The following is a 136,214-nucleotide window of genomic DNA, read 5'->3' as shown; positions in this document are numbered from 1 at the left end:
CACTTAGAAGTCACTATAGTCATGATTCCAGGGGGCCCAGTCATTGCACAAGCTGACAGAAGAACTTGGCATCAACCACAGAGTGCTAGTTCAGCAGGAATGCAGGATTATCAAGTTAAGGAGTCATGGAGGCTTCCATCATAATTTCAAAGAAGGCCTGTGAGGCCAGGCAAAGAGTAGCACAGTCAGCATCCCTACAGGATACCCCTGAGAGGGCTATGCATGATACTGTGAAGATGAAGTTGAAACCAGAATGGAAACCCTATTAATTAAGAGATGCCAGTAACATGGACTGCCTGCCAACAAAAGCCATTGGCTATAGAGACCTCCAGGCTAAAAGAGAGCCTATGTATACTGCAACAACAAGGCCAAAGGGACAGGGCTGCTGCCCGAGCCCTTTGGAGAGAACATGTCATTGTTATGTGTCCAAAGATGCTGTACACAGAGTTATAGGTGGAGTTATGGAAACTGTTTGCCTGACTGGGTTTCAGTCTTGTTTTGGTTCCATCCCTTCTTTCTATACCCTATTCTTCCCTTTTGGAATAAGGATGTTTACTGGGTGACACCATTTATGTAACTTGTTTTTTATTTTTACATGGTTTCATAGCTAAGAGTTTGTCTTGAGTCTCAGAAGAGACTTCGGACTTCATCTTTTGGACAATGCTGGAAATATTAAGGCTATGGGACTTTTAGAAATGGACTATATGCATTTTTCATTGTGAGATGGCCATGAGCTTTTGGGAACCAGGGGCAGAATGTTATGGTTTGCATATGAAATATTTCTCCAAATCTCCTTTGTTAATGCAGGAATGCTCAGGGGTGAAATGATAGAATTGTGAGATCTGTGACCTAATTAGTCCATCCTAGTTTCAATGGACTGACTGAATAGTAACTCTAGTCAGGTGGGTCATGGCTAGAGGAGATGGGCTACTGGGGGTGTGCCCTGGAAGACTCCTCTGTGAGCCCATTTTCTCTCTCTCTCTCTCTCTCTCTCTCTCTCTCTCTCTCTCTCTCTCTCTCTCTTTCCCTCTTCTTTCCTCCCTCTCTCTCTCCTGGTCACCATGAGTTGAGCTTCTTTTCTCTACCATATCCTTCAGTGATGATGTCCTATCTCATCTTGGGCCCAGAGTAATGGACTCAGCCATTTATGAACTAATACCTCTGAAACCATGAGGCCCAAATAAACTTTGCTTCCTCTAAGTTGTTCTTGTTTTGGTTACAGCAATGCAAAGCTTACTAAAACAGGCATTTCTATTGGCAGAATGAATGTTTTAAGGTACAAAAGAGATGTTTCATTTTAGTAGCACTTTTGGGGTAGTAGCCCTTATAGTAAGAACTTTCCTAGTAAATCTTCATTTGTTTGATAATGAGATTAATGAAATACATTGAAAAATGGATTGTCACCAAATCATTAATGGGAATCAAGATAAAAGCAATAGTGAGTGGCATAGTTTTGTTCATATGGGGCAGAATAGACATGAACACTGGACAAGGAATAAGAATGATGAGGGATCCAGCATTAGTTTTCCACTGACTACCATAATCACATTTCTTAAGCTCAGTAAATCTAAAGTTCTTGTTCTATAAAATGCACTAAATAACCTCTAGCTCCACTCTCAGCTATAAATTTCAATAATATATTCAACATACCCACTTGCCATATACAAGTTTTGGTTAGAGACCACCTTTGAATAGTATTTTTTAAAAAACAGAATGTTTCAAAGAATTCATCACTGACACTTTGATTACATCCACATGTTCCAACATGTTCCAATAATATAGCATTGTCTACCTTAAATCAATGAACACTCTCCCTCATGTTTTAGTCCACCCACGATGAGATACAAGGTAGAACAGAAACCACTTCAAAATTAATGAACCAATTCTCAGAGGTATCCATGGAGCCCCTACTCACTGCTACCTCTTCTTGGCTTCTCACATACACACCAGTTACAAATGCATTGGTTTCATAATTGAGGAACATTTTGTAAACTACCTGGCTCATGTGCTTCAAAAATGCCAAGGTCATTGGTAAGCCGGGCACAGTGGCACACACCTGTATTCCAGCTGCTTAGGAGGCTGAAACAGGAGGATTATGAGTTCAAAGCCAGGCTCAGTAAAAGCAAGGCACTAAGCAATTGAGTGAACTCCTGTCTCTAAATAAAATACAAAATAGGGCTGGGGATGTGACTCAGTGGTCAAGTGCCCCTGAGTTCAATCCCCAGTACCAAAAAAAAAAGAAAAAGTTGGCAAAAGTTTTGTAGATTAAAGGAGAATAAGGAGACTTGATAATTAATGCAATGTATACTGCTGGGTTGGATACTGGGCTGGAGGAGAATAGCTACATAAAGCACCCTATTGAGATAATTGATGACATTTAAATATAGACTATAAATTCAATAATAATCTAAAAATTAATGATAAATTTCCTGAGTGTATTATTGCATTTAAATTATGTAATGTAAGAGAATTCCTTGTGCTTAGCAAATACACACTGAAGTATTTAGAGGTAAAGATGCGTATCATCTCTAATGTCCTCCCAAATGATTCAGAAAAATATAAATAATACATATTTGCACATATAACAATACTAGAATTTTTGTGTATTTGTATATATGACAATATTTGCATTTACACACATACAGAGAGAAACAGAGATAGAGATTTGGAAAAGGGGAGATATAAAAACAAATGGGGCAAAATATGAACTATTGGTACAAAATTAAGAACCCAGAAATAGTCCATATATGTAGAGTCAACTGATTTTCCATAAAGGCACCAAGAACATACACTGGAGAAAGTACAGTCTCTTCATTAAATACTGCTGGGAAATATGGATACGTGTATGCAGAAGAATGGAACTAAACTCCTATTTCTCAGCATATACAAAAATAAACTCAAAATGAATCAAAAACTTACATTTAAGACTCAAAACTACATAAGGAAATGCTTTAGGATATTGGTCTGGGACAGATTTTTTTTTTATATGACCACAAAAGTATAGGCAACAAAAGAAAAAACTGCACAGCAAAAGAAATAAGCCACAGAAGGAAGAACTAACCTACAGAGTGGGAGAAAATATGTGCAAGTTATTCATTCAAAAAGAAATTAATATCTAAAACAAATAAGAAACTCAAACAACAGCAAAAAAAATTGCCTCAGATATTTATTTATCCACTGCTGTGTATATCTTTGTACAACCAAAACTCAACAGACTTAGTAAAACATCCTCCATCTATCTTGAGAATAATTTCTTAGAAAAAGTCTTAAATAATTTCCATTTTAAGGACTTTCCATTTTTTGAATGAAATGTGTTTGCTGGGTATAAATTTTATACTAACTGAAAAAAATGTCCTGTGGCAAAAGAAATCTTAAAGGAAGTAAAATACAATTTAGCCTAGCAAAACAACTCAAATAATTTATTTTGGGGAACAGGAAACAAAAACATATTTATTTCCTGATCCTGAATATACAGCAGTGTTTTGAGACCGAAGGAAGATGGATGATTTTAATGTGCAGCTAAGTTGAAAAAAATGAAAAAAAAATCAAGATATATGCAACACACACGCTTACTTTATAGACAACCCATTAAAGAACAGTTCCCAGAACACATTTTTACATTTCTCATGAGATTTTGGAATTTGTACTGCAAAAGCATATGTGGAATAGATGCACAGGAAGACAATCAAATCAATAGGACAGGAATGTGAACCAGAGGGTGGCAGCCATCGGGTTTCCCGTACCCCACACTGGATGTTTGACTATGAAGAGTCTGTTGTGCAGCCTCATTTTTCTTTCCTAGAGTAATATTTCAAAATCTTTTAAGAATCCTTCAATGTATAAGAAATACCTTAAGAGTAACACTGTTAGATAGCAACCGTTTTAACAAGGAGCTCTGTTTCATGAGACTTTCACAGGCCAGTTGTTCTCTTTCTTCCTACGTTTTCTCCCTATTCCCTTATGGCTATGCACATACACAAACAGGAAATAGATCTCTTGTATGATTTTGAAAGCATAAAATAGCCTGACTAGATCCCTCGTATCAAAACAGTTATCTGAGTAAAATTTATTTTTGAAAGACAACTCAAAAGCAGGATGTTTTTCTGAATTATATGGATAGCTGTCAATTTATAAGCCATTCTGTCAGGATAGATATAACCTGAACACCATTTTTACTGCACTGTTCTTCAAACATGGTAAATGATAAGAATTAATGTCTGCCTCTTACTTTATAGATAGACAATGAGAACATTATTTTAGCTTTTCATCTTCATTTTTCACTCCCTGTCACAAGACTCTTAGATGCCTCTTCTGAAACGCAGTGTGGACTGGTGTTAAACATGAGAGTTCTGCTGGAATGAATCTGACCCAGCTTCCTATGCACATATATGAATATACCACCGTGAATCTCACCTTCATGTATATCACAAAACACTAATTTACAAAAAAAACTATACATTAATAGAACAAAGATCAGTATAGCAGAAGTAAGGGAACAGGGAGAAGGAGGAGGGAGAGGAAGGGGAAGCACTAGGGACTGAATGAGAGTAAATCATATACTATGCTTGCCTAATTATGTCAAAATGAACCCTAATATTATGTATAACTAAAATGAACTAACAAAAAATACATGAGAGCTCTGGAATCACAATTAATTAGGAAGTGACCTAACTTCTCTGTACCTGTTTTTTTGTTTTGTTTTGGTTTTTGGTTTTTTTGGTACCCGGAATTGAACCAGGGATACTTAACCACTGTGTCACATCCCCAGCCCTTTTTTATATTCTATTTAGAGACAGGGTCTTGCTAAGTCCCTTAGTGCCTCACTAAGTTGCTGAGGCTGGCGTTGAACTCAAAAATCCTCCTGCCTCACCCTCCTAAGCCATTGGGATTATAGGCATGTGCCACCACCTCTGGCTCTGCACCTGTTTTCATATCTGTAAAACCAGGAGACTAATTTTATTCAATTTATAAAATTGTAGTAAGAATTGAATGAGATAAATCTAGCAAAAATACTTAGAAATTGAAGACAGGGTCTTAAAGAGAAATCCACATTCATAGTAACAAGTCTTGGCAGAGAATGCATACACAAAATGTGGGCATATACATACAATGGAATATTACTCAGTTTTAAAAAGGAAAGATATTCTAACACGTTGCAACATGGATGATGCTTGAGGACTTTGCTATTTATCCAGTTGCAAAAAGACAATTACTGTGTAATTTCACTTCCATGAGTTATCTAGAATAGTGAAACTCATAGGAAGAAAATAGAATGGTGGTTGGCAGGGGACAGGGAATGGGAAGTTATCGTTTAATGTGTACAAAGTTTCAGTTACGCAAAATGAAAAAGTTCTAAAGATTGGTTGCATGACAATGTGCATATTCTGAACATGAACTGTACACTTAAAAATGGTTACAATGGGAGAGAAAAGGGTGGTAATGGGGCAGCAGATCAAGCAAATTGTTATATGCATGTTTGAATACTACATAATGAGTCCGCTGTTAGGTGTAATTATAATGCACCAATAGAAATGCTTACAGTGGTAAATTGTGTTTGTTTCACTACAAGAGAAAAGAAAAAAAATGAAAAATGTAAAATAAAAGGTCTTGTTTTATCTTGAAAAGAAAACCACACATGACAAAGACAACTTGAACAGAAAAGGGCTCTTATTTTTTCTTTTTGAAATTTTCTGATTTAGAACTAGGCTTTTATATGCCCTATGACATGGTAGAGATATTTAGGAAATATAGGAGCAAGTCTCTGGGTTCCAAAAAAATTAGAAATTGACTTTTTTTCCCAGGGTTGTTGGGGGGCCCTGGATGGGGATAAGCCTTGTGAGGAAGGAAGTGCCTGGAATCAGATACCCAAGCAGGGATCAGAAACACAAATGATGTGCTCACTGTGGGGTGGCACCATGAAAACTGGCAGTCAACCGGTTAGCTGCTTATGTAAATGAAGGAGGGTTACTAGAGGTCCTGGTTCTTCTTGGTCCAGCAATAGGTCACTGTAAATTCCCTGTAGGCCATAAAAGGAGAAGAAGAAGTGGCTACATTCAAGCACAAGAAGAATAAATAATGTCCATAAGACTTATGACATTCACATCGACTGCTCTGACAGCAGGGGTACTGCCAAGAACTCAAAGACACTGAGTGATAGAATAGAATACAATAAAGTAACCTAACCATTAAAGAAGGAGCTATAAATTCCAAATACCTTGGAGTAAACTTAACAAGAAATATTTACTGCTGACATAAAGGAAAACACAAGATTTTACTGGGGAATGTAAAAGAAGTCCTAAATAAATGAAATAAAATACATTGTTCTCAGATGAGAAGAATTTATGTAAAATTTTAAATCTCCCAACTCCCAAATTTCACTTATAAATGTAATGTAATTCCATCAAAAATTCCAATTCCAGAATTATATAACAAAAGAATAAAGAGTGGAATTAAAATTCTTCAGCAAAAATCTCTGGACAATGTAATTTTGGCATGATACTAGATGGATCGAAGAAACAGATTCCAAATCCAATGGCTCATCCAAAATATATGCAGATTTGGAATTAGTGAATTCCTGTTTTGTCAATAGAGAAAGAGTAGATTTTTGATAAGCAATTGATTTAAACTTTTTAACTCTGAAAAATAAAGATTCCTTAACTAACATTGTATATTATCAAGCATTTCTGTATTTCTATATGAGTTCAATGACAGATTGTTTTAATCAATGGATTTCTTCTGTAAGAGAAATAAAATGGCCAATAAACTTTGAAACAGTGTTCAAACTCTGGTACCGGGGATTTGAACCCAGGGGCGCTTATACACTGTGCCACATCTCCAACCCTTTTTAAAAAATATTTTACTTAGAGACAGGGTCTTGTTGAATTGCTTAGGGCTTCACTAAGTTGCTGAGGCTGACCTTGAACTCATCATCCTCCTGCCTCAGCCTTCTGAGCCACCAGGATTACAGGCCTATGCCACCATGCTTGGCTCAAAATCTTTGCAATTTAAAAGCGCAGATTAAAATAATGATAGTAGTTTAGCCTATGGAATTGAACTGGTATTTTAAAAACTGAAAGCACAGGATCAAGGAAAGGGGCATTTCCATTAACTGCAGTAAGACTATAAATCAGTATAATCTTTTCAGAAGCAATTTGGCAATATGCTTCCAAAATGTTAAAAATGTTCACATCTTTTTACCTCTAGAAAAATGTTTTTAAAATAATGAGAAGTTCAATATCTAGAAATATTTTGAACTATGTAACCCAGAAAACTTCTTCCTGCAAAAAAACACCCAGAAATGTTATATTAAAAATAAATTTCTTTTTAAAATGCTGGGGGGGAAGGAGAATAAGGAACTGGAGCAAAAGGACTGGTAGAGGGAGGAGGGTCAGGAGAAAACTATAAAAGATTATATATAAGTTTGTAGAGCAAAAATGTTGGCAGTGCCATAGGGGTTCATTGGTATCAGAGTGGAATTAAGTCAAGGCACTTCTTAAAATACATTTTTAAATTTTTAATTGATGGTCAGTAAATGTACTTATTTTGGGGGTACCACATGATATTTCAGTACAAGTATGCAATGTGTACATAGACCTGGGTAATTACTATGTCCATCTCCTCAAACATTTACCATTTCTTGTGTTGGGAACATCCAAAATCCTCTCTGCTAGCGACTTTGAAGCAATTGACTAATTGTTGTCAACCATAGTTATTATCTTCTACCGGGCTAGCGAACACTAGAAGTTATTTCTCCTATCCAATGGCGCCCCTGTACAGGTTAACCAACCTGTCTCCATCTTCCCACTCCCACACCCTTCCCAGCCTCTGGTAACCACAATTCTACCCTCCACTCCCATGAGAGCAACTTTCTTAGTTTCCACATATAAAGTGAGAACATGTGGTATTTGTCTTTCTGTGCTTGACATTTCATTTAAAAATGTCCCCCAGGTTCATCCATGTAGTTGTAAATGACAGGATTTCATTCTTTTTAAGGATGAATAATATTCCATCTTAGATCTATCTATATATGTTATATTCCATTATATATGTGTAGTTTTATATTTTATTTATATTTCTACATATAATTATACATATAATTAGTATATATAAAATAATAATAAATACTATTTCAACACTTTTCACAATAGCCAATACATGCAATGCATATATATGCAATTTATGTGTAAATTATAATGCACTTATATATAATTTATATAATTATAAATTATAATGCACTAATTTAAAAAATAATAAAGATAGAAGGGAAGTCAGTAGAGTATAGCAAGTGGATAAGGGGCAGAGAGAAGGGGAAAAAAAGGGAAGCTACTGGGGAATGAGATTGATCAAATTATGTACATGTACAAATAAGGCATAGTGAATTCCACTATTATGTATAATTATTTTTTAGAATATTTTTTAGTTGTTGATGGATCTTTATTTTTATTTATTCATATGTGGTGCTGAGAATTGAACCCAGTGCCTCACACATCCTAGGCGAGCGCTCTACCACTGAGCCACAATCCCAGCCCCCATGTTATGTATAATTATAATGCACCATTAAGAAGAGTTGAAAATAGTGGCAGTGTGGTTTTAATTTGAAGCTTTTGAATGAGGTTGAGTATCTTTTTCTAGCCAATTGTAGTTCCTTTTTGTGAACTGCTCATATACCTTCTCACTTTTGAATCGTATTTTTAGCCTTTTATCTATTAATTTAGTGGGAGATCTCATATTAAGAAATTAGCCTTTTGCCTATGAGTTACAAGTATTCTTTCAGTTTTCATTTGTCTCTCAATTTTCAACAAATACTTCATTGAGATGCAATTGACATCAATAAACTGCTTAATGTGTAAAACATTAAAGTATAAGAACTTTACTGAAGTACAATTTACATGCAATAAACTGTACATATTTAACTGAATAGCTTAAGTTTCTACCATTGTGTCCACCTGTGAAACTATTACCACAATCAAGATAATGAACATATCCATTATCACCCCAAATTTTTTATACTCCTTTGCAATCCCCCCTTTCCCTACTCCCCAGACAAGAGCATGCTTTTTGTCACTATTCATTTGTTTGAATTTTCTATAGTTCTATATGAATAGAAACATACAGGTTTTGTCCAGCTTCTTTCACTCTTCATAATTATTCAAGTTCTCACCCATGTCATTACATGTAGCAATAGTCCTTTTTTTTTATTACTGGATAATAAAAAAAAAGGACTATTGCTACATAATGACTATACTGATTTACATTACCATCAATAGTGCATAAAAATTATCTTGTCTCCACATTCTCATCAATATTTTTTGTTAGGGCTGGGGATGTAGCTCAGTTGGTAGAGTGCTTACCTTGCAAGCACAAGGCCCTGGGTCCAATCCCCAGCACCGCAAAATATATTTATATTATATTATATTATATTATATTATATTATATTATATTATATTATATTATATTAAAATATATATATTTTATATTTTTTTCACTTTTTTGACAATAGTCCTTCTGACTAGGGTGGAATGATATCTCATTATGGTTTTGATTTTCATTGCCCCAATAACTAATGATATTGAGCTTTTTGTCATATATTTGTTGGTCATGTGTGTTTCTTCTTTTGAGAAATGTCAACTCAGAACTTTGCCCATTTTTAAACTAGATTATCTGGGGGCTTTGTTGTTGCTGATTTTTTTGAATTCCTTGTACATTTTTAAATGTTAATCCTTTGTCAGATAACTTGCAAATATTTTCTCCTATTCTTTAGTTTGACTCTTCATTCTGGTGCTTGTTTCCTTTGCTGTGTAGAAGTTTCTTGGTTTGCTTTAATCCCATTTGTCAGTTTTTGTTTGGGCTGCCTGTAGTTTTAGGGCCATATGCAAAAAAATCATTGCCTACACTGGTGTTTTGAAGGGCTTTCCCTATGATTTCTTCTAGGAGTTTCATAGTTTCAGGTCTTACATTTAGGTCTTTAATCTGAGTTGCTTTTGTACAAGGTGAAAGATAAGGGTCAAGTTTCATTCTTCGAATATGGATTTTCAGTTTTCTCAGCACTGTTTACTGAAAAGACTATCCTTTCTCCAAAGTATGTTTTTGGTAAACTTTGTCAAGAATCAGTTGACTGTATATGTGTGAATTTGTTTCTGAGATCTCTATTCTCCTTCATTGATCTATGTGTCAATTTTTATTCCAGTACCATGATGCCTTGATTATTATAGCCCTGTAATATACCTTCAGATTGAGCATTGCAATACTCCAACTTTATTCTTTTTGTTCAAGATTGCTTTGGCTATATGGGATATATATATTTGCTTCCATGTAATTTTTAAGATTATTTTTCTAATTCTGTGAAGAATACCATTTGTATTTTGATGGGGCTTGCATTAAATCGGTTAATTGCCTTGGGCTATGGGCATTTTCACAGTATAAATTCTTCTAATCTATGAACATGGGATATCTTTTTTAAGTTTTTTTTTTAATTGTTGTATTGTAATTATACATAATAGTGGGACACATTGTGGTGTATTCTTACATGCACATAATTTGATCATCTTTGCATTTTTGTGTGTATGTCTTCTTTAATTTCTTTCACCAGTGTTATCTCATTTTTTTCAATTTATTCATGGTGTACTTTGAAGTACTAAAGTTTTAAATTTCAATAAAATCCAATTTATCTTTTTCTTTTGTTGTTTGAGTACTGCCCAATCCAAACCTATGTGAATGTGTTTGTGTCTTATCCCGAAAGTTTTATAATTTTCTTCTTAAATTTTAAGTCTTTGCTCCATTTTAATTTTTTTGTTTGTTTGTTTATAGCATGAAATAGAGGTACAATTTCATTCTTTTTCATATGAGTATCTGGTTATCCCAATACCATTTGTTGGAAATACTATTCTTACCAGGGCGTGGGAGAGAAGGAGGGAAAGTAGATGAAACTGATCAAGTTACATTGTTCTATTGTGTGCATGAATGAATATGTAACAACAAATGCCACTAGTATGTATAATTAAAATGCGCCAATGAAATTGAAGAAAATAAATAAATAAATAAAATACTATTCTTTTCTCATTGAATGGTCTTGGTACCTTGTTAAAAATCAAATGACCATAAATGTAAGCATTCATTTCTGGACTCTAATCCTATTTTATTGTTGCATATGTCTAACTTCATGCCAATACCATACTGTCTTGATTACTGCAGCTTTGCAGTAAGTTTTGAATTCAGGAAGTATTGAGTCCTCCACTTTTGTTATTTTTCAAGATTCAGGGACCTTTGATTTCCATTGACTCTTCCTTTTGAGGGTACAGAGCTGCATAGTGAGAAGTTGTCTACATCCACATCTCTGATGTCCAAGAACTGGCTGCAATCTATGCAGGTCTTGGGACACAAGAGGATGGTCACAGTCTTGCTGTACTGAAATGGCCAACAACATCAACAAGGTGAATGGGTCACTCCTGGAAATGAGTGAACCAAACACACTGCACTACACATTACTAGAAGAGGTTCTACTTTGAGCAAAGATTGTTTGGTTAGCATGGACATAGTGGCAGTATGAAGTATGGTGATCATGTGGCCCAGATTTAAGAAATTTGCTACTCCATCTCCAAAGCCCTGGCACCTGTTACCAGAAGTACCTGAATGAGGCTTCTAAGAAGATCAAAGACCTCCTTATCAAGTAGGACCAGACCCTGCTGGCAGTTGACTCTCCTCGCTGCATATCCAAGAAGTTCAGAGGCTCTGGTGCCACAATGGCTACCAAAAATCCTACCAAAAGGCCCACCAGGAGGAACAGGGCTCACCTTTAATTAAACTGTGACATGGGAATTAAGGTGTAGAAAGGTGAGAAAGGAAGCACTCTTCCAGTTTAAGATGACATAAACACACCAATCTACTTTTCTCCCTTCCAAGCCCTACAAGATTGTAATAAATATTTCGTTTAATACCAAAACCTGCAACTGTGAGGAAAACCATAAAGGAAACAGCAGCGACAAAATTTTGGAAGTTAGAGAGCAGATGAATGTGTGATAATTGATGTAGCACCTCCAAGAAATGCAAATCCCTAGCTGGCAGCAAGAAAAGTTCAGATCCTGTGTAATTTGAGCTATAGTTCATGAAATGATCAAAAATTGGCAACACCAGAAAAATCTGCAACCGAGCGTGAAAGCATTCCTAAATAAGGAAGTGTGGGTAAAAGCTGTTTGAGAAGCAGATCAATATCCCAAATCCCTCAACCTAACGTAGGTTAAACAGAGAAGGGATGCCATGAGGCCAGACGGATGTCTGGTGATCACACATCTAGGGCTAAATGTGGGCTCCTCCAGCCCTGACCCCCTCCTGTCCCCCAACACGACACCCAGAAAGCTGGCAGGCAGACATTTATCATCCAAAAAGCAAATCAAAAAACTACTTTCTGCAGAATCTGACCTGCCCAAGAGCAAGACTTAAAGATACTAACCTCAAAGTTTCCCCTATAAACAGCCCACCCAGATTCCACTTCAGCAAAGCTCAGCATGCCAATCAGTTTTGCAGTTTCACACTTTCTTGGTCACAAGCAGAGAGCAAAGGGATTACAAACCCAGTGAAGAAAACCTTTGCCAGAAAAAACTGAACCAACTCAGTCAACAAACAAACAAAAGCCAAGGCGTGGACAACTGTGAAGGAGAGAAAAACCTCAAAAAATATCATTAAGTGACCAAAACGAGAGAGAATATGTATATTCCATCTATGAAACAAAAGCAAGATACTGTAAAGAAGAAAGAAAAAAGAAACCTCTAGAAAATGCAGAAAAGAGCTCTAAGACATGGAAAATATAATAGGTGAGTTGGAAGATATAATTGAGAAAATCTTTACGAAAAGTGGAACAAAAAGTCAGTGATCAAATGTTCTTTTTCCTTTTTCTTCAAAAAAAAAAGTCAGCGATCAAAATCAGATAGGACCAAATTCTATTGCTGTATTGTGTGCAAATGCAAATATGTAACAACAAAATCCCATTGTCATGGACAAGTAAAATGCACCAATAAAAAAATGTGAAGAAAAAATAACAGACAGGAAAGACCAAGGATGTAGCTCAGTGGTGGAGTGCTCAGCTGGCACTTAGGAGGCCCTGGATGCAATTCTCAGCACCACAAAGAAAAAAAGGAAACAAACAAACAAAACAATAGAGCGACATTCCAAGAAGTCCAGCATCAGGGTAATGAAACAAAGAAATCATCAAACAGTTTATTAAATATTTCTTAAACCAAGGAATATGAGATAAAGAAGGGCCTGCAGAAACGGGAACAAGGCATGTCATTGAAAAATGTCAGAAGTTTATAAAAAAATAATTTCCTACAATCTTTCTGAGAGAATAAAGCAAATTACATAAAAATACAAAGGATTGGAAATATAATCCTTCATCACTTTTAGTGATAAATATTGAATATTTATTATGAAAATTTATGATTCTACATCTTGATCAAAAATAACTGAAAGTTGGGCAGAGAATTGGAATGAGCTATAGATTCAACGATATCAGCTATAAATTAATAATTGTCAAAGCAGAGTGACGTGAACATGAGGATTCATAATATTCTTTTCTCCTAACATTTAAAATTTTCTGTATTGTAGAATTTTAGAGAAAAATAAATGTTAGGAATGGTTTGGACTTCTCAGCAATGTTGCAGACAAGAAGTCAATAGAAAAAGTGCCTTCAAATTTCTGAAAGAAAATTATCTCCAGAATAATTTTCAGAATAATTTCGGAACTAGAATTCTATACCAACACAAACTACAGTGCAAGGGAAGTGCTCTAGCAGATTGGCTTTAGATAAATCAATGGCTGTCCATCCATTATTCTAGCAGTAAGACAGGGTATTTGGAAACAGTACAGGTAGGTTTGTGTATTTGATAACAAATACAGGAGGTAGTTCTCTTCATATTGTTTCTGACTGCATTCTTTTGAAGAGCTCGTAGTCTGATGGGGGATATGGACACAAAAACATTAAAACAATGTGCTAATTTTCTAATAGAACCATGCATCATGGCCTGTGGGACCCTAGCCCTTTGGTTTGGGAAAGAATTTAAGGGGCAGATAATGCCTGAGAATGTGCAAGGGTGTTGCAGTGAAAGGGTTTTGCAGTTAAGGGGGAAGCATTCCATATAATCAGTATTAATAAAGGCACAAATGAAAAAACATCACTGTATATATACAATACTAGCCCAGAACCAAGCATAGAGAGTGCACTGGCCTAAATTAAATTGCTTGTGGATCTGACATATCTAGAGTAACCAATGGTTAGAGATGAAATCAGAAAGTAATTCATGCACATCAGTTGCCCAAGTGTCAGGTTTATTGCTATGAAACAGCAGAGTCAAGAAACAAGGTGCTGAAAACTATTCTGGAGGAGAAATTAAGGATCAAGTAAATTTAGGAAACAAGATGACAACTTTCTTAGCATCTTCAATGATCCTCCTACCAAAGGAATTCTGCACTCAGTGGTAGGAATATTCTGAATGACTCACAATTCACAAAATTTTTAACTAATTGAATTTTGCTTTGGCTGATATTTCATCTATTTCAAGATTTCTCTTCATTTACTCATTTACTGGTTCATTCCAAAAAATGTATATATTAAGCACTTATTTGTATAGACAATGTTTATATTAATCAATTTTTATGTTTGTAGTACATTGGGAGAGGCAGATGCTAAAGAAACAGATGAACATTAAGCACATAAATGGCATTTGATATGGCATGAGGTCCCTACCACACTAGAAGGTCCAAATATTTAATACCATTAAGGTCAACTTCAATCTTAGAAATACTTCCTAAAATATGATAGCAATTTTAGTGCATATTATAATCATGGCCAGAAAAAAAAAGTTAATTTGGATGCTATTTGCTCATTTTTAATGAAAACACTAACCATTACTTATCTATTCATCTGAAATTCTATCTTTATTTGTGATGAGTCCAGTCCTATTGGCTAGACTGCCAGCATTAGCAAAATGATAGAACGTGTCTCAATGAAAGTATAAGAGCATATACATTCATTTTCTTTTAACTTAAAAAAAAAAAGTCTTTGACTCAAATGGAGCTTCTGTTTGATGAATTAATGGCTCACCAAAACCAAATCATTGTAAGTCATAATTTAACTGAAAACCAAAGGGTAAAAATAGCAAAGACTAAACATATAATATCCTTCTTTCTTCCTTTTTGCTTCTGGAAGGTGTGTCTTTCCTGAACCATGAATCATTGCCACAGACCTTGCAAAATTGTTCCATAAGAGGGAAGGACCAGAGCAGCAGTAATGCTCTCATTGTGGGCTTGAAAAGGTGCAGTCTACAGTCATTTCCCCTAGGTTGCAGAAAACGGAAACTAATGTTAAAGGAAAAAAATTCCACATCATTTCACTTTGCCTTAACTGTAATGTCTGCAAACAGCAGGCATGAGCTTATTGCCTCCTGGCTTTCTTGAACCTGAGTCTTGGGTTTTCTCATAAATAATAAATAATATCATAGACTCTCAACTAAACTCTCAGTCCTAATAGGTAAATTAAAGCATGCTTCATAAAATTTACAGTTTATGCTTAATACTTTAGCAACTATTACCACTCTGTAAGTCTAGAAATAAAATGAATAGGGCATGAATTTTGAGCCAGAATCAAAATTAAGATTTTCTCTTTAAGACTTCACTTGATTGCTACAGAATTTTACCAAATTCTTAGATTAATAACTGTTAACCAAGTTTTCAACACTGCTAAAACATAACATTGTCTATAGCCTATTTATGTACTTTATTTTTTCAATTTTTATGTATTCCTTTAGGTTGCTTTTCTAAAAAATAAATATTGGCATTGACTTATTAACTTTCCCCTGAGATATTTTTCTTTTCATATATGAAAAAAGAGTTGTAAATGACAGATTATTCAAAATTACATAGAAGTAAGTTAAGTGCCATTTATTTTCTTCATAGTCTTCCACTGTAATGATTGTTTAAACAATCATGATAATGAATTTATGGGTAGAATTATTATGTTTTATCCCTTTATCCTCTTTTGGCTAATTCAGGGTACAGCAGCGACACTTAGTGGACATTTTAGTATTTCTCAACGAAAAAAATCTACTTTCAAAATATGAAGTTGGCTTGTTTTGAGGAATGAAGTTTACATGGCCATTGCTGAAGATTTACTTCTTAATATTGCTTTGGTGAGAAAAATGTGAATTTATAGAGTTCAACTAGTAAAAATAATCGGACCCACAGTTATCGAATAATGATCAATTTTTTTAAATTTGTTCATTTTAGTTATACATGACCGTAGAATGTATTTTGAAATATTATACATACATGGAGTATAAAATCCCATTCTTGTGGTTGTACATGATGTGGGGTTACACTGGTCGTTTAATCATATATGAACATAGAAAAGTTATGTCTGATTCATTCTATTGCCCTTCCTATTCGCATCCCCCCTCCTTTCCCTTCATTCCCTTTTGTCTAATTCAATGAACTTCTATTCTTCCCTTCCCACCCCTTTACTGTGTGTTAGCATCTGCATATCAGAGAGAGCATTTGGCATTTGGTTTCTTGGTATTGGCTTATTTCACCTAGTATGAAAGTGTCCAGTTTCATCCATTTAACAGCAAATACCATAATTTCATTTTTCTTTATAACTGAATGATATTCCATTGTGTATATATACCACATTTTCTTTATCCATTCATCTGTTGAAGGGCACCTAGGTTGTGAGTTGAGCTGCTATAAATATTGATGTGATTGCACCACTGTAGAATGCTGATTTTAAGTCCTTTAGGTATAAACCGAGGAGTGATAACTGGGTCAAGTGGTGGTTCCATTCCAAGTTTCCTAAGGAAACGCCACACTGCTTTCCAGAGTGGTTGCACCAATGTGCAGTCTCACCAGCAATGTATGAGTGAACCTTTTCCCCATATCCTCACTGACATTTATTCTTACTTGTATTCTTGATCATTGCCATTCTGACTGGAGTAATCAGTGTAGTTTTAATTTGCATTTCTCTAACTGCTAGAGATGGTGAACATTTCTTCATTCTTTGTTGACCAATCATATTTCTTTTTCTGTGAAATGCCTGTTCAGTTCCTTTGCCCATGTATTAATTGGGTTATTTGTTTTTTCATTGGTAAATTTTTTAAATTCTTTCTATATCCTGGAGATTAACGTTTCATTTGAAGTGCAGGTGGCAAAGATTTTCTCCCATTCTGTAGGTTTTCTCTTCATGTTCTTGATTATTTCCTTTGCTGGGAAGAAGCTTTTTAGTTTGATACCATCCTATTTATTGATTCTTGATTTTACTTCTTGCACTTTAGGAGTCCTATTGAGGTTTTTGGTTCCCAAGTCAACATGATGGAAAGTCGGGCCTACTTTTTCTTCTGATAGGCTCTGATCTAATGCCTGGGTCCTTGATTCTCTTTGAGTTGAACTTTGTGCAGGGTGAGAGATAGGGGCCTAATTTCATTTTACTACATATGGATTTCCAGTTTTCCCGGCACCATTTGTTGAATGGGCTATCTTTTCTCCAAAGTATGTTTTGGGGCCTTTGTCTAGTATTAGATAACTTATTTATGTGGGTTTGTCTCTGTGAATTCTATTCTGTACCTTTGGTCTATGTCTATTTTGGTGCCATATCATACCATTTTTGTACTACAGTTCTGTAGTATAATTTAAGGTCTGGTATTTGATGCCTTTTGCTTCATTTTTCTTATTGAGGATTGCTTTGTCTATTCTGGATCTCTTATTTTTCCAAATGAATTTCAGGAGAGCTTTTTTTATTTCTATGAAGACCATAATCAGAATCTTAATAGCAATTGCATTAAATCTATATAGAACTTTTGGTAGTATTGCTATTTTGACAATATTAATTCTGCCTATCCAAGAACATGGTAGATCTTTCCATTTTCTAAAATCTTCTGTAATTTCTTTCTTTAGTGTTTTGTAATCTTTTGTTAGATTGATTCCCAAATATTCTTTTGAGGCTATTGTGAATGGGATAGTTTTCCTAATTTCTCTTTCAGTTGATTCATCACTGATGTATTGAAATGCAATTGATTTATGGGTGTTAATTTTATATCCTGCTACTTTGCTGAATTCATTTATGAGTTCTGGAAGACTTTTGGTGGAGTTTTTTTGGGTCTTCTAGATGTGGAATAATATCAGCAAATAGGTATAGTTTGAGTTCTTCTTTTCCTGTTCATATCTCTTTAATTTCTTTCTTCTGTCTAATTGTTCTGGCTAGAGTTTCAAAGACAATGTTGAATAAAAATAGTGAAAGAGGGCATCCTTGTCTTATTCCAGTTCTTAGAGGGAATGTTTTCAATTTTTCTCCATTTAGAATGTTGGCCTTGGGTTTAGCATATATATAGCTTTCACAATGTTGAGGTATGTTCTTACTATTCCTAGTTTTTCTAGTGTTTTGAATATTAATGGATGTTGTATTTTGTCAAATGCTTTTCTGCATCTATTGAGATAATCATGTGATTCTTGTCATCTATTGATGTGATTAATTATGATTATTGATTTCTGTATGTTCAATTAACCTTGCATTCCTGGAATGAACCCCACTTGACCATGGTGCAATAATGATGAAGTATCTCAAGGGTGATGAAACACATATTTTTTGTGCTTCAAATTTAGTTATGTTATATTATTTCCTAAAACAGAGCCAAGGCCTGAATTGACAGCAATAATAATTCTCAGAATAAGTCACTCATTCTCATGCACATATTACCAGTAGTAAGATTCCTGTTACCTATGGTAAAATTTCCAAGAGGTAATTTTTGCTGTTGTGATCAAATCAAGGCACAAAGGAAAAAATAATGTATGCTATCTCAGAATTGATATATAAATGTAGTTAGCAAGGGGAGAGAGGCTATGCAAATACCAACATTCTCATTTTCTTTTGCAGCAATAAGGTTCAATTTGTCCAAGAGTCAATTAAAGCCAGAGTGGGAGCAAGGATTTTACACATTCATGGAAAAGCCAATTGTTGCTGCCTAAATGCAATTGAATATTATTCTATCACTCTCAGCACTTGTTCTCCCAGCATATGACTTCCCTGCTAGACTGGATTAAAGACAAACTAACAACCCAGAGAGGTCACTGCATGAAAGGACAACTCACCCCAAGCTCCATTTAGGTTGTTCCTAGAATCAGATTTGCTGGAAAAATCAGGATTTAGAATGGGTAGAGTGTGGGAGAGAGCAAAATGGAATCATTTACAAAAGGTAAAACAGGAGCAGAGGCACACATGTAGATCTCAACATGGAATCAGGTGTTTAATCAGACAACAGCTCAATAAACTTCCACACAAGAAATACTGATCTAGGTGCTATGGAATATATAGCAGCAATCAGCAAACCACAGTGGCCTGTTTTTGTACAACCTGTGAGCCAGGGATGAATTGACATTTTTAAAGGTTTATTTAAAAAGGCAACAGAGATGTCACCTGCAAAACCTAAAATACTGACTAGCTGGTCTTTTATAGAAAAAGTTTGCTGACCCCTTCTATAGAAAAAGATTTAACACTCAAGGCAGTTGGAATCTAGTAAGGAAACTATAGCAATAATAAGAAAATCACAATAACATAATTTTTGACCATTTACTGTGGATCCAGAGCTGAGTTAAGTGTATCACACTCAATACCTTGTTTAATTTTCAAAAAAACATCCTGTGAGATAGTTAAAATTATCACCGATGTACCAGTGAAGGACCTAAGACTTAAGCAAGTTAATAATCAAGATGATATAAATGTCCAAATCCGATATTAAAATCCAGGTATCTGGCCTAGAGCACTTAACCAGGCAGTTCAGGTAAACACATGGAATGACAAAAGGTAGAAAGTGGTAGGTCCCCAAGATAGGGTAAAACACAAAATACGGTGGAAAAACAGAGGTTGCAGATAGTACTTCTAGGGAGATGTTCAGAGAAGATCCACACAAAAGGCACCTTTACACTGGGCCTCAGCTGAGCATGGTGGTGTAAGCCTGTAATCCCAGCAACTCTGGAGGCTGAAGCAAGAGGATCGCAAGTTCAAAGTCAGCCCCAGCAATTTAGTGAGGCCCTAGGTAACTTAGCAAGACCCTGTCTCAAAAAATATATATAAAAAAGGGCTGGGGATGTGGCTCAGTGATTAAGTGTCCCAGGATTCAATCCCTAGTACCAAAAATAAAAAATAAATAAACTTGAAAGATGAGAATGATGAAGACACATGATAGCCAGCTTTAGCCGGTAGGCAGAAGCACTGACAGTGCTGGGGGAACAGGGAACGGTCCCTTTGAACAGGAAGAGAATGTGCAGGAGGAGGCTTCTGGGAGACAAGTAGGAGGTATGGAGGAAAGCTGGTTCAGGCATGGTGCTGAATGCTGAGCCAAGGAAAGAGGACTTCAATACAGAAGAGAGATTGAACCCTTAAGACTAAATAGTCAACACAGTCGGCCTTGTGCTCTGGGGAGATCAGTCTCACAAGGATTACCATGGATGAACAAGAAAAGGAAGAACTAAAAGCAGAAAGGAAAATGAGGAAGCTATTAACAATAATTGAGGTATGAGATTTGTGAACATCTGAACTATTGGGAGGCAGTGAGAAGAGTGGTGGAGAGAGAAATGTATAGATAAGGTCCCTACCTACCAAAGCCACTAAGCAACAGAAGAGGAAAGAGGTAAATGCCTGGCAGCAATGATGCCCCTCTACTTCCACAAGCCCCCATAAAGGCTAATCATTGCATTTTCAATGATATTGTCACTCCAGTTTTTAGGCTAATGCCACCACTCTGCCATGAGTGCACATACATTAGTTTTTACTGAAGTCCCCAGTGTCGGTTCTGTTGATGGAGTCATTACTTGATACTTATTTTAATGGAATTTTGCCTCAATAAAATGCCAGTGTTGTGTGGTTGAATGGGTAAGTAGAGGGAATAGTTCCCACATCATGCAATTTACCAGGTCTACAGGGATTGTCCTCTAAATAGGTTTTGACACCTGTACCCAAATCAGCAGCTCATACTTCCTAACATGCAGGTTTTGGTCAATCTGTCAGTTGGTCACTTTAAAAAATGGAATGCCTATTCAGCAAGGGAAATAAGAGAAATAAGTTTCATTCTCTGCCTGGAGAAGCTGAGTTTAATAAGCAAATGGAATGTATGTACCAAATGAATACAGAATATTTTAATAAAGTGACATGTTGATGTGATCAGATTATATTCCTTTGGGGCACTTAAGGAATGTACTTATTTGAATAACTGAATAATATGTACAGGTAATTTTGCCCACCTCCTCATTTCCCCATCTCCCCCTTACATATCCAAACTCTACTTCAACCTTCTTGATAGAAAACTTCTTTTTAAATGTTACTTACTGGTTAGGGACAGAGCTCAGAGGTAAAGCACTTATCTACCATGTGTGCAAGGCCCAGGGTTCTATTCACAGCACCACTGAAAAAAAAAAAAAAGCTACTCACTACCATACTACCATTGCTTCCAAAGCCAAGTGTAGAATTGTATAATGGTTTTCTCATCCTGAGATTATGTATGCTTCAAGCCAAGGCAAAGAGATGAGAGTGTGGACGAGAGAAAACAGCAAACTCAAAAGCCAGAAAAGGTTATATTAAGCTGGAAGAGTAGGGTGAGGACCCAAACCACAGAGAGGCATCAACGCTAGCAGCCAAGAGGCTAAGAGGATGGAATGTCGAGGGAGTAGGCTGGTGAGCCAGGCACTTGGGACAGGAGGGCCTTGTATAGTAAATGTGCGGTACAGTCTGGCCCGGCCTGCCTGAGGGAAAGATTCCACTTAAATATGATCCAGAATGGACAGCCACAGTCCACTGACCATAAATATGTTCTGTACTGGACAATGGTGCCAACAAGTCTAAGTGTATGCATGCTGACAAATAGTAAAAGAGTTAACATAATCAAGTAAGATTAATCAGGTATGTTCTCAGAGGACTGAGCTTTGACTCAGATTTCCAAGCTCATTCCAGGCCTCATACTATTGTTAATTCACCTGACTAATTCTCAGCAACATGCTCTGGGCTCCTTTCTTGCCCCAATGTGGCTTTGAATCCCACGTCCCTCTGCCCTCAATGCATGAATCATCACTGAGCCCACAAGGAAGGATTCCAGTAAGGGAAGCCAGCAGGATTGTTAGAGGAGCTGTTCTGGGGGCCTTCTCATTATTTGCTGGATACCACGTATTTCACTTTGTGGATTTATAATGCAGCAGCTGTGTTTCAATTTCTCCTGTAAGGCTAGCTGCAGAGAAAAATCATCAATTAAAACAGACAAAAAGAGACCACAAATTACTTTACCAGTTACCCCCAAGTTGACAGTCTATAGATTACAGTGATTACAACCAAATCTAAAAGTGTTTTGCTGGTCAGTTGTATTGCTCTGTAGCTCTTAAGTGTCTATGTGAAGACCTAAAGCAGGTGACATTTTCGGCCCAGCTCCAGAGTTTAAAACTTGTATAATATATTGTAAGCTTACCTGCAATTTTATGAGAATTTCTGTTAAGCTTTGGGGGGATTGGTCTGGATGCTGTCATTCTTCATTTTCAAAGAATACATTTTTGTAATGCTGGGGTTTCCCATATATACTTCCCATTGTCGGCAACCTCTACCCTGAGTTATTTATAAACTGTTGTCAAACTCTCCAAATTTTTCTGCCTCCCAGCACACTGAACTTGATTGAACTCTCATCATGGATGGAGAAAGCATTAAGAAGTCCTTGGTGAGTTTGTGTGTTGTGGAGGAAATTATGGAAAGAAAGAAGGGACTAGGGAGTGGAGACAAAGGACAAGGTGGCTTAGGATGGAGCTATTCTACCATGTGAAACTTTGGCAGCATGAGCCTGTAGGAAGGGAGATGGCAGTGCCCCACACACCAGGGTTGGCCATGAGACCCAGTGATAGCTCTGAAGATGCAGCACAAGGTATCCTGCCTCCCTAGAATGCAGTCAAGAGTGGGGCTAGGGAATGTGCTCAGTTGCATAGTGTTTGCCTGGCCCCAGTACCCAAAAAAAAAAAATTGCTATCAAGATACTTTTTTGCCAATGATTGAACTGTTGAATTCATACACATGCCTCCAGGGTTAAGAGGTAAGGAAAAATGGTTTTCTCTCTGCTGTATCTGTGAGATCGGGTCCCAGTTTTGATTTTACCAAAAGGTAGCTGTGTGGCCCAGGGCCCCAATACTTATCATCTATGAGTTTCATTTATTATGCTGTTGTGAATAAGAGGGGCTCTGAATAAGAATGTTGCTGATTCTAACATGCCATGGGCCTCTGATCTATCAGTGTGCCTGGAAGGCTCCACAAAAGTGGGAGTCTGGTGCAGCGGCTCTTCTAAAGCTGCTTTTGTCTAGTCATGTCTATATCGGGCCAAGTCCCATAGTTTGTGGGATTAACACAAGACACAGAATAACTGTGTGTCATCAGAAACAAGGAGTTTGGAAAAGACATTTCCCCCCAACTAAATTAAATATTGCTGCTCAAAAATAGTAAAATACTATAGAAAGAAAATATCAGCACCACCACAAATCAACATCTGAGAAATAGCCCTAGAAAACATCTGGAAAATAGCAATAAGTTAACAAACGACTAGATAAAATGTTTGATTTCCCAGTCACTGATGTTACTAACTGCAAAAGCAGTTAAAAAGTCTTATGAGGAATTCTATCTTGGCACTGGATGAACACAAGAAGCCCAGCTGTTTGCACTTGCTATATAACAAGTGCCAATGCACGTATTATAATCCATACAGTCTGCAGAGCACTGGAAGAGCAAACTGCACAATGTGATGGAAAGTTCCTGATTGGGCAGGAGAGATCAGGCTACAGGGACTAATTAACAGGCAAAGGCCTCCTTTTACTACAGCAGCCCACTTCCAGGGCAACTTCCTTATGAAATGGTTCTTCGTACCATATTCATTCATTTGCTTTTACCAGAAATTTATATTGTGGTCTGGAAAGAGCTTCTTTTTCTAAGCAAGAGTTCCCATAAACCATACCAGATGTTGGAAGCACCATAAGACTGGCCCAAAAAGGGAAGAAGGGGATTTTAGCAAGAACTATATTGGGGATAGAGAGACACAGGGTCCACAAATGAGTGGAGATAAAGAAAGTAGATAACAGGCTAAAGTAAGATCACATGCATCCCTCCAAATCCCTACCTCAAAGGGCCAGAGGATTACCCCCATTCTGCAATTGCGATTTTGAAAGAGATAGAGGTAAAGTTGCAAGACAAAGGAAAAAGGAAGGAGTGCTTAGACATCTAAACAATAGATTTATGTATTTATTTGTTTATTTATTTATGGTAATGGGGATTAAGTCCAGGGTTGCTTAAATACTGAGCCATATCCCCAGTCCATTTTCGTTTGTTTATTTGCTTTATTTTGAGATAGTGTCACCAAGTTGCTTAGAGTTTTGCTAAGTTGCTGAGGCTGGTTTTGAACTCATGATCCTCCTACCTCAGCCTCCTAAGCAACTGGGATTACAGCCATACCCCAGCATTTATTTTCAATGATACTTAGGCACTTATCAAAATCAGCAATTCTTTAGAATTTATAAGTCTGAACAACTGGGCTATCATTTCATTCAAGGATTGATTAATTGTTGAGTTTCTAGCATGTGTCAGGAAAGGTGCAAGATGTGGAGGAGTAGGACAAAATAATAGTGAATAAAAGAGACATGGTCTGATATGGAAGAATCATTCAGGAAACCTTGAGATTAAATAATTAGTCACCACCCACAATAAGTGTGATGAAGAAAAAAAAAATGTATGTAGAAAAAGGTTTCTTCTCTCTCCTTCATTTACACTTTGGAAAAGGAAGGCAATCAAATAACTACAAAAACATAAAATTGCAACTGTGATGAGTATTACAAGGAGAGATAGTCAGTTCTAGAAAAAAGATAATTAGAAAATTTTGAACTTCTCAGAATTTCCTCAAGAAAAGGATATTTGAATTTTAATCTGAAGGATGAGTGAGATTTAATTTGAATAGGCTAGATGGAGGTAGGGAAGCGTTCTCCAGGAAAGAATCTACAGAAATAGGGTAATTTTTAAAAGGGAAGAAAGAAAGAAAATAGGATATTTTGGTTTAGATATTAGGTGTCCTCCAAAAGCTCATGTGTGAGACAATGCAAGAAAGTTTAGAGGGAAAATGATTGGGTTTTGAGAGCCTTAGCCTACTCAGTGCCTTAATTCCCTGATGGGACTACCTGGGTGGTAGCTCAGGTTGGTAGGGTATAGTTGGAGGAGGTGGGGGCCATGTATTTGGAGTGTGTTTTGTCTCTGGTCTGCAGTGGCTTTGCTTCCTGGTAGTCATGTTCTGAGTTGCTTTCCTTCACTACACCCTTCCACCATTATGTCCTGCTTTACGTAGGCCCTTAGTTCTTCCATCTATGAACTAAGACCTCTGAAACCATGAGCACCAAAGAAATTTTCCTCCTCCAAAATTGTTCTTGTCAGATCTTTTGGTCACAGCAGTGAAAAAGCTGACTAAAACAGGGTAAAGAGATGAGATCAAGCAAGTTCAGATGGGCAGACAAGAAATGGGGTAAGCAAAGAGCAGCAAGGCCAGTGCTCAGGAACGGGGAGCACTAATGTGGAGCATGCTGCAAAATGAAATTGGAACAAAAAGATAAGAACAAAACTCTAAAGGGCTTTTTTAAAACATTGGGGACAACATGATCAGGTTTGGTATTGAAAAGACCATTCTAGCTATAATGTGTAGAACGGGTTACAGAAAAAGAACAGATAGAGAGAGATGATGAATCAGTACATTATTGCTGTAATCCAAGTGACGGAGGATGGTAGTTTGCACAAGGATGATGCAGCTGGTGGAAGAGATGGAGTTTCTGAGAGGCTCAAGGAGAGTGCAGGTGAGTGTGTTAGCTGTGACTGGGGGTTTGGGTTTGGCTCTCAGCCTCCAGAAGCCACATTTTTTCATCCAAACAAAAATTTGCTTTGAATGCCAGAAGAACTCAACAATATTCCAAGAAACATAAAAAACCAAGGAAATTTACTTGGATTTTTCCTTATTCATGTCACTCCCCCATATGAACCAACCACTGTTTAGATGTGATGTCCCCCAAAAACTCTAGAGTGAGACAATGCAAGAAGGTTCCGAGGAGAAACGATTGGGTTTGTGAGAGTCTTAACCTAATCAGTGGATTAATCCCCTGATAGGGATTAACTGAGTGGTAACTGAAGTGGTAGGGTGTAGCCGGAGGAACTGGGAATTGGGGTGTAGCTTTCGGGTATATATTTGTATCTGGCAAGTGGAGACCTCTTTCTCTGCTTCCTGATCATCACATGAGATGCTTCTCTCTGCTACACACTTCCACCAGATGTTCTGCCTCACCTTGAGCCCCGAGGAATGGAGCCAGCCTTCTGTCGACTAAGACCTCCGAAACCACGAGCCCCTAAATAAATCTTTCCTCCTCAACAGTTTTTCTGGTCGGGTCTTTCAGTCACAACAGTAAAAAAGCTGACTAAAACAAACCACTTTCACTAAAAAATGTCATAGGAGAGGACAATACAGGGGAATTCAAAGTTGCTTTTTCCTTTGATCCTTCAGTAAGCTGGAAGGAGACAGTTGGTAGAATGTGAGTGTGTCAGGAAATGTAAAAAGGGACTGGGGATAGAGCTCAGTGGCAGAGTGCTTGCCTAGCATCATGTGCAAGGCCTTGGGTTCAATCCCCAGTACCAAAAAAAAAAAAAAAAATTAATCTTGTATATTTTCATCCTTCCATTGAAAACAAAATGCATATGCATGCACAAGCTAAGAAGTACATATTGTGTATTTTGGAGATTCCACATGTTTGCATTTAAATTGGCAGTGCACATTTTAAAGATGAATGGTAAAATTCATGATAATAGTTAAGTTTAAAAATGCTTAAATTTAAAATAACATTTAATAAAAAGTGAAAGACACATAAGAAGATGAGAAGATTATGGAAGAAAAGGAAAGACCTATTTTAGTTCCTTTTATTGGCACTAATCCTGCTCTTTTGAACAAAACAGCCTGCATTTTCATTTTGTACTGGGCCTGAAAAAATATGGAGCAGGACCTGCAAAATGTATACCTTACTGAGTTGTGGATGGCTGTTAAGGTTTGCTTAATTCCTACTCTATTCTGCCACTCTGAACACATGGTAAGTGGGAAGGAAATGGCAAATCAAATCAAATCCAGTCTTGGGTAAGAAGAGGCTTCACTGCAGGAGAAAGAGAGAAACTATTGCAATAGAGAGAATGCTCTGGCCATACAATGCCAGTATCTCCTTTGTTTTCATAAGAAGAGAACATTTGCAGACAGACAGGCACACACAGGGAAGACCATGCAAGGACACAGTGAGAAGCAGCATCTTCAAGCCAAGAAGAGAGGCCTCAGAAGAAAAGAAAACTGCAGACACCTTAATCTTAGACTTCTAGCCTCCAGAACTGTGGGAAAATAATTTTTTTTATTTAAGCCACTCCATGGTATTTTGTTATGACAACCCTAGCAACTTAATGCAATCTTCTTATTTTTTATTTTATTTATTTATGTTTGGAACCAAGGATTGAACCCAGTGGTGCTTCACCACTGAGCCACATCCCCAGCCCTTTTTATTTGTTATTTTAAGACAGAGTCTAAGTTGCTTAGGGCCTCACAAAATTGCTGAGGCTAGCTTTGAACTCACAATTCTGCCTCAGCCTACTGAGTCACTGGGATTACAGTCATGTGTTCCTGCACCTGGCATCTTAATTTTTAGATACTCTATATATTCTGCACACAAGACTCTTGTTAGCTAAGTCATTGCAAATATTTTCTACTAGACTGAATTTCCTCTTTATTTTCTAAATAGGACTGAAACCAGAGTTTTGAGATGAAACTAGATTCCTGGCTTCTGCTGGCAGCTGGAATTTGTGCAGGTTCCAGGGCTCCCCAATTTCCTTCTGAATTCTTGTTTCACAAATTTTTGTTTGTTTTTGATCTTTTATTACAGGGATGTGGTGGTACCAGGGATTGAACTCAGGGTCACTCAACCACTGAGCCACATCCCCAGCCCTATTTTGTATTTTATTTAGAGACAGGGTCTCACTGAGTTGCTTAGTGCCTCACCATTGCTGAGACTGGCTTTGAACTCACAATCCTCCTGCATCAACTTCCAGAGCTGCTGGGATTATAGGTGTGTGCCACTACAACTGGCTGTTTTTGTTTCTGTTTTTTGTTTTGGTTTGGTTTGGTTTTGGTACCGGGAATTGAACCCAGAGGCACTTAACCACTGAGTCACACCACCCACCCATTTTTATATTTTATTTAGAGATAGGGTCTCGCTGAGTTGCTTAGGGACACACTAAGTTGTTGAGGCTGGCTTTGAACTCAGGACCTCCTGCCTCAGCCTGCCAAACTGCTGGGATTCAGAAGTAAGAAGAGATAGTCCTCTTGTAATGTGGGAGAGATCTGATAGTGTTACAGGGTTGGGGCCTTCCAGAAAACAGATGCAGAGTGAAGACCCCCCCACACCCTACAAACCTCCATTCTAGCAATCAAGTCAGAAAGACTTCAGACATATTGCTCAGAGTAACAGGAATCAGTTTATTGAAGGGAAAGGAAATGGGGGAAAGGGACACTCTCAAGAGAGGTGGTCATCTCTGGGAGTAGAGGGACAGCTTGCCTCTCCTACACCCCAGTTTTATTAGGAATCCCAGAGAAGTTTCCAGAGTCCCACCCAGGTCTACCTCTTGATTTTGATTGACAGCAGGATGATTTCAGACTTCCAAATCCCCACTGCAATGACAACTCTAGGTCACCTTGGCCCATGATGGCCAGTTCTAATTGGATTCTTAATCATACATTCTTATAGGTTTTATGGTTAGGAGGAATTATCCTTATCTCCCCGAATCTGGTCTGTGAAAAGGGTCATAAAAGTCTCTCCCTTCAAAGTAACTTGGGTTCCTCTTATCAACATTATGTCCTGCGTTTATTCCCTTGCAGATAACAAGTAGTTTGCTGAAGAATGTGACATATCTTGTCCACCTAAGCCAGGCAGGGCTGCAGATAAATTCCTTCTTGGAAAGAAACATGCAGGGGTCAGCACAGTGGGCTCATTTTATAAAATTATTCCCTTAACCTCTTGTTCTGTTTCCGCCACTCACATCTGTCTGTCCCGTCAGTATCATTAAAAGAACAAAAGTCTTTAATTTTTATGAAGTCAAATCATTTAACTTTTTAATATTATGGTTGGTGCTTTATGTAGTGTCATTCCTAAATCCTTCCTCTGATTCATTATATTATCCAGGGGCCAATATGGAGACAAAAACTATACCAGTTTTGCCAGGTACAGTGACCCATGGCTGTAATTCCAACTACTCAGAAGGTTGAGGCAGGAGGATGGCAAGTTTGAGGCCCACTTGGGCAACTTAGGAAGATCCTATCTCAAAATAAAAAATAAAAATGGCTGGGGATATATCTCAGTGGTAGAATCCCCCTGGGTTCAATCTCCAGTACCCCAGAAATAAAATTTAAAAAAGAAAAGAAAGAAAGAAAGAAAGAAAGAAAGAAAGAAAGAAAGAAAGAAAGAAAGAAAGAAAGAAAGAAAGAAAGAAACCCAGTTTTGTCTAAAGAGAAGTTTAATCCCAATGACGTACCTCACGGAAGTAGAGCAAGCAATCATGAAATTCATCTGGAAGAATAAGAAACCCAGAATAGCTAAAGCAATCCTTAGCAGGAAGAATGAAACAGGGGGTATCACAATACCAGAACTTCAACTATACTACAAAGCAATAGTATCAAAAACAGCATGGTATTGGCACCAAAATAGACAGGTAGATCAATGGTACAGAATAGAGGACACGGACACAAACCCAAATAAATACAATTTTCTAATACTAGACAAAGGTGCCAAAAATATGCAATGGAGAAAAGATGACCTCTTCAACAAATGGTGCTGGGAAAACTGGAAATCCATATGCAACAGAATGAAACTAAACCCCTATCTCTCACCCTGCACAAAACTCAACTCACAATGGATCAAGGACCTTGAAATCAGACCAGAGACCCTGCATCTTATAGAAGAAAAAGTAGGTCCAAATCTTCATCTTGTTGGCTTAGGATCAGACTTCCTTAACAGGACTCCCATAGCACAAGAAATAAAAGCAAGAATCAATAACTGGGATAGATTCAAACTAAATAGCTTTCTCTCAGCAAAGGAAACTATCAGCAATGCGAAGAGAGAGCCTACAGAGTGGGAGAATATCTTTGCCACTCATACTTCAGATAGAGCACTAATTTCCAGAATCTATAAAGAACTCAAAAAACTCTACACCAAGAATACAAATAACCCAATCAACAAATGGGCTAAGGAAATGAACAGACATTTCACAGAAGAAGATGTACAAGCAATTAACAGATATATGAAAAAATGTTCAACATCTCTAGTAATAAGAGAAATGCAAATCAAAACTACACTAAGATTCCATCTCACCCCAATTAGAATGGCAATTATCAAGAATACAAGTCAACGATAGATGTTGGAGAGGATGTGGGGAAAAGGTACACTCATACATTGATGGTGGGACTGCAAATTAGTGCAGCCACTCTGGAAAGCAGTGTGGAGATTCCTTAGAAAACTTGGAATGGACCTACCATTTGACCCAGCTATCCCACTCCTCGGCCTATCCCAAAGGACTTAAAATCAGCACACTACAGAGATACAGCCACATAATGTTCATAGCGGCTCAATTCACAATAGCCAGACTATGGAACCAACCTAGATGCCCTTCAATTGATGAATGGATAAAGAAACTGTGGTATATATATACAATGGAATATTACTCAGCTATAAAGAATAATAAAATTATGGCATTTGCAGGCAAATGGATGAAATTGGAGAATATCATGTTAAGTGAGATAAGCCAATCTCAAAAATCCAAAAGAGGAATGATCTCACTGATAAGCAGATAATGACACTTAATGGGGGGTGGGAGGGGGACAAGAATGGAGGAAGGAGGGACTGTATAGAGGGAAAAGAGAGGTGGGAGGGGTGGGGGGGAAGGAAAAAAATAACGGAATGAATCAAACATCATTACTCTATGTAAATATATGAATATGCAAATGGTATACTGTTACTCCATGTACAAACTGAAACAACATGTATCCCATTTGTTTACAATAAAAATAAATTTTAAAAATAAATAAATAAATAAAATAGGAGTGAGCCAAGTACAGGCTTGGGATGCTGGTGATGTGCCAGTGTCAGGTCAACTGTAACTTATGTACCACTCTGGAGAAGGATGTTGATGGGATTAGGTAAGAGAGGGGAGGGGCTGTGTGGGAAATTCTGTACTTCTCCCTCAGTTTTCCTATGAACCTAAAACTACTCTGAAAAAGTAAAGTCTATAGGTGCTGGGGCTGTGGTTCAGTGGTAGAGGGCTCGTCTAGCACGAGTGAGGCACTGGTTTCCATCCTCGGTACACATAAAAACAAATAAATAAAATACAGGTATTGTGTCCATCTACAACTAAAAAGAATTTTTTAAAGTACATATATTGTTAAACAAACAAATTTCCAAAGGCTTCTTATTATGTTTTGGAAAAAAAATTCAAATTAATTTCCATGGTCTTAAAGCCCAGGCTGACCTGGGCCAGGTTCCCCTTCTCCACCTCCCCTGCGCTCTGAGAACCAGCTCCACAGGCCTCTCCCTCCCCATGTCAGTCCCACCTCAGTGTCTTTAGCCATTGTCTTGGCCTCTAAAAACCTGCAATCAGATCTTTACTGGGTTAGTTAATTCTTCTTTTTTGGTACTGGGGATTGAACTAGGGGTGCCTAACCATTGAGCCATATCCTCAGCCCTTTTTTGTATTTCATTTACAGACAGGGCCTCACTAAGTTGTCGAGACTGGTTTTGAACTCCTCTTGCCTTGCCTTGCCTGAATGACTGGGTGTGTGGTACTGCGCCCTGGCAGGGTTAGTTAATTCTTATCATTCAGGACTTAGAACAAATGTCAGCTCCTCGAAGAGCCCTCTCTTGCCCATGCCTGACTATCTGTATGTCCCTTCCTGTCTCCCCCACTTACAGTCTCTCTAATCATCCTGGCCTATCTTCTTCTTGGTACTTAGTAAAATTCCCTTCCTCAACTCTATGTTTAACCCTTTACTGACTGCCTTCCCAGTAAAATGCAGCATCCATGAACTAGGTGACTTTCTCTCGCCTGTTTATGGCTATGACCCTGTGCCTAAAACAATACCCAGTGTTCGTGGAAGCTAATTCAGCAATATTTGTTGAATGAATGAATGAATGAATGAATGAATGAAGAGATGGGAGTTTTAAAATGTGGTGAGGGCCTGGGTGCAGTGGCACACGCCTGTAATCCCAGCTACTCAGGGGTTTGCGACAGGAGGTTCACAAGTTCAAGGCCAGCCTGGGCAACTTAGTGAGACCCTGTCTCCAAACTTTTAAAAATAAAAATAAGAAGGGATGTAGCTCAGTGATAGAGCACTTATCTAGCACGTGGGAGACCCTGGTGCAATCTCCAGTACTAGAAAAAAAAATTTTTTTAATTAAAATTTAAATTAAAAAAAATAAAGAGAAGTTTAATACAAGCAATAACATAGTATAAAAGTGGCATAGAACTACAAAATATGAAAGAAGACTTTGAAGAATATAGAAAGAGTATAGAATGTCCAATATAGAATAGAATAGAATTGATGGCAACTTCTACCCCTAAAGTTAATAGAGAGTGCAAGAGGAAGGAGATTTAGAAATCAGAAGGAGCATTTCTCACAGAGACTGAGATTCAGACCTCCAAGGACAGGTACGATTTCCATAGGAATGTTTAACCTGCTGTGGACGATGAAAACACTAGTGCATGGGATCCACAGCAACCTACCACCAGGCAACAGAGAAACTTGATGAAAGACCTGTGGACCTCAGGAGGTCCACAGTTCAAGTCTCAAGACATGTATTGGTTAGTTGAAACCACTCCAAGTATGGAGGTTCCTCAAAAAACTAAAAATAGATTCACCATATGATATGACTATCCCACTTCTGGGTATACATACAAAGGAAACAAAATCAGCATATTAGAAATATCTGCACACCCATGTTTATTGTGGCACCATTTACAATAGCTGAGATATGAACTCAGTTTAAGTGCTCATCTATGGATGAATGGATAAAGAAAATGTGGCATAGATACAAAATGGAATTTTATTTCACCACAAAGAACAATGAAATCCTGTCATTTGCAGCAAAATGGATAGAACTGGAGGTAATTGTGTTAAGTGATATAAGCCAGATTCAGAAAGACAAGTATCACATATTCTTTCTCGTATGTAGGGGAAAAAGTTATTCTGAATATAGGGTAGTGATTACTGGAGATTAGTATTGGAATGAATAAAGGGAAATAACACACTGAACCCTATTAATATGTATAATTAATACATCTTATTTAAAAATTTTAAAAACTGTCTAAACACCTGACTTTATTTGAGTTGTTTTAATCCCACCCATCTTAATCTAATCTTATTGAGCCTTTATATTACTAATATCAACCTAGATATCACCTCTTCTGGGTGACTTTTCATTTCATCCCCAGCCTCAACACATGGTTAGAGCTCCTTTGGCTAGCAAATGTGCTTGAGTTTACCCTTGTGATAAAACTTAAGCTCCTTGAAATAAGAGATTATGTTTTATTCTACTTTGCATCTTCAGATCATAAAATAGTTCTCAGCATGTTGTCAGCATTTCAACATTTGATAAATAAAATCTAATAAATCTGAATAAATCACTCTCTTTTCTCTATCCCAAAGCACCCTTCTTATCCTTTTGTCATGGGAATTCATACCTATTGTTATTTGTGTACATTGTTTCTTTTCCCAAAGAAACTGTTCAGCTCCTACTAATCTTCCCATTCATTTGATTGACAAGCACTGTGCAGTGCATAGAGTAGTCATTTACTGAATATTTGCTATATAAATGTCACCAAAACCATAAAAGGTGATTATAATATAGTAAAATGAATTTTGTAGTTGGCTGATGAACTAATTCTGAACACATCTATCAGCTTTTTTAACTTCCTCAGGAGGCATACAAGAAGCTTGGGGTATTGATATACTAATTTGATTGCAAGAAACAGAACCTCTATCAAATTGGTTTAAATATAAAGTCAAGGGAGTTTCTACTATAAGGAATGGGACTCGAACTGAGACTCTGGAGTGGACAAGAAGAGGCCCTGGTGGCTGGCAGCGGTCTCTATGTCACCACTTTCTGCAAGTCCTCCACTTGCACTGATACTTTTCCAGTCTTTCATTCTTTTTCCAGTTTACTTCCTTGATAATAATGGTATCACAGGGAGAGGAAAGAGATGCTGCTCAAACTGTCAGGTTGAATGTGCCCCCCCCCCCCCACACACATACACACAGACCAGAGTTTCTATTTAAGAGAGATTCCAAACTGAAATTGAATTATTTCATCCTTGACCGTAAATTGAGAGTGAAGGGGCTCTGATTTACCTTCTTCAAACAAAAGTTCATGTTAAATGCCTGATAGTCTGATCAGCTGGAGGGTTGCGCAGCAAAGTTATGACTAAGAGTCACAACTGTGACTAGGAGGGTCAAGGAGTTATGTGGGATGGGGAGGAAAGGGAAATACGTAGCAGGATACAGAGGTAACTGATAAGCTATTCACTACACAAAGTCTCCCTGTTCAAAGGTTCAATGGAGAAAACCAGGTCTTTGGGGAACTTGTATCACTAAAGGGTTGACCCTAAATTTGAGCATTAAGCAATCCAACATAAGAAGGGTAGGATCAGGTTCAATGTGCCTTGTGGACATGAAGGTCTTAGAACTCATCCTAGTTATGTCAAATACTACCACTTATATGTCTGAGGATTCTATACAGCTTCTTAGAGTAGTTTATCAGGTGGAGTCAGTATTTAAAAAATTATTTGGCGATGCTCGTTAAAGCACAGTAAGGAAGGCTTTATTTAGGACCATTGAAATAAGTATAGGGATTACTTCAGTAGGGTCATTAAACAGGGGAGGGAGATGGGGCTCAATTCCCAATGTAGCAGGGGCAAGTGAGAATTTGTAGCCAAAGCATAAGGTGGGGCTCAGTGGATGGAAAATTACTAAAAGAGAACATCAGGGGTAAGGAGTATTCTGCCTAACCTAACTGAGAAAATTCTAACTAAAGAAAGGCCAGGGTGATCACACATAACCTGGGGATTGGTGGAGGATGAGGACCCTGATCCAATATCAAGGATAATCAGATATCAAAGGTGGGGAGTTTTTACAAAAGTGACCTGGGAGAAGTTTAAGAAGCCTGACAAAAGTTTGTACAAGCAAAAAAATCTCTGTCTCTGTCCAACAATCAAAGACATTGTGTGGCTGGGAAAATGTAGAGGCTTAATATTTCTACAGTGTTCTGAGTGCTAGAGCATTGATAAAATAATACCCAAGTAGACTGCTTTGAAAGGCAGCATTTAAGAGGCTAAATGTGTTCTGATAAGTATGAAAAAATAATTTCATTATATATTACCATTTGTCATATTTATTATAGGAAAGGGTGATATTGAGCTTGCAGTATATACAGCATCTCATCTGTTCTATTGGAGAAATGACTAAGAAAATTAACCCCCAAATTGCTGAATATTATGAGAGTTACTCTGCTACCTTACTGTGAAATGTTAGCTAACTGCCTAGAATCTTAGGAATATTTAGAATATTACATATGTGGGAGGTACTGAGATGCCGCTGAACTACATCCCCAGCACCAAGATCCCTGCTTTTAAATTTTGAGACAGGGTTTCGCTAAGTTGCCCAGGCTGGCCTCAAACTTGCAATCCTCTTGCCTCAGTCACACTAGTGAGTAACTGGGATTACAGGTGCATGTTGCCACACACATCTAGGATGTTTAAAATTTTAACTCATGTCTCATTGACTTGAACGGGACACCTGGTCCAACCACCAAGTACAACCTAGCCATGTCCAGATGGTAGAATTCTGGGACAACTTGGTGACCAGCACTACCAGCTGCTTTTCCTCCACCATACATTTTTCCACACCACATCGCCACCCTAACACTTTAGGGCTACAATGCATATAGAGTTATATACATTTTTAAATAATAGGAAATTGGACAATGCTAACAGAAATAAGTACATTCTTTTTTATATTATTAATTTATTTATTATTATTATTAGTTATTATTATTTTGGTACAAGGGGTTAAACCCAGGGATGCTTAACCACTGAACCACATTCCTAGCCCTTTCTTTTATCTTTTATTTTGAAACAAGAGTCTCACTAAGTTGCTCAGGGCCTCCCTAAGTAGGAGTACATTCTTAATGTTGAAATTTTAGGTGCCGGACAAGTGGGGTTATGCAAAACAATAGAACTGGACACACATACAGAACTTTCTCTCTTCTCAACCACGGCACAAGCAGCTTTACTTCCAGTAGAATTAAATAATATTTAGTTTCTTTGGTTCTGTAATCAATCATGAAAAATCATTCCCCATTCTAATTACCTACAAATAAACTATTTTATCCATTTGGTTTTTGTATTCCATGCATTCGTTTCCGATGAATTGCGTGAATGGAAAACTTACCATGTTCCTCTGTGCCTCCAGTCTTCTTAAATCAGAGCACATCTATATATTGACCACCAGATGGCGATGGAAGCCCATCCACACTTAGACCACCAAGAAGAAAGGGAAGGAAGGTAGGGCTTTTTGATCTGTTTTGTTGTTATTGTTGTTGCTGTTTTGGCACTGGGGATTGAACCTAGAGTTGCTTAGCCACTAAGCCACATCCCCATCCCTTTTTATTTTTTATTTTGAGATAGGGTCTCAGTAAGTTGCCTTCAGCCTCGCGAAGTTTCTGAGGCTGGCTTTGAACTTGTGATCCTCCTTCATGGGCCTCTGAAGCCCCTGAGATTACAGGCATTGGCTGCCAAGCCAAACTGATGTGTCTTTTTTCTTTAAACTAATTATTTCCGTCTCTCTCCCATCCCAGTTTTATGTAACTTAAGTCCTATAACGCTATGAGCTCCCTAGAATGTGATGATTAGTTTTAGCACATTACATGGCAATTGCATATATGACTCTACTTGATTTCTACTTTTGACTAGTGAAGAAGAAAGTTGTTAACAAGAAATTACTTTTTTGGGGCTGAGGAGATAGCTCAGTCGGTAGAGTGCTTGCCTTGTAAGCATAAGGCCCTGGGTTTGATCCCCAGCACCCAAAAAAAAAAAAAAAAAAAAATTACCTTTTTGAATGAGATTGTGAACCAACAACTTAGAGAGAATCAACTTCATTCTTTGAATAAAATACAGAGGAATGGAAGGATCCCACAGGAAGGATACTTAAATCATATTTAAGTTGGATATGCCTTTAAAAACCCTAAGGTCATTAATACAAATTTTTGTAATTACTAAACATATCAAACTAAATAAAATCCAAATGTCAAATAAAATCACAGGTTATGGAATCTAGAATTGGGGGAAATGTAAGGAAGCACGTTATGGAACTTCCCTCCCAACGTGGGAATGCCTTTTCCAGGAATCCCAGTATAAGAACATCCATTTGTAATGTACCAAAACTCAACCCATTTGTCCCCTTGTCCTGCAATATGAAGCAGCAAACTTACACACTCTGAAGTAGATAACTTTCTAATATTTTAAGACATGTATCATTTTTTTCATGTTCTTGTCTTCTCTAACTCAACTTCCCTAATTCCTTAACATTTCTCGTTTTTAGTTTTATTTTAATTGACAAATAATGATTGAATATATTAGTGGGAGTACAATGTGACATTTTTATATAGGTTACATTGTGGAATGAATAAATCAAGCTAATTAACAAATCTATCACTTCACAAATATGTTCTTGTGGTGAAAACTTTTAAAATCTACCCAAAGCAATTGCAAAATATACAGTGTATTATTAGTCATTATAGTCTCCACCCCATGCATTAGATCACTAAAGCTTATTCCATCTGTCTAATCAAAAATTTGTACCTCTGATCAACATTTTCCTCTGCCCATTCATACCCATCCCCCAGCCTCCGGTAACCCTCATTCTACTTTCTACTTCTCTGAGATTTACTTTTTTAGATTCTACTTGTAAGTGAGATCATTTGGGTTTCGTCTTTCAGTACTTGGCTTATTCAATTCAACATAATGTCCTCCAGCCTCATTCATGTTGTCACAAATGACAGATATTTCCCTCTTTATAAAGGTTGAATCATATGCCATTGTGTATATGTGCCATATATTTTTATTTATTTATTTAATAGCAGATGCCTAAGTTTCATATCTTAGCTAATGTGAATAATGCTACAACTAACTTGGAAGTGCATATGTCTCTTTAGCATGCTGATTTCAATTCCTTTGGATATGTACTCAGAAGTAGGATTGCTGGATCACATGGTAATTCTATTTTATTTACTTATTTTATTTACTTATTTATTTATTTTTGTAGTACTGGGATTTAACTCAGGGACACAGCACTCTACCACTGAAAATATCCCCAGCACCCTTCCCTTTTTTTTTTTTTTTTTGAGACAGGGTCTCACTATGTTGTCCAGAATGGCCTTGAATTTGTGATCCTACTGCCTCAACCTCCCAAGTAGCTGGGATTACAGACATGTGCCACCATATACCCAGCTGTTACTGTGCTTTTGGGATCATATTCAAGAAATCTTTCCAGACCAATGTCCCTCTGTTCTCCTCTGTAACGTAGCTTTACAGTTTCATGACTCAAAAAGTGTGAGGTCTTCAATCCATCTTGAGTTGATTTTTTTTGTATGATGTATCACAAGTTTTAAACATCTTTGCCATCATACTAGTGCTTTAGCTTATCAATATTATTTTTTAAAATGTGTACTGTCCTAAGTGAATTAGCATGCTAGATAATATTTTTTTAAAATCTGGCATTTTTTGAAGAATGGCATTTCATATTTTTCCATGTAATCGAAGTTTATCCTTTCAAATAGTAATAAAAAAAATCCAAAATCCTTTGCAATACAAAAATACCATTTCTAATGATCTTTTGTAATTTCCATAGTTTTATAAACAAAAATAAATCTGCTGCCAGGTGTCCCACACCTGTCAACCCAGTTACTCAGGAGTCTTAAAATAGAAGAACCACAAGTTCTCAAGGCCTTTGGGGGAATTTAGTGAGACCCTATCTCAGAATAAAATAAGAAGAGTAGGTGATATAGCTCAGTTGTAGAGCACTTGCCTATCATGCACAAACCCCTGTACCAAAACAAAACAAAACAAAACAAACAAACAAAAAACCTGTTTTCTGTGGCAGCAACAGATCAACTTTGCCTGCTTCCAGCAGATGGCATTGGAGATCATGCACAGTAACTTTGGCCTAGTGCAGCATTTCCCAGCCCCTTCATGTCATAGCATAGCTAAAAAATAAGAGACCAAAAGACATGTATGCTTTAGCCAAAGGAGACTAGTTTGAGGATAACCTCGGCACTTCTCCAGCTGTCCCAAGCTCTGAAAGAGAACATGTTGATACACCATTTAATGAATGGCAGCCCACATATGTCCTGGTATTGTGGTGCTATGATCTAGATTACCTTGTTATTAATTTGGGAACTAACACAAGATCATGTTTTTGAAATGTATTTTACAAATATTAATTTGCAACATCGATATTGGCACAACAAGAATTTTGAAGGGGGTAGTAAGAAGTGTGATTTGATGAAGCTGATAAAAGCAGAGATTTAAAAATGAAAATTCATAATGATAAGTAAATATTATAGTGATAAGTAATATATAGTGATAAATATTATATAGATAAGTAAATATTATATAGATAAGTAAATATTATATATAAATTATATAAATTTAAATTTATATAAATTTAAAATATAAAATATGTATTTTAAATATATATTTATATATTTATTTAACCCATTTAAACCCATTTAAAAGTAGGAACAAATTTGAAAAGAATAGAAGGAATCATACTATCAGTGAAAATGCCATTTGCTATGGACCAATTTGTGTCTCCCCCAAATTCATATATTGAAGCCTTAACCCCCTACCTAATTATGTTGAAGATAGGGCCTTTAAGAACATTATTAAAGGCTAAATGAGATCATAAGGGTAAAGCCAGGCATTAGTCAGGATAGTATTGCTGTCACCAAAATACCTGACAAGAACAATTTAGAGGAGGAAACGTTTACTTAGGCTCATGATTTTAGTGATTTAATCCATGGTCACCCAAGGTGAGGCAAAATATCATGGTGGAAGGGTCTGGGGGGAGGAAAGCTTCATGGTGACCATGGAGCAGAGAAAGAGTCAGGGTGGGGAGAATGGGGTCATAGGGAATTTTTCCAGGACATATTCCCAGTGTCCCGCCTCCTCCAGCCTGCCTACAATTACCACCCAGTTAGTTCTTTCAAATTAGGAGGAACTGATTGAGTTACAACTCTCATAATCCTATCATTTCACCTCCAAACATTTCTGCATTAACACAGTAGCTGTGGGGGAACACCTCATATCCAAACCATAACAAGCCATGATCCAATAGAACTGATGCCCTTATGGGAAGAAACATCAGAGAACTTGCTTGCTCTCTTCTCTCCACCTCCCACCATCTGGAGAAAGAACAAAAAGGTAACTACCTGCAAGCCAGGAGAAGCCCTCACCAGAATCTAAACATGTTGACAACCCTGATGTAACTTCCCCAGTTTCCACAATTGTAGGCAAATTGTTTAAACCACTCAGTCCGTGGCATTTTGTTATGGCTGCCCAAGCAGCCTAACTCATCATTTTCTGCAACATAAAATAATCAGCAAGAAGAAAGATAATTGACGAAATGAAAATACTTTGAATATGTGATGGAAGGATCAGCGGTAACACTGGGCATTCATTAATCCATTAGCAAATGGTTTAAGTATTTAAAGGTCTAAGAAAGAACAATTGCTGTAGAAAGCCAGGGAATGACAGACACGTTTTAAACTGTTCAGCATTCATAGGACTGGTACTGGGTGTAAATACACGACAATTGTTAAAGAAGAGCCTTATCATCAGTGAGGGGTGTTTCCTTCCTTAATTGACTCTCAAATGTACATGAAAAGACATCCTTTGAGACCTTGCTATTCAAAGTGTGCTCCATGGACCAGCAGCACCAGCATCATGTTGGAACCTGCCACAAAGGCAGAATCTCAGACCATCCCAAACTATCCGATTATCCAAAGCATTTTAACATTATACTCAGGTGATTCATATGCACATTAAAGTTGGAGGGGCACCACTTTACAACTTGTATCATCAAAAAGGAGAAGGGTAAGCTTGGTTCTGAAGCATCAAAGGACTGTCTTGCCTTTCTGTTTGGTGTAAATGTACATGTGGCCTATGAGCATTGTTATGGTTTGGATGTGAGTTGTCCCCCAAAAGCTCATGTGGGAGACAATGTAAGGTTCAGAGGAGATATGATTGGGTTTTGAGAGTCTTAACCTAATCAGTACATTAATCCCTGATGAAATTAACTGGATGGTAACTGGAGGCAGGTAGGGTGTGGCTGGAGGAGGTGGGAATTGGGGCATGGCTTTCGGGTATATATATTTGTATCTAGCAAGTGGAGTCTCTCTGTGCTTTCTGATCACCATGATATAAGTTGCTTCCCTCTACCACCCTCCCCTGCCAAGATGTTCAGCGTCCCACGGAATGGAGCCAGCCTTCTATGGAATAAGACCTCTGAAACGGTGAGCCCTCAAATAAACCTTTCCTCCTTTATAGTTGTGCTGGCTGGATCATTTAGTCATAGCAGAGAAATAGCTGACTAAAACAAGCATCAACTCTTCTGCTTACTCTGGACTTGTGAATATTGGAACTTGTGAAAGATAGAGCTTTTGGAAACTAACTCATTCATATATAAATGTTTCTAAAATTCTAAAAAGGGTCTGTCAATCCCCACTACTACCTTCGCCACCCCTGTAGTAGGGGATTAAACCCTGGGATACTCTGCCACTGAGCTACAACACTAGCCTTTTTATATTTTATTTTGAGACAGAGTCCTAAGTTGCTGTTAAGGGTTGGATATAAGGTGTCGCCCAAAAGCTCATGTGTGAGACAATTCAAGAATGTTCAAAGCTGGGTGCAATGGTGCATGCCAGTAATCCCAGCAGCTCAGGAGGCTGAGGCAGGAGGATCCTGAGTTCAAAGCCAGCTTTAGCAAAATTGAGGCACTAAGCAATTCTAAATAAAATAAAAAATAGGGCTGGGGATGTGGCTCAGTGCTCGAGTGCCCCTGAGTTCAATCCCCAGTACCCGCCCCCCAAAAAAGAATGTTCAGAAGTGTAAAGATTAGATTATGAGAGCTATATCCTAAACAGTGAATATATCCACTAACATGGCTTAACTGGGTAGTAACTGTAGACAGGTAGATGTGGCTGGAGTAAATAGGTCACTAGGGGACTGCCTTTGGAGTTTATATTTTATCCCTGCTGAGCAGAGTGCTCTTTGCTTTCTGATTGCCATGTCCTGAACTGCTTTCTGCCCCATGCCCTCTACCCTGACATCAGGCCCAGAGCTGTGAAATCAGCTAATGACCATGAATTGAATCTCTGAAACAATAAGCCAAAATAAACTTTTCCTCCTTTAAATTATTCTTATCAGAAATATTGGTCACAGTTACACAAAAGTTGACTAAAACAGTTGCTGAGGCTGGCCTTGAACTTGCAATTCTCCTGCCTCAGCCTCACTGAGTAGCTTGGATTGCAGGTGTGCAGGAAGAATTTTTAATTCTTCCATTTTTCTAATTTTCTTGTCTTTCCTGTACTTATTCTGCCAATCAATGGGGTTGTTGCTCTTAACATGCCTTTAACAATAGCATTTCCTTCCTGTCTTGTCACTCATTGTTTCCAATATGGGATAATTTCTACAAAAATTAGAGTATGTTAAAAATAACAGCCAAGGCCAAGTATACCAGTACACACATGTAATCTCAGGGACTCAGGGGATCAGCCTGGGCAGCTTAGTGAGACCTTCTCTCAAAATAAACAATAAAAAGGGCTGGGCTGCCTAGCATGCATGAGCTCTGGGTTCAATCCCCAGTACAGTTACTAGAGTACGGGGCCACAGGCCTGACTTTGCAGGATCCAACCAACCAGCTTGGACCACTTGCCCCAAACACCAAACAGAAAAGGTAATGGTGAAAAGCAGAAAAGGAACTTTAATCACTACAGCCATATTTGGAAGGGAAAGTGAGATCACATGTCTTGGCCCTATCTTCTGGGCCTTTTAGATTTCAGTAGAAGAAAAATTGGGACAGGAAATGAGAAGTATGGATAATTAAGCAGTTTTGGTCAAATTATTGTATGGTTGATCCTTATCTCATTTCTGGTTCCACGAGGTAGATCTGGAGATGTTCTTATCACTTGAGTGTCAAGCTCCATTTATTGCTTGGGTTTTTTTTTTTTTTTTTTTTTTTTTTTCTAATCAGATCTGTGATCCTGGAAGGAGTTATTGAGTTTCCAGTAGATGACTGCTCCTGCTTAGCAGGGGAGTCTCATTATGGGTGATGTGTCTGCAAGGCTGTTTCTGGAAGGTGACTGGAGACTTCTAGGTGTCACTCCTGGGGTCTGAAACAGGATATTGTAAATGTCCCTACAAATTTTGCCTCAACCTTGAGGGGTGATAACCTAGATTAGGTATATTTAGGGCTAAAAAAACCTGTGTTACCAGTTTGTAGATGGACGCTCCTTAAATGATTTACATGCCTATGTGCAGAGCTGAGTGGGACACAAAATTTAAGGTAATAAAGGATTCAGAAAAGGAAGGCAGAGAAGTCAAGCTTTATCTTGCTTTAAATTACCCATTGGGCATCTGCAGACATAAAGGTCACTGTTTTCAATAAAGATAGCCTATTTAATTCCCTGTTACAGTACCACAAAAAGCAAAACAAAACAACAGTCACATGTGAGAGTCTGAGAGAATTTCCTGTAAGTGCAGAGTTTGACTATGTGCTAATTATTTGCCTAGTAATTTCTTTCTTTTTATTCTTTTAGACTCTTACCTAGGTCTTAAAGACAGTTGAGACCTAAATGACTATTAAACGACATCTACATATGATCAAATAATATAAAGGTCAGTGAAATTAATTTCCCCATGACAATATGAGTGGTAAAAGTTAAATTTGAATGCCATAATGAAAAGAAGCAGCAAAGATTTACCAAGGAGCACAAGGAAAAATAATATAGTAAGTTTGTAGGAAAAAAATCAAGAAATCCAAATCCAAGTGAGTAGGAATATATGTAAAAGATTCTGTGTACCTCTGGGGACAGAATATACCTTATTTATCTGTGTATCTCTAACATTTGACCTACTAAAAACTCAGTGAATTTGTAAATAGTTCAGATGAAGGAGGAGAAAGAAAAAAATGTTTCTTCATATTTGGAGGGGATAACAAATAGAAAATGCCACTATAAAGTTCAAATGTGATTTAAAACTAGAGAATAAAAAACTTGGTGAAGGAATACAGAAAGACAGGCTGCATAGAAAAACAACTGGATGATTGCTTCTTGAAATAGGTAGGTGTTCATTTGTCCAAAGTTCTCATACTTCAGCTACAGAAAGTGAGTCCTAAGTTGGGGATGATAATTAGTGGCACCTGTGTTACAACTTTTTCTTTCCTTTTTTTTCTTGCCTTTGTTTTTTTTGTTTTTTTTTTTAAACAGGGTCTTGCTAAATTGTTGAGGCTGGCTTCTAACTTGTGATCCTCCTATCTGTTGCTGGGATTACAGGCATGCTCCACTGTGCATGGCCCTGTGTTACAATTTGACACACATCAAAAATTTCTCTCTGGGTATGTGGCAGGGATTAATTCAATTTTTACCCACAGAACACAGACTTGGCCTCAGCCTCCCCATTAACCTTGCACATCACTATGTAAGGTGACAAAAGAACTACCATATTTGGCACTCATCTCATGACATTGTAATCATAAATGTACAAAATACCACTTTTTAGGTTTGTAAAAGATTGGAGAGATGTTCTAAAAAAAGAATCATCTCACAAAGTCAAAATAAATGAGTCAACTTCAGCTTAACTTTGCTCATCAAAAGTAGTGGTTCTCATCCCTTTCCTGTGCTTCAGAATGACTTGGAGAGCTTGTTATTCTCCAGAATGTCTGATTCAGTAGGTCTGGGGTTGGGCCTGAGAATTTGCATCTCAAGTAGTTTGAGATCTATCATTCCAAATATACTGAAACAAACTCTAAATATGTAAAACTGAAAATCCTTTGAGATGAAAAATAGGATATCATAATTAGTGTAAATCTATGGGGAGAAATGTGAATGAACCCAGTCTAGTGTGCAGTGAACAGAACAAAGACATCTAAGCTAAATAGAATTTGGTTTGATCTCTGGTTTTGTTAATTACAGGTTCATGATTTTTACTCACCAGCCAAATTCAGGTAAGAAAAATATTCCATAGTATAATTGCGAGAACTAAATATATGTATATGTATATATATGTACATATATATGTCCACATATACACACAAACACACATAAGCCCAGTGCCTACTGTATCTCAAGTATTCACTCAAATTTTCATCCTTTTCTTCACCCATAGCAGTTATGAAACTATTTTTTTTTTGTACTGGGAATTGAACCCAAGGGGTGCTTAATCACTGAGCTCTTTTATTCTCTAGTTATTCCCTTATCCACATAATGGCAGTCTTTAATTCAAAGGACCCTGGGAAGTGTTGAAGCCTTCTATTGTGTAATCTCCTTGATGAAGCAGAGTGTGAGGCTTAGGTTTCTGTGGAAAGCCCCCAGCCCTTTTTAAATATTTTATTTAGAGACAGGGACTCACTGAGTTGTCTAGGGCCTAAGTTGCTGAGGCTGGCTTTGAACTCGAAATATTTCTGTCTCAACCCCACAAGCTGCTGGGATTACAGGCGTGTGCCACAGTGCTTGGCTTAGCAGTTATGGAACTTTAACAAGAGTGTGAAATAATACTTTTATAGAGGTGATAGGACCTGTCATACAAAAGATTCTTAAAAATGTAGGGGAGGAAAAATCTTTCCCTTCTATCCTTTTAGGTTCATAGTGGGGGCCTTGTAACAAAAGGCAGACTAACAAAGAAAGGAATATGGGTTTATTTAAAGCAAATTCATAAGGAAATGAAGACCTGAAGAAAGGGTGAAACATGAGTGTTTCTCATGTTTGATGTGTTTCATCATGTTAGGTTTGATGAAGAGTAGAGAGTCGTGGAAAAACATGAGGGGACAAAAAGGTGCAACTAGCAAGTCCTGTTCACCTAGACTTCTCTCAGTATTCCTGTCTTCAGAGCTGAAGATGCTTTTTTACCAGAAGTAGAGAGGTCAACACCAACAGGAGGATCTTTTGGCCTGTTTCAGGGGAAGGTCAGAGAGTCCTTCCTACTCCTGCCATTTCTCAAATTCCTTTAGCTTAAAAATTTCAATATGCCAAAATGCTATTGGTGTACATGCTATCTGGTATAGCATGTCCTGAACACTGACATAAACATGCTATAAAAATACTTTTGTGAATTACAGACAACTGGAAGCAGCTTAGGTGCTAAAGACTGTGGGGAAGATCTATGAAAATATAGGGTCCCAATCCTCCTCTTAAAGAGTCTCCCTTAAGGAGAGTGCATTCACTTTTCAACTCCACATACCTATGGCTTCTTAAACCTGAGAGGATACATTCCAGCAACACAAAGTCAATAGGTTAGTTATCCCTTTATCCACAGAATGGCAGCCTTTAATCCAAATTCAAAGGACCCTGGGAAGTGTTGAAGCCTTCTATTGTGTAATCTTCTTGATGAAGCAGAGTGTGATCTTTTGCTCAAGTGAGGCTTAGGTTTCTGTGGAAAGCTGGAAACACTATGGAATATATGTATATGGAGAATAAAGAAGTAGAAAGTCCTAGAACTTAAAAGTATAAATACAGCCACTAAAATCCTATTTGTGGTTTGTCTGTCGGTGCATTGAAGTATCCAGCATCACTCATGGTGAACAAAAAGATAGCTTTGTATTATTCAGGGACTAAAACTCTTTATGCTTTTCATAATCTTCCAGACTTCTTATTCTCCAGAAACATCATCTTGCTAGATTCCTTTCTTCTTTTTTAAAAAAATATTGTTTCTAGTTGTCGATGTACCTCTATTTAATTAATTTATTTATATGCAGTGCTGAGAATCCAACCCAGTGCCTCACACGTGCTAGGCAAGTGCTCTACCACTGAGCCACAACCCCAGCCCTTGACTCCATTCTGAATGCAATCTTTCATAGCAATTTCATTTTCAGGACAGAATGATGGTGGCCTACTGAGGACTGCAAGATGCCAAAACGACTTGGATAATGTAGTCCTGGCTTGCCAATTAGCATGCTAGACAGACCGGAGCGATTCAAAGATTTCAGTAATATAGACAAAGCAAGTTGACTTCCCTGAATACCAACAGAATCAGCCAATCCTTGGCAAAAAAAAAAAAAAAAAATGGAAGCTTGATTCCAGCTTTCCTCTACTCTATTTTTGCCTTCCTCTTCCCTAGATACTTTTAAGTCACCGGGGAAAGTTTTGAGTAATACAATTCTTACTGAGAGTCTTGTTTATCACAAATAAATGAATGTTTCCTCTTTCTTAGCCAAGGAATTGTACATTACCCACAGACATAGAGCTTGATGCTGTATTTTCTTTGGAATCAAGGAGGAAAAAAATTCAAAAATAAAAATAAACAAACTAAAGCCAAGATTCCTTTTAGAAGGTGGGGTGGATCAGTTGGGTTTGGCGTTGTTCAGAGCTCAGGACATCAACCTGAAGCTTTTCAATACCAGTGCCAGGCTCTGCCTGGTCCAGACCACCGCGGTCGCTCCAGCCTCCGCCCCTGGTGGAAGCAGGCCACAGGGTCGCTTCACCTACCGAGTCCCAGCCTCCAGCCTCCCAGGGAAGCAGCCTCGCCTCCTCGAGGGGCCGGCCTTTCGGCTACCAAACCCCAGACCCGCCCTCAGGGTCTGGGCCCACCCGGCTCCCGCCTGCAGGGGGCGCTGCGACGGCGCCAGGCCTGCGCGTGCGGGGAGCGGCCCTAGGTGGGAGTCCCGCCGCGCGGCGCGGGGCGAGGCTGGGCCTGGCCGGCCAGGATCCCTGCGCCCGCGGCGGTGAAGCGGCGGCGCGGGGCTCGGCTGTGGAGCGTGGGCACTCCAGCCGCGGTCCCGGGTGACTCCCTTGGTGACGCCGGGCGCGTTCCTTCCTCTTCCTCTAGCCTCTCCGGCCCCGCCTTCCCTTCCCTCCGCCCACCTCCCCGAAGCGGAGCCGCCGCAGCCGCCAGCAGCGCCGTCATGTCGGCCCCCGCCGGGTCCCCTCACCCGGCCGCCAGTGCCCGGATCCCGCCTAAGTTCGGCGGAGTCGCCGCCTCGGGAGCCGCCGCACCCGCGGGCCCCGGCCCGGCGCCGCACCAGCAGAACGGTGAGCCGGACGGCCCGGGCGGAGCGCGGGGCCTAGCGCCGGCGGGGCGGCCTGCGCCGGGAGGGGCGTCGGGGCCCGGCGCTGGACTGGGGGCACCACGCGGGGACTCGGCGGGTCGCAGGAGGGGTGGGGGTCGGGGTAGAGGTGCGGGCGCGGGGGGAGGGGCGCCCTGGCATGGGGGCGGGGGTCGGCCTGGGAAAGCCGGGACCGGGTGTTTATGTAATGTGACCCCAGGCCCTAAGTCGCCGCGGGGGAGTCGGCGTCCTGGGCAAGGGGCAGCCCACGTACGATGTGAACCGGGGCTGCTCACCCTGGGCGCGGGCGAGTTGGCCCGAGGGACCCCCGTGGCTGCGAGAGCCGGCAGGCAGCCCAGGCCGCAGAGTGCGTGGTCTGTGGAAGACTGATGCAGTCATCAAGCCGAGTGGATTGTAGCCTTCCTGTCTCAGGAAAATCGCTTTGATTTCCTAGCCCCAGCGAGCGGGATGCCTTGAAGGGAACTTAAGTTTGCACCCAAGTTTGTAGACAAAAGGGTGTAAGTATGCTACATAAGTGTAACAGTAACCCTGACCCAGTTCGGCCTCAAGATCTGTCATTGATGTTGCTTCTGCTGCTTAAGCTTTTGGAGTTTTCTTGTGGTGTTTGAAAGAGAGCAGGTGTCAAACGGATCTAAACGAATATTTTTTGGTTTTTTGTTTTGTTTTGTTTCTTCTAGCTCCACTTTCAGAAATAGAAAAAAACGTGCTAGAGTTGTTTGGCCCTGCTTTGAGGCAAGGCCTTCATAGGGCAGCAGCCAGTGCAGCATGAAAGCCGCTTTCATACTAAGGTCGTAGGCTTTGAATATGCAGGAATTTCAGCCGAAAAACCATCATTTCTAGGAAATCTGTTTCCTAATCTTAAGATTTGGAGGATTCGCGGTTAGGAGTCGGGGAGGGGGACCTTTATAGATTTTTATAGTTATGTCAGATGAGAACCTTGAAAGTAGTTGACTGCATTGGACAAATATGTGTGTTCTGTGTTGTTAGAGAACAAAGCTACACCAGTACTCATCAAGTGATAGTCTGACCTAATTTATTTAATTTGCTAATGAAAATTTACTAGACTTTATTTTCAGTTTAGCCAACATCAGAGTTTTAAAACTGATGCTTTTCCAACATGAAATTTATTTATTTATCCTGAGAACCAGAGGTTGAATTTTTTCATAATCAGAAGTGATGGTTTATCCTTAATATTCTTCAGATCATTCATACTTGTCAAGTTTACATGTTTGACTTTCAGTAGTCATTGTTTACTGTAAAGGGATTTGAATGTGAACAATGTTGTAAGTGTTGTACATTTGTTCTGAATTATATATAAAAATATTATGTTGTAAGCAGTTCTTGTAACCTTAATATAAATTGCTTTTTTATTTTTTTAAAGATAACTTTGCTTGTGAAGAAACTAGAACAGGATAATTTAGGAATAGGTCCCAAGTCTTTTAAAACAGTGTAAACCCAAGTTTAACAGTGATGCAAGGATTGAGTACTTCCTTGATTTTGAATATGCATTATCATTTTGAATGAACAGTTTTTAAAAGTGGCAAATATTTATTATAGCCTTATAAATTTTATGAACACTCATGCCAAGATATTTACTCAAATACGATGTTAAATTTGTAAGAACAAATCAATGTTTGGCTGCCAAATATAGCTGATGCTTGTTTTCTACAGTTTATGATCATTGCTTTCCTTTGAAGTTGCAACAATGATTTCAGATTTGTTGCCTATTTAGGTACTCAAGGTTAGGACACAAGATAAGACAATCCTCTTCTCTCCTAACTTGACCTGTATTTTTGGTGACATTCAAATGGATTCTGACTGGCCTTGAGAAATTTGACAAGGAAGGGAAGGGCTGTCTTTACAAAGAGGTTAGAGCATGAACAATAGTCTGAAAGTGTGCACTTAGAAAGTGTAGGCCATGTTTAGAAACTGAAAGCCATGGAGAGGAGAAAGGAAGAGGAGTGGTAAGGAAAGCAAAGTGTAGAAGTTGAAAGGAGTGGTTCAAAGGGCCAGGTCACAGGCCTTAAATGTCATACTAAGAAATTTGGAATATAGGACTAGGGTCAGACTGGCTTTTTTTTTGTTTGTTTATTATCGTACTGGGGATTGAGCCCAGGGGCAATTAACCCCTTAGCCACATTCCCAGTATTTTTTATTGACACATGTTCTCCTACTTAATGATCTTCCTGCCTCAGCCACTTGAATCCCTGGGATTACAGGTGTGTGCCACCATGCCTCACTTTTGGTTTTTGTTGAAGGGATTAGTTTAAGTAGAGAAACAACAAGATCAAGTCTGGTTTTGTTCCGTTTGCTAATTTTAAGGGGGAAAATTATAGATAAAAATATAAAAATTATGCAGTCATTTGGGTTTCTTTCTTTCTTTTTTTTTTTTTTTTTTTTTTTTGGTGGGATGGGCAGTGCTGGAGATTGAACCCAGGGGTGCTGAACAGCTGAGCACATCCCCACCCACCCCCCTTTCTTTTAAATTTCAAGACAGGGTCTCACTAAGTTGCTTAGAGGTCTCTCTAAATTGCTGAGGCTGATCTTGAACTTGGAATCCTTCTGCCTCAGTCTACAAGTATGCACCGCGCCACTGTGCCCAGCAGTCATTTGGGTTTCTGATTTACTCTTCAATTCTACATCAACTGCTTTACCTTTTAATATATCTCTGAGGAATTCCAGACATGGCAAAAAAGAAATAGGTCAGAAGTCTGAGTATAAAACATTATACCATATTACTTGGTATAATATGAAATGGATTTTCTCTCTGTCATGAGCTAAACCCCTTGAATTTCCTGAGTGATAGGAGTATCTTTTGTTTCTCACAATGAATACATTGGTCACACCTAATAAGGTAGGTGATTTAGGAGCCCCAGAGAGCCTCAGATGGGACTGGTCACCAGAAAAAACAAGTGATTAGAAGGTCAGAACTTTTGGTCCCTACCCACCAACACTGGGAAAGCAGGGGCTGGGGTACTGGGCTGGAGATGAAGTTGTAGAGAAATTTAAATGATTAGATTTGATAAGCTTCTGCTTGCTGAATGAATGGAGGTGCTGGCAAGGTGGCAGTGTACTCACTCCACCATAACTTGCTGTGTTTCTCTTCCATGTAGCTGTTCATCTCTATCCATAGTTTTGTTTTTCATTGTAAATTTTTCTTCTATTATTATTTTTTGCCATGCTGGAGCTTGAACCCAGGGTTTCACGTGTGCCGGTGCTTTACCACTAAACTACTTCCCCAGCCCCTCATCTCGCCCTTGGTCATAACTGTCCTTTGTAGCAGACCCATAAATGTGTTTCCTTAAGTTCAATGAGTCATTCTAGCAAATTGGTCAAACCCAAGACAGTGTTAGCAGGAACCCTCAGTTTATAACCACTTGGTCAGAAGTGTAGGGATAGCCTACTTCTTGGGATTGTTGTCTGAAGTGGGGCCAGTCTTGTGGGACTGAGTGCTTCAGGTAGATAGTGTCAGAATTGTATTGAATAAGAACATCTGTTTGATGTCCAATAGCAAATTGCTTGGTGGACGAATATCCCCACACACATCTGAACACACAAGACAGTCTGTGCAGAGTGATTTTTTTTTTTTAACAAGAATTGTTAATAAACATTTAAAAAAAACAGATTTGTTTTTCCAAAGGAAATAGTGGGTGCAACACTGAGAGAAATAAGAAAAAAAACAAACTGGTTGTGGTTAGAGGTGGAGGTTCAATTGTATTCTGAACAGTTGAAAAATACCTATTCCAATCCCCTCATTTTGTAGATGATATCAAGATCCAGGAAAGTTAAGATGGGTATATTTTTCACCGAATCCTGTGTAAGCTTTGAGAGGAGCAGTTTTGTCTGTCTCTTGTTCTTTGCTGTGTGTTCAGGGTCAGAAACAGAACTTATAAATGACAAGTTGTAGTTATTCCTTTAACAGTGGTAAAGTGAAGTCCAGTTCGGTTTTCCTAATTCCAATTCCAGATCCCTTTCTATTAGCAGATTCTAAGAAGTTTCTTTTTAAAAACTTTGACACTGTTTGGGAAGAGTAAGGAACAAGAGAGACAGAAAACTCTTTATTACCACTTTTACTTTTTCTCTTAAGTTGAACTGCTAATAGGCTTTTCCCAAACTTGTTTGAAGATATGGTTTGACTTCATCAAGTCTGTGAAATCTTTTCTATTGAGCCTCCTTCTTTGGATTTTTATATTTTACTCTTCAGTTTTTCATAGAGCAGCATACAGATTTTTAGAATTATTTGTATTTTCTACATGAAGTTTTTTTTGTCTTTTTTCCTACCTTTTGAAATTTCTTCCAAAGATGAGTCCTTAAACATAGGAAGAGTAAGGCGAGTAACAACCTGGTAATTATGTAATTCCAAAATTGTTCTCAATTGATTTGAATTGAAAAGGGTCTTTTAAATAATTTCGGGGGATAAGATATACCCAAATTGAACCAACATACCACTGCTTCTTAATTTCACCTTTAGGAAACAAATGTGCTCTTGTTCAAATGAAAGTGTGCCTTCTTCCTTCTATATGCCCTTTCTAAGAATAATATTATTGGCTGTTTTATCATTTTAGCTGTTGATAATGCAAGAGAGGTGAGAGACTATGGGAGTTAATAGAATTTGTTATAAAAGGTATAATAAACATACCATTCACTTAACAATAATTGTCTGGTCTGTCAGTTATAGGAAACCCTTCAACTTTGAAAGTACATGCAAAATTTAAATAGATACAAATCTCCCTACTGTATCGGAACTGGGTTCCTTTTGATTAGAGCAGCTTCTGTGTCTCGGGTCTCTAAGTCTGTATTTACAGCTCACCAGAAACATGGGGTCCACATGGTCATGGTATTTTTTTTTTCCAGCATTAATGAACATTTTATTTTCCTCCAGGATTTTATACAGTGTGTGTGTGTGTGTGTGTGTGTGTGTGTGTGTGTGTGAGAGAGAGAGAAAGAGAGAGAGAGAGATTATTTTTAAAATAGGTTTTCACTGTATTGCTGTATTGCCTACAATGGTCTCCCTATGTTGCCTAGGCTGGCCTCAAACTCATTTGAGGCCTGAGCCTCTTAAATAACTGGGATTACAGGTGTGGATATTGTTTTGGAGCTCTCTGAATACATAATTTCTTTCCATCTAAGATGATTGAGATGTCTCAGAAGATCTTTAAAAAGTATTCATTCCATATAAACAGGTGTTTTTTAATCTGTTTATTTTTTATTATTATATTGTTGCTTTAGTTATTTGCAGTATCTTTTCATCCTCTGCCCCTCAGGTTTCTGTAATAATTTTTGTAGACCATAGCCATTGCCACTAATAGTATTTCACTTGACTTTCTTTTTCTAATTCATCTGTAACTCTGAAGTATTTGATGTTCAGATTTCAAGTCAGTCTTCAGTGGACTTTCCTAGAGGGAAGTATCTTCATAGCACTGTAACATGTTAGAGAAGATCCAATTATAGTCAGCCCTGAGAAGAGATGATTTACAATAAGCTAAGCATTCTCAGATTTACTCAGAAGATGTGGACTAGTGAAAAGCTGCAGACTGATTCAGCTGAAGTTTTTGTGGAGAAAACTACTTAATGTCTCTGAGCTTCAGGGTATAATGATCCTTTCCTTGTAAAGTTGTTATCTGGATTGCATTAAATGAGGAACTGTCTTTTAAGGTACCTAGTAGGTGCTTAGCAGTGAAAGTGCCCCTTATTCCATTTCCCTTAGAACACCAGGTTATAAATTCTTGGAATGGCAGAGATGATGTGGATTTTGTTGATATACCTAAGTAGCAGCATACATTAGGTACTCAGTTGAATTAGTGAACTTGGCTTCATATTTAATTATTGTTTTTGAAGCCTGCCCACTAATAGGAATTTATCATCTTATTGTATTTAAGGATCAGTCCCTATTTTGGGCTTTTCTTTATTTTTTTTCCATTTTCTAACCCTTCCTCCCACAAATTCACTCCACCCTTGGAAGGTTTTGGCCATCTACCTTTGTCAGCCAACTTGTAGGAAGGTGGTTTTTTTGATCTCAAGTTTTTAAGATAGTGAGTCAAAACTCCTTTGTAATAGAAATGGGAAAAACATGATCAAATAATAGTTAAATAATGCCTTGACTAGCCAGTGGCAATCTTAATTTATAATAGGAAAAACTTAAGGGAAGAAGGCCTTATCCAAAATAATGAACAAACCTTGAATGGTCAGGTAAAAATGCATATGAATCAGAGACAAGTAATTTAAAAAATGTACTTTGAGAGGTGGAAAGGTACATGAGAAAGTAACAAAAGAATAGGTTTTTGAAAATGTGTTGGGGCTGTTAGTGGAGGTTCTTGGAAATTATCTGGAGAGATGTGGACTTCATTTGAACCAAAAAAAAAAAAAAAAAAAAAAGCTGCTGAAAATTGTGTAGTAGGGAGTGTTAGAAAGTACTTTGGTTGTGTTGGTTATGAATTAGAGGAAAATGACAGTGGAATAAAGGGAAGTCTGTTAGAGGGTTTTGAAATTTTTCAAACAGAATCATATCACCTGTACCCTAAAGAAACTCATTTATTTAGAGAAATTCTGTATTTTTTTCTGTATTATGGCTAAATATTCCATAATTAGTTTTAATTTTCATGTCAGATTTGCTTAAAGCAGGAATAGAATCAAATTCTTTTAGTGAGAATCTAGCCTCTAAGAGGTGTTTATGTCACTGAGGGAGATATATCCTTGGGATAGATTTTGTGATTATTTGATTTGCAGAGGAGGGCATTGATGCTTAGAGAAAACCAGAAGCTGTGTCTTGCTGGTACATGACATTATCACTCAGGCTGACCAAATATACAATACTGTGGAAAAGGTACCTAGACTATTTGCTAAAAATCTTTTATTTCTCAAATCTTTTATTTCTCAATTCAGATTGGTCCCAGTGTATAGATAATTAGAATACTCTCCCTTTTGTATCTGACATACTTTACTTGAAGCTAAGAATTCAAAATTCAGAGATTGTATATAAATTGAATTTTTAAAAATTTTTTTATAAAACAGCGTTAGGCTATTTGGTGAGTGCAATCCAGTTATTCATTGATTCTAGGACACTTATTTTTACATTTTTACTTCTGAAATTGGGATACACCTTGGACTAGTTGAGAAAACATGCTAATGATACCTGATGTGGTCGACTGAATAATGGTCCCCCCCAAATATGTCAGTGTCCTAATCCCTGAAACCCTTTGCAACTGTGTAAATTAGGAATCTCTAGATAATGGAGAATGTCTTGTGTCTGGGTGGGTCTGATAAAATCATAGTAGTCATTGGAGTGAGGTGCCTTGAAGATGGAGGAAGGGGCCACAGACAAAGATTACAGGTGGCCACTAGAACCCGAAAAAGGCAAGGAAATGAATTCTGCCCTCATAGTCTCCAGAAGAAACTGGCCCTGCCCCATAACATCTTAATTCAATTTGGACTTCTGCCTTCCAGAACTCTGAAGAGAATAAACTTTTATTGTTTTAAGCCACTAAGTTTGTTGTAATTTGTTGCAGTTTGTTGCAGAAGCAGTAGGAGACTGCTACACCTGATGAGATTTCTTTTTTAAGCAGCAGTATCAAAGCACCTTACTTTTAATGAAATACAGTAGATTTCCTTTTGCTGTAAATGTTGTTCTAATTCTTGTACTATTACAGAGTAAGAAGTATAAAATGCCAAAGTAAAAATATTTAGACCTGTGTATTTGCTTTTGTATTACCACATAAATTATTTTACATAATGGATGCTCTTACAGTTTCATGTTCTTTCTCTGTAAGAATTGTTGATACATTGAGGTAAGTTTCAGATGCAGAAATATTTGGTGATTTTTTTTTTTATTAGACTTCATAATTTTTCAAAATACGGTAATGGTTTTCCTGAGCCAACCACCAGGCCTTGAAGCAGAATTAAGCAAGTATTTATTCACTTATATGGTTAGAGAATATTTTTCTAAAGGAAGAGCTGAGCTGAAATCTGAAGAATGAGTTAAGAGTTGGGTGGATGAGGAGGGAAGAGGAAATTTTGGAAGGTTCTTTGTCAGAGATAAGAACCTCTATGAAGATTAAGAGGTGAGAAGCTAGCACCATGGTTCATGGTGTACTTCCAGTGACTTGGGAGGCTGAGACAGGAGGATTGTGAGTTCAAAGCTAGCCTCATCAACTTAGTCAGACCCTGTATCTCAATAAAATATTTAAAAAGGGCTGGGGATGTGGTTCAGTAGTTAAGCACCCCTGATCCAAAAGGGGGGGGGGCATTAAGAGATAAAAAGGCATGGCTTGAAAATACTAGTGTGGTAAGGATGTGTAGAGCTATATTCGCATCCTCTTTATATTCACAGGGACTTTAGTGCTAACATTTTTATTGGCATTACTGAAATAATTAAGCTTTGAATATGTGCATATTAAAACCAAAAACAAAACAACCAAGTTTCAGGAATCACCTATTCACTTAAGCCGTTAACAAAGTAAAACTATATTCTGCCTGGATCAGCCTCTTGAGGTGAAGCTCTTACTTGGGCAGTGGCTTCTCTTTTTTTGCAGCAAATTTCACATTTCCCACCAGCTCACCAAGCTGTTTGGCTGCATATCAGCAGGCATTCTTAGTTGTAGCAAAACTGCATTTTGTTTATTGATCAAACTTTGGCAGAGGCATATGAAGGACTAGTATGCTAGTGTATTTTTTTATGACTTTTATTTTTATATGGTGCTGAGAATCGAACCCAGTGCCTCATATATGCTAGGTGAGTGCTTTACCACTGAGCTACAAACCCAGCCCCAGTACGCTAGTATATTAAGGCATACTTGTTGAAAATCATCTTGTGAATGAGTGGTGAGCTATGAAGCAGGAGAGTTAAGCAGTTCAAACAGATCAGCAAGGGCTTTTGTATTCATTTTCTATTTGCTGCTGTACCAAAGTGCCACAGATTGATGATTTAAAGTGTGTGTTTATTATTTGTGATTTAGAAGTCCAACTGGGCTAAAATCAAGGTATTTGTAGGGCTGGATTCTCTTTAGCAGCTCTAGGGAAGAATCCATGTCTCTGCCTTTTCCAAATTCTAGAAGCTGCTTACATTCCTTGGCCCATGACCCATTTTCTCCATGTTCAAAACTAGCAATATTGCATCTCCTTGGGGGTTCTTTTGTAGTTGCATCTCCTCTCTGACTCTCTTCTGCCTCCCTTTTCTACTTATAAGGAGTTTTGTGATCATATGGGCCCACCTGGATAATCTCACTATTTTAAAGTCAGCTGATTAAGAACGTAGTACCATTTACAGCCTTACTTCCTCTTAGCCATGTAACCTCATATATTTACAAGTTCCACAGATTAGGACATGGACTTAGGTCTTATAGGAATTTGAATTTTTCTTAATGGCCAGAGAAACCATTAGAAAGCTTTAAACAAGGAAGCAGCAATCAGATTTGCTTTTTAGGAAAATCACTCTATGTTTAGTGTAGTCATTTGTCTAAGAAATTATGTTGTACAATCAATTTAGTAGGTAATTTCCAGGAGTTTTTTTTTTTTTTTTTTTTCCCCTCATGGATGCATTAAAAACTATTTTGTAGTACTTTTAGATGTATTAAAAAATATTTCATAGTATTTTTGGAAGGGTTGCAAAGATAGTACCGAAAGTGCAATACCCTTTATCAGCCTTAACGTTTACAGCTTACAAAACCATGCTATATTTATCAAACCCAGAAATTAAGTTTGTGAAATACAACTAACTAAACTACAGGTTTGTTTTTTTGTTTTTGTTTTTAATTTTACAAGTTTTCCACTAATGTCTTTTTTTCTGTTCTGGGATCCAGTTCAGGATGCCATGTTGCATTTAGTTGTCATGTCTCCTGCTTTTCCTCTGGTCTTTGACAGTTTCTTAGTCTCTTATTTATTTTTTATGACCTTGACAGTTTGAAGAATGTTGTCTAGGTGTTTTGTTTTTAGTCCCTTACTTTGGATTTGCTAATGTTTGTAATTAGACTGGGGGTGAGTTATGAATTTTTAGGAAGAATGCCATAGAGGTGGCATCATATCAGGATTGCACATTAGCAACTGTACTTTTTTTAAAAACTGGTCACGTTAATCTTGGACACTTGAGTGGGCATTGTAACTCAAGCTGTTATAACAAAATATCATAGACTTATGGCTTAAAAACAAGAGACATTTATTTTCTATAGTTCTGGAGCTTGGATGTCTAAGGTCAGGGTGCCTGTATGGTCAAATTCCAGCAAGGACCTTCTTTTCCATCTTGCTGCTATGTGCTGTGACCTTTCTTTGATATATGTACATGGAGAGATGTCTCTTGTAAGGCCAACTAATTCCATTATGATTGTCATACCCTCATGACCTAATCAGAATCCAATTACCTCCCTAATACCATCAAATTGAGTATTAGGGATTCAAGATAATTGGGGAGGGGAGAACATTTAGTCCATAGGGGTTTTGCCTGATTCCTCTGCTATGAAATTATCATTTCCTTTTCCTACTATATTCATTAGGACTGACTTAACTATGGCCAACATTCAAAAGAAGGGAAATTAACCTCTGTCTTTTGGAATGAGGTGTATCAAATGATTTTTGTTCACATTAAAATCATCACAGTAATTAATAAATGTTCTTGGGAAGATACTTTGAAGTTATTCTGCTGTTATTCTACTTATTTATTGGTACCAGGGATTGAACCCAGGGGCACTTAACCACTGAGCCACATCCCTAGCTCTTTTTGCATTTTATTTAGAGACAGGGTCTCACTAAGTTGCTTAGGGCCTTGCTAAATGGCTGATGCTGACTTTGAACTTGTGATCCTTCTACCTCAGCCTCCTGAGCAGCTGGGATTACAGGCGTGCTCCACTGTGCTGGGCAACATTTTACTAATTTAACCATTCCTCAGTGACTCACCTGCAGCAGTTATTGCTCTGGAATTCTAATGGCAATTTTCTTTCCTTCCTTTGAATTTTTCTGTAAGGAAGATTTACCCCGCTAATCCCATTTTTAACATTTATTCAATCATTTGTGTTATTGTAAACTAACAAATATGTATCATCCTTTGGATTATAATTAATAGTGTTATTTTTGTTTTTCACGTTATTCCAACTTTAGCCATTGGGAGCTTTTTTAGGTTGGCTTCTGTGTCCATTTTCCCCCATCCTTTTAATTTTTTGAGTAGTCATGTCATTCTGCAGAGAATTTTATTTCTCCTTTTTAATTGATATATTTCTTTATTGAAGAAACTAGTATGTCCTATAAATTGTTGAACAGAAGGGGTAAAAGAGGACATCTTGCGTTCTTCCTTAGGAAGAATTCTGTTTTTTTACCATTAAGTATGATGTTTACCATGGGATTCTAGTAGCCATTCCTTATTATATTGAGAAGGTTTTCTTCTAGGGTCTGGGGATGTAGCTCTTGCCTAGCATGTCTCTAAGGCCCTGTGCTTGATACTAAGCACTGCAAAAAAAAAAAAAAAAAAAAAAAAAAAAAAAAAAAAAAAAAGGCAGGCAGGCGTTGGTAGGCAAGTGCTGTACCACCGAGCTACTTTCCTAGCCCCCGCTCCAATTTCTAGTTTATTTAGAGTTTGTTTTTTTAATGAATTGATGTCGAGTTGTGTCTAATGTATTTTTACCAGTTTCAGAGTTCTGAGTGTTCTCAGCCTATAGACTGCTGGCTTTGTTCCTCAGGTCTCCAGGTGAGGCAGAACAACATGGTGGAAGAATGTGGCAGAGAAAAGCAGCTCACATCATTATCAAAAGCAGAGACAGAGGTCTCCACTTTCCAGATATAAATATATATCTGAAAGCCACACCCCCAATTCCCACCTCCTGCAGCCACACCCTACCACTTCAGTTATCACTCAGTTAACCCCTATCAAGGGATTAATTCACTGATTCAGAGAAGTGATTGGGTTAACTCTCACAACCCAATCACTTCTCTGAACCTTCTTGCATGTCTCACACGTGAGCTTTTGGGGGACACATCACATCTAAACCATAACAGCAGTAAGAGTACTTTGTTCTTATTCCCATTTTCATCACAGGGAATATTAAAAAATGTATATTCCATGGTTGGTATTTAATAAAAATATTTTTACTGTGCTATTTAGGACATTCTTAAGGGAAATAAGGCCTCCCCACCCCATCCTCAGTGCATAGTGTTAAAGAATATGCTAGTAGCTAGTATTGCTTGGTCCCACTATTTCAATTTATGCCACAAGTCTTAACATGTTTTTTGTACAATTAGTACAAAGGTCAGTACAGTGAAGAAGGCAAATGGCATCTTAGTACTATTAGAAAAGATAGTCTTTACCTATGGATTCTTTCTAGAAGTGACTTTTCCTTCCTCAGTGTTATGTTCTTGCTTCCTTTGTCAAAAATCATTTGGCAGGCCAGGTGTGGCACACAGCCTTTATTCCCAGCAACCTAGGACGCTTAGGAGGATTGCACGTTTGAGGCTAGCCTCAGCAATTTAGCAAGACCCTTCCTCAAAATAGGAAATATAAATAATTGGAGATGTTGCTCAGTGATAGAGTACCTGGGTGTCCTCCCTCAATCAAAAAAAAAAAAAAATCAGTTTGCAGTAAATAAATGAGTTCTTTATTGTGTTCCATTGTTCTGTTTTTATGTTAGTACTACACTATTTTGGTTACTGTAGTTTTGTAGTATGTTTTGGAGTCAGGTATTGTAATGCTTCCAGCTTTGTTCTTTTTGCTCAGTATTGCTTTGCTATTCAAGATCTTTTGTGGTTCCACACAAATTCGGGAATATTTTTACTAGTTCTGCTAAAAAGATTGTTGGTATTTTGATAGGAATTGCATTGAATCCATAAATCATTTTTGGTAGGACATTAATTCTTCCAATCCACTAACAGGATCTTTTCATTTGTGTGTGTGTGTGTGTGTGTGTGTGTGTGTGTGTGTGTGTGTGTTCTTTTCAGTTTCTTTGTGTTTTGTAATTTTCACTGTAGAGATCATTTACTTCCTTAAACTAATTCGTCAGTATTTTAATTTTTTTAAGTTATTGTGAATGGGATTGCTTTCTTGATTTTTCTTGTAATTTTATTATTGGCATATAAGAAAGCTACTAATGTTTTAGATGCCCTTTTTTTCTTACTTTATTGCTCCAAGATTTTCAATTCAATGTTGAATAAGAATGGTGAAAGTAGACATCCTTATTTTGGTTGGAAACAATTTTGACTTGAATATATTTTTCTTTATTTGAACATATTTATAACTTCTGAAGCTTTTGTTTTACTGAATTCAGCTTCTGGGCTCACTTTGCTTTTTTACTGGGCATTCTGTTGTCTCCTTTGTCTGCACAGTTAAGCTGTCAACAAGGCACTTGACCCCACAATTGTAACTGATAAGAAGTTATTTTTTAAAAAGTAAAATAAATGAACGCAAAGATTTGCCTACAAATTTATTTTTTGTCGCATAGTTTAATGTTAAAAATTTAAAAACAACCTAAATGGTCAGTAATAAAGAATAGGTAAATAATAATGACTGGATTTATAATAATAAATGACTAATAAATCCATGTAATGCAATACTATTGATATTAAAAATGATGATGGAAAGATATTCATATCATAGTGAAGGATTCATGTTAAATTTTACCCACTTCTCCTTTAGTGAATTAGGCATGTATATGGTAAAAGAAAATATTGGATGGTTATGCATGATAATGTTAATAGCAGTTATGTTGGGTAGTAAGGTTATGGATGAGTTTTATTTGCTTACTTTCTGTATATTTTTATTTTTTTTAAACAATACATTTTTTATTTTTTTTATGTGGTGCTAAGGATGGAATTCAGTACCTCACACGTGCCAGGCAAGTGCTCTACCACTGAGCCACAACCTCAACCCCTCTGTATATTTTTTAATAGTGAAAAAAAAAAAAAAGTATATTTAGAATTAGCCAGCTGGACTCAGTTCAGAGGATCCCAATTTTGTTGGCAACACCAAAGCATCATCATCAGGAGCCAGTTGAACATATGCCTTCTTTTCCCATTAGTCCTGTCTAGGATATTGACCTTGGCTGGCTAACCTCAGTGCCATTGAGCTTCTGGCACAGCCTGTTTGATCTGGTGCTTGTTGGCCTTGACATCCGTAATGAACACCAGTGTGTTGTTGACTTTCATCTTCTACATGGCAGACTCAGTGGTCAAGGGAGCTTGATGATGGCATAGTGAACAAGTTTGTTTCTCCTGTGGTCACTCTTCCAAGGGCACTTGGGCTGACTCCAAAGACAAAGTGTCTTGGGCCACCTAAGGGTGGACGATGTGTGGATTTTTTAATTTTATTTTCTTGTGATTGTGGATGCCTTTCAGCTGTGCCTTCTTGGCTTTCAAAGCTTTTGTGTTCTGGGATAGAAGCTTCCTTCTCTTTTGATGTCATCTTGATGAAAAGTGAGAATATTAATAGCATTTGTCTCAGTAAGATTATAGATTATTGTTGTCGCTTTCTTCTAAATAATAACCAACACATGTGTAATAAGTAAAATACATCTAAAGTTATTTTTCAAAAACTCAACTACTACAAATGTTACTAATTTATTTTCTTCTCCACAATCTTTGTCCCTGTCCATTTTAGATATATTGAAATAACTCTGTGTGGGGGTGGGTGGTGGGTACTGGGGATCAAACTCAGGGCCTTATGCATGCCAAGCAAACACCCTACCATTGAGCTACACCCCTAACTGCACCAGGAGTCTGTTAATATGTATCACAAAATCATTTTCAATAGAAAGAAAGGTCATTTTCAATAATTACTACAAAGGAAAATATTGCCTTTAAAAAGGTTAACATAGTATGTACATAAACATGTACAATGCACTATGTTGTTATACTCTTGGAAAAATAGTTCCTTCCTTCCTAGAAAACAATATTTGGAGGCCTTAGGTAGGCTATGGAAAAAAGTTGAAACAGGTACACTAGAAAAAAAACAGGCTGAATTTTTTTTTCATATAAGGAGAGGCAAAAACAATAGAATCATAGACAGGTGCTATAGAACTGCACTATCCAGTGTGATAGTCTCTAGCTACACTTGAAATTTGGCTAATCAGTTGAGAAATGCTTGAAGTGTAAAATATACACAATGGGTTCTGAAGAAATAACTGAAATATTAATTTTAAATATTGAATGTATGTTAGCTTGATTTTTTGATTAATTTTAATTATAGTTGCTCCTCCACCAACAGTGGGTTTACATTCCAGTAAACATGCCTTAACTTGAAAACACCATAAGTAGAAAATACATTTAATACATCTTACATGCAAACATTACAACTTAGCCTAGTCTACCTTAAATATGTTGAGAACACTTGGATTAACCTGCAGTTAGATAAAATCATCTAACAAAACGATTAAACATAAAAAAGTGTCATAACATAAATAATAATAAAGTGTTGAATATTTCATTGTAATTTGTTGACTATCTGTAGCCAAAGAATGTTGGCCTCACAGTATATCACAGAGGATGGGTTGTTTATCTAGTGATCATGTAGCTAACTAGAGCTGTGTCTCACCTGCATGGTGAGAGTATCCTACTGCTTGTCACCAGCCTAAGAAAAGATCAGAGTTCAAAATCTGAAGTTCAGTTTTCTACTGAATGTGTATGTTTTTGCTCCATGTTTGAGTCAAAAAATTCTAAGTAAGGGTCATCTGTTTTCAGATACTTTTTCATATCTTTAGAACATTTAAGTTGTGATATATCAAGTAAGAAATGGTAAACCTGTACAGATTAAAAATTCCTGTCCCCAAGTCCCCCAAAGTAAATTCTTTTCTGGACTGGGAAGTAAAAGGCTTCCTCTGGTGGGTAATTCACTACTGTTAAATTTCAGAAGATGTAAAATTTATACTATTTTTAGAAGAATGACATTTTAATAGTTTGGATGTGATGATCATTTCCCTGTTTTCAGTTCATTTAGCATGGATGAGACAAATCAATAATTAAGTGGGTAGATATCTAAGTAGATTTTGACATGGAGCTTGTCTTCATTAATGAATTCTACCAGAGCAGTTTTCTGAGACTATAGTGCTATCATAGCGTAGTTTACTGAAGCTAAAGTGAAATGAAGAAAATCCATCTTATATATGTAATTGGGGGAAGAGGAGAACATTTCTCATTAGTTATTCCTAATAACTTTATTCCTTTTAAGTAAATATATTATTTCAGGTGAACTAAGATTATGTAAAATAACCTTCAAGAAAAGTAAATTATAAACCTAGTAAAATAATGTTATCTAAATTTTGGTTCTCTGTATACCTCTTGAAATTATACAGTTGTTGATATTAGTTATTCTTTAAAGCTTGATTGTAAATTATCTTTGTGTTGGCTGTAGAATATGTATTACATAGCCCCAAGATTCTACCACATTATTTAGTAGAAATTGAAAACAATCAAGAAATGTAGGCTTTATTATCTCTTCTATACACATATTTTATATATATTATGACAAGTAATACAGCAGTACTTCCTTGTTTACTTGTGTTAGGGAAATTTAAATAGTTTGTGAATTTTTTTGTTGTTATGCTTTCATTTGAGGTATGGCACAGATACCTATTTCCTTCCACATGAGAGTGAAACTAGATTCTAGGATAATTAAGTCTTGCCCCAAACACAAAGAAAAGTAGTTGGACTAAGACTAGAATTCCATTGTTGGGATAATTGGCTATTTGTTTGGCTAAAGAAAGCTAGCTGGATTTAAGTGTGGAGAGAGGCGGGAGGTTGTTGGTTAAGAGCATGGACTTGAGCCTGATGGCTTGATTAATTCCCAGGCCTGTGTTACTCCAAACCGCATAACTTGTTAACAACTTACTTCTGAGCCTCATTTATCTTAAAAAGTGGGTATGATAACACTGTTTACTTCAGAGGATGAAAGGAGTTTATGTAAAGCATTTAGAACAGTGAGTGGTTTATAGTGTAATCTGTTTAATATTTATAATATTAGTATCAATAAAATTAATATGATTAATGTTAATTTTATTACTATTAATGTGATCAAAGATATATAAAAACAAAGGAGGTGTATAAGCATTAGAGGAAAACCTGCAAGTATGGTTTTGTAATCTTGGAATCGGGAAAGGCTCTTTTAAGTATAATTCAAAGATATATCAAACATAAAGAATGATTTTACTATATAATAATCATGAAACTGTATCAAAAGATACTGTGAACAAAGTTAAAAGATAAATAAATAGTAACCTAAGAGAAAATATTTAAATCATATGAAGTAAGTCTAATTTCTTAGTCTTTAAGAACACTTAGAAATCATTAAGGAAAGTACAGCCCTGTAGAAAAGGGGAAATAACAGAGAAAGACACCCAAAGATTATTATTCAGAGTCTCAGCATCACTCATAGTTAATTAATGCAAACTAAAATATTTCTCATTTGTCATATTGACAAAGATTAGGATATATTTATATTGAGAAGATGAGCCTTTTTTAAGCATTATTGATGGGAGGTATATATTGGTAGATTTTTTAAGAACAATTTAATGATAGCCAATTTTTAAAGCACAGAAACTTTAAGTTTCCAGTTTACTTATAGATAACTATCCTGCATGCTTATCTCAGAATTTAATCCACCCTCTGAAATGAATATTTGTCAGTGAGAATTTAGTAAATAATGCCATATTTCTCAAATGAAATATTATATAGGCTTTTTAAAAGAATATGCAGATTTATATATACTAACAGAAGATACCCAAGATACAGTATGTGAAAAAGCAAGTGGTGAAATATTATGATCTTGTTTGCATTTTTTAAAAAATGAATGTCATATGTGCTCACATATGCATACATACATGGTATACAAACAATACAGAAGAAACCATTAATCAGGCACAATATTAGCTACAGAAGAGAAGAGGGGATTTTTACTTCATAGTCTTCATTATTTGTGTATACATATATATTTTAAAGCAACTGATGTAATTGTTACTTTTTTTCTTTGGGGGTTCTGGGAATTGAACCCAGGGCCTTGTGTATATTAAGCTTGTACTCTACTACTCAGCTATACTCCTATCTTGTTATTTTATAAATAGGAAAAACAAAACTGTTAACAAAGAGGTTTGAAATCCTTTCATACTGGGTATTAGTTATCTATGGCTGCATTATAAAATCCCCTAAAACTTGGCAACTTAAAACACCAAATATTTATGTCACAGACTCTGAGGAACATTACATTGCGAGCAACCTGAATTCATTGTTCTGGATCAGGGTCTCTTTTGAGATTGTAGTCAAGTTCTTAGTTGGGTTAACATCTCAAGACTCTTTGGAGTTTGAAGAATCAGCCTCCAAGCTCATTCATGGTTGTTGGCAAGCCTCAGTTTCTCTTTGGCTGTTGGCCACAGAATTCTATTCCTCACTACATGGCCTTCTCCATAGGACTGTTCACAGCTTGACAACTTTGCTTCTTTAAGGCTGATCCAAGAGAAAGAACATCAGAACCCGAGACTGAGCTAATCTGGGAAGTGATATATCATCATCAGTGCCACATTGGCCACACAGACCCATCCCGGTATATTGTGAGGGAGGACTATGCAAGATCTGAATAATAGGAGGAACTTGATCATTGGGGTCTATCCGAAGGCTTGCTACTACAGTGAGTTTGTGACAGTACATATCTTTTGTGATAAATTGAGATTATGGAAAGGAAAAATTAATTGGGTCAACATTAGATGGACTGTGTAAAAAATTAGGTATCTCTTTATCCCCATAAATATTTGCTTTTCATTTTCTTTTTAGGTCCAGCACACAGTCAAATGCAGGTTCCATCTGGATATGGATTGCATCATCCAAACTATATTGCCCCCCTCAGGACATTTCTCTCAAGGACCTGGAAAAATGACCTCATTGCCGTTGGAGAGCCAGCATGATGATTACTATTCTGGTCTCTATGCAGTACCAACACAAAATGTGGTGACTCCTAGCACAGCAAACCAATCAGGAGTACAGCAGATGTATGGCAGGGGTCCTCCTGCCCCTCACGTTGTGGGATCCACTCCAGGATCTTTCCAAGGTGCTGCATCATCAGCATCCCATTTGTATACGAGTGCCTCCCAGCCATATTCCTCTTTTGTGAATCACTACAATAGTCCAGCCATGTACTCTGCCAACTCTTCTGTTGCTTCTCAGGGATTTCCCTCTACTTGTGGTCATTATGCTATGTCAACTGTTTCTAATGCTGTGTATCCTAGTGTTTCATATCCTTCTCTGCCTGCTGATGATCCATATGGGCAAATTTTTACCTCACAAAATGCTCCGACTGTCAGACCAGTTAAAGATAATTCATTTCCTGGCCAAAATACAGTTATCAGCCACCCATCACCTCTTCCACCTCCACCATCACAACAGCACCAGCAGCAGCAAAGTCTTTCAGGATATAGTACTCTATCATGGTCAGCTCCGGGCCTTCCACCAACCCAAGACAGTCTCGTCCGAAACCACACGGGGTCCCTGGCTCCAACCAACAACAACCCAACAAATACTGGTAGGTTGAATGAAGAGTTCACCAAAATATTGTTGAAAATCAGTGCTTTTCCTGTCAGGTTATTTATGTGAAGGATAAAGATGTACTGCTTGGTAGAAATTTGGGCAATGAACTCACCATTACAATGCAGTTGTTTTATTTATTGTGGTATTTTGCTGCATCTCTCTGAACCCTTCTTCCTTACCATTTACAATTAGCCACCCACCTGTCTGCCTTATGTAGCCCAGTTCCTTCCTCAGACAGTATTTGGTGATGTGTTTTATGCCTCTGCAATAGTTGTCTTTTAAAGTGAACCAAGTGAATTGGGTCTAGGGTAAACTGGAAGGGGTACATTTTGAGGATGTGCCTTGCTGGCCACTACTTTCTTTTTTATACGAGTTCAAGTGGCAACTATTTTTCTATCTAGAGCCCGACTCACATAGAAAAGATGATGGCCTGTGACATTACACTGGCTTCCCTAAGTTAATCCTGTGAAGAACTTTCAAGGAAGATATATTTCCAACACATAAAGCTGTTTTCTCATTCTCAAATGGGTAAATTCAGATAAAGAATGAGGAAGGAGAAATAAGATGCATGAATAGTATCCTCGTAGTTAGCTTCTCTGACCTGCCTAAACCCAGATATAGTTGAATGTATTAGTGTTAAAATCCCATATGTAAGATGTATGGTTTTTTTAAGTGTGGTGTTTTTATAGGATATTCTCATTTTAATTCAGCTCATGAAATGAATTTAATAGAGTGTCTTAGATCAAATGAAATGCTTGTGAAAATAATAGTTCTTAAAGCTGTGGTAGTTTTCTGAATAATTTTTTTAGATTGTTTATTAGTGTTCTGATAGCCATATAGCAAAGGTGATATGGAAAAGTATCCTTCCCTAGACAATTAGATTATTTAAAGTTAGAACTTTAATATTAGATCTGAACTGTACTTTGAGTTAAGCAAATATCAAAAATATAATGATGGATACATTATTTTTTCCATAGGCAGTTGATACCTTAATATTGAAAACATGGAATAAAGAAACATTAATGTTACCTCATTTGCCTTTTTGTTTCTTTTTCTTTTTCTTTTTTTTCATTACTGGTATTGATCCCAAGGGCCTTTTACATGTTTGGTGGCAAGTGCCCTACCACTGAGCTAACCCTCAGCTCCTTTATTTTTATTTTTAATTTTATTTGGTACCAGGGATTGAACCCAGGGGCACTTAACCACTGAGCCATATTCCCAGCTCTTTTAATATTTTGTTTAGAAACAGGGTCTTGCTAAGTTCCTTAGGATCTCACTAAGTTGCTGAGGCTGGCTTGAACTCATAATCCTCCTGCCTCAGCCTCCTAGCTGCTGGGATTTAGGCATGTGCCACTGTGCCCGGCCTCAGCTCCTTTAAAATTTTTATTTTATAACAGAAGCTCTCTAATTTGCCCAAACTAGCCTTGAATTTGCCTCAGCCTCCCCAGTAGCTGGGATACAGGGATGTGACACCAGTCCAACTCCATTTTCCTCTTTAGGAAAACCTATTAATACATTATAATTTAGCAGTATAATTTCAGATTACTTTATTAAAAGTCTACTCTAAATATGCATGTCTTGGGTGCTTTGTTTAGTTGTTAACTTGGACCAACTTTTAACTCATGTTTAAAAGTGGCATTTCATTAGTCCATTTAAAAATAGTCAACTGTCCCTATAGGGGACTCTCTGATACAATCAAATAATCTAGTACAGAAATTCTTTTAAAGTTTGAGATGAAGGTGCTTGATGCTTGAGTGTGTGACTTTAGAATATAAGATACCCCCCATTTTGTGATACTCAGATTGAACCTATGGTACTCTACCTCTTAACTGCAATCTTGTTCCTTTTTTTATTTTTATTTTTTTGGGACAGGGTCCTGCTAAGTTGCTGAGAATAGCCTCAAATTTGCAGTCCTCCTGCCTCAACCTCTTGAGTTGCTGGGATTACAGGCATGTATCACCATGCCTGATTCATAACATCCATTTTTGACAAGCCAAATGAGTACCAAAACTCCATAAACTAATTTAACATCATTCTCTTAGTTTATTTTTAGTATCTCTGTTTCAAAAAACACATAATTAAAAATGTTAACAAGATAAATTTTGTTGCCAAGATATAGAATTTTACCAGAAAAATTATGCTGCTTCAAATAAAAATTTTGAATATTTCTTACTTAATAAAACTACATATGGATAGCATAATTATAAAATTGTTGTGTCTGATTAATGTCATTGTACTAGGCACAGTTTTATACAGAAAACTTCCATAAAGTTTTTTAATTTAAAAATAATAAACATTTATATAATCTTTGTATAAAAGTCCACTACATATATGGCACTAAGATCTAGTCATTGATAAGGTAGTACTATATTCATTATCTCTAGGTGATGATGTACTTGAGGAAAAGCAAAGTAAATACTGTGTAGGAGATAATTATCTGGACAAAGAAATAAATTAGAAATGAAGAAATAATTTAGAAATAAATTAGGTGCACTGGGAAAATGTTCATGAAAGATAGAAATAGTATAGCACAAAACATTATTCTTAGCTTTCGAAATTGGTAAGATTGCAGAGTGTGGGACGAAGGTAACATAATTTTGCTTCCTCCGAGTCCTACTCTTTCAGTTTTTCCTAGCTACTATTAAACCTTCATATCTTTTCTCAACTTGGTACCTAGCACTTCTAAATTTTTCTGCATATACTCCTCTAAGCTAAGAAGATGAGTGAGATCCATCTTTATGTTCACTTCCTGCAGAATTTGAATTTATCACTTAACCCTTCTGTGTGTCAGTTTATCAGTTTCTCTTGGGCTATGACATTGGATAGATGGGAGGAATTAATGAAGGGAAAACATATCCTTGCCCCAGTCTGCAGCCATCAAAAATTTATAAGCAAGGTGGTACCGCTGTCAGATTTGTATTTCAGAACTTTCTTCTATGAACAGGGTAGTGGATGCCTGGAGGAGGAAGAATCTAGGGCAGGAAGACAAGCTACAAGGAATTACTATAGTTACTCAGGTGGACCACGACAACTTGGGCTGGGAATTGTTTAGAGGACATATGACAGAGATGACCTCAAAGATTTGTTGATATAGTTTATGAAGAAATAGGAAGAATAAAAGGTGACTTTAAATTTCTAATTTGAATGAGTGGTAGTACTATTAAATGAGAATTTATTTATTCTTTTCTAGTTCCTAAAGAATTTTATGCATAAGTACTTAATGTAGGGTTTATTGGGACTGGAGCTGTAGCTCAGTGACAGAGAACTTGCCTAGCATGTATGAGACACTGGGTTCGATCCTCAGCCCCACATTTTAAAAAATAAAATAAAACAATAAAGGTCTAAAAATAGGGTTTGATTTTCTGGTACTAATAAAGGAGTATTCTTTTGAGATGTTGGCAGATATCTAATCCTCATGTATGCTATGTATGAGGGTTAGAATTCTAAGTAAATTATAAGGAAATAAGGAGCTACTAACTAAAGAACCACCTTAGTTATCAGAAAAAGACAAGATTTATTCTTAAATCATAATTTCTGTGTCAGAATATCCCATAAACTAAACAGTACTTCAGCAATTCACGTTGCATAGTGCCAGTTTTATATATTATTATTCTGTCAAATTCCCTTTATGAAAAGAGCAATTTCTTCTTTAAATTAAAAAAAAAAATTTCATACATGTATAGGGTAATAACGTCTGTCTCATTCTACTGTCCTTCCCATGCCCACTGCTCACCCCTCCCCTCACTCCTCTCTGTACAATCCAAAGTTCCTTCATTGTTAAAGAGAGCAACTTCTTGTTGTCATGTTTTTCTGGTCCTTAATGTTGGTAGATCTTGTCTCCATTCAGCAAATGTTTGAAAAGCCAGCTATGTGCCAGGGGTTGTGCTAGTGTTGGGAGATAGATAATACGGTAAAAAGACTTGATTCTTATCCTTGTGAAGTTTGCAATTCACTTGGTGAAGCAAACGTTATTCTAATACACACGTGAATGTAAAATTGCCTTTAAGTGATATAAAGCAGAGATTTATGGTACTTGGAGAGCTAACTTCAGGTGCGTTTAACCTGTTAGTCATGAATCTCAGGGAAATTTTCTGAGGAAGTGATGTTTTAGCTGCAATCCAAGGGATGACTTCTCCATGCATAAAATAAATTGTAGGTAAATACTTACATGTAAAAAGGTAAAACTTTAATATTCTTCAGAGAAAATATAAGAGACTACTACTAGAGCCTTGGAGTAGGGAAAAATTTCTTAGGTAATACATATAATGATAGCCATAGAGGGTAAACCTGATAAATTTGACTAATTTCTAATCAAAAACTTTTCATTGTTGAAAGTCAACAAAGAAAATGAAAAGACAAGCTGTGAATTGGAGAAAAAATAACTTATACTATTTTTCCAGAGTACACAAATAACATGTACAAATTAATATTGAAAAGACCAACAACCACGAGAAAAATACACGAACAGACATTTTCACAGATGATGAAATGAAACATACTCAACTTCAATAATTGGAGGAAAGCAAATTAAAACTAGAATGGAATATCTTATACTTGGTATCAGATTGGTAAAAAGTTAAAAGTCTGACCATACTAAGAGATAGGAAGTAATAACAAACTCTTAGACATTGTTGACAGTAGGGTATATTGGTCAATATTTTTGGAACATTTGACATTAATGAAATGAAAAATAACCCCACCCTAAAACATCTGTTCCTCTTCTGTATACTCTGGAGGAGTCTTCTTCAAACTTTGTGCATGTGACTTACCTGAAATATTATTAAAATGCATGTGTTGATTGACTTGATTCACTGGGTCTAGGGTCTAGTACCATCTGACTGAAAATTCTACATGTCTAACAAGCTTCTGTGTGAGGTATTGCTAATCCACAGACTATTACACTTTAATAGGAAAGCCCTAGAGCACACTTCTTATTTTAGATGTATAGCCCATATGGCAAATAACATGGTTAGGATATAGGGTTAAAGAGACTGATCTGCTTTCTAGGATGAAAGCCTCATTTCCCACAAGCTGCCCACAGAGCTCAAGGATTCAGTATTCCTTGCTGCACACCTTCACCTATTCAAGCCACAGTGTGCACACACTGAGAAACTGTTGTAGAGAAACTTGCATATCTGCACTAGGGACATGGTTCACAAATACTGTGGCTGTGTGTTTATGAAAACAAAAAAATGGAAACAACCTAAAAGCCCTTTAGTAGTGAAATGGATAAATAAATTATATTTTTTTGCAGTGGACTTCTGAGCAGGAGTAAAAATGATGAAATAGTTTTTAACTCAAGTGAATCCCAGAAATATAATGTAGGAAGTCTTGGATGAATATATGCAGTGTACTATTGTTGTAAAGTTAAAATGCAAGCAAAAATAATGTTTAGGGATAACTATATATGTGGCAAACTATTTAAAAAGTAAAGCCCAGAACAGTAACCAGTTCAGGAGGGGACAGAGGGGACACTCCTTCTGTGTGGAGTACATTGAGAACTCTAATAGAATTGGGAATATTTTATCTTCAAAGTCGGATGCTAAGTTCATGAATATTTCTTTTATATGGTTTCATAGACTTGTGGAAATGTATATGTATACTTACATGTGCATATACATACACGTAATTTTACATGATTGTGCCTTAGTTTGACCTTGCATGCTCTTAAATATTTTTATTGTTTTATTGCATTTCCAGCTTTAATGATACCAATTATCTGTCTGGTTTTAAAACAATAGTGTTGTAATTTTTCAGTGTTCTACAGGTTGTCTAGGCAGTTCCTCTTCTGGTTTTTCCTAGGCTCCCTCTTCTGTCTTCACTTAGCTGGAGAATTCACTAGGCTAGATCCTAGATTTCTTCCTTTATAAGTCTAGTAGTTGGTACTGACTCTTTATTGGGTCAGTCACATTTTTGTCGTGTGACTAGATCATCTTATGATGGTGATGGTCTGTGCAGCATTTTATGAGCAGAAAAGTTGTAAGGCCTCTTGAAATAAGATTGGGACTTAACACAGTTTTACTTATACAACATTCTGTGGAGTAAAGCCAGTCAGGAGGTTAGCTCCAATTCAAGGGATGGGAAAATAGATTCCATCTTAGTGAAAGGAATTGCAGTATATTGTGACAGTGTTTTCAGTTTCCCACAATGACAATCTTCCTAACTAAAAATGATGAAACAATCTGCATATTTAGAGCTTTTTCCCTCTTTCTCCTATATATTTTTGTATACTCCTAGGAGTATACATAAAATATAAACATTTTGTTCTGTTACCACATTCCCACATTGTTTCAGTCTCAGACCTGTTTGTTTACATATGTATATATACACATCATCCTTATATTATGTACATATGTGCATGTATATTTGTGTGTACACACACATATGTGTTTTTATTCAATATATAGTTACTACTTACCACTACTCTTTTACCATGGGTTTTTCGATTATCTCTTGGTTGTCCAGTCTTAAAGATTATTCTAAAGGTCAAATTTTTCAGCTAGAGACAGTTTTGCCCTCTGGTAGACATTTAGTAATCTGAACTATTGCAAAAACTACTATGAATTATGAATACTTCATTCCAAAAGCCCAATCTAGTGTTATAGTGAGACCCTTACTTAGTTACATGTGAAATAAGGCATTTGGTTAGAAAGATAACTGAGAAGTGATAGTTTACAATGCAAAGTGAGCTCTGAGCTAATGCCGGAAAGATTTATGAGATTCAGAGACAACATTACTGCTGTAACCTTTATTCATTTTCTTACCTGAGACACCATTGCATAGGACACTTAATTAATACTAGTAGTTCTTTAGTAAAGAAAAGTTGTTTGGGGTTCATTTTCTTTAAGAATGTGAGGAAGGTTATGAAATGTTTTAGGAAAATTGCCATTAAAAATTATTAAAACACTTGGTGAGCTTCAAAAATCTTTTGTTTGGACCACCCTTCTAAATAACACAAGGTAAGTGTGGTGCTACTAAATTTTCTATAAAACTTCAAAATAAACTGTATTTTGTTAGTAAGTCTGCTTTAATATATTTCAAGTTGTTCCTGTGGATGAAATAGTGTCTTGTTTTCAGTTGCAGATTCTCTGTCCTGTGCTGTCATGCAAAATGTCCAGCCTCGAAAGTCCAGCCCAGTAGTATCCACTGTTTTGTCTGGAGCCTCATCAACAGAATGCCTCCTGCTGCAAAGCACCCAGGGGAACCTGTGGCCCCAGTTACGCAGCCATCAGAGCTATTACAGCACAAAGGTATTTGAGAAATTTGTTATTCAAATGGCTGATTTTAAAAAGTCAAACTGTAACCATAATTTATAGAAAAGTAATTTATAATCTCAACCCAGACCCAACTTTTTTGTGTGTATTAACTTCTGGTTTCTGTGTATGGTGACTTATTTTACACATTTAGAACCATAGTTTATATACCATTTTGTGTTTTGCTTTTACATTTATTAAATTATACATAGTACTTCATTTTCGTTTTTTGCCATTTTCATGACTAATACCCATTGTGATGACATGTGAGGGTTTACTAATTCATCATTCTATCATGTGATCATGTGATATTTATTTCCTTTTTTTTTTCCCTTTAGTGCTATAAGTGACAGGCAATAAATTCTGTTTCTTTACATATTCTTTTCTTTTGTAAGGTTTTTTGGTCACTTTCTGTCTAGCTAAAATTCAAGAGTGTTTGTTTCAGGTTAATATGCTCTATTTTTCATTTGACCAGAGGTCAAATGTTCTGTTTTTCCTTTGATCAGATATTTTCAGGAATCTATAGTTTATATTTGCAGAGCAACCATTATAATATTTTAAGGACTATTTTATGTAATGACAGCTTTCAGCCTTGAGTGTGAAGAAGGCTTCTGTTTAGGTTAGTCTTGCTGCTTATATCTCTTAAGTGTTTATGTGGTCAAAAGAGTCCTTTCCATCAATCAGATCATACACTATACGTTTTCCTATTTGGTTTTAAAGGAAAACCAACTGTAGTATCAAAAAGTGTTCATTGATTCCCAAAGTTGTGCTTGTATGGAAATAGAATCTAGTTTTTATAAGCATTTGCCTTCAAAGTGAAGGACTGGTAGAAATATTTTGCTTATCATGAGTATAAGAAACTTCAGGGTAGATAAAAGGCCTAACTAAATGAGTGTTGTTTTTTTCCATATCTTGAATATTGATGGCTGTCTCCTACTTCTTAAATGTTTCTTCTTTTGACTCTTTACATTGTCCCCTACTAATTTCTTTCCTACTACCGTATTTTTTAACCCTCTTATTTAAATGCCATCTTATCATTTTGTAAAGCATTCTACCACTAAACTGTCACAGTTATATTTTTTTCTTAGTAGAAAATAGATTTAAAGAGAGAAGGAGCTACCATTTATTGAGCACTTATGTTCCAGATTCTCTGTAATTTTCATCTCATTAATCCTATGATGTAGATATACCTGGATTCACAGATGAAAAAAGCAAAATTCAGTTTAATTACCTTGCCCATGTCTACAGGTTAATAACTAGCACAGCAAAAGATTTCTAGGCAAGTCTTCTACCCCACAGCTCACAGCTGAGTTGTACTCAGAGCTAAGATTTCTAACTTAAAGCTCTCTCTTGTGTTCTTTCAAATATTGCTGGTATTTTATTGTTGTTGTTGGCTATTGACAAACTTTTGATTTACCTAAAATGAAATAGTTGCTTAAGTAAGAGAAAAAATAATATTGGAGATATATGAACTGTAGATTTTATTCTTCCTTTTTCCTACATAAGAGCTTGGCCTCTTAGTGGGCTCTTTGTCTTTGGATATCTGATATATAAGCTACAATGAATGATTGTACAAGTTGTAATCTTCATGAATGGAGCCCCTTGGCATTGTACAGTGTACATCAGCGTAGTGTATAGTGTGGCCTGATGTTACTACTAAAATATTAATATAATCTGTCCTCCATAGTCTCAGGTTCCATATCTGCAGATTTAATCAACCACAGATTGAAAATATTCAGAAAAGATATACATCTGTACTGACATACAGACTTTTTTCTTGCCATTATTTCTTTTTTTTTTTTTAGATATACATGACAATAGAGTCTGTTTTGACATATTATACATACATGGCATATAACTTCCCATTCTTGTGGTTGTACATGATGTGGAGTTACACTGGTTGTGTATTAGTATATGAACATAGGAAAGTGTATGTTGATTCATTCTGTGTCTCCAATTCCCAACCCCCCTTCCCTTTCTTGTCATTATTTCTAAGCATTATTTTAAGAGTATTCTTAAGTATTACACATAATCTAGAGAAGATTTAAAGTGTACAAGAGGTTGTGCATAGATTATATGTAAATATAATTTCATATAGGGACTTGAGCATGCATGTATTTTTATATCACTGAGTGGGGGGCTCCTAGAACAAATTCCTTGCAGATACAAAGGGACAACTGTATTTTTAAAATAGTCATTTTATCTTCCAGTTCCAAAGACACCCTGGTTTAGTTGTTTTCTCAAGACAACATTATTTTTACCATTAGAGGGGAGACTTGACATGTTTATTTGAGAATCACTTAAAAAAACATTTGAAAAACTAACTACTTAAGAACAATTTTCAGATAGTCATCTAATATTTTTTATAAAAAATGTAAGTGGTTACAGTTACACAATTTTGTTGTCTTTTAAAATAAACACGTTATCTTATTAGCAAATATATCTACTGGAATGATATCCACATTATCTTTATAAAAGTACCCTAATAAACTCTTCTTTAACATTTATATTTTTCCTGGAAGACTTATCCCTCTCCTGAATGTAATCATATGTTATTGAGCTAGAAACTCTTTTATCATTCTGTTGCATTCTGCCACAAAATATAAATTGAAATTTAAAAATTTGTTTCATTTGCTATGACCCCAAATTTCTAAATATTACAATTTTGTCTTTTGGATTAACCTATCATTATAAATTTTATCATATGGTTGATTGTAACAGTGTAAACATCATGAGTTTTGGTATTAGTTATTATTTGTATTTTTATTGGAAATACATCCTTCGGTGGGATGAATAGTCTTCCCCCATCCCCACTAGAACTTTGTATCTGGGTTAATATGATTCATCCTTAGAATAGATAGGGTTCAGATCAACTTCATTCCTAGTTTATATTTTCATATATAATAATTAATGAGAAACTTTGTTCACATACATAAGAATGATGTTGGAAGGCTTTTCATAAAGCAGTATTTTTGAATCTCTTTAATATTCTAAGTTTATAAATGCCTTTAATTTTTTTAATCTCACTTGCTCAGAACATGAAACAGGTAAATCATATTTTGTCTTCCTCTTTTTCTTTGGTGATACTTCAGATTGAATCCAGGGTGCCTTACAACTAAGCTAAATCCAGTTCTTCTTACTTTTTATTTTGAGACAGGGTCTCATATGCTGCTCAGGCTGGCCTTGAATTTGCAATCCTTCTGCCTCAGCCTCCAGAGCAGCCAGGATTACAGGTCTTTTATAAATGAGGAAACTGAAGTTTAGAGAGATTAGGTGACTTTCCCAAAGATGTCTGGACTTTCTGGGACATTGCTAACACTCAACCTTGTGCCACTAAACTCAGTGCTCCTTTTCTTGTATCAGCAGTTACTCAGAATATTGTGAATTTCTTTACACGCTTTGTGGATCTAATATCTTACTATGTTCTTTTATTACATTTTATCAAAATAATCAAGCTGTGATATAGGTCATTTATTTTATGGATACTGTGTCTATATAACTAGGTTTCAAAAACATTTCTCAAACATGTCAAAACATACTGCTAATAATAGTTTTACCTGCTGTTAAATTTTTTGTTGTTGTTAAAGGGATATAGAAAGTACTAAATATCTTATAAATATAATAAAGTTAGAATTATACTTTATTAATTTATAGTTATAATTCACACTTATTTAGTGTAATTCATTAGTATTACTAATAGTATATTATATTTATACTATATTACAGATATTTTATGATAAAATAGGTTGTAAAGTACTTTCTTGTATATTTCTCATTGATCTGAAAGAAATCCTATGGGATCTGTCTATTCTTTGATGTGCTAGAGATTGAGTCCAGGGCCTTGCAAACACTAGGCAGGTGCTGTACCACAGTACCTTCAGCCCACACAGGATATTTATCTGTGAGTTTTATCCATTGTATTTTGAAAAAAAAAATATAGTAGTCCTAGAAAATATTCTACTAGTTTTATTTCATTTTTATATTAGGGATTAAACCTAGGGCTTCATGCATGCTAGGCAAGTACTCTCACTGAGTGACATTTCAGGCCCTTTTTGTTGTTGTGGTAGTTGTTCTTTTTTGAGGCAGGGTCTCACTGAGTTGATTGAGTTTGCAATTCTCCTGCCTCAGTCTCCCAAATAGCTGGGATTATAGATATGTACCATGCTACCACACACACAGTCCCCTCTGCTTGTTTCAACATAATTAGCATTGCTAAGTGCCCTGTGCACTGGTCAGGTTGGAAGCCTTTTTTTTTTTTTTTTTTTTTTTTTCCTTTCTTTTCCTCCTCACTTTCTAATGACTTGCCCTAAGGACGAGTATTAAGAATAGTTGAAAAGAATTGTTTAATTAAATATACACCAAAACATGTTTTTAAAGTTTAGCGATGATAATAGCTAATACTTGCATAGTATTCAGTGTATGCCAGGTACCATTTCTAATCATTTGAAATATATTAACTCATTTAATCCTCACAACAACTATTTGGGGGTACTTATTACTCCATTTTACAGATGGTATAAGTGAAGGACAGAGAGGGTAGTAAGTTGCTCTGAACATGTCAAAGGACACACATCTAGTAAGTGGTAGAATGGGGAATTGCACCCAGAGTTCTGCTATTGTCATGCTGCTTCACTCTTCACTATTTCTTACCATCTTTTGCTTTGTTCTCACAGGGCTCTTTCAAAAGCAGTGGATTCTTCAGTAGTAGTGTTTTGGGTCTGCATAAAGGCAGAATTCTTAGTAAATAATTATAATGACCATACCACTTTTCATATTTCTGAATTAAGAAAATCCCAGTGAGAACCAGTCCTGTTTCTAACATGTTTCACCCATGACTGAAATATGTCTTTCAGGTTTAAAAAAAAAAAAAAAAAAAAAAAACTCTAGGTTTTGGGGTGCCTTCTTTAACCATTTAAGGAAGGAAGAAGCTTTCCTTTTAAAGCTTGATAGGTTTCTATATCTCAGGGCAGTGAGTCACAGTAAGGTTTAGGTAAGTTAAGATTGTGCATTTCCTGTGAAGGCTATTGTTCACACAGGCATTTTTTTACGTGGATACATTTTAGGAATGAGAGTGCATACAGATACTGATATCTGAAAAACGATTCCTATAAAGCCATTATTTTGTGGGAACCCTTGAAAAGCATTCTAGTATATGTACCTAGCTTGAAGACCAGCTTAGAAAAGATAACAATTGCTCCAGACTCTTAAATTTAAATAATCCAGCCCCCACAAGGGTTTTGTTCTCTTAAGACCAATTTTGATTTATTCCCATTGTGGCTGTATCTAGGGAACAGTGAAGATATCTTTTTATTAAGCAGTCCTAAAGGATGTGGTCTCCTGGAGAATTTTGCCTCAAGGTGTTTTCATAGCAGGTAGTTTAATCTGGGTGTCCTTTTTAGTAACACCCTTGCATCCCCACCCCGCCATGCTGGGAATTGAACCCAGTCTTGTACATTCCACAAGCTTTCTAGCACTGAGCTACAGCCCAGTCCCCAGTAATGGGGCGGGGCGGGGGGTGATGTTTATAATTTGTTTATAATTTTCTTTTCTTTTTCTTTTTTTGAAGAGAGGTGTGTTTTTTAAATACTGAGGCCAGTTAATAATAGAGCTCTTTATCATATTAGATTCTATGAAGTGTTTCTTGCCTCTTATTTGACTAGATACCTTCGAATCTCTGATTAAGACAGAATGAATCAGGGTACAGCATTTACTTTCCCTTTGATCCTGCAGCAATGATGGTGCTAGGTACTCCATGCATGTTTCTACAGGGGGTTTTAGGCTGAGCTTGGAAGTAGACTTAATATAATTGACCTGTATCTTATGCATAGGTTCTGACTCTTAAAGAACATCTGAGTATGAGGAAAGTCTTCTAATCATTCATGTATTATAGAGTAGATGACATGGTTGTCCACTGCTTTGTGGCTGCAGCCCTCTATTTGCTGCACACACCCTAGAGTAGGGCACTTAAATATGAAGTGATTATTATCCTGGAGCTCTTTCTGTTCCTCTGTTGGTTAACTAATGTGTTATATTCTTGTCCTGTTAATATTCCCAAACTGTTAGCAAAGTTTACTTGAACCAGCAAAGCAAAGGTAAGCCGAACTGTGAGCATGTTAAGAGTCATGGTTAGAGAAGAGCTGAACTCTTGACGCTTTAATCTTCAGCATCTCTCAAAACAGATTATTACCTTTTTTCATGAAGGGAAAATTTGGGTATGTTGTGTGACAGTCTGTTAATCTAATATGTATCTAATATCCTGGTACAATCTAAAATGATTCTATACTAAATATTAGTCTTTCTTATTCTAGGTTTGTTTCAGCATATTAAGCAGTAGCTGTGTAAAAATATTTTTAAATCATTGTATAGCCATCTCATTTGCTCCCAATTAAGCATTGAATACTTTTCTGATATTAGTTGAAATAAATTTTTTTATTCAGTAAATCTGGAGGAAGAGAGGAAAATATTTATTTTATCATTCTATATAACCTGCCCTGTACTATGGCACCTTTGATTAGAGTCAATTGCCAGTCATATTCATTCAGTCATGAAAATTCTCTTCTGATTTTTCTGCTGGTTGTTGATCTCTCTAAGCTTAGTGCAGTGAACAGAATTTTTCTTGTTATATAAATTACACATATGTATATCTTTTAAAGTGCAGTGTAAACAGTATTTTAAGAAAGTACTTCATTTTTTTAAAAAGTCCTTGAGTTGAAGAATTTTTCTAGAGAAACTTCTTATTGAGCTAGTTTCTCATAAACTTCTTAGTACATTTAACCTAAGGTCTAATATTAGTCACATTTTCATTTTAACTAGGCTTTTGTTAGAGGAACATGCTACTCTGAATTTAGAAGGTATTAAGTTTGCTTCTTATAATGTGTGAACTTATTTTACATTGAGTTTTATTTCTTCAAGATGAATTGTGATAACTGCTATTTTATCCATATTAAAAAGTATTTCAGCAAAGCTAGCAGATTTTCCATGACTCTTAATCATAGTGGGACAATCAAAGCTTCGCTGATCTATAGTTTAACCTTTGCTTTCTTCTAAACTCACATTTTACTTGTTAATAGTTTTTTTTGGTTTTTTTTTTTTTTTTCCTTAAAATAGAGAAGTCTTATGTTATCCATGCTAATCAAATAGGTCTTCTGAAAAAATAATGGAGTATTTGGGGACAACCTTGTGATTTTGATGATTAAGGCTTTGTTGTACTCCCAGTATTATGAAGTGTTCTGAGAAATCTCCACTAGGTTTTTGGGGTTTTTTGTTTTTTTTAAAGTAGGGCTGTAAGATTTTTATTATAAGCATGTTCATTCTTTTTTATGAAATGCTTTCATTTTTAAATAAGATGAATTTAATTTTGCCCTTAAAAATTTTATGGATTTTAATGTTTTATCTCTTGATTTTACCAGATTAATTAATAAAAATACCCAGTCAACTTTTGTGGGGGACATTGGAAGGTACTGGGGATTGAACCACTGAACTACATCCTCAGCCCCTTTTGTTTTGACTTTTGAGACAGGGTTTTACTAAGTTGCTTAAGACCTTGCTAAATTGCTGAGGCTGCCCAATTAACTTTTTAAAAGGGAAATATATATAGTTACCAGTACCAGTTATGTGCCTTTTCAGTAGAGTCTGCCTCTGTTGGTGTAGCTCACACAGAGCATCAGTCTTAACTACTTCAGACCCATATCCAGGCAATAGAATAATACTGCTATGACTGACTATCTTATCTCAGGAAACCCACTTTTCTGCAATTGTCACACTTGTAAGGCCAAGTTAATAAGATTTTTGGCTTTTTTGAGCATCTGCTGTGAGCAGAGAACTGTGCTGAATACAGTTCTTTAACTGTCATTCTTTTCCGTTAATGGGAACTGTGTTACCATCAAGTTGGTATTAGCAGAGGGAAGGTACCAAGTATCTGAATGTGTTTTGGATGCTGTACAAATTTAGTTCGGTAGAAATGATCACTGCCCACCAAGAATGCACAGTTCCAAAGGAGGTATACCACAAGGGCCCAATGGTCAAAGAAGGTAAATGTGTTTAGAGCTTAGGAAAATTTTCAGAGAATATCATTGCAGTTTCCTAAATATTTTAAGTGTAATATGTGGTACTTTTTTCATACTTAAATCAGTTAGTTCATATTAAAGCTGCTTTTACTAAACTGCTTTGCAGAGATTTTCTAACAATTCTAGTTTTGATAATAAATTTGCTAATATTAATATGCATGCTGTGATGTTCTTTGGAATGTCGAGAGTTCTTTCTCACTTTTAATGCAATGTCAAAATTTTATTTCTCGTCTTTCCTGTTGGTTTGACTCTTGTGTTTGTGCTTTCCACTTTACAGGCATGCAGTATGGTGAATATGTTAATAATCAAGCTAGCTCCGCACCAACTCCCTTGTCATCAACTTCCGATGATGAGGAAGAGGAGGAGGAGGATGAGGAAGCAGGTCTGCTTTAGCTTTACACCAGTTTTTGATCTTTTCCTACTCAAGTTTTTCTTTTATTTCTGTAGTCTTAGTCTTTTAAAAAAGTATCTGAAGATTTAGCATGATGAACTTAACTTGGTTTGGGTATAGAAGGTTGGGTCACTTCAAATAAGGTGTTTATTTAGTTTTTCCTCCTTTGGACATCTTTACCATTTTGTGAGTTATAGGATTAGAATCCATCATTCATGATGGTAGAGTATTTTCTTCTTTCAGAAATGCATTTCCTCCTGTGTCACGTGCAAAGATAATGCGTCCTGACTCAAGCTTTGGCTGATGGTTGCTGTAGCTTCCTTAGGGGAATACTGTTTCCTGCTTTGCATAATACTTTGTTCTAATGAAAATGAGCCATATGGATTTTATAATAGTGACTGAGGAAAAGGACAGTGTTTTATGATGTCCCCTTGGCACTTTTAATCATGTATTTAGAAGGCCCACAATTTGTAGTTATATTCCCACTCATGAACTAGTAGCTCATGTCATATTATTGAAGAAGTTGTGCATAGTTATGTGTTGCAACCTGTTTAATATCTTTTTCTACCTGAGAAGTCAAACACTGCTGAAAATTAAGTAGTTAATTCCTCCATTGATTTTAACAGTTTGAGACTGACCCAATAAGTGATGATCTTTAAAGTTACTATATGTAACCATGATTCTCCTTCTGTTATTTTGTTTTCTTTCTTTCTTTCTTTCTTTTTTTTTTTTTTTAACTTATGGGAGGCTTTGCTATGTTTAACCAGAAGTTTTTTTATGTGTATTTTTAAAATATTCAGACCTTTATGTATGATTTGAGGTGGATAAAAATAGGAAGTAAGGAGTAGTTTTTCTTACTTTAAACATATAAATACTCTTTCAGAAATTCTTAAATTTTTCGTTTTAATGTTCAAACTTAAAAGTTGTAAAATAGATTGAAAGAAACTTCATATACACTTTACTTAGGTAAACCATTTTTGCTCCACTTTGTTTATAATCTTCTTTAAATGTATTTTTCCTACATCATTTAAAAGTGAGTTTTTTGAAGACATTATGAACTTTACCCCATTTTAGTTAGCTTTTTCACTGTTGTGACTAAAATATCTGACCAGAACAGTTTTAAAGGAGGAAAAGTTTTAGAGACCTCAGCCCCCAAACCAGGCTCCATTCCTTAGGGCTCAAGGTGAGGTAGAACATCATGGGGGAAGAGTGTGGCAGAGGGAAGCAGCTCACATGATGATCAGGAAGCAGAGAAAGAGACTCTACTCTCCCGATAACAAAATATATACCCTAAAGCCATGCCCCCAATTCTCACCTCCATCCACACTCTACCACTTCAGTTACTACTTAGTTAATCCCTAAGAGGATTAATTCACTGATTGGGTTAAAACTTTTATAACCCAATCATTTCCCCTTGGACCTTTCTTGCATTGTATCACTTGTGAACTTTTGGGGGACACCTCACAGCTAAACTATAACATTCTGTGCCTGGCACTCAAAAGCTCACAGCCATCTCGGAATGCAAAATACATTTTGTCCATTTCCAAAAGTCCCCATTGTTTCAACAGTTCCGAGATTGCTCCAAGTTCAAGTCCAAAGTCTTCTGAGGCTCAAGGCAATCTCACATTGTGAGCTCTTGTAGAATTAAAAGCAATTTACAGGTATCCAATATATAATGGTACAGAGTAAACATTTCCAATCACAAAATTAGGGGCATAGAAAGAAGGGACAGAACCGAAGCAAGACCAAAATCCAGCAGGGCAAACAAGTCCTGTAGCTCCATGTCCAGCATCTGGGGCACATGGCATCGTGATGTTCTCTCCAAAGTGCTTGTGAAGCTTTGCCCCTGTGGCCTTGTTTGTTGCATCCCAAGTGGCCTTTTTCTCGATTTGTCTCTGCTCAATTCCTGCAGCTTTCCTAAGATCTCCCACATTACTGGCATTTCTTAATCTCAGGTGTCTCCACTGTAGCTTCAGCTTCCTCCTCAAATCTCCATACCTTGCCCTCTCAGGGAGTGCCTTCAGGGACTCCAACCCCGCTATACCTTGCCTGGCCTCTAAGACTTTCCTCTGGAATCTTGGTGGAAGCCTCCATGACCCCCTAACTCCAGCATCCTGCATTCCTGCAGTGCCAGCACCATGTGGTTCACGCCAAGGTCTGCTACCATCTCGAACAGTTGCCAAGCCCGAGGGACCCTGGCTGCAGCAGCCTCTGAGGGTATGGGTGGCTGAGCATGTTGAAAAAACTTCCTAGGCCCCCTCCTGTAAGAAGGTTTCCCTACTGGTCTCTTCTCAAGAGAATTTTCACCTTTACTCCCTTGAGTTTGAGATGGGTGTGGTCTTGCCAGCTCCTGAGATGCCCTCAAGCTATCTTTCTTATGTCTTTGGGCAAAGTCTTTAGTATTTCTTTAGTGGCAGTAATGTCTTTAACAACGGAAACTTCCTTAGCCCTAGTGTTACACTGGCCTTTTAAGTTTAAGTTTTAAAAATCTTTCTGCTCTGCTTTCTGCTCCTGAATATCACAGTAAACTTGGCTAAAAGCCACCAGCAATACCCATGCCACTTCCCAAATTCTATGCTGCTTAGACACTTCTTCTGCCCTCTAAGTCTATCACTTTTAAAATCAGCCTCATAGAAAGTCTTAGGACATGGGCATAATGCAGACAACTTCTCAGCCAAAACATAAGGAATGGCTTCTACTCCAAATTCCAAGAGAGTCCTCCTCTGAACACTCTTGAGCCCTTTCTTCATTGTCCATGATTCTATTGGCATTCTGGTCTTCTGAGGTCCCACCAAAATTGGCCATTAAGCTCCGCTTATAGTAATCTAAAGCGTGTCCAGTGTACACTGCTAAACATCTCAAAATTCTTCTGACCAATTCCAAAAAGCTCCAAAAACTTTTGAGCCACATGGTCAGGTTAGTCACAACAATAATCCCACTTTCTGTTTTAGTCATTACCAATTTCTACTTTAGTCAACTTTTTCACTGCTCTGACTAAATGATCTGACCAGAACAATTTTAAAGGAGGAAAAGTTTATTTAGGGGCTCACAGTTTTAGAGATGTCAATCCACAAACAGCAGGCTGCATTCCTCAGGGCTTGAGGTGAGGCAGAACATCATGGCGAAATAGTGTGGCAGAGGGAAGCAACTCACATGATCAGGAATCAGAGAGAGAGAGAGAGAGAGAGAGACTCTACTCTCTAGATACAAAATATATTCCCCAAAGCTACGCCCCCCCATTCCCACTGCCTCCAACCATACCCTACCACTTCAGTTACCACTCATTTCATTTCTATCAGAAATTAATTCACTGATTAGGTTAGGACTCTTATAACCCAATCATTTCTCCTCTGAACCTTCTTGCATTGTCTCTCTTGAACTTTTGGGGGACACCTCACATCTAAATCATAACAACCCCTAAGTAAGAAAGTGTATATTTCTTATTTATAAGGACTGTCTTACATAACCACAATACAATTATCAGAAATTGAGCATTGTTGATACAATAATATCTGATACACAACCCATAGTCATATCTCAATAGTTTTCTCAGTTTTATCATTTATAGCTATTTTCATGGTCCAGGATACAGTCCATGATCATGCATTGAATTTAGTTGTCATGTCTGTTTAGATTCCTTCAATCTGGAATAGTTCCTTAGACTTTCTTTCTTGACCTTGACATAATCAAAGAATACAGGCAAGTTATTTTGTGAAATGTTCCTCAATTTTGATTTACCTAACCTTCCTCATGATTACATTCAGATAATGTATTTTTTTGTCAAAATTTCTAAAGTATGTTGTGTTTTCAGTGCATCCTGAGGCACCAGATGTTGATTTGTTGCCATATTGATAATATTAACTTGATCTTCAATTTAGGTAAAATAATCTGCCAGGTTTCTCCACTATAAAATTACTACTTTTCCCTTACAAAATTAATGAGTAATTTGTGGAGAGATTCTTTTGATGCAGTATAAATGTCTTATTCTTTATTGAACTCTCACCTATTCATTTTGGTATTCACTGATGATTTTTAAACTCTTGTAGCCCTATGTTGATGAGTTGGATTTCTATTATAAAGGCATTATATCCGTTATATTATATATATATTATAAATATATTATATTTATATTATATATAATATAAAAATATTATATTTATATTATATATAATATAAATATATAATAAATATATATATTATAAATATATATATTATATTTGTCCTAGATTTGGCCAGGATTGGCTCCTTCAAACTAGCCCTGATGTCATTTTCAAATATACCTGTGAATCTTTGAGCAGTTACTTTTAAGTGCTTTCAGGCCACAGTAAGATGTTCCAAACTCATCTTGTGCTTATCTTGCTGTAATTGTGGAATGAGCTTTTTCTCCAAGGAGACCTGGTTCCATTAGTGAAGAAAGATATTTTAGAAACCAAGGTCTAATTGCAGTATGTGCAAAGCTTGACTGAAATCTGTGCAAAGATAATTTATCAATCAAGAGGTTCTTGTCTTTTTTCACTCCACCCTGCCTCTATATTTGTAGTGCTGTTTGGGATAAGGAAAGGAAAGAGAAAATGAAGATCCCTTGCTAGTATATTATTTGCTGAATTTGCTTACTCCTTAGTTAACCCTATTGAGTGGCTGTTATTTTGAAACCTATTGTTACTAATAAGGAGCAGCTTAGAGGTATTAGATGTCCATTTTTTCTCTCAGCTTGCAAGTGATGGACATGAAATTTGGCTTATCCTTGTTCCATGTTTTATGCAAGTTATGAGAGACAAAACCCTTGCATTATCTGGTTAATTTAAAGTTGGGCATTGCTAGTAATATATTGGTCTTTTTTGACCCACGTTAATTGTTTTTCAGCGAGAGAACAACTAAAGCCTTCTCTAAGAGTTTTAAATAGTTCCTTATACTTTTCCTCAAATCAAGGATTCTGAACTATTTTTTTTTTTATCTTTCTCTTCCTTGCTTCATCAGATTTTAGCTTTTTTTTTTTTTTTTCCTCCCTTCTTTCCTTTTCTTCTGAGATTCGACAGAGAGCCAGTAAAGGAATAGGGGGAAGATTCCTCACAAGTACTACATGTTCACTTGTCCCTCATTTGACCTCAGAATTCTTGTTGTCACTGTTTTGTAGCTAAGTACATCTTGAAATGTAAGTCAGGATTGAAAAAAATGCCCTTGCATATATGAGAGGCTATGATTAAATAGTGGGATAATTATAAAAGCTATTCAGTCATCTGAAACTAGCTTGCCCACTGAAAGCAGTACAGGTTGTGAGCGTACCTAATCTGAAAATCTGAAATCTTCAATACTTCAAAATCCAGGCCTTTTTCAGCACCAACACGATGCCACACGTGGAAAACTTTACCTTTACCTCATGGTGGTCACACTCAAACCCAGGCCCACTAACAATATTATAAAAATTACCTTTAGAGTTTATAGAAGGTGGACATGAAACATATGTGAATTGCGTGTTTAGACTTGGACCCCATCCCCAAGATATCTCATCATGTATATGGAAATACTCCATACTCAAACAAAAACAATTTTTTTTAAATCTGAAACACTTTGGGTCCCAGACCTTTTGGGTAAGGATTATTTAATGTGTCATAATTCCAAAGAGCAAAAGCCAAATAGTTTCTGGCTTCTTGAAATGTGCCATAAATTGGGATTGAAAACATGCCCTTGCATATGAGAGGAAATGATTTTCCACAGGTTCATGGGAAAAGTTACATAAAGGATTTGTGATTTAAAGGGGCAAATAGGAATAGGCCATGTGGAGAAAGGAAACCTAGGCTGGCAGACCATTATGTGATGTGCATAAACAAGGAAAACTAGTATATTGGATGATAGTGAGGAGTTTGTTATGACCGCATCATAAGGTCAAAGGGAGGACGGCACGGGGGTTTGTGAGAGATCCAGGTGAAGGACAAGCAGAAGCCAAAACTTGGAAGTTCCTTTTATAATAGTGTGGAGACATTTAGTTAGACCTTATTCTCCAGGGCGTGGGGAATTAGTGAAAGTATTTTGAAGCAAGTAACATAGAAGTTTCATAATGTACTCTGTGTGTCTGTGTGTTTTAAATACAGTTCTGGTTGGTGTTAGTGATGGCATTAATCTAAACAGTAAGTCTTAACAATTTTTGACTCTTCATGTAGTCTAATTAGTGATTTTTCTGGTTTTATTACTGTGACAGTTGCTTTGACATTTTGACAAGTTCCAGGATAGCACTTTACACTTAGTCTTTTCTTCAGAAAGTGAATTTTAAAGTAAACTAGTAAATTTAAAGCTATTCAACATATAAAATAGAATAACTATTTCCATAAAATTGATGTCTTTTAGAAGTTTATAGCTATGGGATAATTAAAATGGCAGTATTTTTAATATTTACATTTTATTTGACATGAAAGAAGCTAAGTAGCATAATTAAGTAGTATGATCTTGAAATAATTTGTATACACAATCTTTTTGAACTTTTTTCTAAGAATACTTTTTTAAAAAATAATTACTTATTGATATTTATATCTTGAAAAGTTTTTCTTGATCAGAATGAATACCATAGTGTTTTTACAACCGTTTTATTGAGATATAATTCATATGGCATAGAATTCAGCTGTTTAAATTTTAAAGTTAAGCAGTTTTTAGTATTTCACAAAGTTTGTCAACCATCACTTCTCTGTAATTCCAGAACATTTTATCACCCCTAAATAGAAACACTGTAATTGTTAGCAGTCACTTCCCATTCTACCTTTCCTGGGCAGCACACAGCTCTAGGGAGCTTCTAATCTACTTTTTGATCTCTAGATTCGTCTATTTTGAAATAAATAGTTCTTACATGTTTGTTTTTGTTTGTTTTGTTTTTGTTTTTTGTCACTGGCCTTCCTTCTCTTAGCATAATGTTTTAATATTATGGCATGCATCAGTACTTCATTCCTTTTTATTGCTGGAAAATATTCCATTAAGTACATGTATCATCTTTTATTACTCCATTCATGAATTAGTAGACATTTAGGATGTTTCTACTTTTTGACTATGAATAATGCCACTATTGAACATTTGTCAACAAATTTTTGTGTAGGTTTATATTTCACTTCTCTGGAGTGAAATTTCTGAGTCATGTGGTAACTCAAACCTCTTGAGAAATTGCCAGACTGTTTCCCAAAGTGATTGTACCATTTTTCAGTACATAGTTCTAGTTCCTCTGCATCCTTGCCAAAACTTGCTATTTACCAGTCTTTTTGGTTATAACCATCCTGGTGATGTGAAATAGTATCTCAGTATTTTAATTTTCAGTTCCCTAATGGCTAGTGATGTTGAACATCTTTTCATGTGCTTATTGTCTTTTTTGTTTATCTTCTTTTCAGAAATATCTTTGCCTGTTTTTATTGTGGATATTTGTCTTTCTAATTGTTGGGTTGTGAGTTTTTTAAAATATATTCTAGATACCAGACCCTTGTTAGATAAATGATTACAAATATTTCCTTCCATTCTGTGGGTTTCAATTCCTCCATCCATCCCTCTCTCTTTTCCTCCCTCCCTTCCTTCCTTCCTTTACCGGGGATTGAACCCAGGAGTGCTTAACTACTGAGCCACATCCACAAATCTTTTTAAATATTTTATTAAGAGACTGGGTTCCTCTGAGTTGCTTGGGACCTCACTAAGTTGCTGAGACTGGTTTTGAACTGGTGATCTTCCTGTCTCAGCCTCCCATGCCACTGGGATTACAGGCATACAGAACTGTGTGTGGAGGTTATCTCTTGTTGGTAGCTTTTAGAGCTCCACAATTTTGAAAGTTTTTGTTTAGATTCAGTCTATCTATTTTTCTCTTTTGTTGCTTTTTCCTTTGATGTCATATTTAAGAATTCATTGCTTAAGCCAAAATTATGAAGATTTCTATATTCTAAGAGTTTTGTAGTTTTATAGTTTTAGCATTTATATTTAGTCTATGATTCATGTTGAGTTAATTCTAATATAAGGTATAAAGAAGGAGTCTTCTTCATTCTTCTGCACCATTTGTGAAAAGAAAATGTTTCCCCTTTGAAATGTATTGGTAAATTGTTTAGTCTTAGGTAAAATTTATATAATATAAAATTAACCATTTTAAAGTATATAATTCAGTGGCACCTAGGGTCTCTACAATGTTGTATAACCACCATCTCTATCTAGTTCTAACTTTGTGAGTGTACCAAACCAGATTGAATGAAACATTTTCATTATCCAAAAGAAAACCCAATACCCATTAAGTCGTAACTCCCAGTTTCCTCCTCTTCTCACTCCCTAACAGCTACCAGTCTGTTCTCTGATTCTGTGTATTTACCTGTTCAGGATATTTATATAAAAGGGATCAGAAAACATGCAGCCTTTTGTGTTTGGCTTCATATACTAACATGTTTTCGAGGTTCATTCATGTTGCAGCATGTATTAGCATTCCATTCCTTTTTATGAGTGAATGCTATCCCATCATGGAGATAACACCATGTCTTGTTTATTTATTCATCTGTTGTTAATTATTTGGGTTTGGGTATATTGGTTTTTTTAATGCTATTAGTACAAGACTCCCCCCTGTCCCCCATACTGGGGGTTGAGTCCAGGGGTAATTTACCACTGAACTATATCCACATCCCCTTTTGTTTTATTTTGAAACAGGGCCTCACTAAGTTGACTAGACTGGCCTTGAACTTGCTATCCTCCTGCCTTAGCCTCCAGAGTAGATGGGATTACAGGCATGTACTACTATGCCTGGCATTGTAAGATTTTTGACTTTATATATTAGCATTCTTCTTTAAGTTATAAATTCACAAACAGAATGAACAAAAAGGAAAAGCCATTCTTTCCATTGTTTATTAAGAGGAATGGTATATATATGCAACAGTTTTCTCTTTATCACAAGGAAGGCACTTGGTAAATATTTGTGTCCTCCACTAGTTACTTATTTTATAGCGTTTATACTTCATAAGTGGCTTCATATCTACTCTTTCATTTAAACCTTACGGGAACATTAAGAACACGTTGTAGGGCATTTTGAAAATTGTTCTCATTTTCAATTACAGTGCTGATGATTGTAATTTACTCAAAGTTATACAGCAAGTAAATGGCAGAATCTGATGGACCTGAATCTTTTTGCCTTAAAATCATGTTCTTTTCTGAGAATAAAGTGTTCTTACACTAATAACTTTAGCTGTTATGCTAAAGTTAGATATATTAGTTGATACATCTAATTCTCATGGCTGTCCAAAGTTATTCAGTGAAAGATAATTATGCATATCTATTCTTTTTATAGCACATTTCAAAATCAATCTAAAGCATAGTCTAAACCCCACTTGTAAAATTGGTGTTAAGAGCCAAGGATAACCTCTATACCACAGAATTTTGTCAGTTTGAAGTAGACTTTGCTTTGTCTCAAACACAAGATTTCTGTAAAAGAGAGCACCGTATGCATTTTCTGTTTTAGACATAGCTTGTCAACTTAGAATAATTGTAGTTTCCCAATAAAATATTCACTGAATGAATAAATAAAAGAAATTATTATACATTCTACTGTCAATGTGCCTGATCTCCAGATTTCATCATAAATTGCCACTCAACTTTTCTCCTCATCTTACAGATTTTGAATGAACATAAATAATAAAAGAATTTTGTAGTCTAACACTTGTACTTATTAAAGTTCCTTTCATTTATATTACCTTATTAAATATGGCAGCTGTTATTTACTCTATTCTGCAGATGAATAAACTGAGGCACAGAAAAGCTTAGTCATATGCTAGGAAGCAATCCAAGGCAAGCAGTTGTGCTGAGTTTTAAAAGTCATTAAAATTTAGTTATCTTAAAATATGGTAATACTAATAATGTATTTAATGGCTTGAGATTTAGTAGACATACTCTTTCAGGTGTGGGTATATTAATACTGCTATCAATCTAAAATGTGTATTTGTGTGGTCAACAGCTTTTAATAGTTTGATGTCTGTTTTCTTAAGTGTTTACCTAAATTTTATATCTACTTACCAGCTTCATATTCTCCCTTTTTCCCACCTTATTCTTAATTAAGGAACCTTTATGTGTTTTTAAACATCAATGATTTTGCTTTTTTACTAGAGTCAGGAATTTTCCTAGTTCAGCACAAAACTCTTTTTCAAAATTGCCAGTGGCTGCTCTGAAAGTTTTTTTGTTTTCAACTTAGCAGGTGTTTTGGTTTTCCTTTTTAGGTGTCGACAGCTCTTCTACCACAAGCAGTGCTTCTCCAATGCCCAACAGTTACGATGCCCTGGAAGGAGGCAGCTACCCAGGTAACTTGTTTTGTGCTTGTTTGATGTTCATTTTTAGTCATCAACTATAAATTGCTTTCACACATGAACATGCATTACACATATTTAGCAGACTCTATTTTTACCAGAGAAAAGGGACATTTTCCTGGCATTCTTCCCTTAATTTAATAGTGTCATGTGACAACTATGAAGATTGTTTCTGGAAGACCTGAAGAACTTTTATTACTGTATTCTTATTACTTTCCGTTTTCCAAAAATATTTAATAGTGGATAATTTTCTTCTTTCCCTTTCTTAAAAAAATAACTCAAGTAATTTTCATATTTGTGTGTTTTCCTCATTCTTAGGTCCTTGAATTCCTTCCAACTGGCCCTTGAATATAGTCTTTGACTTTTTAATCTTTTTTAGTTGTAGATGGACACAGTAACTATTATATTTACTTATTTTTATGTGGTTCTGAGGATCAGATCCAGTGCCTCACATGTGCCAGGCCAAGTGCTCTACCGCTGAGCCAAAAACCCAGCCCTGGTCTTTGACTTTTTACTCCCCTTGTGGGTCTCGGCTACCTCTGCTAGGTGAATAGATTAGCCAATTGGGGCCAGGTTTTACAGGCATCATTTTTAAACATATCTGGAAATAACTTTAATTATTGCATAAGAATAAAGGAACAAATGAATTACTTATAATTAATAGTTATTTCATTATTATGTCTTATACTACACTTCATCTCCTATCTCCTTTTTGACAACCTAACCAGCACCTGATCTTTCTCTTTGTCTCTGCTCTCTTTGTTCCTCATGATTTCAGACTTCAGGGATAACTTGATAAATAATTCTGATATGCATCTTTGTTTCTTATCACTTCAATAAATCCAGGACAGAGCTTAACTGAAGTTGGTGTGTTCCATACTTAACACAGTACCTACTATCATTATGGTAGGAATCAGTAGAAAACTTTAATCTCAGCTTAGTATAAAGCCCCTCATAGTTTTTGAAGAATACTTGAATACACTATTTAGTCTTTTGTGACTTGGAAATCAGTAGGTGTGTGTGTGTGTGTGTGTGTGTGTGTGTGTGTGTGTGTGTGTTTGTAAGAACTTATAAACCATTCCAAGAATAATCTCCATTAACAAAATAGCATAGGGAGTTACTTCATTCACTAAAAGATGAATTCTACAACTCTCTAGTATTTCATGACCTAAAGTGAAATGTCCCTGTGGGATACATTGGTTTGTTTGAATCCATTCAATCAACAAATTCTAGTCTTAAAATGAATTGTCCTTTGACAGTATGTTAGTGATCTTGGGCAAGTTTTCTAGCTATTCATATAGTACCAGAATGGAGGAAATATGTTAACATCTATAGCAATAATATCAAATGACTTGAAAGTCTACTGAATATCCAGTACTAGGATAGGCCTTAGGATTACAGAAATATATGAAGTATTTTCCTTTTCTAAAGAAGGAGAGATTTAAACCTCTGTCTTCAAGACTCAAATGTTTATTTCTTATACTAATCATTGTTTTCATGTTAAGGGATCCTTCTACCTCTGTTCCCATCACAAGCAGGAGATCTAAGGAATGTGCATTGCATTGAAGTTATGACCCTTGAATAATCAAAAAAAGATGATAGCAGAATGTCAAGAAATCTATCTTTAAAATTAGAATCAATAGAGTGAATAGAAAGTTGTGCTTCCTTAAGGAACTTTTTAAAAATAAATTAGGTCAAATGCTTTTCAGAAAATGTTTTAGCAGAGCCTGATTGCTAATAAAGAGTACATTTTTATTTGATAAAAATAGGGAAGACTCCAAGGTGGCGACGGCTTGGGTGATTGGTGCCTGATGTGCAGGCACAGAGCTAGACCTCACTCACTGCAGCCTATTGCCACCAGGAGTCGCACCCACTGAATCTGCCCGCTGGTGGGTTCAGCTTGCTGGTATTTTATTGAAGATTTTTGTTTCTATAGAAATAAAGGATTTGAGTCCATGAAAAAAGTAAAAAATAAAATGATTACACATTATTGAGTTGACTTTAAAATAAAACTTCCAGTCAGTATACCAAAATGTTAATAATGCTTGTATAGTAATTTTTTAAAGAGTTTTTTTTTTGTCGTCATTATGTTTGAATTCTTCAGTTTTATTCAAATTTTGGTTTTTGTTTTAAATTTCAGTGAGAAAAAGAACGTTCATTGAAATGTTTTTTGTTCGGCATCTATTACATACTAAACATTGTTCTGGGAGCTGCACACTGTTCTAGACACTCTTGTTCTTTTCTCGCACTTCACCTATGGAAATAACAGGAACTTCTAGGGGATTGTGGAAATATGTCAGTCATTTCCTGAACATTTTATATAGATGGCAGGGTCAGATAAAAGACAACTTAAAAAAGAGTAGTAGATGCTCTTTCTCTTGCTTTGTTTTGTTTTTGTGCTTCTTAGCCCTAATACTCCTGAGAGAATTAAACCAAAACAAAACAAAAAGATAGACTATGAATATGTCTCCACATGTGTATTATCTGGTAGAAACACCAACTAAAAATTTTGTTGGTGAAATTATTCAAAATATGGGATGGAACCATATGTAAAACAAGATTAGCAAAATATTGATAATGATTGAAGCTGGGTAATTGGCATGTGGGGCTCATTTTTCTAATCTATTTTGTTTAGAATTTGTCATAAAATATTCAGAAAAGAAAGAGGAAGTGCCAAAGGTTATGGCTTACCCAGGGGTCAGGTCTTTATAGAGTCCTGATTTTCCATTGTTTTTGCCTTTGCTAGATGTGCATTCTTCCTCGGCAAGCAGCCCTGCTCCTGATCCAGCCCCCGAGCCTGATCCTGTTCCAGCTCCAGCTCCAGTGCCAGCTCCTGCTGCTCCTCAGCCTTCAAAAATGGCTAAGCCTTTTGGCTATGGTTATCCAATTCTTCAGCCTGGTTATCAGAATGCTACAGCACCACTTAATTCTGGAGTACATCCTAGTAGCCAAGGGTATTCTGGATATCAGCAGTATCCTCAGGTATGTGTGTAATCCTCATGTAAGGACATTGCATTTTTAAAAACAGTAGAATTTATCACTTCTAACAAACCCATAGTGATCAGATTTTTAAAGAGGTTAAATCTAGATGAAGACATTAGCTCTTTTTATTTTCTTCATTGTATCTTTAGTTTTCAGTCTGTAATGCACAGGTATTAATTTTATAAGTAGGGAATTAAAGTGAATGTTAAGTTTAATTCTATATTATTATGCTGGCATTCTCCATAGGAAATGACACAGTAGAATGTGGTTTAGATCTTATTTTAGTCTTTACCCTTCAGTTGAAGAACTCTTCATGGCATGGAACCGACCTGGTGAGAGAGCCTTGGTGCATGCACAAGCTCGTCAGTTCATAAGCTCATTGACTACCACCAGGACTGCCTCTCACGTGATTTTTCTGGACCCACTTCTGAAGATCATATTATCTTAATCATATAAGAATAATAGATATTTCACATTTATATTTCTTGAGAGGAAAATGACATATGGGGAAATTATTGAAATGACATAAGTATTCCTACTTAAGATAAACCATTAGATTAACCTTACAGAAATTTCATCTTATGGTGAACTAAGAATGAAAATTTGACATAGGAAAATCATTTGTTTTTGGAATTTAATCATAGAATTAAGGTACTGAAGGATAAGAAGGAAGAAGAAAACTGGGAGAAGCATTGAAAAATATGATTGATTTGGTAGACATTTATCTGCCTTTGATTTTGTTAGATTTTCTTTGGTTCATATGAAACACTACATATAACAGTCTTGTCCGACTTATACTTTAGGTGAATTCCTATTTGGGATCATAATTTATTATTTTTTTCTGCACTTTAATGAGGATAAAACCAAATTCAGAGAAAAGATTGATTCTTAGAAGTGTTGGGCAAGGGGATAAGAAATTATTTTGAAATGGTAAGTGGTGTTCCATAATGGCCTAGGGCAAGAGTCAGCAAACTGAGACCACTGAGCCAAATCTGACCTGCTCCCTATTTTTGTAAATAACACTTCATTGGCGTACAGCCATGCCTAGTCTTTGTGCTTTGGCACCATAGTGAATCAAGCTGAGTAGTTGCACACAAGACTGTGCCTTTTAAATCTTTGCAATATTTCACAAAAAGTTTGCTGATACCAGACAAAAGAAGATTAAGAAGTATTTTCTTTTCCAGTTTTATTTGGGAGGTTGGTGTAGAAAAGCTAGGAGATTGTCTTTTGAATGAAAGTAAAAAAACTTGATATATCAGAATTTTTAAAAACCTACCTCATTCTGTTTTGTGATCACAATTCTTTTTTTATACTCTAGGAATGGTACAGGAATAGAAGAATTTGGATAAAGAGAACAGACAGAATGAAAAATTGAGTTATTAATCATAACTGAAATGAATATTATATAGCCAGTGTCAAGAAATAAGCTGTTAAAGATACACTTCCCCTTTTAATTTTTAAAACTTTTTATCAATCTGTATTATATAATAGACATCAACATACAACTTGATGAATTTCTCAAAATTGAGCACACTCACTTAACTAGTAGCCAGAAGCATCTTTCATGCTGCTTCTAGTCATTAGCCTCCAGAATAAGAGTGACCACAATCCTGATTTCTAATACCACAGATTTGCCTATTATAAAATTAATTTATATATATAAATATAAAATTTATTATATTTTTGTTTAAATTCTTTTGTTCAGCAATATTCTTATTGTGTGGTTATAGTTTATTCATTTTATATAGTACTCCATTATGTGAATATGTCAGTTTGTTTATTTGTCCTATTGTTGATGGGCATTAGGGTAAATTTCCAGGTTGGGGTTATTATGATGGTTCTACTGTAGACATTTCTGTCCATGTGTTTTGAGCTAATGTATATTTCTAGGAATGGAATTGTACAGTATCCATATAGTCAACCTCAGCAATTAATCTTGACAGTTTTCCAAAATGGAGATTCTAATTTATAACTCATTCGCAGTGTGTGAAAGTTCCAGTTGCTTCCATGCTATTTTCAACACTTGGAATTTTGACTTTTTGTATTAGACAGTCAACTGCCTTTTATTTTGTGAGTGAGGAAATGGAGAGAAAAGTGAAATCACCTGTGCAACACCAGGCCTGGTTCTGATTATGCAAAGACCTTGCAGTTCAGAAGTAAGCACTCTTTCTCTTTGGCTGGCAGGGACTTGTGCAGTAATAAATCAAAGTCAGATTTAATGTATGTATTGCTCTAAGAAAGATCACAAAGCCATGGTTCATTTTTGTCTAATCTGAATTTAAAATAGTTTTTTGGACACCACTATTTCAGGGTTAGTGAATAGTTATGATTCAACTACAAATCTAGGACCTATATTTTAAGTTCTTGTCCATTTACTAAGAAAAGACTGTAGTTTTCATCTAAGATCAGCATTATCAAACTAATTTTAAAAGAAGCCATATCTTTTTGAAGTGCCAGTAAGAATATTTTACCTTAGCTTTAAGTAGCCATCTGTAATAAAGTTGAAATTCCTTTAAATGTTGTACTGTGGAAGGGTTCTGAAATCTAAGAACTTTCTTTGTAGTGATTTAATTGAGATGTTGGCTGGAACCCCCAATAGTTGACCTGTTTGGGGTAGGGAGCAGGGGTAGACAAACTTACTGTTCAGAGCCAAAAATAGCAAAAAATGTTGATGTTTAAGAACAGAAATTAGAGAATTATTTTCAGGGAATCATGAAAAACCTGATAGTGATACTATATAGTTTTAAAAAATAAAACAGTGCATAATCAATTATAGAAAATGCAAATAACCAAAAAGAAGAAAGTAAATGTCAATCAATATTCCCATCAAGTTACAAACAACTCTTGAGGATCTGTCTTTCCACTTTTTTGGATGCATCTTAGGGGAAAGCTAGTAAAGAAGCTGTTCATCCAAAGGACTTGTTTAAATAAAGGAAGTTGATAAATACAGATGGTGTTTTGGTAGTTTTAATTTCTTCAGTAATAGAACAGGAAACCTTTTTATATTACTATGTGTCCTCTATCATTTTGGTAACTGTATGTCTTAAAATGAACCAGACTACCATTTGTTGGACATAACTCAATGTTGAAATCAACTTCCTCTCCCACCTCCACATACTCATCTTTACTCACTTTTCTCATTATTTCTTTAGATTAAATTTCTGTAAGTGGAATCATTTAATCAGAGCTCATAATTTTATAAGACTAGAATTTGTCTCTAGTTATTCAGTGGACATTTATTGAATTCTGACTGTGTAGCAGCATGATTGTAGACACTGAAGATAAGAGGAAGTTAAGTGAACAAAACACTCCTGCTCTCAAGAAAGTTGATGAGAGAGCAGGGTCAGTGGGACAAATAAGTAAACAAGTCAATGAGATAATTTCAAGTAATTATAGGATGTACAAAGTAAGACAAGTTGAAAAAGTTTCAGGGGTGGAAATATGGTGTAAGTGGTCAGAGAAGCCCTCATTGTAGATTAATTATATCTGAATTAATGTTTGAGAGGGTAGAGGAAGCAAGCATGGAAAACTTGGAAGTGGGCCATTTTAGACTTAAGAAATATGTGTGCAAAAGCTTAAAGCAGGAGCAAGTTTGATGTGTTCCAGGAATAAAGTCCCAGTGTGGCTTGAACTCAGCATGGGAAAAATAATAGTTATGAGATCAAAGAGCTAAAGAAGGACCATACTCAAAATTTTACCCCAGGTGCAAGAGGGAGGCATTACAGATTTTACATAATGGAATGACATCTAATTATTTAGAGAATTAATTTGGTTCCTGTGTGAAGAATGAATTAGGGATGGGAATTTTTTAAAGGACAAAAATGGAAGCAGAGAGCCAACTTTAAAGATCCACCATAATCCAGGAAGTAGATAGGTATACCTTGTACCTAGGTGATGTTAGTGGAGGTACGGAAAAGTGGATTGAGAAGGATAACTTTTGACATGCTGATAGGCTGGATGTGGTGGGCAAGAGAAAGGAAAGGCATTGAGGTGACTCCTAGGTTTTTGGCATAGCCACTGTGTAGAAGGATAGAGTATTTACTTAAATGGTAAAGACAAAGGGAGGACTACATCCAGGAATAGGGGATCAGGTTGGCCGGGTTGACTTAAAATGCCTAATAAATCCCTAGAGATCGGTAGTTGATCATTGGTTGATGGTCAGATGTGGAAAAATAATTGACCAATTTATTCTTTGAGCAGAGGCCTACATGACTATTAATATTACTAAGTATGCCAAGAATTATTTTGTTCTAATTTTAGTATATGTTGAAGCAAGCACGCAAGAATTATTTTGTATGCCGGCTGTGGTAGAACATGCCTATAATCCCAGCAACTTGGGAAGCTAAGGCTGAAGGATCCAAAGTTCAAGGCTAGCCTGGCAACTTAATGAGATCTTATCTCAAGATGAAAAATAAAAAGGGTTGAGAATGTAGTTCTGTGGTAGAGCATCACTGGGTTCAATCCCCAGTATCTACCCCCCGCAACACACACACACACACATACACAGAGGCAGGGAGTTTGTCTCTTAAAGAAAGAAAGAATTATTATTTTGTATCGGCAAAAATATTTTATTTTTTCATAGCTCTTAGTCATTTGTGTTTCCCTATATATGTTCTTTCACCATTGTTCTGTGTAATCTGTGATAAGTATAGACCTTTTGTCTAATATATATTATAATTCTTTTTCATCTTGATATTTGTTTTTAATTTTAATAATATTTTTTGGGAAATGTTTAATTTTTCATAATCATATTATTTTCTTTTATTGTTGTTTTTAATCTTTATATTCTTTAAATGGTCCTTAAATATCCTATCAACATTAACATGAGGAAAATAGTCCAGCTTTCAACAGATATACTCAAATATTCTCTCAGAGAATATGTATATACACATATACATATATATATTTATATGTTATTACATATACATTTAGGTTGTTTTTAGTTCTTTGGTGATTTCAGTTTTATACCATTAATCTAAAGTTTTATTTTGATACATAATGTAAATAATAAATTATTCCTCACCATCCCCTCCAGATGGTTAGCCCTTAGTTCACTGTCATTTATTTGAAAATCTTTTCTTCCTGAGTGAATATCCCACCTTTATTTATATCCTAAATGCTAAACTTGAATCTTCTTTTGAACTTTCCATTATATACTGTTACTGAGCCATGTGATCATTTTTCCTTTTTCCTTTATAGCTCTGTTGAAAACTCAATCCTTTTTTTATTATCCTGTTTTTTTCCTTGACATCATCAGCTTCAGTTACTGTCAACATTTTGCTAGACTTCTTTTCATCTGTCTCCCCACTCCCTTTTCTTCCTCAGGACTTTGAGCTAATGAGGGAGCCTTTTTTTTTTTTTTTCCTGCATAATGAAGTACCACTATCATAACCAACAAAATTAATAACTTTCAAATGTCATTTAAAATTCAGTGCATTTTTAAATTTGCCCAACTATTTTAGAAATACCTTTTCACACTTCGTTTATAAAATCAGTATTTGTATAAACAACATTTTATTTGTAATTGTTTATGTCTCATGATTTTCATTGTAATTTAAAACATTTCTATTGTGCCTTTGATCTAATGGAAAAACTAGGTCAGTTGTCCTATAGAATGCCCCATATTTTGAATTTGACTCATTGCTTCCTTGTATCATTTAACTTTTCCTCTAATCCATTTGTATGACTAAAAGTTAAATCTAATGGCTTCATAATATTTAGGTTTATTGCTTCATGTATGTATTCACTTAAGTGAGAATATAATATATTCAGTGATTTAGGCCTCATGATGATATCTGGTTGTGTCACTTGTAGTGCTAGAATTAATTAGAGGATCATATAGTGACCTTTTTATCACTTTATTACATAGTTCCTCATTAAGCTTTTACCTAGTGGCTTTGTTATCTATTGTTATGTAGGTATTATCTATTCCAGATGACCGTTACCTGAATCATTTCAGGATGGGTGGTAAAATAGTGACTTTCCTGAAATTATCATTCTATATATATTAGGTGGAATGCTAAAATATATTCATATAATGGAGCATTTCGTACCTGTATAAACAAATGAGGGAGATCTCTAAATGTAGCCACTGAATTATTGTCAGGACATTTTTGTTGTTGTTGTTGTTGTTAAAAATAGGGCCATAGTTGGAGCGGTATACATGTTAGTTAATATTTAAAAATATAAATAGTGGCAGGATTAAATAAAAACTAATAAAAAATAATTAACTACAGATAGAGAGGTTAAAAGTGAAATAAGATATCTCTGGATATATTTGTGAAGTTTTAGCATCAAAATCATATAAATATATTTATTCAAAAACTTACTAAGTGAAGAAAGATTTAAAGCAATCCTTAAAGATTAAAAGCATCATTATCAAATTGGGTACATTTGATACCAAGAAGAATACTGTTCTAACCGATTATAGTATTTTGTACCTTTTGGTACCATATATCTAAGGACAAAAAGAACTGTTTAAAAAAATCCGAGTAACCTGGCACTGTAGTGCATGCCTGTAATCCCAGTGGATCAGGAGGCTGAGGCAGGAGAATTTTGAGTTCAAAGCCAGTCTCAGCAATTGGCGAGGCCCTAAGCAAGACTCAACAAGACCCTGTCTTTAAAAAAAAAAAAAAAAAAAAAAATCAAAATCTTAGATCTGATTTAATAATCTTATTTTTATAGTAATAATTGTGATATTGTTTTGAAACTACTTAATTATATTGTAGGATAGAACAAATGCAGTTGGCTCTTTGTATTTTGAATTCAACTAGCACTGGGTTGGAAACATTTAAGGGAAAAATTCCATCTGTTCTAAAAATGCAGACTTTTTCTTGTCATCACTCCCTAAACAATACATTTACATTATGTTAGGTCTTTTAAGTATTCTAGAGACAATTTAAAGTATATGAGAGGAGTCAAGTGCAATGGTGCACTCCTGTAATCCCATGAATTGAGGCTGAGGCGGGAGGATTGAAGGTTCAAGGGCAACCTCAGCAATTTAGTGAGGTCTTCAGTAACTTAATGAGACCATGTCTCAAAATTTAAAAATAAATAAATGAAAAGGGTTGGGGATGTAGCTCAGTGGTAAAGCCCCTCTGGGTTCAACCCCAGTACCCAAAAAAGTTTATTAAATAAAATAAAGTATATGGGACAATGTATAAGTTTTATGCCAATATTATGCCATTTCACATAAGGGACTTGATCATTTCCAGATTTTGCTATCCCTGGTCACCTGGAACCAATCCCCTGTGGACTCCAGTGGACAAACACCATGCTATTACCATTAGGAAAATCAAGATTTTTAGCAAAAGACGAGAGTTACTAGTATAAAATCAAAGAGAATTGGACAAAGTAAAATCATCATCTCAAATTTGAATTGGGAAGATTGATACAAATTTGTGTTTTCCTAATACTTAAAAATGTATGTTTTTGCCAGACATGGTGGCACACACCTGTAGTCCCACCTACCTGGCAGTCTGAGGTAGGAGGATTGCAAGTTCCAGAACAACCTGGACAATTCAGCAAGATTCTATTTCAAAAAAAAATTTTTTTTAAAGGTGTAGGGTTGTAGCTCAGTGGTAGAACATCTGCTTAGTGTGTATGAAGCCCTGAGTTCTATCCCCAATACTTAGTATTGGGGGAAAAAATAATTTGCAATAGCCTGATAGTAATAATAGCACATTAGCAGTGAACACTCTTATCACTTAGATTATGGTTTCAGATGACAAAATGTTATGCCAGAAAGCAAGGAAGCTAACAAAGGCTAGTAGGTTTTTATTCAAAGGTTACTGGAAGCTGGAGATATAGCTCAGTGGTAGAGTGCTTGCCTACCACTTGTGAAACCTTGGGTGTGATCCCCAGTACTGCAAAATAAATAAGTAATAAATAAAATAAAAAGATACTGAGGGGTTGGGGCTGTAGCTCAGTGGTAGAGCATTTGTCTAGCATGTATGAGGCCCTGGGTTTGCTCTTCAGCACCACATAAAAAATAATCAATTAATAAATAAATAGTATAAAGGTATTGTGAAAAAAATTCTTAAAAAAAGGTACTGAGGCCATCTTGAAAAGGCTCTTACTGGACAAAGATTGAGTGGTTTGAACTTCAAATAAATAGTGACGGTAATTTGATACATTGTTGTTGGAACTGCAGATTAGTACAACCTCTGGAAAGCAGTGTGGAAGTTCCTTAAAAAACTGGGAATGAAGCCACCCATATGACCCAGCGATCCCATTCCTTGATATTTATGTAAAAAAAAACTATAATCAGCATACTGTATAGATATAGCAGCAATGTTGATAGCAGCACAATTTATAGTAGCCAAATTATGGAATCAACCCAGATGCCTTTCAGTAGATCAATGAATTAAGAAAGTGTGGTACACAATGAAGTTTTACTGAGCCATAAAGAAGAATGAAATAATGGCATTCGCTGGTAAGTAGATGGAAATGGAGAACATCGAACTAAGTGAAATAAGCCAGACTCAGAAAATCAAGGATTGAAATGAATCAAACAACATTGCCCTATGTAAATTTATGATTTTTAATTAAAATTAAAAAAAAATTCTAAAAAAAAAAAAAAAACCACACTGAAAAAAAAAATCAAGGATTGAGTGTTTTTTCTAGTATGTAGAAGCTCAAGTAAAATAAGGGAATTAAAGTGGGGGTGTCAGATATCATAAATATAAGAGTAGAAGGTGGAGAACAAGGGGAGGAGGAAGGATGAGAAAGGGGAGAAAATATGGAATGAATTAACAGAATCATGTTATATGCCTGTATACCAAAGGGATTTTCACATTTATTATGTGTAGAAAATACCAATGAAAAATAAATAAAGGAGCAACAGGAAGATTAGTAGAAAGGAGAATAGGAGGAGGGAGGAAAAACTGAGGAATGAAGGTTGAAATCAAAATCCTTGCATGTATGATTTTATCAGAATGAACCCAAGTACTATGTATAATTGTAATGCTTAAATAAAAACGTGACAATTCGTTAAATCAGTTTTAGTTCACAAAACGCTATGAATTCATAATACTAAAAATGTAACACAGGGAACCAAAAAAATAAGCAAAGCAAAACTCATTGAACACCATTGTATACTTCTGTGGCATCACTCAGTTTTTGAAAATTGTTAATTGATAAAACTTGAAAACAAGTAAGCATTTATCCTGCCTATCCCTTTCAACTGTATTCAAGGGACCCACATTCTTGATGTTGAATGGCATTTTTGCTGACATTTTGTTGTGAGACTTAACTTTGCCAATAAGGTTTAAATTTATTAAGTACTTTTGCTTTGAAATTTTTAAAGTATATTTTAAGTTGCCTGCTTTATTAAGTCATTCTGTTATTATCAAGACAAATTAAAATTTTTTTTTTACCTTCTTGGTTTTTCTTTTTGTTGAACTCCTATGTCTGATATATGATAGTTCATTCACGTTTGTTCTATCATTCTTTTGTTTTGTCTTATTTTTGCTCTTTCAGCAGTATCCTGGTGTCAACCAGCTGTCCTCTGGTCTAGGAGGATTGAGTCTTCAGAGTTCTCCACAGCCAGAAAGCCTGAGACCTATAAACCTCACTCAGGAGAGGAATGTTTTACCCATGACTCCTGTTTGGGCTCCTGTGCCTAACTTGAACTTAGAACTCAAAAAGCTAAACTGTAGCCCAGAGTAGGTATTCGTTTATTTTATAATCTTTCTTTATGTAATATATCTTAATGAAAATATTATATGACTCTTAAAAATAGTAAAACTAGCTGAGCCAATGGCACATGCCTGTAATCCTACCTACCTGAGAGTTGGGGCAGGAGGATCACAAATTCCAGGCCAGCCTGGGTAAATTTGTGAGATCCTGTCTCAAAGTAAAATTAAAAACAAAATAAAACAAAACAAAAAACAGGGCTCAGAATGTGGCTTAGTGACTGAGGACCCTTGGGTTCAATCCCCAGTACTGAAGAAAAAAAAAAAGTAAAAGTAATATGGCAGTAATTACCTGATTGGAAGTTCATGTGGACTTTTGTGTTTCACTTTGTATAGAAATAGATGTAAAATTCAGTTTATATTATCTGAGTCATCTTCTCCTCGTCCCATTTCTGTCTCAAGCCCATCCCATTCCCATATCATCTAATGTGAGGCAAATTATTTGTGTTTGAATGAAGGGTTTCAGGAATCCAAGTTTAACTAGAGTTTTTCTTTTCTTAAGTCTCTTTTTCACCATTGTTTACCAGTACTAACTTCTGATAACTTTTTAGTAGGTTGGAATCTTTAAAATTGTATTCCCTCCTTTGGGCTTTGCTTGAAAAGGAAACAGACCTCACTTGTGAAATCCCAAGAATAGATTTAGGTAAATAGTTTATCTCTGAATTTTCTTTTCTTACTCAGTATAGAATATGAAGACCATTAACCCCCACAGGCTTATTGATCCAACCTGAATTTAAACTTGAATTCCTTCCTCCTGGAGGACTGTTTCCTTATCTCCTGGAAAATTTAGCTGGCAGACATATCTGGCAGCCTCCAAGTCTTGGTGATCTGTCTGTTTGGATAGCCTGTAAAGCTCCCATCTCAGGCCTCCCAGCACCTCCTAGATCAAATGTCCTTGACTCTTTCCAAAGAATAGGTTATTCCTCTGGCCCAGATAGTTTGTAGAAGACTTCCTCCTGCCCTGGATTTCTTCTCCTTACAAAGTAAGCTCTTGATTCACAGAACATCATTATCTTCTTCCTTGTATTTTGATTAGGAAAATTAGTTCTCTTCTTTAGATCCAGTATTTTCCTTTTCTTAAGGCAATAGTTTCCAAATTTTGCAGGGGGGAAAAAAAAAACAAACTCTTCCTTTTCTACCAAAATCTTGTATAGAATTCAAGTATAGAAAACAAAGGAAACTTCTTTGAGGGTTTCCTCTGCTCTTGTATCTCCCACTATCGTCAACACCCATCAGTGACTATAGCAGTGCTATAATCCTTTCTATAAAACATAGGGCATTTTGGGTTGTAGACTGACAACAGCTGCCCATCCTTTTGAGGGTAAGCTATTGTCCGTTTTATTTGGCCTTGTACTATGAATGGTTAGGCATTTCTTAAGTAGGTAAATGAAGTATGTATATGTGTAAGACATCCCATAGTTAGGGGAATGTTGAGTATGTTTCCTAACTGGTTATGTTTTTTTATGTGAAAATAGCTCTCATCAAAATAAGAACAAGTAATTAGGAGCACAGGCTTTAAAGTTGGACAAACCTAAGTTCTTACCAAGTTTCCACTAGTAAATAGCTATAAGACTATGTAACAACTTTCTTAACCTCTCAAAGTCTCAGTATTGTCAACTATAAAACAGGAATACAGGTTGAGTATACTTGTGGCTTGGGGCTACAAGTATTTCAGTTTTTGGAGTTTTTCAGATTTTGGATTATTTGCATATACTTCACTATTTGAGCATCCATAATCCAAAAACCTTAAGTGCTCCAATATCTGGAACTTTTTGAGCATCATCTTTATTCAAAATGTTTTGAATTTTGAAGCATTTTAGATTTCATGTTTTTGGAATCTTCAAACCTGTAATTATAATACCTGTATACTAAGATAAATCATTAATTCAATAGTTACTGAATACCAACTTAAATAAGCACAAGTCACTGTTTCTCTGTGTTTGGGATAGAGTTATAAATAAAAGTTTCTGATCCCCATGGAATTAGAGAACTTATATTCTGTTAGTGTAACACAGGGTCATGTGAATGCTGGAGGGTTCTTGTCTCACACACCCAAAGAATGAAGTACACAGATGAAGGAAGGAGAGAATTTGGTAGCCAATTTATTTAGAAACAAGCAAGAAAAGCTCCCACAGTATGAGAGGGGTCCCAAGGAGGTTACCACCGGTGGCTCTCTGTCTAGATGTTTTTTATACTGTTTTGATGAGGAACTATCCTTCCATTAGAAAGTCTTGATTGTTGTCTTTTTCTAACTCCATGAATGTATACAATTTTAATTTATTATTCCTGTAAGGGTTTAATGTATCTGTTAACCTGAGTTTGTCCTATACTTGTCCTTAAAACAGAAGACCTGCTTGAGTTAAAAAAACTGTTTGGGGTTGACTAATGTTAGGATAGTCAAGGAAGCTGGGCAACAACAGATATTATGGGCATCCAAATATGAGGGTAGCCTTCAGTAAGGCAGCCAAACCCCCAAACAGGCTTTAGCCTAGGGTTTTAATCTGGGATGGAGGACCCCCCCCATTCCCTGAGGACCCCATTTCTATAACTTGCCTCATTAGGGAAGACATACTATGTACCCTCAAATCAGTAAGTATGTAATATAATGTCAGAGTATTATTATGAATAAAAATCAGAATAGGGAGTGAAGGTGGAGGCTGATTTTAGCTAGAAGTCTATAATGAGATTTTTTTCAAGGAGTTAACCTTTGAATAGAGGTCTGAATGAAGTGAGACAGCAAGCCACAGGACTTCTGGGAAGAGTGTTCCAAGCTGCCCAACCAGCAAAGAAGTCCTGAAGTGGAAATAAGCTTGGCATGTTTGGAGAATAGCACTAAGACTGGTGTAGATAGTTCTCTCTACACAATGTTATCTGCTCTTCCTCAAAATGCCTTTCCTGGTTGTCTGGCTGTTCCTTTATTGATTCTTTCTCTGTTAACTTTAACTCATGACTTACCAAATTATAAGCATTCATTCTGTGAAGGAAATAGCACTAGGGTAGCACAGAATGAAAGTGATCTCTGATCTCAAGGGAGAAGGCAGAGGAGGTCCACAGCCAACCAAAGCAAGTCAGACTAATTGATAGCACCTCAGCCTAAGCCTATCTCAGAGCACAGAGAGAGAAGTCTTTGCTTTTGACTTGGAGAGTGAAGGGACTGAAGGAATATTCAGAAGTAGTGATAACTTTGATGAGTCTTATAGTAAGAGTGACAGTCCAATGGGTGAAAAGAGGGCAGTGAAGCAGGAACAGCATTGTTAGAGACATAAGAAGTCTGGCTTTTCAGTCATGTTTCCTAGAGCCTTCTATTCATGTCCTACGGCTAATATAATAGACTTGTTTTTTTCTTGAATGTGTTGAACTTTGCTATCATGAAAATGTTGACTCCTTAATTAAGGTCTTTTGACATCTGTTACATAAATGCCTATTTAAAGTAATCAGGATCTCTTTGCTTCATTGTAATTTTTTGCTGTACTGGGAATTGAACTCAGTGCCTCACACATGCTAGGCAAGTGCAATATCACCAAGCTATATCCCCAGCGCACTGCTTTTGGTTATAGTAACATGCTCAAGTCATTTTCACTTATGCCCTTAAATGTTCTTAATTATCCCATCTACTTCATTGTATTTTTTTCCTAACAGCTGATGTCCTCCATATTTTTTTTTTTTTTTTTGCAGTTCATTTCGGTGTACTTTGACAAATATTCCACAGACTCAGGCTTTATTGAATAAAGCTAAGCTTCCTTTAGGATTGTTGTTACATCCCTTCAGAGACCTAACGGTAAAGTGACATGTTTTAAAATATTTTGAGTAATGACAAGTGGTTATGTACAAGGTATTTAAATTTTATATTTTCTTAGTCTTCATCATTTTTCATTTGAAGTTGCAAATTCAAATTCATTCTGCCAAATTCAAGTCAACAAACATTTTCTGAGCAACTTCTTTGTAGCATACCCTAAGCTAAGCCCTGATAATACAAAGTTGATCACATCATTGACCTTAACCCCAAGAAGAAATACATCATTATATGCAGGACTATTAATACATGTAAATAATCAAATCTTTGTGATATTTTCATAGTACAGTATAATAAGTGATTCCCTCTACATACAGTAGATAAAGTTTTTGATAAATGATGGAAGTTCAAGGTGCATTTTGAAAGATTAATTGGTTCAGAAGTAGGAACCACTGTAGAAGGTAGATTAAACCTTAGGAGTTCTTTATTAAAGTGATTTCCAGTTAGGGAGGAGAACTATCTGATTGTTCCAAATTAAGCAAATTATAGGGAAAGTCTAAACACTTCAGATGTGTTGAGTTAAAATATTACCTGTTGTTTAAATTTCTACAGTGCATTTGGTTTATACCTAGCTAGCTAGATTTACACATGCTTCAGATATTTCATGCAGATATGTTGCGTTTAAGCTACATTTTTAAAACCTCAGAAAAAATGTCAGCCAGATACATTTAATTTATACTTCACAAACTTCTCCCTCACACATTTTTACTACTGTGATTTTTTACCCCTCCTATTGCTGCAGATTTCTTTTGCTCTCAGTTATCCAAAAACAAAAAGCAAAAACAAACAAAAAAATTACTGACTGCCTATCTAATGCTAGATGCTGGAGATAGAGGTCACTAATCTTCCTTGTGGAGCTTACTTTTCTACTAGGATGTACAGAATGAATCAGAGTGAATAAAAAGTGAAATAATTCTATGTGATAAGTACCTTGAATTTATTCAGTAAATACTATTTAATCACCTATAATATGATTACAGCCTTTATCCCTAAACCAAGACAGTTAATTTGCTATATCCTTAGGTAAAAGTAGTTCCCTAAATACAGATTCCATATATGATACGTTCTGGAAGTGTGTACACTAAAATGTTAACATGATATCCTCTGGTATATAGAATTCTGGGTCATTTTTTGATTCTCTCACTTTCAGTTAATTGTATTTCCTGATTTTTTTTTTTTTTCAAACCTGATCTGTAGCTACGTATGTAATAAAACTAATAGATGTGGGCTGGGTGTGCTAGTGCACACCTGTAAAATCCCAACTACTCAGGAGGCTGAGGCAGGAGGATCACCAGGACAAGGCCAGCCACAGCAACATAGTGAAAGACCCAGTCTCAAAATAAAAGGGCTGGGGATGTAGCTCAGTGGTGGAGTACCCCTTGGTTCAATACCCAATCTCTCTCTCTCTCTCTCTCTCTCTCTCTCTCTCTCTCTCTCTCTCTCTCTCTCTCTCTCTCTCTCTCTCTCTCTCTCTCCCCCCCCCCCTCTCCCCGTCTCTCCCTTTCCCCCTCCCCCCCACTTTCTTCACTCCCTCTCCCCTCTCTTTTCATGTGCATGCACACACATACCCACAACAGTATATGTGCAAAAATCTTAAATATAAAGATAATGTTTATGTATCAACTTAAAGAAAATTCAGAATGAAAAATACTAGAGAGATAACAAGTTAATTCAGGGACATAGAATAATCTGTGATCTCTTAATTTATTCACATTTTCTTAATTTCCTACATTGACTATAGAGTTCCTTTCCCAAACTAAGTGTGGTATTTTCTTTAATGCACATTGTATTTGGATTCTTGTGGCCTCATCTCCCTTCGGGAGTGCTGTCACTGTCCACCAAGCACTGCCTGCTGGCTAGCAGTACCAGGTACAGTCAGACAAAGGCCTTCTTACGTAGTATGTGTTTCTTTCCCACTGTTATATCTTGAGTCTAGCTAATGAACTGTAGTTTGTATTATTTTCTTGGCCAAACTTCTCTTGTCAGCTAGTTTTTTCATCAGATTTGGCATGATTTTGTTTTCATATTATCTTAAGATTTGTGATGAAAGGAGAGAAAACTTGACAGCTGCTTTTGTTGCTCAGCATATCACTGAATATAATATGCTTCAATATAAAACGACACAAAAACAGTTCTGGTTTTTATCTGTGTATGGAGCAGAGCAGGGGGTGTTCTGTTTTTCCCTAGGGTGCTTTTGTTGCTACAACATTTTTATTTTCTTTTCCAGCAATTACCAGTGATAACATCAAATACCATTGTGAGGTGCCGATCTTGTAGAACATACATCAACCCTTTTGTATCCTTCATCGATCAACGTAGATGGAAATGCAATTTGTGCTATAGAGTTAATGATGGTGAGCTTCAGATTCTTATAATGTTTTTAATATGATTTTCAACCTTTTTTGACATGTTAGTCATTATTTTGTTTCTCTCCTTATTGCTTTAAAAAGAACTTTAATGCTATTTTTAATAGCAAGAATATAGGCTATGGCACCTTTACCAGTGTGTATGGATACTCATGGGCATCCATATCTGTTGTCCCCTATACTCATTTCTTAGGTCTCCCTATAATTGCTTTCAAATTTGCATTTCTGTCTGATGTTTTCCCATGTCATGGGATATAAAAAATAGGACATAAGTCTAAGAAACCAGGTTATCTGTGACCTGTTTTCTTCACATGATTTTAGAAAATCTGTTTCTGGGTTTTTTTTAAAGCAGGCTTACAGAATTGATTTTTATCATTAAATGTTCACAGAATTGTTGGCAAACATCATCAATCTTATTGATGATAAAGGTGTTTAATTTAAGGCATGTTACTAAATTCATACTGGATTCCTAACTCTTTTTTTAGTTCCTGAAGAATTTATGTATAACCCTCTCACTCGGTCTTATGGAGAACCTCATAAACGACCAGAAGTTCAGAATTCAACTGTGGAGTTTATTGCTTCTTCAGATTACATGGTAACTGTTCAGTGCTAAAATTAGTCATGGGACATGATTGTATTGGTCATTTGATTTTCTCTTAGGTGAATTTTTGTCCAAGTTTTGAATACATAGTATTTTTAAAAATAATGGAGAAAGTTTATCCTTAAAAGTTAGAAAGTTCTTCCTAAATGTTATTTGATCTCCTAGAATAATATACCACTGAAAAAATATTTTTTTAATTGACTCTAAATCTCATTCTTCATTTTTTACTTAGAAAAATGAATTTTTTACCTAAGTCCTTACTCATCTTCTTTATAATATCTTTTTGTTTTAGTTGTAGATAGACACAATACCTTAATTTAATTTATTTATTTATATGTGGTGCTGAGGATTGAATCCAGTGCCTCACACAAGGCAAGTACTCTACCGCTGAGCTATAGCCCAGTCCCCTATTCTTGTTTTTAATATATGTATAACTATGTTTCTTGTATATTCTCATTTCTAATCTTCATTGTCTGCAAAAATTCAAAGTGCTGTTAATGGAGAAAGGTGAACAGGAACAACTGATAAAACAGTAACTTCCTGGTGGTTGGCCCATCTTTATTTTTGTAATTTTTATCATCTTTTGTTTCTAATTTAGCCTATGCTGACTTAGGCACAATTCTTATGTCTATTTCCTTGAAAACTTGCTTATGATCACTTTTACTTTCAGCTTCTTACCTTCTTTATAGCTTATTATGTTCTTAACTCTCTGTTGTAGGTTCTTAGAAATTTTAATCTAACTGAAGTGGTGAAGCAAGAAATAATCTTTAATTTTTATCATATGATTCATATGACCTTTGGTTGACTTTTTTTTTTTTTTAAAGATTTTATGAATTGGGAGTGTAGTTGGTGGTAGAGCACTTGTCTGGCATGCATGAGGCCCTGGGGTCAATCCTCAGCACCTCATAAAAAGACTTTAATAATCATTTTATAACTTTCTGTGCCAGTAATTTTCAAGCATACTCCCAAAAGAGAAAATAGTATGAACTATTGTTTACCCATGATTGAGCTACATTTGTCAACATTTTTTATACCTTTATTCATTTATTTATTTAATATTCTAAGTTGTAGAGGGACACAGTACCTTTGCTTCATTTATTTGATTTTTATGTGGTGCTGAGGATCAAACCCAGTGCCTCACACATGTGAGGCAAGTGTTTTACCACTGAGCTACAACCTCAGCCCCTGTTTTGTTTATTTATTTGTATATCGTGCTGAGGATCAAACCCAGTGCCTTACGTGCTATGCAAGTGCTCTACCACTGAGCCACAACCCCAACCCCATTTGTCAACTTTTTGCAAATATATTTCATTTGTCATCCAGCCCACCCCTTCACTTGCCCTAGAGTTTATCACATTAAGTGATAATCTCAGATATCATTTTACCCATAAATACATCAGTATATACCTTAATGACAGAAAACCTTTTTTTTTTTTCCACATAAGGGAGTTTATTAAGCAAACACATTGTCTCCCTGCAGGGTAAGAGAGAAAATGAGAGGAAAAGAAAGGGAATGAGAAAGGGCACACGCAAGAAAGTGAGAAAGCCAGGAGGATAGAGAAAGTGAGTAGGAAGGAGAGAAAGATGAGGAAAGATGGCAGGGTAGCTACAGTAAAGCCGTTGAATTCCGCCAGGCTAACAGGGGACCAATATCAGAGAAGGATACTTGCAAGCTGACTGATGAACCAATAGCTAGCTAGAATGTTCACAGACTGACAAGTGGTTGGGAAGAGGGGAAAATGGCTGCACCGGAAAGGCATTAAGCAGTGTCTCCATGCAGGGTAAGAGAGAAAATGAGAGGAAAAGAAAGGGAACAAGAAAGGGCGTGCGCAAGAAAGTGTGAAAGCCAGGAGAATAGAGAAAGTGAGTAGGAAAGAGAAAGATGAGGAAAGATCCAGAAAACCTTTTTTAAAAAATATTCATTTTTTTATACCTTTATTTTATTTATTCATTTTTACATGGTACTGAGAATCGAACCTAGTACCTCACACATGCTCAGCAAGTGCTCTACCACCAAGCCACATTCCCAGCCCCAGAAAAAGCCTTTTTAAAAGAATATTTTTAATATCATAAGGATTTCCTTTATAGTTAGCACTTAACCTATGGAATTTGACCACTACCAGGTGACCCAGTAGCTAGTACTAACAGCAGGTCCTCAGGTTATATCTTGGCCAGTATTCCTTTTCTGGAATACATTTAAACCACCTGTTTAACCATTACAACTCTCTAATCATGCTTAGTCTGCAGAGAACTTTGCAAGAAAAAAATTTAAGAAAGGAACGTCATTTTCATTAGCATGTAAGATCTTATATAATAGCAATCCTATTTGTATTTTTTGGTACAATATGCTCAATAGATGGATATCTAGTAGTATTAGTAATTAAAAAAAAAAATAGGTTGTACCCACTAAATAAACTACATTATTTTTTTCCTTTCAGCTTCGTCCTCCTCAACCTGCAGTTTACTTGTTTGTTTTAGATGTATCTCATAATGCAGTGGAAGCAGGATATTTGACAATTTTGTGCCAGTCACTGTTAGAAAACTTAGACAAGTAAGAATTTTTTTTGCTCATAATATTGTGTGTGTATATAAATATATGTAAGCGTGAAGTGTGTATTAGTAATTTAAAGTGTTGGGTTTTGTTCTTAATATTTTTCTATAAACTAAAAGAGTACTTCCTGTTTACCATAGAATAAAGATCCTGCTATTCGACTTACGATGATTTAATGACTTGGCACCTCAATCATAAAAATTTTAACATTTAGAGAAGAATTTAGATCTTGTCTAGCTGCCCTTGTGACTTAACTGACCTGAACACTGGGACCCAGAAAGTCTGGCTCGGTCAGAGTATCAAGAATCTCTATGAGACTATTATCAAACATGGCAACCTGAAGAACATTATGTGTTAAGTGATGTAAGCCAGGCACTGAAAGATAAATACCACATGATTTCACTAATATTTGGAATATTTTAAATAGAATAGGGATAGAATGGTGGTTACCAGCATCGGGGGTGGCAGTAGAGTATGGGGTTGGGATGTTCTGGTTTAAAGACACAAAATTTCACTTAGGAAAACATTCAAGAGATCTATGGTATGGGATGGTGGCTATATTTATAACAATATATTGTATTCTTGAAAACCACTAAGAGCAAATCTGGGACATTCTCACCACAAAAATAATACCTTCATGAGGGAATACATATGTTAATTAACTAGGTTTAGTTAATCCATAATTTAAATAAAATTTAAAAATAAATTTAAAATTAAAATATTTTTAAAATAATCTAGATTAGAGAAATATACCTGTAACTTATGCCTAAGCATGGAATTTTACATGAGCTAGTTTTAATTGCAGTAATGAGAGAATGAATTGAAGAAAGGGACAACTTTCTTCATTTTAGCACATTAGTAATCAACCATGTTGTGGAAATAGGAATCAAGAATAGAGTAAGTACTTTATACGGGGCTCATAATTCCTTCCTGTCTGCCTACCACAGATGGACTTCCTCAACTAACTTTAAAATTGGTATTTCCATTTCTCTGGAAACAAAATTGTTTATGCATTTCTTTTTTCATTCCAACAAGAGATAATGACTTAAGATTGTTAGTGAGAGTGTTACACTACTACAGTGGTCCTTTTTTTTTTTTTTTTTTCTTAATATTTTTAGTTGTAGATGGACACAATATCTTTATTTTATATATGTAGTGTTGAGGATTGAGCCCAGTGCCTCATATGTGTGAGGCAGGCGCTCTACCACCAAGCTACATCCCCAACCCACTACAGTGTTTCTTTTTTTTTTTTTGGGTGCTGGGAATTGAACCCAGGGCCTCATGCTTACAAGGCAAGCACTCTACCGACTGAGCTATCTCCCCAGCCCCTACAGTGTTTCTTGATACACACTTCGTCAGGAGTACTCTGGGTAATTACAAGAGGTTCTCCCCCATCTTCATTGGAACATGGGAGACCTTGCCCTATCAAATGCTACTACTAGTCACTACAGTCTGCATGTCACTAATCTTGGCCTTCAAATAAAACTAATATTATTAAGATATTCAAGATTCTAAAAATCCAGATGTATTGAAAGATTTGCTTTTAGTTTGTTAATAATTTAGCTTTCATATTTTTATCATTGGTTTTAAATGTTTGCCTTATTTAATCACCAGTGCTCATGACAGAAATGGCTTTAGCACTGAGTAGCAGAAGACCACATTGCATAAAAATGTTCAGTCTTTTAACACCAAGGTTTCAAAAAAAAATTTTTTTTTAGATATATATGACAGTAGAATGTATTTTGACATACATACATAGAATATAACTTCCTTTTTTTTTTTAATTTTTATTTTTTGGGACCCAGGAGCACTCAACCACTGAGCCACATCCCCAGCCCTATTTTGTATTTTATTTAGAGACAGGTCTCACTGAATTGAGGCTTAGTGCCTCACTTTTGCTGAGCTGGCTTTGAACTTGCCATCCTCCTACCTCAGCCTTCCAAGCCACTGGGATTACAGGCATGTGCCACTGTGCCTGGTTAACTTCCCATCCTTGTGGTTGTACATGATGTGGAGTTACACTGGTCATGTGTTCATACATGAACATAGGAAAGTTATGTCTTATTGATTCTACTGTCTTTCTTATTCCCATTCCCCCAACCTTACCCTCATTCTCCTTTGTTTAATCCAGTGAACTTCTTTTCTTACCTCCCCTGCCCCACTTTTGTGTGTTAACATCCACATATCAGAGAGAACATTTGTCCTTTGTTTTTTTGGGACTGGCTTATTTCACCTAGCACACTCGTCTCCAGCTCCATCCATCTACTGGCAAATGTCATCATTTCATTATTCTTTATGACTGAGTAGTATTCCATTGTGTGTATAAGCCACAAACTTTATTCATTCATTTGTTGAAGGGCACCTAGGTTGGTTCCATAGCTTAGCTATTGTGAATTGAGCTGCTATAAACATTGATGTGGCTGTGTCACTGTAGTATGCTGATTTTAAGTCCTTTGGGTATAACTGAGGAGTGGGATAGCTGGTTCCATTATAGTAAACACTAAGTTTTAATCCCTCTCCAGGGTGCAGTATTTATGGAGGTACCACAATACCAGAACTGTTCATGGAGTGATGGAACAAGCTGTCTTCCATCTTCCTGTTCTAGTAATCCACTTAACTATATTGTCCTCAGATAGAAAAGTAAGAAAAGGTATCTCTAAATAAGAGCCACTGACAAAAACAAGTGACTTTATAAATTAAATAGATTATAAAACCAGAAGGATAATATTGAAGATAGAAAGTGGTTTAAAAAAATATTTATATTTGATTACAGTAGAAAATAGAAGACTTAAGAAAATTTTAAAAAGAATAGTAAACGTAATAGGACAACAACAATATAGAAATGTGGTTTGAAAAGGGCTCTGAAAAATTCTTTGAGAAAGAAGAGTGTGATGCTGGGGTTTGAGCTTCTGCTTAACTTGGTATATTTTGATCTTGGAATGGGCTGGCAATCTCCACTCTAACTGATAATAAATGACCACAAATACACAGTGACCAGAGAAGTCTCAAAAAAGTGGAGATTATTCTATGGAGACATTGTAAATCTTGACTAGTATTGGTAAGCTGAATGTGTGCATTCTATTCACTGAAATTCTTTGGACCTGCCTTGCGGACTCTTGAGGAGCCTGATTGATCATCTTTAGTAGTAACAATGCTTCTTACTTTGAAGCACATTCTAGTTTGGCATCTTGTAATATTCAAAAATATTTTACAGCATTGCTATAAGAATAAATTACATAACTGAAGTTAACATAGGTACTTATTGAAATATATGTCTGTAAAATGAGGCATCCATGATGTTGGTAATAAGGAAAGCTTGACAGGTGATGAATTGTTAACTTACTTTTTTATTCTGTGGTATTGATTTTTGAAATAGTTCTAATAGAAAATTTTTTAACAATTGATAGATAAATGTTTGAATGTTCTTGGGTTCGCTTGTTTGTTTGGTATTTGCATAATACCAGAGGGCTGGGGACTCGAACCTGGGCCTCCAGCATGAGAGGCAGGCACTCTACGAGACGGGCTATATGGCCAGCACTTTGAATGTTCTTTAATGTGGTTTTTATTTAAAATTTAGCACATTGAAATCTAATTTGCCTTATACTCAACTTTTTCTTGAAAAGTGTTCCTTTGTCATTCTACCCTTAAAAGGTTTAAAAAGAATATCCCGTTGTATTGTTTTCACTTCAAAGAGTATGTTTCAAAGGAAAGTTAGCAAGAAATCTTTAAATTTTAAAAACAATTTTAGTTTTAGTTTACTTTTATTTGAATATTGATGTGGTTCAGTTTTCTGAATTATGAATTCTAATCATGCAGGTAGTTTTATCTGAAACATAATATTTCTTTCTTTTCTGTTTTACCTACTGGTTTAGATTGAGATAATTTTTGTATTGCATATAAACAAGCATGTGTAATTATCCCTAGATCTGGCTTACTATTTCTTTATTTTCTTAAATAAAATATGTTACTGAGCACTTTGGATTTTAAATTGTTGATTTTATTTTTAGGCTTCCTGGAGATTCACGGACAAGAATAGGATTCATGACCTTTGACAGTACTATTCATTTCTACAATTTACAGGAAGGATTATCACAGCCTCAGATGTTGATTGTTTCTGATATCGATGGTAAGCAGTCGACAAAATTAAAGTCTTTCTAACTATAGGCTTTGAAATGGAAGCTACTTTATGGTACATCTTGTTATATGCTATGGAGATAATTTGGTATACTTTGATATTTGCTTCAAAATGTTTTCTTGGAGCCAGGCACAGGGGAAGCTGAGGCAGAAGGATTGCAATTTTGAGGCCGACCTCAGCAATTTAGTGAGACTCTAAGCAACTTAGCAAGATCTTGTCTCAAAATAAAAAACGGGGATGTGTCTTAGTGGTTAAATGCCCCTGGCTTCAATCTCTGGTACAAAAAGAAAAAAAAAAGTTTTCTTTTTAAATTTTTTACATATTACTAAATATGGTTTTACATATGTATATGTATGTATAGTATGTACAGAGTATATGCATTTAATAAGGCATTATTATATATTTTCCCTGTAGATGTTTTTCTACCTACTCCGGATAGTTTACTTGTGAATCTCTATGAAAGTAAAGAGGTGAGATTGATTTATTTTCTTAAAGCATCAAATTATTTCTGTCATCTCAGCTGTTTACTAGATATTAACATTTGTTTACTCAATATATTAATATTAGACAATAGACATTGGCAGGTGATGCGTCTATTGAATCTTCTATAGTCCCCAGAGATGTAGTGAGACATACTGTACTCTGTAATGTTTTAAAGAACAACCTTGCCTTGCCTTCTCAGTAATTCAACGTTTAATCTTTTTTTCCCAGCTTATAAAAGACTTATTGAATGCATTACCAAATATGTTCACCAACACAAGAGAAACACACAGTGCCCTTGGTCCTGCGCTTCAGGCTGCCTTTAAATTAATGTCTCCAACAGGTGGCCGTGTGTCTGTATTTCAGACACAGTTACCTTCCTTGGGTGCAGGGCTTCTGCAGTCCAGAGAAGATCCTAATCAAAGGTCCAGTACAAAGGTATTTTATGTTTAGTTTCTCTGTCATATCCCCTAGTGTTTTCTACCTCTTACAGACTGTAATTATTTGTTCTACTTTTCATTAGTAATAGTAATAAGCTAGCAAGAGTTTAACTCAAATTATCTTGTGTGTGTGTTGCAGAGCATTCTTCTTATTTGTTTGCAAGCCAAAAATATTTAGAAATCACTTAGTCTAATATTTTCATTTTATAAAGGAGGAAGCAGATTAACATGTCCTGCCAGAGGTTAGGTAACTAAAGATAAAGATGTGGCATGATTTTCTGATTCCTGTGTTCTTCTCTGTTATACAAGTGGAAAACTTACTAAATCTGAGTTATAATTTAGCATGTTCATTCTAAAACATTTTTAATTATAAAGGTAATACCTATTATATAAAACCTGAAAAATAGAGAAATAAATGATTCATTAATAATCTCACATCAAGATTTAGCATTGTTAATACAAATAAGCATAATTGGGCATCATATATAAATATATATTATATCTTTTTCACTGGTCTTTCTCATGAATATTCTCTGAGGTTCCTAAAACTTTTTTGGGGGGTGGGGGAGGGTACTGGGGATTGAACTCAGGGTCACTCGACCACCGAGTCACATCCCCATCCCTTTTTGTACTTTATTTAGAGACAGGGTCTCACTGAGTTGCTTAGTGCCTTGCTTTGCTGAGGCTGGCTTTGCACTTGTGATCCTCCTGCCTCAGCATCCTGAGTCACTGAGATTACAGGCATGTGCCACTGTGCCTAGCTAATAAAACTCTTTTAAAAATACATATCTTGGTAAATGGGAAAGTACTCAATTTAACTTAACTATTCAATGACTAGGAATTGATTAATCAAATCTTCCTTTTACACTGTCACGTTGTGGATAGTATATAATAATATACTTACTATATTATTATATGTTATATATATTATATATATATATAATAGTATATAATACTGATTTAGCAGCACTTACTCTGGTGCCAGATTTTTTGAGTTTTTGATATAGTGTCCACCACTTAATAACCATATAATCTTGATAAAATTAATCAGTTTTTGCCTTAGTTTCCTTATCTGTAAAGGTAAATAATTAAAATCCTTTGAGATATATGTTATGATAATTAAATTATTTAATTTATATAAAATCGCTCAGGATCTGCTGGCACAGAAAGTGCTTTGTTTCTCTGCACATTTTTTTTTTGGTGTATTATAGTTGAACATAATGATGGGATTTGTTGTTATGTATTCATACATGCACACAGTATAATTTGGCCAGTATCACTCCATAATACTTCCTCCTTCCTTCCACGGCTTCCCCCCTCTGGACCCTTTCCTCTACTGCTCTGCTCTCCCTTTGATTTTCATGAGATCCCTACCCTGACCCTCTACCTTTCTTTTTCTTTTTCCTCTCTAACTTCTACATATGAAAGAAAGCATACCCGTGGCCTTCTGAGTTTGGCTTATTTCCATTAACATAATGGTCTCAAGTTTCATCCATTTTCCTACAAATGACAAATTTCATTTTTCTTTATGAGTGAATAAAACTCAATTGTATATGTATGTATATATATACACATATACAATTATATATACAATTATACATATATAATTATATATATACACATTTTCTTTATTCATTCATCCATTGATTGATAACCTAGTTTGGTTTCATAGTTTGGCTGTTTTGAGTCATGCTGCTATAGACATGAGTATGCTTGTATCACTAGTATGATGACTATAATTCTTCAGGAATTAAATACCGAGAAGTGGTATAACTGGGTCATATAGTGGTTCCATGCCTAGTCTTTTGAGAAACCTCCATACTGATTTCCGTAGTATTTGTACTAATTTACAATCCCACCAACAGTGTATTTCTTTTCCCGACATCCTCTGTAGCATTAACTGTTTCCATTCTGACTGGTGTGAGATAAAATCTCAGTGTAGTTTTGATATGCATTTCCCTATGGCTAATAATATTGAACATTTTTTCATATATTTGTTGCCATTTATACTTTTACAGAAGTGCTTTTTTATAAATATTAGCTATTATAGGAAATCTGTGCCAACTGTCTAGACCTTTTTAAAAAAACTCCTTTGTTTGTTAATGGGGCAGCAGGTATCCTCTTCCTTAATTATAAGAGATACATAAAAACATGTGCATAGTTAGAAGCCTCTGACTCTTACTTTATGATCTGTTGACTCAGGTGGTACAACATCTTGGCCCTGCAACTGATTTTTATAAGAAACTTGCTTTAGATTGCTCAGGACAGCAAACTGCAGTGGATTTGTTCCTTTTAAGTTCACAATATTCTGATCTTGCTTCTCTAGGTAAGAATATGTTGTCATGATTATCTATTTACATAGACATTTTTAGTATATTATTAAATTCAAATTCTTAGTAAGCTTTCTCAATATTTTGGGGAGAAAAGCATGTAAATTACATAAATAATATTGATGAAGATTATCAGTAAATTTTATAGCCCCATATAAATATAAAGTGCCATCAGTATTTTGTCTATATGATTCATTTACCATTCTGTTTAACTTTATTGTGTACTTTATAAATATTTTTGTTTTCTCATATTTAAATGTCATTCTTACTTGGACAACGTTAGCTTTGTCATCATTTAGATTCATAGAATCTGTACTACTGTACAAGTAGAATGTTAAATACTTTCTGTATTTCTCTAAAGCTTGTATGTCCAAGTATTCTGCAGGGTGCATCTATTATTATCCATCTTTCCACCATACTCACAATCCTTCACAAGCAGAAAAGTTACAAAAAGACCTAAAACGATATCTCACAAGAAAAATTGGATTTGAAGCCGTTATGAGAATAAGGTGTACTAAAGGTATGATCATGTCAAATTGTACATTATATTGCATATATCAAAATGAATGAACATTCATATATTAACTGTGTATGATGATGACTGTTCAGTGTAAAAGACTTTGTGTTTGATCCACTTGGTTTTACACTGTTTCACATCAATATATATTTATGAATAGTCATTGCGCATTTTTTCAAAATAACTTGTCTAAGTGGGTAAAAGAAATGTTTTGGTTTATTTAGGAAGAACCTAAGAGAAAGTTCATATTGTAAATGATTTGAGGAGAATTAGGGGAATAGGGAAGATCTTAAATGAAAACTGTCTAATTAAGGATCCTTGCCTTTATTAACACTTAATTTGTATTTCCCTTGGTTTTTATGTATTGGTTTATTGATGGGACTGTGATCCCTTATTTTAAATCTAAGATGAGTTGTACAGTAATTCTGAATTGTTGAATTTTTTTATTAGGTCTATATCTCCAGGTCACCCATGAACCAACCGTGTTAATAAGATTAGGTATCAATACACATAGTCTCACTTTTATATAACCTGCATGGGATTTTTGAATTAGTGTTTTAGAACCTCTGTCAGCACTCCAACCTTACGCTTAGTTTCCCTTTTGATTCAAAATCAGAGGTATCTTTAACTTTAAAACAAAACTAACTTGAGGTGAAGTTCTGTTACTTCATTTTTTTATATCAGGTTTTCTTTCTTAGGTCTTTCAATGCATACTTTCCATGGAAACTTCTTTGTCCGTTCCACTGATTTGTTATCCCTTGCCAATATCAATCCTGATGCTGGATTTGCAGTGCAATTGTCAATTGAAGAAAGTTTGACAGATACTTCCTTAGTGTGCTTTCAAACAGCCCTGTTATATACATCAAGCAAAGGTAATATTATCAGAAATTAACTATAGCCCCTCTTTTCTAAGTTCTCCTTAGTTGAGTGGGAAGAAAAATGAATACAAACTGGGAAGTAATGGAATTTGCATTAATCAAATATATGTTCTAGTATTTCTTTTTTCAACTCTCCTTTTGAATATTTAAATACTACTTTTTTTTATTTGTGAAAAACTTGTATTCCTAGGATCCTGTATGTTTCTCGCACTTCATGCTAAATCCAGTTATGCAATCCTTTGTATTATTTTGCCCCATAAAATGAACTATGTAGTAATTAAGGTCTTCATTTGACAGTCTATATCATTTTCTAATATTTTACTGTATTGGTACAATTTATTGATTTATCTATTTATTTTTGGTACCAAGGATTGAACCCAGGGGTGCTTTATCACTGAGCCACATACCCAGCCCCCCTTTTTTTTTCATTGTGAGACAGAGTTTCACTAACTTGCTGAGTCTGGCCTTGAACTTAAAATCCTCCTATCTCAGCCTCCCAAGTTCCTGGGGTTATAGTCGTGTACCTCCCACCACACTGGCTTCTATTGGGTATAATTTAGCAGGAGTGACATTAAAATAAAATTAGACCTAATGTTCAACTATGTGCAACATGTGTATAATGTTCATGGTCTACAGACTTGGAGAGTGTTTAATTTTCTTTAAAACATGTTTTTACATTTCAGAATCCTGTTAGTAATTTAATCTAGCCAAACCAGTAATTTGAATAAAATTTGACCTGTTCGCCTTATTTCTTTCTTAACCTGATATATTTTACAGTGATAGTTACTCTCCATTTTCTCTAGGTGAACGCAGAATTAGAGTGCATACACTTTGTTTGCCTGTGGTAAGTTCACTAGCAGATGTATATGCAGGAGTAGATGTACAAGCTGCCATCTGCCTCCTGGCAAACATGGGTGAGTAGAAAGTGAAGGAACAAGCAAAATATATTTTCTGTTCTATTGTTATTGTTGTTGTTGTTGTTAAGCTTAGAACTCCCTTATTTAAAAAGTATATGTTTTAAATTTTCATTTACTTGCAAGATGAGTGAGACCATTCTTATATTTCTTACTAATTCTTAGTTTAACAATCTGTTGGGGGATTCATGAGTACTAAAAACTGGTAAAAATCTAAATGCCATTCAATTAATGAATGGATATACAATGGAATACAGCTCAGCATGAAAGGTAGCTATCAATACTTGAACTGACATGGATATTTCTCAGAGGCATTATGCTGAGTGAAAGAAACTAGTCTCAAAGACTGCATGCATATAATTCTATTTACATGACACTGAAAAAGGGAAAATTATCAAGTGGAGAATAGATCAGTGGTTGCCAAGACTTGGGACAGGGTAAGGGTTTTGCTTCAAAGGGACCTATGGGGGATATTTTGGAGGTGATGGAACTATTGTATATTTTATTGTGGTAGTGATTACATGGCTCTGCCTTTGACACTTAACCACCATAGAACTATGCTCAGAAAACAAATTTTACTGTTTATGAATTTTAAAAATCCTTTAGGGAATTAATATTATAATGAGTATCTGAACAAATTTCCTTTATTTATATATTTAGACATGAAAAAGAGCCTTGCTATTTTCCATATGATCTTGGAGAAAACAGTCATTACTCATTTGCTGAAAAATTATAGTAGCATTAATAATAATAGTACTAAAAGGGTTCCTTCTTTTTGCAGTTCTGGGGGTTAAACTCAGGGCCTTGTGCATGCTGGCAATTACTCTATCACTGAGCCACATTCTCAGCCCGGGATCACAATTTTTATTCTATATTATTTTTTAAAATATTCTTTAGTTGTAGATGGACACAATATCCTTAATTTGTTTGTTTATTTTTATGTGGTGCTAAGGATAAAACCCAGTGCCCACACATGACAGGCAAGTGCTCCATCATTGAGCCACAACCCCAGCCCCAAGGGGGGTCACAATTTTTAAAGTGTCATTTTATATGTAGGTTTTGAATTATTTATACCATAACTGATTGCTTTTCACTCTACTTTTATTTTTAAAGTACTTGGGCATATTTTTAATTATTTTAATTTAATAGATTATTTTAATAAAATATATTCTTAGAGAAAAAAATTTTACATCAATATTTGTCTCTTTCATATCTATATGAAAACCTAAGTTCAGTTGGCCCTCTTTTTTTTTTAAAGTTTACCTGGGGTGTTTTGCAAAGATTATTGGGGATCACTAGAGATAACTTAGAGTGTGGAACTTACATTGGTTGTGTAGGGAAAAAATGTTATTTTATACATGTGACTTCCGTTTGAGTAATTGAAACATCCTCAGGGCTTTCTCAGAAAGTACATATATTCTCTAGTATCAATAATGGTTAAGTGTTTTTAGATTTAAAAGATTAAAACAAAGTCTGAAAGAATCTAGACTTGTTCTGATTATCAGATTTACTCAGATTTTATTTCAGAAAAAATGTGTAATGAGCAAACGCTTAAAATGAGAAAGCAGATGAAATGCATTTTATTTGTTTCTTAAATAAGGCATATCTACTTTATCTCTTAGAGTGTTCCTTGGAATCTAATGGTTCTAATGATTAAACACCTTTTCGGTTGCTTTATAGCTGTGGATCGATCAGTTTCATCAAGTCTGTCAGATGCAAGAGATGCCTTAGTGAATGCTGTAGTGGATTCACTGTCTGCCTATGGCTCCACTGTCTCAAATTTGCAGCACTCTGCATTGATAGCACCCGGCTCCCTCAAGTTGTTTCCTCTCTATATTTTAGCCCTTCTCAAACAGGTAGCTCTGTGTATGTTGTTATATTTAATGACATTTAAAAAATTCTCAGATACATATTTGAATAAATGAAATCTAGGTGATTGTGTTCTAATACTTAGTAGATTATGCACTTTAACTTTAGAAGCGTTTTGAAAAAATAGGGGAAAAATCAAAGGAAAATGAAGATATACAAATACATTATGACTTGTGAAACCATATGCTCTCTTTAATATTTATGAATAATTTGAAGAATGATGTGGTCATAGCAACTCTTTTCCCTTCTGAAAAGAGACTCTGAGTAAAGGATTGAATATTTATTGAACATGTTTCTATTGACTCAGTCACGGTAATAGGTACTACATACACATCAACCCTCACAACAACTTAGAGAGATATTCTCCATTTATCTTATGGTTGCAGTATAGCTCAGAGAAGCTAAGTAGCTTACTTATATACTTATTGAATGTCAGAGCTGAGAATTGAACCCAAGTCTGTCTGACTTGAAAACATGCTTTTTCCATTGTTGATGGTGTATTTTTCTTTTAGTACCTTTTTGTTTTCCTTGAAAATATATCTTTTTTCTTGTAGAAAGCATTTAGAACGGGTACAAGCACTCGCCTGGATGATCGTGTGTATGCCATGTGTCAGATAAAGTCTCAGCCACTAGTTCATCTAATGAAAATGATTCATCCCAATTTATATAGGATAGACAGATTGACAGATGAGGTATGCGTTTTAGTGCATTTGAAATTGTTACGTTTGAATATATTTGAGTGTCTTTATTTTATATCTAAGATAATATATTATTGCAGTCTCTTTCATTTCTTTTTCTTCCCTATGGTAATAATACTTTAAATAAGGACACTAGCTATGGACCTGAATAGGACTCTCAGATATGGGTATGGAGTTTTCAAAAGTACTTTCATATGGGAAGTAACTTACTTTATGGAATTGGTTGTACTGTTTATTATAAAGCAAAGTTGTATAATGGATATTTCTATTTATATATTGTAGATATTGACTGTTTCTGATACGATCAGATTGCAGTATTAATTATTTAGTAAACTCAATCTAGTATCCAACAGAATTTTAATGTGGAAATGTGTAGGCTCTTTCTTCCTTGTGTTGAAACTATCTTCTTTGGAATTAATATTAATCCCAAAATAATACTAGAGAAATGTGAAGAAGTAGTTTACTGTGTAATCCTGTCAACAGTCATACCTTTAATATATCTTGACCCCAAAAGGAAAGTAAATGGGACAGATCATTTTATCTGTTTTAAGTTTTTACTTTTTAAATTTGAATACATTGGAGTGTCTTAATTCTATAGCCAAGGTGATAATGTTATGATCAATATTTTTGCATCTTAAAATATTCTCAGTTGTCATATTTTAGTATTTCATATAGAGTTTGTGGCCATTAATTCTCACACTGTGATAATAGTATTATTAACTCATTCACATTCTTCCTTTTCTTTTCAGGGTGCCATACATGTTAATGACAGGGTGGTACCACAGCCACCGCTTCAAAAATTATCTGCAGAGAAGCTTACAAGAGAAGGTGCTTTCCTTATGGACTGTGGCTCTGTAAGCATCCTCTACTTAGAAAACTTCTCACTGTTTTAACTTGTAAGGAGGGAAACTCTTACAGTTGTCATGGAGTAGGCAGTGAAAGGGAGATCAGGAGATGTGATACATCTCTAGTAATAAGAGAAATGCAAATCAAAACTACCGTAAGATTCCATCTCACCCCAATTAGAATGGCGATTATCAAGAACACAAGCAACAATAGGTGTTGGCGAGGATGTGGGGAAAAAGGTACACTCACACATTGCTGGTGGGGTTGCAAATTAGTGCAGCCACTCTGGAAAGCAGTGTGGAGATTCCTTAGAAAACTTGAAAGGGAACCACCATTTGACCCAGCTATCCCACTCCTTGGTCTATACCCAAAGGGCTTAAAATTGGCATACTACAGTGATGCAGCCACATCAATGTTCGTAGCTACTCAATTCACAATAGCCAGATTGTGGAACCAACCTAGATGCCCTTCAATTGATGAATGGATAAAGAAACTGTGATATATATATAAATGGAATATTATTCAGCCATAAAGAATAATAAAATTATGGCATTTGCAGGCAAATGGATGAAATTGGAGAATATCATGCTAAGTGAGATAAGCCAATCTTAAAAAAACCAAAGAACGAATGATCTCGCTGATAAGCGGGTGATGATACATAAGGGGGGTGGGAGGGAGGCAAGAATGGAGGAAGGAGGGACTATATAGAGGGAAAAGAGGAGTGGGAGGAGTGGGGGGAAGGAAAAAATAACAGAATGAATCAAACACCATTACCCTATGTAAATGTATGATTACACAAATGGTATGCCTCTTCTTCATGTACAACCAGAGAAACAAGTTGTACCCCATTTGTTTACAATAAAAAAATAATTAATTAATTAAAAAATAAATTGTTGACTGGGACAAGAAGTTGATTTACTTTAGATTGAGTTGAACATCGTATTATTATAGATTAATAAATTTTATTATCATGAATTATATGTACTTGGTAAAGAAAAGTAAAGAGATGAATTCCTGTTTTTCAAGGACTTTACTGTAGGAATTATAAAATTCAAAGGACCTCAAGAGTTTATCTAGTTCAACTTAGATCTGTTATCAGAAATCCCATTAATGTTTAAGAGTCCAGCAGAGGTCACCATCAAGGATGGTGATAAAGGCTGTCAGAATGATCAAGAAAGTTTAAAAATGGTATGTTATGAGCAGGAAAAGTATTTGGATAACCACAGAAGAGGGGGAAACTCAGGAGTTGAAATACAGAGACAGTAATTGAAATAGTGGATACAAATAATAATAGTCAGTTATCCTGATTAAAATGTTACATTACTCCCAGGGAAATAAGTGAGGAAGAAGGTAAAATATATTTTATGAGAAGTCTTAAAATTTAGGCAAAGGGCTGGGATTGTAGCTCAGTGGTAGAGTGCTTGCCTAGCATGTGTGAAACACTGGGTTCAATTCTCAGCACCACATATAAATAAGTAGAATAAAGGTTCATTGACAACTAAAAATATATTTAAAAAAAAAGAATTAAGAATCTGGTTCATGTCTTCTTTGCCTAAATTTTTTAGTAGATATATATTTTTTAGTTGTTGATGGACCTTTGTTTATTTATTTATTTAATTTATATGCAGTGCTGAGAATCGAACCTAGTGCCTTACACACAGGAGGTAAGCACTCTGCCACTGAGCACAACCTCAGACCCCTTAATTCTTAGATATAGATTTTCATTGTACCAATTACAGGTTCCTATCTTTTATGTCTCTTTCTACTGTATTTGAGATAGTATACTTGACCTCTTATACATGATAATTCTGAGAGAATTAGCTATGATGGATTTCATTAACTATTAGGGAGTTTTAATATTTTGTTGCTTTTTTTTTTTTTTAAGGTTTTCTACATTTGGATTGGAAAAGGCTGTAACAATAACTTCATAGAGGATGTGCTTGGGTATCCTAATTTTGCATCAATACCACAGAAAATGGTCAGTGAGTTTTAATAAACAACTTTTTGTTTACTTGTTTGTTTTTAATTTTTTATTGACATAAAATATGTGTAAAATTTGACATTTTAACCATTGTAAAGTATGTAATTCAGTGATTTTTAACATGTTCACAATGTATAACCATTACCACTATCTAATTTTGGAACATTTCCATTAAACACCCCTGACCCAGGCAACTATGAATCTCTTTTCCATATGTGGATTTGCCTGGTTTGAATATTTTAAATAAGTAGAATTATATAATAGGTGGTTTTTTGTGTTTGGTTTCTTTTACTTCTGTAACATACTAAGATTCATCCATGCACTGATGTGTATTAAATTAATACCTTATTCTTTTTTATGACTCTAAAATATCAGTTATTGGCCACTTTGGTTGTTTCTTTTTGGGGACTTTTGTGAATAGTCCTACCATAAATGTTTGCGTGCAAACTTTTGTGGCCATATGTGTTCTGCTGTCTTGGGTATATATCTAAGAATGGAATTTCTGGGTCACGTGATAACTTTCATGTTTAATTTTATGACAACTGCCAAACTATTTTCCAACAAATTGAACTTTTAAGTGATTTTGCTAGTAATAAACAAGAAATTTTAAGTAGGTCTTTACTGAATGTATGTTAACCAATACCAAGGAAATGTGATGCTGAAAGCAGTTCTATGCATTAATTTTAATTTTTTAAGTTGTGTTTATTTAATTAACTGAAAAGAAAGATCTACCTTATTCTTGAATGTTATAAATATGTGTGTTCCTTTTTGCTCAAATTAATATAAATTCATGATAATACCTGTCACTATCCAGTGTTTATTGTTTGTTTACTTTGAGTTAATCCCAGATTCATTTCTAAGATTCAGCAAGTGAGGATAATTAGGAAACATTTGAAAAGGAAGAATAATGTCAGAAGAGGAAACATGAAAAATAAATACTATTATATAAATAAGAAGCCTTATTCTAAAGCTATAGTTATTTAAGCACTGTGATACTGGCACAATAAGCACATTAGTGGAACTCAGTAGTGGATCAGAAATGGAGCTCATTCATGAAAAATAGAATGTGATAAGAGTGTATTTCAAAGTACCGTGGAAAAAATGGAGTATTGGAAAAAAAAATCTTGGGACCACTGGTTATCCAATAAGAAAAAAATATTCTTTTTATCAAAATAACTTTCAGATGGATCAAATATTTAAATATAAAAAAGGAAACCATGCAGATCATTGAAAGAGATGTTTATGAATATTTATGAATTTTTAATGTTAAAGTGGACAAGGCCTTTGTAAGCTAGTGATCTAAAAGATTAATGAAGCATTTCTACTTGGTAATTAAAAAGTGAAGCCAAAAGACAATAAAATTGTACAATTATCTATAACTCATAAAACTGAAAAAGGGCTAACTTTTCTAGTATGAAAACTGCTCTTATAAATCTTAAGGAGAACTCTACTCCCACCATAAAAAAAAGAAAAATGAGCAAAAGATTTGAACAAACAATTCTTAGGGGAAAAACACTGTAGTGGCTATATGAAACAATATTCAACCTCACTATAATTAAGAAAAGCAAAATAATAATATCATTACTTTTACTTACCATATTGGCAAAGATTTTTAAACTTTTCTGGTACAGTAAATTATTTTACTCCTAAAATATATATACCATAGATTTATTCATAGAAATATGTGTAGGTACACATAATCCTGTTGCATTAAATAAGTAATAACTATGCATTTATTAAAAAGGATAATCCAAAGAGAATAGAATGCATAATATGATCTCATTTGTATATATGTATATGTAGTAATAGTAGCTGTAAACACTTAGAAAACATCTGAAAAATTCACATCAAAATGGACATTTTTTTTGCTTTTTTAATATTGACGCAAATTACAAATATAATTAACCAAACTTTTCTATTTAAATTTTATTACATATTATATACTTTAAATTATTTAGGTTACTTTTAAGTTGACTTTGAAAAGAAAAATTTGTGTGTGTGTGTGTCTGTGTGTAATTGTTAAGGGAATTTGAAACTTAGTGGAAGCCCCCTTCGTTTGAATATTTCCTTTAGGTGAAATGGTACAACATACTACTATTCACATACCAGTTGTGTTTAATGGACTTATCTGGAAAAATATAGTATTCAGGTTAAAATGTCAATAACATACATATTTTTTTTAACTTATCCAGAAAAATATAAACAGATTTTTCAGCAATTTATATTTCATCTCTATGGTTGCTGTTATTAAACTGGGGATAGATTATAGGCAGTTGATTAGTGGTAATGGGAATCATGATTTAATTCTAATTCTGCTAAAGTCTATGAGAAAGGAAATAATTTTTGAATTTTATTTATTTTACCAGACGCATCTTCCAGAGCTAGACACACTTTCATCAGAACGAGCCAGATCCTTTATAACTTGGCTTAGAGATGGCAGACCGCAAAGTCCGGTCCTTCATGTGGTAAAGTAAGTACTTCTATAATTTAAGTATGAAGTTGTCTTTTCCACTGTGATCATTGGAATTGCTTGTCCTTAAAGCAAGCTTTAAATAATATCTGTATTTTAGTGGAAGACTATTATTACTTGATTAATAACATTTCCCAAAAGTCCTCGTGTATTAATGCTTCCTTAAATATATAATTATTCTTTTATAGTATATATTTTTAGATAAATGGTATTTTTCTCTCTGTCAGAGATGAGAGTCCTGCCAAAACAGAATTTTTTCAACATTTGATTGAAGACCGGACAGAAGCTGCATTTTCTTACTATGAATTTTTGCTTCATGTACAGCAGCAAATATGTAAGTGAAGTAGAATAAAATTGAATAAGAAGAAAAAGATCCATAACTGAGGTAAAGCATTATCTGTCACAGAAGCACATAGGAAATTTGAAGTAAAAGCATTTGTTGTTACAAGAGACAATGCACAGCACTCTGAGGTTTTGGCAAAGTGTAAACGGGAAGAATGAACTTGACGGATTTTCTTCAGCCTAAATTAATGGTAATGATGCTGTTTTAACAAGTATATTTTGAATTGGTTTCTACACATTTCCAGTAGTACAGCAGTACAGTGCTCTCTTCATTGCAAGCTGGCAAATTTTCGTAGCTGTGTGGAATGTCATAATGTAAAATTAGATGAATTTTTTTTCTTATAATTAATATAACATTTCTGGACTTGAACTCTGAAAAGAGATGCCAAAAGGCAGTGGTACCGTGTTATTTGTTTATATGAATTACTTTTTAACAAGGAATGATTCGTATTCATTAAATGAATTCAACATTTTCCCTGTAAAGACAATAGAGTTTCAGTACACAAACTATAGAAAATATATATATAATGTACATAAATGTTACATTTGTAAAGGAAATGTAAAAATGTAACTACAGAATATGAATTCCTTAAACTGTGCTGCATTGTTGGATGACAGCTCTTTTTGTCACAGTTGGAGAATGAGGTTGACTAATGTGTATTATGAATTGAGTCCACAGAAGAAACACAAACTCTTTGTAATTCTGTTAAATCTTTTATGTGGATTTATTTATGATCAGCCTACTAATTAAAAATATTTTGCTTGACAATTGGTTTGCTGGTTTTTGTTTTTGTTTTGGTGGGTATTGGGTTTTATTTTTTTTATTTTTATTTTTTTTACATCTAGGATATACTGAATTTACTTCTTAGGAGAAATGCAGTGATACTGCTTCTCAGTTAGGAATACATGTGAATCAATAAACTTTCAATAGTTGTGGACACTTCCAAGTACTTACTTTTTGTTTTTATTCTAAAAACAAATGATGCTACTTCCAAAATATATTGTTACTAAGTATAATCTTAAATTGTCTTTTAAATTTGTCATTTACATTAAGCATTTTTCGTGCAAATTTATAACAAGAACATTTTAATAACATGACTATCCTTTTTATTTAATTGACTTTAAGATTACTATCTGGAACTTTGAGAACAGTTTTACTTTGATCAAGAAATCTCTTGAGCTAGGTCCAGGCGTGGTGACCCATGCCTATAACCCAGCAGCTCGGGATGCTAAGGCAGGAGGATCACAAGTTCAAAGCAGCCTCCACATAAGAGAGGCACTAAGCAACTCAGTGAGACCCTGTCTCTAAATAAAATACAAAATAGGGCTGGGGATGTGACTCCGTGGTCAAGCATACCTGAGTTCAATCCCCAGTACCAAAAATAAAAATAAAAAATAAATCTCTTGAGTTAAGGGTATAGCTTATTGGTAGATGTTTGCCTAACATGTAAAAGACCCTGGGTTTAATCCCCAGCACCTAGAAAAAAGAAAGAAATCTCTGATCTAGTCAACTTATTTACTATAAAAACTTAATGGTCCATTAGCTTACAGAACAGAATTTTATTTTATTCCCTGGGAACATCCCCATGATGAACTTTAGAAGGAAGAAGGCTCTCCTATATTGGTGAGTGTTCTTTACTGGTTTTGTGGATCTCTTTGTTGTAGATAAAAATAAAAGTACTCTTACATTCTCCAATGGAAATGAACAGTTAAATGACTCACCCTAAATGACATAACTTACTAATTAGTGACAGAACCAACAATAAAAGCCAAATGTTCTCCCTACCCAGTGATACACCCTCCACCCCCACCCCATACCATGCTGTCTCCATCAAGAGAGAATCTTATTTAACATCATAGAAACTGCAGTACCTCTAGTGGCAAATAAATGCCTTTATATTACAACAAAAACTACAGTATTTCTACTTTAAGAAAAACAAAAATATTTTGCCTTTGGATATTCTGTCATTCATTGAATAATTTAAAAGCACTTAATACTTGTCAGATAACCTTCCAGGTACAAAACAAAATCCTTACTTCCATTATGCTTATGCTCTGGTGCTAGAATGTGGAAGGCTGAGACAAAAATTTCTATATAATTTGTCAAGTGCAATGAATGTTGTGAAGAAAAATAAATCTGGGTAAGGGAACTGAGAATACTGTTTTTTCGTGGTAACAGAGAAGTCCCTTTTAAGAAATGAGAGTGGAGCAAACACCTTGCGCCCTGTGGATATCTGGAAGAAGAGCTGGTTAAGTAGGAGGATTTTATGGCAGGTGAATATGGAAATTATCTTCAGAATGTTCCCATTTTCTCTGTGAAAGATACTACAGAGTTATTAGCAGAGAAATGGGAGTGTTAGTGTTTTCACAAATTAGTCTCTAATAAT

General features: G+C 35.8%; 1 protein-coding gene across 1 annotated transcript; it reads left to right on the top strand.

Annotated features, from left to right (window-relative positions):
- Positions 1–48,058: 48,058 nt before the first annotated feature.
- Positions 48,059–134,600, top strand: SEC24B (SEC24 homolog B, COPII coat complex component). Its single transcript, XM_079153562.1, is given in 26 exon segments — positions 48,059–48,435; positions 67,191–67,255; positions 67,257–67,935; positions 75,018–75,113; positions 75,116–75,190; positions 83,537–83,641; positions 93,853–93,933; positions 96,686–96,921; positions 106,402–106,586; positions 110,292–110,394; positions 112,637–112,763; positions 113,261–113,370; positions 115,815–115,927; positions 119,935–120,053; positions 120,477–120,532; positions 120,774–120,980; positions 123,185–123,308; positions 123,674–123,832; positions 124,528–124,701; positions 125,511–125,621; positions 127,302–127,477; positions 128,045–128,182; positions 128,938–129,042; positions 130,920–131,012; positions 133,382–133,485; positions 133,713–134,600. Coding segments are annotated over 26 exon segments (3,783 nt in total). The 5' UTR covers positions 48,059–48,308; the 3' UTR covers positions 133,828–134,600.
- The last annotated feature ends 1,614 nt before the right edge of the window (positions 134,601–136,214 follow it).

This window comes from Sciurus vulgaris, assembly GCF_902686455.1.
Source record: "Sciurus vulgaris genome assembly, chromosome: 9".
Lineage (NCBI taxonomy): Eukaryota > Metazoa > Chordata > Mammalia > Rodentia > Sciuridae > Sciurus > Sciurus vulgaris.
Note: the sequence above shows the minus strand (reverse complement) of the source record. Positions and strands in the feature narration are given on the sequence as shown.